This window comes from Musa acuminata, chromosome BXJ3-6, assembly GCF_036884655.1.
Source record: "Musa acuminata AAA Group cultivar baxijiao chromosome BXJ3-6, Cavendish_Baxijiao_AAA, whole genome shotgun sequence".
In the NCBI taxonomy this organism is placed as follows: Eukaryota; Viridiplantae; Streptophyta; class Magnoliopsida; order Zingiberales; family Musaceae; genus Musa; species Musa acuminata.
Genome location: NC_088354.1, coordinates 659871 through 800251, shown reverse-complemented (window position 1 = coordinate 800251; position 140381 = coordinate 659871). Strand labels below are relative to the sequence as shown.

Genomic DNA, 140381 nt, shown 5'->3' with positions numbered 1-140381 from the left:
TTGCTTCCCAAACTGCCCCTCCGTTAAGGGGGGTTGAGCGTGTCATTTTGAGCATAAATATTTGGTGTTATTTTTTCGTTTGCATCCCTCTTAATTACATTTATCACATATGTCCTCACCAAACCTAAAACTTGCATATAAATATATATACATCTTCGTAATGAAACACTATCATTTGAATATTATTTAAAATTATAATTAATATTAATAATCTTCTAAAAAAAGTATTTTTGTACATTTTAAATAGACAAGATGGCATGTCTCTAGTTTTAAATTGGTCTATATTCAAATTAAGAGATTGAAAAACATAAAAATATTTTAGTAGGGACCGTAGATAATAATTTAAATATTTTTATACCACCGATCCATCTAGCTTATTATTATTATGTAATTAAGCACCATCAATTAATTATCATTTGACTATTATTTGAAATCACAATGAACACTACTGTTCTTTTATAATATAATTTTTAGATATTTTATATTTATATATAATATTATTAACCACAGTTGGAGATTATTAGCACTGGAATATACGAGGATAAATATGTTATTTAGAATCTTTACATGAACAGATATGTAAATATGTTGTATCTAATCATAATTTTACCAGATGAAGGGGCTTTTCTAACAAAAACACAGCGAACCTTGACTTGCATTTACGCCCGAAAGACCGCTTCTGTACCGTCCGATTGAGATGGGACGGCGGATATCGAGAGAGAACAGACGAGATCGCGTGGGTGTTCGGGTACCAAACGGGGTTCGGTGGGCTCCACGAATCCAGCTCACGGTGGGGGCCCGTTGGGTACGAAAGGCGGTTTAAAGGGGGCCACAAAAGTGGGCTCGCTTTCTTCACTGCCGTGCTTTAAAAGTTGCGCCGCTAAGACAGTGTTGGGTGGGCTGATCCAATTATGGGCGCCATTTCTTTTGGGGTCTGCAACAATTAAGGCTTCAGTTATTACTGTGTCAGCCGGCTGGTAATTAATTATTATTTTTTGACCTAATTTTGGGGAGGGAGAATTTTCCAAAGCCTGTTTTGTGGTCCATCTAAAAATCTTACTTTTCAAATTAAAAAGTATTTTTTTTCTTTTTATTTATTATAATTATTTGACCTATAATTGAATTTAAACCTATCTTTCGATATATTTCAGTGGTTAATGATATACAATCGAAGGTGATGATGGTAAAGACTTTGATGATAGTTTCTCGAAAAATCCTCATCCCAAAACTTATCCTTTACAAAAATAAGATTTATTACACAATTAATATCTATCAGTTTTGAGTCTCAGTAAGAATATTCTACAGTTTCATGTAATATTTATAGGAGAAAATTTAATTTTAAAAATAAAAAATTAAATAGTCAAAACAATCACAAATATTTATTTTTTGGTTTCTAATACTCATTAGACAATAGACATGGTGATTAGTGTCATAAATAAAACATTTGTTTTATTAGCTTAATTAATCAACATGACAACCGTTGATAATAGACTAATCACAAAAAATATCAACAAAATGTGGCATATGATTAGAGAAGAGGATTCGTATATATTTGTCTTTGCATAGTTTGAAAATAGCATACTTATTCTTTAAAATATTAGTATAAAATATGTCTTTCCAAATATTATGATCCCCCACTTCTATCTCTCTTATGAACAACCATAGAAAAAATCTCAGATCAGCCTAATCTAATTATGATTAATATATATATATATATATAACTTAAAAAGAATGAATTTGCTAGAGATTTTGTTGAATCGAGAATTAATAATTCGCTATCTCCATAAAGAAGAGATTAAACAACGGAGCATCGCTTCAAAACTGTCCCCATATTTAAGAATCGAATTTGTCGTCTTGCTGTCGCCACATGGCGTCAAAATCCAGCCCTGAAGAGAGGTGGGGCCCAGAATCCTGGCTGGACTTCGCTGTACCGCAGACTGCCTTCCTTCGGTGCACATTCGTGCACGTGCCGCGCCCTCATCGGGTGGCAGTGGATCTACCGCAGTGCAAGGTAAATGATGGTCGGAGTGTCCTAAGGGTGGGAAGCCTCAAACTGGACTCATAAGGTCGAGTTCGGATCGAGAAATTTCGATTCACTTTGATTCGACTCGAGTTTGATCGGTCAGATATTGACCCGCAAACGAACCCATTTTGACTTCTATTCTATTTACTCTTTTCCATGTCAACATGTGTTCCTGAGAAAGTCTTTTACGGTCGATTCGTTTGTTGGAAGTGTTTGGTTCGACAAAAAGTGAAAAATAATTATGAATAGTCAGTCTTTCTTGATGCAAAATGACAGTTTGCCGAAAAGAAATGTTTGTTGCTGTCGTGACATGCTCTGATAAGTCAACTCTATTGAGAAGGCCCAATGGTGACGAGATCTGACTTGTACAGACTCTGATAAGTCAACTCTATTGAGAAAGCCCAATGGTGACAAGATCTGACTCGTCTTTCTAAATACTAAAGGCACTGCACCGGTAGAAAAATTATCAGCAATCTTGTTAATTTAGAGTAGGTTTATAGAAATATAGTATCCAAAAAAGAATATATTAATTTTTATTTTCGACTACTATGGTTAGCAATTCTTTAGAACAATAACAAGCCAATTTGAATGTATCCACAATAGATGTTGTCTATCCCAAGCCACTTCAAAGGTTGCTAACAATTTCCTACGCATCAGTGTTGAGTTTGATATTGTGTGGTTCCTCCCCTTTTACCCTGCAAGTCGGTTGACTGTGGACATCTTATTTCATTTTTCTGTGCAAATAACTTCTGCAACACAATGACAAAGCCAGTGTTGGGTGGGTGTATCACAACCCATGAAAGATTTTAGAGAGAGTCTGCATTAGTTACAAAGTCAATGACAGTTGATTTCATGTTCTCAAGCTGTAAAATGCTTTCAAGCTTTGTGAAGAAATCATAGCACAAACAAGACAAGAGGCAACAGAAAGAACATCCACAGGCAAGAGCAGGCACATTGATATGCAAACAAAGAAACATCAGGACCGCACCTGGCAACTCAGTTTATTTATGCAAATTAGACAATCGTTCTAGAAATGATTGTAAAAGAAAAACTAATGCATCCATTAGAACGCAAATTCGGATAAGTGGACTCTCGTCTGCTCATTACTAGATAAATCACAGACAAAATGTTGCTACGACAGACGAGTAGACTTTTGAGTCAAAACGTTTCACGCGCCTTTGAAAGCAGCAAAAATGTCACCGTGAATATAATCATTGTCAACAAGGCTAACCAAGAAGCAACTTTTTTGCACCTGTAAATGTGAAAAGAACCACAAACATGTTAGAAAGCCAATTAGTTCCCCAAAAGATGGATGATAAAAAGCATGTCTCAGGAAGCAAAAAAGATTGCATCCTAACGATGATCAACAGATTCTTCTATAAGTTCAGATAAAACTGCAAAATTGAAAAGAGCTCTTATTCTTTGGGAATATAATATAAATTAAGGATTTAAATTGTTTTATGATCTAAATACTGATTGGCTTAGTACCGATTTTAACTGGTTGGACCGATATGGTAAAAACATACTACGGGCATACCGACCTTACCACCTGATATTGTTTGAGAAAGTAACAAAAAATAAATGAGTACAGACTGGTACTAACATATATTGTTTAATGCTGGCCCATAATTGGACCAGCAAGAATCAATTAACACTGATCGGTTCAAACAAAATTAGATTTTATGATCTAAATAATAATCATAGAAGTATTTTTAAATGTGACAGAGAACCATTACTAAGAATAAATAGAGCTTTATATCAACCCAGAGTACAAGAATACCTGAGCTAGTAGCTCCCTTGATGGATCACCCTCAGGAAACAATCGAGCCCATCCCCTTGTCCAAATCTCAAAAGCTTCATCCTTCCAGATCATGAAGCTAGCAGGGTCCACAACAGTTGGTTGGATGATCTCTTTGCCAGGGAAAACACCCCATGTTACTGCATTGACTGCATTGAGAACAACATTGGAGACATACTCCCCTTCTTTGTTCACAGCAATGTATGTGAGAGATGGCAAGGCCTTGCAATTTTCAGTGATTGAAATTAGCTTGTCTTTTGAACAAAAGAATTCCAGATACGCCTTTTGGTAAACATAACCCCCTGGTCCACCCCATCCTGCAAAATAGAATAACATAAGGTTGAAGTTAAGAACTGACAAGATAAGACTGTGCAGAGTGGTCAGAAGGAGATCAATAGCAAATTGTTCTTGGGGGCTTAAAACTTTTATGGATAAAAATTGGGCTGGTAATGAGTCTGGATATTTATACATTGAGGCCAGTAAAACCATCTAAAAAACCAAAACATGCCCAGACCTTAAAATTTAAGCAGCAAAATCCAAATAAATTAGTAAATTGGCAACATGTATCACATTTACCAAACTGTTAATAATCTAGTTACAATTAACCAAAGAAAATTTGCAAGTGGGGGCCATGTCATTATTCTCTAATAAGAGCTGCTTTCTTTTACAGGAATAATATTCCCAGTGATTTGAAACAGAAAAGGGCTCACTTAACAAAACATGGAATTTCTCAAGTTCCTCATATAAATCAAAGCAGGTGTTCTCACAATAAGAATACAATTGCTAGTAACATGATTTATACATCACAGTTCTCCCATGGAAACAAAACATAGATTTATCAAGAAGCAACAACTACGACTTTTGTGCAACTAAAAGTTATGATAGCTTACCAACAGCAGGAGAGTCGGATTTCTCTCCATTAACAGGAGGTTGACTGTTAATAGTTAGAAAACCCTTCAAGTTGACCTGTGACAGTTGTTCATTGATTATCTTTGTCTCTGGTTGAAGACCATCTAATTCCGACCATGGGCTGCTTCTCAGTTTTCCCAGGCAGAATTTCATAAATCTCTGGCATATGCATTACAGGATATTAGTAAAAGTAGTACCCGGTTCATAGTCGTGCATTCTTTTTCAAGATCCATTCATAGACCAAACAATGCGATCCAAATCACATTAAAGAACTTAGAAAGCACCTCGTTGATATCATCCACAGATTTCAATGGGGTTGCCCATTCCTCTTGAAGTTTCTTGTCCCGTGATCGTGGGCGCATGAACTGTCAAATGAGTTAATTAGTTGCAGCAAATTTATAAAATTGCTAAGCTACCACATGAAGCAACTGAACTTTTCTTCGGGAGAATATATTTGGATAAAACCTTTAGACAAACATTTCTAACATATCATTTAAGGGGCATTAATATGACACAATTAAATATGACAAAAAAGAGATAAATATCAACCCTTTCTACAAATTTTTGTCACCAACTCAAAATGAGTAAAGAACTTATAACCTTGGTAACAAATATGAGTTCTGTGATTTGCTTCAATTTCAGTTTGTATTTCCAAATGCCAATTCTAAGATGTTAGAACTTTAAATGGAAGTGGCAGAAAAAACACTCCATACTTTGAACTGTAGCATATTAATGCAGCTCTTGTTTGAAAGGCTAACATACTATATGTCGATATCAAGTATTAATGACCTTCATGATAAGTAGTGGAAGCAGAGAAAGGTATCTTAAGGTTTAGTATTAAAGTAAGAATGAAAAAATTCTAAACTGTAATATGGTCTAAATTAAAAATTAAGATTATCGGGAAGAGGTTCTTGACGTGGATAAAATAACTGCACAAAAAAGCCGCTTGACAAAGAATGGAGATAATAAAGCTGGAACCATTGTTCATACATGATGGATGGAAGTGTAGATAGGGCTCCCATTAAGTTTAATAAGATTTCAGGAGCTCTTCAAAAAAAAAGCTCGACATTTGTAAAGCCATTGAGGATATTTTTGCTGTTTAAATCTGTAACAATAGACTGATGTACACAAGATCATAGGAAACGTGAGTCAAATAAGATGGACTGGTGACACTGTCCTTCTGAATAACATTTCTTGTCCATCTGAGAATCTAGAAGGAAACTAAAAACAAAAGACAGCAGCCAATAGTAAACAAAATACCATATTTCATAAATCTCTAAACAACAGAACAGAGTCAATTAATGTGTTATCATTAAAGAATTACCTAATACTCTAATAGAACTGCCTATTTACTCTCTGAGCATCATATATTCTTAGGACATGAAGACATCTAAGAAAATTGTTGTCTGCTTTGAGCAACAATACTGTAGTCTTATTCACGAACCAGATAAGGTCATGTATAAGCAAAGAATTGACAATTTTTAGGCTGCTGGATCCAATCTTTCTTAACATCACATGGACCCAAAAGAAAAAGTGTTAAATACATGAGCCTACATTTCCAAAATGTAAGACTGTCAGGAGGAAAGCTAGAGATGGAACATAATGTATCACGATTACCTGGTAATCAGTTAAAGCTCCGTATGATGGGTTATTAGAATCACCCCATCTCCCATGTGGATATTGATCCCAACCAACAGTCCTTGAGATGTAACTTTTTGGACGATTAGCCCTATTTGATTTAGTAAATAAAACCACATCAAAACTGCATACTTCCAAGGTCATCTATATAGGTACTAGTAAAAGTTATGGTTTGCGAATATTATGAAATGAAAAAGAAAGCATACCAGAAAATAGGCCGAACATCCTCTTTGACACGAAAAACATTTGCCGGACATCTCCAAGGCAAGGACCTTGAAACTTTAGACTCTTCTATCAAACCAAGATTCTGAAAATATGTATACTTAGTCAAATGTTAAATCAAACAACACAAAACCATGGTGCAGGAGGAAATAGCTACCAGTAATATGGCCAATGCAGACTTCTCCATGTTTAGTGTGTAAAGATGCAATGTTTTGATTCCATGAGATAAAATCTTCTTGCACATTTCAGTCCCTAAGTGAACTCCATATGCCCTGACAGCATCTTCATTGTCTTTAATAGGATCCAAAGCAGCTGTAATCTCAGGTGGTATCTGCAGAACAATACTTGTCAAACCATTATGAACTATGACTATCTAAGCAATGCAAATCTTATATCTAGATACATCAATGTAACATGAATGCATGACACTATGAATTAGCAAAGGGAACTTTTACAGCAAAGCCTTTATCTTTCTAACACAGTACTTTGAATAATGTACTGCAGACGGATATAAGAGTTTCTTTGCAAGATTTTTTTGTTGGTTCAGAATAATCAGTTTTGTTAAATTACTAAGTCTTCCTTTTTTATAGAAGGATACATGATTTTCCCAAAAGGAACTCTTATAGAAGGAACTGATACTGCAGTAGCTAGACTGGTAACAAATGACAGTATTATGGTCTTACATCACATTGTGCACATGGTTGACAGAAATATGCCGAAGTCATTAATTACCTTACTTTCTTTAATAATTCCAAAATGCTATTCCATAATAAGAATAGAGATAGAAGTTACAGAACAACAGTACTTACTTTAGTTTTGCAAAACCCAGTCATTCGCAAGAAGCCCTTATAGTTGTTGATTGGCATGATGCCAGGTACAATTGGACAAGTTATCCCAATTTGACGACAATCATTGACAAACTTCAGAAATATATCAGTATCATAGAATAGCTGAGTGATAATAAGGTCAGCACCAGCATCCACCTGTTCAAGGGATAGACAGAGATGGGAGAGCGATAGATCAACTGAAAGATGTTATAAAAAGCAGAAAAGTAATATTAGTGAAACAATTAGGTGACGTCGAAAGCTTGAGTTGTTGTAACCATTAATCTCTAGAGACTGAATAGTATTCTTAACATAAATTAGCCAGTTAAGATTGATAAATCACAACCGAGCAGAGATGTGATTTTAAGACGTCTAAGTCTCACACAATGTTTAACTTTTGACCAACTGAGTCCACAAAAAAAGAAAATCAAATTTCTGCAATGACAAAAGTAGCATAGAGTAGTTAGATCACAAGCACACTAGAAGTGGCACTAATATGAATTGTGGGAAAATGTGACGAGGCATGAACAATTTCTGCTATGGCATATTCCATAGACATAACCACAAGAATTTACACAGATCCAAGTCCATTTTAGGATGTCAAATAATATATCATGGTTACCTTATCTAAAAGGCATTTAATAAGAGGCATGTGCAACGCAATTGTTGACTTCAAGCATAAACCAAGTTGATACATTATAAAACGGACAATTGTGGCCTCACCAGAATATTTAAGACCAATAAGAAAACAATCAACGTATGCATGAAATATCTTCATTCTCTCCCATGAGCATGAATATTTTTAAATCAAGATCCATAAACTCAATATCCTTTATATTCTTCTGTGACATCAAAGGTTCCACATAAATATAAACATAAACTAAAACCTAGTGAACTTTGTTGAGCATAACTGTTAAAATAATTACCCATTCAATCGGAACCAGAGTGTAATATTAACCAAATCATAATTAACGAGAATAAAGAGCAACCTTTCTCTTCAAATAAGCAAGATCATTGTTATAGGCTTCCTGTGTAGCACCTCCATCTCCTTGTATCATATCAGGATGTGCCTCTAAAACAGAAGATATCTTTTATAAGTAACAATCACAATCGATATAAAGAACCAAGATGATACCATGTTGGACTAGAATTTTTTTCCTAACCTGGATAGCCAGCAACAGTGATACCAAAGTAGTCCCCATACTTAGCACGAATGTGCTGCACCTGCAAGTTAATTGCAGCACTCATGCATAAGCACAAAGTACAAAATGATAATTGCCAAAAAGCATGATAAGTAATTAACCAACTAAAAAGGGGTTCCCTGAAAGAAACAGAATGATATCTAATCAGTCGATAAGTAACATCTAAAATATGAAATATAAGAATCTGTTTAGTATCAGTTGAATAGAATTAAAATAACAGAAGACTCTTGACAAGGTCAATCTCAAGGGAGTTGTACTCTTACTTCAAAAAATGCACTAATAAGTAGAAAGGAGCCATACCAGATCGAGGGCGCATGCAAATCCGCCAGCAACTTGAACAAACTTATCCTGACCATGTGGGGGATCCCCCCTGAGTGCCAGAACATTTTGAATCCCATTGGCCTTGATGGTATCCAGAGCATGGTCAATCTTCTCCACCGGCATATTGGTGCAGGTCAAGTGCATCATAGTTTCTACACAGATCTGCATAAAGGAAGTGACGAGCTCAAGAATAGCACAATTATGACGTGCAGCGAAACATTCTATTCCAAGCATTCAAATGACAGATATCATACAATCCATATACAATCTGCATCTGCAACCAAAACGAAATAGGCATGTGAAGCACTAACCGATTAAAGAAAATAAGATCAAATAAACAACTCAAACGATATCTCAACCACCTCGTTGCTTCAGAGCAGATCTCAAGTTTGAAGCTTTTGTATAAAAACACAAACTTTCAGCAATAACAAAAAGCAGGGTAGCATATAGAGAACGACAAAATTCAACCATCAAGGAATGCAGATCCAATAACATTGGCACAGGAACAGCAGATCTGGAAAGTTTATCTATACTAATACCGAAAATAACACAGATTTGGGCTACTTTGAAGCGAGATCCACATGCAATTCAAGTAAACACGCATCAAAAACCCATCTTTCGGCTAAAGAATCAGTGACTAACCGATCAAGAAGAATCACTGGCGAAGCGAAAAAAGAGGAACGACGACATTTCCCTGAGCAGCGAGAGGAATTGCGTACCATGTTCTGCATCCGGTTGGCGATGTCGAGGGTGAGGTCGGCGGTGGACCCGCCGGCGCCCCAGGTGATGTCGCAGAAGTTGGGGTTGTGGGCGACCATGCGGTCCATGCGCTCGAAGAGGTTCTCCACGCCCTCCTCCGTCTTGGGGGGGAAGAATTCGAAGGAGAACACCGTCCTCCCATCGCCCTCCGCCGCCCCCCGTATCTTGTCGATCACCTTCATCCTCGCTCCTCCGCACCACTTCCCTGTTCCTATAGCTCCCACTCCTCCGGGCTTGGCTACACCCCCTTATATAGCCCAAAATGTATGCAAATATTATGGCTGCAGAGATCGATCTCTTTCTCGAGTCTAAATCACACGCCAACCCGAACCCAATCTCTGTTTTCGGTCCCAAATTGGACTTGGTTTGGTTCAGATTCGAGACGGAAGTAGACCTAACATTCTCTCTCTTTGGTATTTCTCGAACGAAGTCCGTCAATCGTCGTATCTCAGACTTCCACTGTTCCAATCTTCACATCTCCACCGTCCATTGATGGCATCCCCCCTGATCTCGAATCTTAGTCACACACCAACCCGAACCCAATCTTTCCTTTTGGGTGGCAAAGTGGGATGGATTAGATTCAAACTAGATATCGAATTAGATTTAGTAATCTCTTTCCGTCAATATTCTTATCTCAGCCTTCCATTGATCCAATCTTCACATCTCGACCGTCCATTGATGACATTCCCTCCTAACGACAGGGACCCAAAATGATCTCTCCATCGAGTCTTAATCACACACTAAACGGAACCCAATATCTCTTTTTTGGTGGCAAATTGGGATGGATTAGCTTCGGACTCGAGCTCGAGTCAGACTCAAACATTCTCTTCTTCCTATGATATCATGCAATACCATTTTGGGTTATTATTTAAGTTATTATTTGGGCTCAAAATTAATTAAGCTATAACTTTTTTGGACATTGGCAATCCAATATAAGTGATGATAATATATAATATATCTTGGACAACTCAGGCGTTATCTTTTCACTGGTTTCATGGTAGCATGGTATACAATACCAAATGATACCGTTCGATATGGGCGATACGTACCGTCCAGTACCAGACAGAACATGTTATAATGCTACATTATTACACTGTAGCAGTGCTATAGTACGACAGTAGGAAAAAATATATATAAAACTGTTCGGTATGTCTTAGTGTACTGATCGATACCTCGATACCGTACCGTATCGAGCCAACCTCGAAACATCGATACGGTACGGTATTACATATCTTTGCATCATAGTACTACTTGCGAGATCTCTCCCAAACTACTTCTCAAAATCTTGTATCCTTCCATCAAAATCTCTGTTCTAAACCTAATGTTTCAAGATATATTAGATCATTTATTAGCAATTCAAGAACTCTGATTCCATACCACTTTAATAGGTAGTAAGAAATTGACCACTTAGAGGAGCAGCAGTCACCTCTGTCCTAAGAAAGGTGATCTTGCCACCTACCTGTGAAGCTCCTTTCCACCATCTACAAAGTTCTATTCATATCCTTTTTGGATTTAGAAATCTGAGACACTCAAACCCCTTTTCCTTACAAGTCTTCTCCACTCCATCAAATCAAAGCTTTTCCTCTCACCACTATCAAGGGTACAATTGATTTAGTCCAAAGCTGAAGAGGGTGAAACATAGCAGCCATATTCTACTGATGCAATGGGATGTAGAGACCTACAATTGATCTAAGGTTCTATCAACTGGATGGGTCATGGAGTGCAACAAGTTGGATCACAAAACAGGCAATAGAAAAAGGAAAGGCAAACTGTTGTCATAAATTTGAGACAACCAAAGTGATTGTGCCTCCGAAACCTACAGGAAAAATAATATCCAAATAGAGAAAAAAAATAAAGACATGTAAGAAAGATTTATAGTAAATCTTACACTGACACATTCCCTCACAATTATAATTCCAGAATAATTCCCTAGAAATAATACCACACAAGTTTGTCTTAGTGTCAGATCTCTCACACTTAATCTAGTGCAGGGCATGTGGTAACATTTGAGTTTCAAGTTTAGCACTTAATTAGCTTATCAAGTTTGGAGGTAGATGGCTAAGCAACAAATTAGACAGATGGTCCCTTTTGCTTGCAATTACAACTAACAGATGCTAATCCCAATGAGCATGTTCTTTTTGGGGTTTGACACTTGGTTAGCTTGTCAAGCTCTTTTTGAAATATTAATAATTTATTGAATCATTGGTTGATCCAATATGTTACATCTAACTTTTTCCTTTGATGATGATAGGTGGTAGGAAAGGATCTTACTGTCTTATCAATTAATAATAATACATTGAATTGTAAGAAAGTGGACACAGTGCATGAGAAAGAGGAGATCCTTCCGATTCTTTTTCTCAAAGAGGGGACAATTGATTGGACTGTCAACCTTGGGATCGTGGACCCCATGCAATTTTGGTAAATATCTCAAAGTTTTCGAGTGTCTCCCAACAAAATCCAATGCCATGATAGTGTTGAAAGTATGTGTAAGTTGCAAAATGCATAAAATATATGCATGTTAGAAAGAGAGAGAGAGAGAGAGAGAGAGAGGTGCTTTTGGTTGTTTTCTGAGAGTATAAAGGGCAGGCCAGCCAGGTTGGTGAATGGGATCACATGTTGCTTCCTGCCATGCCCCAAGTGCGCGCGCGCACACACACACAGTCTCTCTCTCTCGTACCCCTCGCTCACAGGTGAATTCCTCCCCTCTTTAATTGAAAGGCGAATCTTGGGAAGGTGGTAGAGTTGGGTGGCCTCGTTGTAAGAACTCCCCGTTGCAAAGGAGAAAGGGGAAAAAAATGTTACCTTTCTCGTAATTCTTTTCTCTGTCTTTTGCGTCTTCCGGTTTCTTGCCTCCGTCTGGGGTTTGGGGAGCCGCATCAAGCTCGGCATCGCTTGGGAGTAGAGGGGATTAGGTGCTGGCGAAGAATGAAAGAAGGTTTCAAAGATGGGCAATTGCGGAACCAGAGAGGATAATGCCGTCGTCGCCGCTCATGCACAAGGTGACAGCTTCCGCTTTCCCTTTCCCCAAAATTCCCTCCTTTTGGTGCTTTCCCAAGGATTACTGATTGATGCGTTGAGCCATTCTGTTGTTTGCCCGGATTGTGGATCGGATTGTTCGGAGACGGCATTGTGTCTTTTGATTCTGCTTGAAGATTCCACTTTTTCTTGGTCGTTGCCAATTGCCTGCTGTTTTTTTTATGGGTTCTTGCTGGCATTGTTGTTTGGATCTTAGATGTGAATCGATCTGGTCTGGAGCTTTTGGAAAGGTCGGATCTTGTCGCTGGAATCGGCCTCATGAACTGGTTTTTGAAAAGGGTTTAGGTTTCTTTCTTTCTTCAGTTTCAGTTTATGGGGTTTGCTTTTCTTCCTATTTGTCTCCGTCTCTTCTTCGTCACTAGTGATGTGTTATTGTGTAATTTTTGTAATATCTCATTCCTTTTCGGTTTATATTATAATTGTCTTCTGTTAGTTCATGTTGTTTTCTGTGTTTAGAGCTATTCTGGTAAATAGTTGCTCAAGTTTAATTTTTTACGGAGGAAGGAACAAGCTTTGTTTTGTAAATTAGTTTGTCATGCAACTACTTCGAGGATCTTGCTTGTTGGTGTTCCAGCTTGATTCTGTCTGGCATGCAGAAATTTTAGTTGCTCAGCCTCACCAATGAAAAATGAATCAAGTAGCAAGTAGAAATGAGCAGGATATATATTTGATTATCTTCATTATACTTCACTTGCCCCAATCGTTGTTTTAGATCTTCTGTACTCTTCAAATCATCATTTTTATTCAGTTCATCATGAATTTCAGAATTATGTAGAATCAGTGGTTAATCTAAATATGTGTGTGTAAATTTATTTGTGCAGTTCAGCAGCTCCAAATGTTCCAACTACCTGTTAAGAATGCTCTTCCAGAGAAAAAACATACTCGTACTTTCTCAGATATGAGTGACCCCTCGACTCCTCGACACATTGAGGATTCAAGAAACATTGCAATATACAATGATGTGATAGCATTCACATTGTTCGAGCTAGAGACGATTACAAAGAGCTTCCGGCCAGATTATGTTCTTGGTGAAGGAGGGTTTGGCGCTGTCTACAAGGGTTATATAGATGAGAATGTGAGAGTTGGCCTCAAATCACTTCCGGTCGCCGTTAAGGTCCTCAACAAAGATGGTCATCAGGGGCATAGAGAATGGCTTGTAAGTTGGTTCTCACTTGGTCTATTATTTGATCTTTGTGCTAAAGTAAGTTATGTCAAAGCTATACAATTTATCTGGATTATTCTTTCATATGCGACAAATATCTGGCCATCTCATCCATAGTTGATGCTAATCTTTATTGGCTTGTTTTCATGCGGAAACAAAAAGATGCATTTGTCTCCTAAATCATTTAACAAATTCAGAACTTATGCATCTCCATCATTAATTAGTAAAAAAATTACCGAGATTAATGCCTGCTACTTGAAACAAAGGTACTAAGAATATATAAAGTTTTACTATCCATTTTTTACATGCAATTGTGAACGGTTCAACTGCAAATTGTGTTCTAGACTTTGAGGTACGAATAGAACATTGCTAGCAAAGTCTTTTATGTTCTCATAGTTTGGCAGGGCCCAACAATGCAGCCTTAAGCTGTGTGACTTTTCCATGTTGAGTTGACATATTTTTGAAAAATGTGAAACCATTACAGGAATCATAGACAGGATATTCCAATCAATAATTGCAAAAAGAACTTCTATGTTGTTTTCTATGATTGAATGTCAATTATTATGTTTTATTTTTCAACAAACATAAGGAACATCTCAATATAACAAGCAAAATTAAAACCTCTGTGATATGCATGTACATATTTTGCTTGTAAGATAAGATAGTGCATTGGCTTAATCTGATTCTCTTCAAAATAATTTTATCTATGCCTTTGGTTAGATGAGTTGTTTTTGACTTTGACTTACATCCTTGTGTCACCAGACAGAGGTTAATTTTCTAGGACAACTGAGGCACCCTAATCTAGTGAAGTTGATCGGATATTGCTGTGAAGATGATCATAGGCTTCTTGTCTATGAGTTCATGTTCCGTGGAAGTCTTGAGAACCACTTGTTTCGAAGTACATTACTCTGACATTATTTTCTACAGATTAGAATATGCCCTTATTGTTCTTTTACAATCTTATGCAATTATTTTAGAACTTATTCTTCTCCACAGGTTTCTTGTGCATAAGATAGAAATGTTGTATTTAGTTTCAAATTATATAATCTTCTGTTGACTGTACTTCCTATAGGTAGATAGAGTATTCATCAGTTCATGTGCAATCTAAGCAAAGGAGAAAATGTTAGGAAACTATCATAAACTACAATCCAATGTCTAAACATCAGTTAAAATAAAATAATCTGTATATCTAAATGATGAGGTGCTGTACAAATCAGAGACTGAAACAATATGATTAAAGAAATATGAGGAATATTGTCTTTTTCATCGTCTGATAACATATCGTAAAAAAGATTATTTAGTCTTTCTTACTTTTTCGTTCACCTCTATTGGTGCAATATTCTAAATTATCAAAATTATTTTGTTGTTTGATATTGTCCCTGATGGCACAATGAGACATTCAGCAATTTAAGACAGCAATTTTCCTCTTCAAATATTCAAAATGATGCTTGGTAAGTGGGTTGGAAAAAGTAGTAAGGCCATGGCAGCTGCTTTGACCTTATTGAACTATAATTCGAGCTTTCTATGCATAAATAAATTAAGAAACTACAAGGGTTCTTTATCTTTGTTTTTTGGCAACGCATGAAATGTGGAACTAAGAGATGGAAGATGGGAACAAGGATAAGTGTGAAAACGATTTCAGGGAGGGGAAAGAAGATGGAAATGGAGAAGGATGGAGGTGTATGATTCATTTGATGGCATTAATCTTCTGGATTGGTATAATATTTAATCAGCAAAGAAATAATTACAATTGAAAATCGGCTCAAGCCAAGCATGCTATTTCAGAAATCAGTCATGCAAATTATTAATGAATAAAGGTTAGAGCTGCTCTATGCTGAAACCTAAGTTTTTTGTGCCTGGAGCCAACCTAGGCCCATTTCTAGCATAATAAAGAAGTTCTGCAAGTGCTTGCAAGCAAGATACTAACATAGCTTAGTCATGGACAGAATTTATTCTGTAAGCCTAAGCTTAAAGATAAACTATTGTCAAGTTCTTGGTATAACAAGCTACTCTCAGAACTATAAAATATCTCAAGGTTAATTAGAGTCTTTAGAAAGGAACAAAATAAAAAATAAAATAAAATGGACTAATTATTGTTGCAATAACAAAATACTCAATGAAATTGGATCTTAAAATTGGAGTAAAGAACCTGTCAAAGTAGAGAGAGAGAGAGATAGTATCTGTGTGTGTCTGTCTGACATTCAAGATAATATCAGAAATGGGTTTTCAGCAAACGGAAGTGAAAATTCAAAATGATTTGGATTTTGCCTCTTTGTGAATGACTTGTTGGATATGTTTAATTTTATTAGCTTGGCAAGACATTATATGCTTTCTATTTTTTGCTGTTCTAGATGACAAGTAGAAAAAGAAAATGGACAAGAAGTTGGCACTTAATGAAAATCGACAAGAAATTTTTAAATATTTTTAAATATTTTTAAATCTTTTGTCATTTATGCCTTTTTCCTAGTTATGCTAGCTAGTGGGACTGCTGCTTTTCTCATAATTTTGCCAATGTACATACAAATTTGTGTAGTATGACCGTTTGTGTCTGTTGTCCACCAAAATTATTTGTCAATCTTATCATAAGTTAGTTGAAATATAAGATTTGGTGACTTGATGTTGAGATTGAAATATTTATGATGTACCAATGGTTTGCATATGAGAGGACATACTGGTGTAGTTAAGGAAAGTGGTGGCCTGCTGTGCTGATTTGTTATCTTTGCCTCTAATTAGCATATGCACGTGAGCGGCCTTGATGTATATCATGGAGGGATATAAGAAGGAATTTACTCTATTGAAATTTTCTCTATGTTACTTCTGTCAAAGATTTCAGTTTGATTTTTCTTTCAGCTGTTTTGGTTTTTGTTGATGCTTAAGGAATTAGCACTTTGATAATTGATGCTGATTTAGACTTTGAACTTGAAGTTTCTTGTTTGTTATGATTTCTCTACACCATTAAAAATTATGCTTCTTTGTTGGTGAGCTCTGATAAACTTCCATCTGAACCTGGCTTTCTTCTTTGAGGCATTCAGAGGCAGCTGCTCCACTATCCTGGGCAACAAGAATGTCAATCGCACTTGGTGCTGCTAAAGGGCTAGCTTTCCTTCACAATGCTGAAAGACCTGTTATCTATCGAGATTTTAAGACCTCGAATATTTTATTGGACTCTGTTAAGTACCGGTCCTTTTCTGGGGTTCTTTAGAATTTATGGTTTCTTGGTTTCTATATGCAAATTTTGTTCAAAATTGCATACGTAGATTTTGGTATCCACCTTCAATTTGTTCTTTCCCATCAACTTCTTTGCAGGATTACACAGCCAAGCTCTCTGATTTTGGTCTTGCAAAAGCTGGACCAGAGGGTGATGAGACCCATGTGTCAACAAGGGTGATGGGAACCTATGGTTATGCTGCCCCTGAATACGTCATGACAGGTACCATCTTGGAATTGTTTCCATGTCATATCTTGACATCTTGGAATTGTTTCCATGTCATAATTTTCATTTTGTTATACATAATTCTCAATAACTGATTAATTATTTATACTTATTTCCTCGTGATTCTCCATTGTATCTCAATAGAAGTACGTGATTTGCTATTTTGATTGTAATTGCTGTTTGTGCATGAGCAGGTCATTTGACAGCCAGGAGTGATGTCTACAGTTTTGGAGTTGTCCTTCTTGAGCTCTTGACAGGTCGGCGATCTGTGGATAAGGCACGCCCAAGTAAGGAGCAGAGCTTGGTTGACTGGGCTCGTCCCAAGCTCAATGACAAGAGAAAGCTACTGCAAATCATTGACCCCAGGTTGGAGGATCAATATTCCGTGAGAGCAGCTCAGAAGGCCTGTAGCCTGGCATACTACTGCTTGAGCCATAACCCGAAAGCAAGGCCTCTTATGAGTGATGTCGTGGAGACGCTTGAGCCCCTGCAGGTGAGCAGTGGAAGTGAGGGCTCATTTCAGGCAGTAGGTGGCAGTGGGATTTCCGAGTACAAGATGCACCGTAGACTTGCAGGAAGTGGGGTCAGCTGTAGAGCCACACCAAACGCAAAATGTCCGCCAAGTGCTCTTCCATCATGCAGGGTCAGGTGAGTCTATCATTCTGCTCTGTGGTTGGGGAGGTGGTTCATTGTATATTGTCTGCTTGCTATGTTTTTTTTTTTTTGCTTGTCTGGGTTTTGCTTCTGCCGCTATGTTTTGATGTAAATTTTATACTTCTACTATCGGTTGTTTGCAAGATATTTATTTCTAATCGGTGTTTGTGTATCATAACTGACACAAACCTTGTCAGACAGGCTAGGTCTCGCCCTAGTAATGAAAGCTAGTTGAACTAATAAGACATGAATCTCATTCTGGAGCATGAGTGTCTGGGGAAACATTAGTGTAAAGATAACCTTATTGCTTGGTTTGTTTGTTAGTTTATCCTTTCCGACATGAAAAGTGACAAATGGCAACTGGTCAACTTAAATGTTAGCTTGCTTCCTAAATTTCATTTGTAATCTTTGCCTCTTCAAATGATGATTGATGCTGCATCTTCTCCACCATTTTATTTCCATCTAATGTGATAGCTGCTTGTTTCCATTGCACTGCCACAGACACCCCAAATTTCTCACTAGGGCTATGAGTACATGCTAATTTATTGAGTTCCTAATTATCCCAGCTCAGACCCTACTAATTTTTCATATACTTTCCGTCAAACCTTCTGAAATCAAATAATGAGGGCTTTTAAGGCTCTTTTTGGGATTCTGTATGAATCTAGTGAAGACTACTATAACTTTTTTTTTTTAATCTATCAAGTATTATAGTTTAGATTTAGGACCAAATTCTCACACCAAATTATTTGTTAGGTATTTGTTAGCCTGCATGTATGACAACCAGAATAAGAATATTTTTCTTCACCAAGTTGTACCTGCAATATATTATTTTCTGAATGAATTGTGCATCAAGTTGAGCTTGAAGCTGATGCTTCAATTTGGTTCCAACTCATAAAGTTCTTCCCTTTATTCTCTCCCTTTTCATCATTCAGCTCTCAGTAGTCCTTGTTTTCTTCTTATTGATGACTTTTAGAAACCAAGAGCAGCAGATCAGATTCTATTCTTCCCCTGCTTCTGATAGGTATATGTTCCAATATTAATGCTTTCTTGTCCTTGTTAACAGCTTATACCCATGTTATTGACATCTCAAATGTTCAACTTCCCACTTCATCCATCTGATCTTGGATATCATTTGTAGATAGCCATCAAGTTTGATCCTAATCATTTCTTTGTCACTAATTATTGTTTGATCCTAATCATTCATATTGCGAAAATCTTGCTTCATCCTCTTTCTGAATTCCCTCATCAGGAGATCACTATTAATTTCCTACTCTGTGTCGATCGTTCCTTCCAGTTGATGAATACAACAACCCATATAAATCATTCCTTGTTCTTTAACTTCTTCAATTTGTCTTGTTAATATCAGGTCTAAGTTGCAAAAATGTTTGCTCATCATGTATCAGTTGGCTTTCTAGATCAATATATTACCTTGACAGCTCGAAGAACCAGTTTCAAACTTGTGTTTCTCAAACTTGAAATCCAGGCTTGCTTAATCCAGATGGATCAGCTGAGTGACAGGCATTAGGGCATGGTGTTGACACTTTCCCCAGGATACAAGCATTCCAGTATCAGTCTCACTCATGGAAACCTACTCAATCCCAACAATGACTTGAAGCTTTATCTTCCCCAAAAGAGATCCACATAGGGTTCTGTACCAGACATGGTCCTCTTATTCTCTCACATCAATCAACAATGGTTGTTGGCAGCTTGGAATCTTATCCACTGATCCCTGGTGGGCTAAGCATCTCTCCACCATTACCTTCTATCTTACATCTACTAAGTCAATGGGTATTCATCAATACCAAATTCATGATTATCTAAAGCAGCCATCAAGATCAAAGTTCTAATCATATCGTGACCGGATTAGTCGCTTGCGTTTTCTTTCCTTCTGATAGGGAATAATATTCATTAGACTATTGAGACATGATATGTGAATACCAACTTATTGTTAAAATAGAGTAGTCAAATCTACCACGATATTACGAATCAGAAATTTTCTTTAATATCCTCATAAGAGTTTCTATTCATGATGCAAGTGTTTTTTTCTCTCTTATCTCTTTAGGATTCATCTTGAAAGATCTATTCAGTTGAGTTGAGCAATTTGTTGTTAGGAACACACCGGACTGTGGTCCTTTTTTTACAGGAGGAGGCGTGGAGATCTGACTTAGCCATTGATCTTTTCTCTCTCCCCTCGAGATTGATACTGTTGGATAGTTCTTGCTTTGTGCTAAAATTCAGAAATGGGACCGGTGCGAGTGACAAAGTTGTATCTGTCGGACGAACACATCTTTCAAAGATAGAAAGAGAATTTGATCATCTAACTATCCAGCCTTGGATATTGTATGATGCTTCAAATCATCAGGTAAATCTTAATTAGTTTTCGCAGCCATCCAGATTGAAGTCTATCACATCATTCAGCGGCCAGATTACTTGCTCAACCTTCTTTGTTTCTGAGAGAAATGGTTTTCTAAGCAACGAAGGGCACCTCAATCTTAATTAATCACCTAATCTTTTGGCTTTCTTCCTCGCTATAGAACATGACTTGTGGTCATTGTCAACATGGAAAGAGAACATCTAACAGTGACTACTGAACTGGCATTGAGCTGCCTCTTTAGTGAGTGGGTTTTCACCAGTCTTTTGACTTTGAGACTGCTTCTTTGGATTACTCCAAACTTTTCCAAGGTGCTGTTACGCAGGCCATGAACAAGTTTAGCTTGTCATAGGACAGAATGGTAGGTGATACTGATGCAATTTGTTCTTCTTCTTCTTCTGACCATTCTGCCTTGAAGGATTTCTTCTTTTTCTGTATGTTGGTTCATTATTAAACCTTGAACAAGATATAGAAATTCAAACAAAAGTAGAAAAAACAAGAAACAAAGAAATTAGCGAGACTTTTGACAAAATCCAAAATGGCAATTATTGAGATGGAAGAAGAAAATAATTTTACAAAAATACAGAGTTTTCTGTATAGTGTTCTCTAAGATTTAGGTAGTTGCACTGACTATTATTCATTTCTTAGCATAATAGCTAATCAAAACTTTGCATCTCTCTCAAAAGTGCACATTTCAAGTTACAAATTACCACATCACTGCTTGACAAAAGCAATGCAAAGGCAGTAGTGCAAATAGACTCTGTATTTTTTTGATGTAGCAATGAGAGTAATATGTCCAAAGTTTTCTCTTGTTTCAGCAAGATGACTGGAAGCTGCTTCAAGTGTTAAATAGCAAGCAGTTAAACACTCTGTTCTCTGCAATTAAAACATGGTGAGAAAAAGAATTTGTGTGATACAAGCAACATTGATGTTAATTATATGGAAAGCTCATAGCAGGCATTCAGAATTGAACTCGTGACTGGAAAATTGCAGAGGATTGTTGGAAGAAGTCAAAGAAAGATATTTCGAACCAAAATCACATGTATACTGTTGTTTATCATCATTCTTCTTCTTCTTCTTCTTGGTGTTCTCTTGTGGCTTATCATCAGGGAGATGTGACATCAAGAAGGCTACATAAATATAAACATCATTAATCAGGTGAGTTAAAGAGGGGTTGACTGTTGACGCTGTGATCATGCTATCATCATAATTATCTCATTTGTGCTGAAGAAAAAGTTGAAAGATGATTTCAAATTATTTAGGTAACTATTAAAGCTTATAAATAGATAATCTAAGAGGCGAAACTTAATTACAAATATTTTGATTAAGTGATCGATAATCTCAAAAGTTTAAACTGTTAGGTTCCGAATAAGCCCAAATAAATAGTGCAAATTAAATAAGGGGAAAGGATTACAAAAGTATCGATTAAAGATACTTTAATTAAGTGTTCTGATAATAGCGAAAGCTTAAGTTGTCAATATATTTATAAATGTTAAGAGTAATAAATATGCAATGGCAGTTTTGTCATTTAACGCGTAGTTCCCCCGATGGCCATCTTCTCTTTCCCAAAACCAGTCATCCTTAATTTGCTGAAAGAGATCATCTCAGAGAGGCAGAGAGAGAAGGATCGAGCAGTTTCTTCCCCTTCAACATACTATAATCATTTACAACCTCTCTCTCTGTCTCTCTCTCTCTCTCTCTCTCTCTCTATCTGTCAAACATGAGCAATCCCACCACCAACCTCAACCTCATGTTAATTCTCAAACTCTTCCTGATCACTTTGCCCACCAAAGGCAATTGCTGCCCCTAAATTTCCCTACTTCGGTTGCCACCAATCATTCCTCATCACTTCGCTTGCATGCAGGAGGAGTGTCGGCCGACGTCGAACTGCACCCGGTCATGGAGTACTACACGACGGCCACCCCGATCCAGCATCGACAAGCGGCGGCGGCCCGCGAGCTGACGCCGTTCCAGCTCTGCCTGGATTGCCGGTGCTGCGCCGCCAACAACGCCAGCAACTGCTCCACCATGCCCTGCTGCTTCGGCATCGATTGCAATCTCCCCGACAAGCCCTTCGGCGTCTGCGCCTTCGTGCCCAAGACCTGCAACTGCACCTCCTGCCAGTGACTGCTCCCGCATGGCCGTGCAAGGTAGACACACAAAACTCAAACAGTGGTTGATACTGGATATGAAGTTAGATTTAGAATATAAATGGTTTGATTTGGAGTACTTGTTCTTCTTCTTCTTCTTCTTCTTGTTGTTGTATTACTTCTTTGAATCTATTTGCTGTTATTACCATTGGCTTGTTTTCACTTTGTTCTGGTTGGCAAGTGAATCACGAGGAAAGTGTCTATAGCTGCTTGCTTGAGATTCTTGTCCTATGGAGCAATTATTCAGTCTGAGACCCGTACTTCATGTGCTGTCCATTGTTACATGATTTAGAAAAAGAGAGAGAGAGAGAGAGAGAGAGAGAGAGATTCTTCTGTAAAACCTTAGTTCTACTCTTTTATATATATCTTGAGATTTCAGCTCAGATGATCCATTAGAACAAAGTTGTGGCTGCAGATCTCACCCTTCCATCTTCCATAGATCTCAAACACTGGGAGTTTTCATCTTAGATATTGCATCAGAACAAAATTATGCCTGTGGGACCTCTCACTCTTCCTTCTTCCTTAGATCTCAAACACTAGGAGAATGTGTCGTACTACTACTCTTTGGTGCTTGATAGGATACCTCTTAGAAGTATGTAATATATTGTGGAAGCACTTGCAACCACTTGGCAGTGGAAAACAAGGCACAGTGAGTACAGTCAAAGAAGATATTTTGCGCCACTGCTCTGAGATTGTGGTTGTTGTTCTGCACCTAAACGTTGTTCTATATTGTACCCTTGTCTTATTCTACTGTCATCAGCTAACTCTCATCTTCTGAAGAAGATGGCGAAAGACTCATCCTGTTTTCAATTTACTTACTGTGAAAAGAAGATGGAAAACATGATCCAGAAATTGTGCAGGAAGAGGCTGCTGGGTAATAAGAGTCTTTTGAGCCTGGATACAAAGTTGTGATCCAAATATTGGATTACATGGAGATTGTTAGGGCTTTCATTCCATTAACCATGTCAATTACTATACTCTCTCTGTCTCTCTGTGAAGAAACACATTCTGTGGGTAACAACAAAATGCCTTATGATGATTATAGTTCTGTCAGGACATGACAGAGGGTGTCCTTTTGGATATGGCCAAAATAGTTTTTGAATGTAAGCTTTGGAATCTTTTGTTAGAACAAAAGTGAAAATTACACATATTTAATCAAAATAAGAACAGGAATTAAATAAATTGGAAAAAGAATCCAAAAGTGTAATTATTGTCCAAAATCTAAGTTGCACAGAATATTTAATTGAAATATAAAATGATGTAATTTCTTTTGCCTTGATGACCCAAAACTAAGATTGTAAGCCTCAATTTATAGGCCTTCTATTTGTAATCATTTTGGGGAAAAAAAAAAGAACAACCACAAAGAAAATGAAAAATATCAAAGTGGTTATAATATTAAAAGAACAGTTGAAATGACTAAAACTATTTAATTGAATCAAAAGAAAACAATACAATAAATGTTATCTTTATTATTCCCATTGAGTCAAATAATACAATTTATTTTGAATTTACTTGATTATGAAGTTTTATTCTAGAAATCATTATTCCCATTAACTTTTTCACAATATCTAATCTTTTAATTCAACATCTAATCCCTTCGGTATGATGTGCAAATCTCTAGCATAAAGTCTGATCTTAGACATGTCGATCAATCCTTCGACTCGACGTTTAATTTTTGACATAATATTTGACTCTCCTGCTTCGACAATTGACCCTTCAATTGTTGAGTACATGAACAAAGTATTTTCTATGTCACTTATTTTAAAAGTGTATTAATCCTATAAACTTATCAATTGATTTTATCATCAAGATTTAAAACTCAACAATAACAATATCTAATAATTTAAAACAATTAAAAGAAGATATTATTAAAAAGATAAAAATTATTAAGAAATTTGGTTATAATTATTCCAGTTCCAACATCCACTCCTTTTACAATTAAGTTATAATTTTTTGAAATCCTTGCTAAGTATCTCTCTTTCCTTATTAAGTTTTGACCAATCAAAGAGATAAAGAATTTGACCTTAAAATCGAATGTTATCTTTATCCGTTATCCTTTCCAAATAATAATAACTCCTAAATTCCTATATATTTTTTTCTTAAAATTTTGACTTCGGTATTAGAGATCCCTATCAAGCACATCTATACTGTTTGTTTATCTTTAATCAAATCAAAATGTAATGATTAGACACATTGTTTCCTTCAATTTATAGATTCTTTCTGACATATACACTATTGTAATTATGGCACCCACTCTATTAGTTCCTTATCTTATTGTACCGGATGATAAGAAAACAAAATTATCATCTTAAAAGAGTTGGGAATAGAGAATATATTGACGTATACGATAGTGATATAATCCAATCATCTCGTATATGTTAAAGACTCGATCAACACTCGTCGAAGGTATGCGACCACTCGAATCCATTATCCGGAGGCTGAACAACGCGAAGAAGAAATATAGGTAAAGCCACAACATCGTTATCTTCTTGAAATAAGCAATCAATCACCTCGGAGAGCGCATATCAGAATTCCATGGACAAAAGAGACAACTCGGAGCCATGCTCCTTCAAGATCCTTGTGCTTGAGAATTGGATGGCCACGGATGTTTGGACAATTAGGATGGAATTGTTCGGAAAATAAAAGTTAATCTAATATTCATTAGCATCAGGAAGAGATAGTACGAGGAGGTGCATGAGAAATGAAAGATCAATAGATCATCTAAATATAAATATGTGTGAACTAAATACATGACAATGAAAATGATATTCGAAATGTGATTCATATCTCTTACTTACAGGATAAATGGTGTTGTGTACGCAAAGATATTATAATTTATCGGAAAAAATTATCAGATTAATTGCTAAGAAAAGTCCCTTATTTTAGACTTTTTTCGATTGTTACCTCTTTTTTTTTCTCAAAAATAATACCATAATTTTTTTATAATTTTAAAATACCTCTTAAAGGAAGAGCCAAAAAGACTTTCGCCCTTTGCATCGGACCGGCCCATAAGATTATTGGGCCGTCCATTAGATCAACTGATCTAATTATATTGTTTTAAAGTAGGGTTATAATAGTTTTGACACTGTAAGCCTATACAGAAACATTGTCTTTTTTTTTTTTTGCAAGAATTCACCCAAGAATATTTTCTTATATCCACCAAATTCTCTCTTTCTTTGTCTCTCTTTTCAGCGATCTTTCGGTCTCCAGTTGGAATATTTGATTGAAACATGTAACTCGATATTAATTCAATGTCATTATTTTTATTCTTGTATTTTTTTCACGCCATGATAGCAGTCGATGACGGATGGAGATTAAAACCTTGCTACTAAAATACAGAATCCTCTTCCTTTTAGATTTGAGCCCCAGGTAGAATGTGAAGGGTGGAGAGAGTAAACCAAAGCATGCATTGCATTTGTGTTTGCAGGCCTTGAGACTTGCAGACATGCAGTTGTCAGCTTACATTTTGGACGTTGTTGTTCGGAAGACAACAACAGCAGCTCACTGCATCCTCAGCACGCTAATCCAAATCCAAAAGCATCACAAGAGCATGTCCTTTTCCTGCTCATTCTTTTCACAGTGGTGGACTGCAAGTCTGGGAAGATTAAGAAGAAATCAAAGTGGTTGTTGGTATCAAGTTGCCTGCTGTCTCCATTGTTTAAGCTGCAAGGTTTCCTGGAATCCACAGGAAGAGACTCTGGTGTTGAACAGCCACAAGCATGAGCACGGCATTTCTCCTAATTGCTTGTTAAGCTTTTGTCTCGCTGTCGGTTTTTCTTCTATTATACTCTAATGCTGGCCTAATTACATGGACTTGGATGACTGGTTTGTTCAGTGAGTACAAAAGAGATGAGCTGATGAAAGATTTGATTGCTTAGTTTAATCTCACTAACTTTCCCTATACATTGAACTTGGAAGAAACTTGGCAAATTTTATCTAAAACTCCAATGATGCTAAGTCCAAATTACATAAAGAAAAAGGTCGATCTAACATTGCAGGCAGCAAAAATCCTAGTACACTTTTAAGTATTAGATCACCATTAATAACATAAACAATGTTTCTAACCGGCATTGAATCTTCCCACCACACCTGTGTTTCCTAATTGTAATTTGGCATGTTTAATGAGAAAAAAATAATCTGTATTTGTTCTCTATGAAAGTCTATGGAAGATATGTAAAGTTCCATCTTCATTTCTCTTGTATGTCATCGCCTGTTACCTCTTTCTCCATTCCACCTTACCTTTGCTTCCTCTTCTCTCGTATCTATTTGGTCTCCTTCCTCGGGAAATTTCTTTCTGCAAAGCTACGACAGAGATGGATAAAAATGGGTTAATGACAATAAAAGAAAGGAAAAGATAGGGCAAGACCAAAAACAAATGTAAAAGAGCACAGGAACAAGGTTATTTTAGGTATTTCAAGATTTAAATTAAAAAAAATCTAAACATATCATAATTAAGCAGATATAATGGGTTTAATATATGCAGGAATCTAACAACAAATACATAATACCCCATTTATATAGATACATACGAATATTTGCATAGTTACAGAAGTAGACATGAAATTTTCACTTTTAAAAGCATACAAATATAATTGCCCCTAAAATATATGCAGCTCAGGTGGATGAGGAAAAACTTCAAGAAATAATGTTCTCTAAGGGCCTTAATTAAAAAGATACCATGTGGATGATAAAAATGATATTAAATGAAGCTGTACTACAATTGGGTGCAATGACCACTTCTCCCACAATTATATCACATTAGAAGAGGTACTCTAAAAGCATGATTCTGAAATAGATATGTCACGAGGCTTGATTCTGAGCAAACTCTTCTTTTAGCTGTTCTCCATCAGCATAATCTTAGTTGTTCAGAAATATAACTTTACCAAGAGCTACTTATATTTTGCTTTTTATAGCTCTAGGGAAGGAGGCCATACATAATAAATACTTTCTAGAGGCAACCAAATAAGATGGCATCTCTGTCAGTCATGCAAGTGTTGTGAGAAAACAAAGCCTAATGATCTGTAAGCTTGTCTTATCTGTCATCTGTAAGTTGCCTCTGCTTTCATGGAAGCCAACGAAGTTTGTGACATTTGCAAATTCCCATAGTCCCACCTCGGCAGCTGTCAATTACCTTGTAGGCCCTGGAAGAGATCATCACAGAATTTGATAGATTTCCACAATTTACCTTTCTACCAACCTACATTTCTACTTGAACAATTTAAATGCTATTCCTCTCAAAATATGCCATGTTATGAAACCAATTATATTTGTTGATTTCTATTTTGTTTAAACAATTTGTAACCAAGAATGAAGAGCAAATGTCTACCATCAACTTTGTAAAGCATCATCTGTTAGAAAAGAAATAGAATTTAGACATAATCATGATTTTCATGGTTAATGAAGTCAGTTATGTTTATATGAAACAACTTTTAGAGTTTACATGTTTCAAATTCAGTCATGTTTCCAAAAGAACAAATGTGTCCATGCTGTCAGCAGTTAAGAACATAACAAGGAATATAAGTCACCTTTTTTGCAAATTTAACTGGTATTCCCTTTGGAACTACCAGATATTATATACAGTATTGATTTGTGAATTATGCCATCAAAGTACCATTTTGTGGAAAGGATAATTGAACATTTGCCTTTTCTGCTCACATGAACATAGCCTCCAGTTCACCACAACATGAAAACAGAGGGTGGTTGGATTCACAATATACCAAAGTACCATGCTTTCCCCTTGCGGCCTATTAGAAATACTACTAGAATCTCAATCCCTGCAGCATTGTCCTACTCTGCATGATAATGACATGTTAGCTCTGGCATTACAGAGTTCAAATCCTATGTAACGCTAAAAAATATATTCATATTAATTCTAAAAAGTGTTATAACCATAAAAGGGTACCTCATCTTTTGTCCATCAAGTAGTGATATCCCTTCACTACTTCCTCACTCCATACTTCCAAGCCTACATATATAATAAGCCCATAAGAGAAGTTCCTTTACAGCCTTTCTCTCCACCCCGCTATTGCTGAAAAATGTCTCGGGTTCATCCTTCACTGAGAAAGATTGATGATGAAGAGCTTGCAACAGTGACAAACTATCCATCAGTGTGGACAGTTTGGAAGAAGTCAAGCATGGCTTTCCATGGAACAGATGGATTCTCAATTTATGATAACAAGGGAAGATTAGCCTTTCGGGTCGACAATTATTCAAGGAAGCACAAGTGCTTTGAAGGAGAGCTCCTGCTCATGGATGGAAATGGGAAGGCAGTGATGGCTCTGAGGCCTCAGGTAGGGAACAAAGATCTGGTTTCTTCTATCTTCTGTATTGCTTTTCTCTGGTTATAGGATGGTAGTGGTTAAGAAAAAAGCTTACAATTGTGCAACATGGAAGTCAGGCATGTCTCTAGTGCTAAAGAGAACCATTCTTAACAAAGAGAGAAGGTTGGCTATGTGATAACCAATCAACGGCAGCAGCCTACATGAAATTATCCTATTAAACATAGTAAATTGACATATATAGAACCTTGCCAAATCATTATTGGATTACAATTCATATTTGGTTGACATAAATCTCTGCTTGATGCCTAATCAGCTAGACAAATTTGGACCCCAAGATGGATAGGATATCCATCCATTTTATTATTTGTTTTTTTTTCTGATTTTGTCTTTGTATCAACCAAAGCTCAGCCAAATCATCTAGTCCTCTAAAATGTCTTAAGTTCACATGTAAAGGTGATACATATCAGAGATCTCATGGGAAATCCAGTTTAAAAATAAATAATCAGCTTAAATAAATAAATAAACAAGCCAGTAGATGCAGATTTTCAATTTCCTTTGCTATCAGTGATCACCTATGAGCCATTTTATCTACATTTATCCATAAAAAAATTCATATAAAATCCTGTTGATATTCTTGTTTAAAAATATAAAGAAAAGGTGCATCCATGGTTGATCCAGAAGTTATTTTGTTTAGTTTATCTTTGGTACTTTAGAAGGATATTTGTAAATGTAATAAGTTTGCACATCACAACTTATGGATCTCTATTTTACGTACCTTGATTGCCCAAGGAGAAAAAAACCAAACCAAAATGAAAGAAAAGATGAAATTTGAGCTTGATTAAAGATTATATCCAAAGAGTAAAGGCATGATTGAAGATTATATCAACAAGAAAGTCAAAATCAATCATATAATTCTAAAAGTAAAAAATTATTTAACACACAAATTTAGAAAAGTATCTTTACCGAAGATAAAAGGAAGATTGATTACTCTTGATCCAGGGGATATAATTTTCTTAGTTGTATTTTATCTTATCCTGTTAGTTTTTCTTCTTTCTATTTTTCTTGTAATTGGGGTCTATAAAACAGGAAAGGTTTATAATAACAAACATGGTTAAATAAATAAAATTTCTTTTATCCACAATATGTGTGAGTAGCATTATGCTACATCCATAATAATACTTTTTAGAACGATGTATGAAACACATTTAGTGTGATGCAGAATACTACCTCACATGAGATACCTTGGGATCAAATTGATTTCGGATATTATCCTAGATATTAACCTTTGCTTCTCCTTTCTCTATCACTTTATCAAATCCTAGAAAAAAAAGATTTCATAATCAGCTAAAAGCAAAAACTAAAATGATAAGTGGCCAAAAGGTAAATAAGTTTACAATTAAAGGTATTTGTACCTAAATCAGATCTTTTTTTGCCTTGCTTTTATGTACTTAGAATTGATCTAAAGAAGCCTTACCTTTTAAGCAAAAACAATTCTACTCTTAAGTCGCTATCATACGATATGACTGGTTAACAAAAGAAATATCCATGGACACCAAACCTGGTGAACATTGTACATTGCAATCAAATACCATAATATATTGTTAAAATTAAGCTAATAGTGTTACTATCTAATAAAATATTTTTTTCTAGTTCACTGACTAGCTTAGAGGCAAATAAAACACTTCAATTTGTACCAGAATGAAAATCCATTCAGTAGCAAAATTCATATGTACATCCCAACTAAATTATATCTATATGCAACTTGTCATTGTTATTTTGTAGCGGTGTGACTTATCATAATTATAACTGCATCAAACATCTGAACATTTACACAATTTAATTTTACCTTATCAGCAGACTGGTTCCAGGAATCAATATGGGAAATAATTGGCAATTCAAAAGGCTCTAAGTAGAAACCATATTCTTTATGCAGGTAACTAAAAGCAAGGATGGCATCATGATACTGAAATATGCCTCAAAAAATGAATTAGTTAATGTAAATTTTTAAAGAGAATGCTACAGCTTTCTCAATCATTATTTCTTACTAAGCCTAGCACATATCGAGCAGATCTTGAGCATGCATGACAGATGGAGCGGATTCAAAGGCGAAGATGACTTGAGAACAAGTTACAAAACTCATGTGTTCTCCATGAGAAGGAGGTCAATCCTTCAAAGTTGTGAGGAGGCAGAGGTATTCATGGACACTCCAGATGACCAATCACCAGTGCCCAGTTTCAGAACTGAAGGCTGCTTCAAAAGAAGAAATTGCAAGATCCTGGACAGCAAGGGAGAGGAAGTGGCACAAATAAGCCCCAAGAAGGTGAACAAGTCAGTCACATTGAGTGATGATGTGTTCAACTTGATCATTCAGCCAGCCATGGATACTGAGCTCGTGATGGCTTTTCTGGTGATCATGGACCGCATCTGCTAGAAGCTTTTAATCATTTTACATGCTTTTTAAGTCAGAAGGATATCTAATTTCATACCTGAAATAGCTAATTGCTCTTTGTGGTAGATATGAGTGTGCAAGTGGGATCACAATGAAATCCTCAAAACACATTAAGTGCACTCACAAAGTGCAACTGCTTTAAAGGACAATCCATATTCAATAATATTAGAAGAATCTTACAACTAACAGTTACAGATGTTGTCCAAACCTCGGTTGTCAGAAGTGGAAACAGGCAGCATGATTTGAGTATATAAATGTAGGAACTGCCTGAAAAGAGTACACAGATAAACTAAATACATATAGCTTAAACTTTTAAATATAGGGATTTCACTTGATAATAATCTGTTTAGTCTCTTGTATTTTCTATTTTCTTCTTTCTACTCTTTATCTTTTTCTCTTCCCCTTTATTCTTTTTCTCTCCTCCCTTTTTCTCAATCTTGAGTAACTAGTTTTCCAGTCATGAAAACAATTACTCTATTTGCAGGGGTAAGACTATGTATATTAACCATCTGTCCTGTATTGGTAGGGGTCCAATGCAGTAGATTAATCCTTCTACTTAAGTGCTAATAAGCGTGGATTAGGAAACTCATGTTTGTTATATTTTTGGTGGAACTTTTTAATGTTATATACAAACTAAATATCACAAAAAAGTGTACAGGTTAAAGTATAGGACAAACATTCTAAACTAATTTTGACCTATGGATTAGTTAAAAAAACTTTTTTGTTAACCTTGTCTTTAAGTTAGTAACAAAAAAGGTGCATCAAAAGGGATTCTAACAGAAGTATACATCTCAAGCAAAAGCAATTAAAAAAACTGAGATTGCAATATATTTCAAAGAGAAATTTTACAGATCTCGACTTACTGTTGTAATGTCCCAACTAACCCAGATAAACATAAAATTTTAATTAGAATCCTACTTATAATCAAGCTCTGTCCTTCAAAGTTATTGATTTTCATATTTACCCCTCTAAATTTAAGTTTATTATTTAGATAGCTACAACACTCAAAAGCTTGAAGCCATGTTGTTCGAATTGATATCCATTAGTTGAACATTAGCATAAAGATTTTAGAACTCCCAAGTCACACTGATACCCATCAGATTGGGTGGCTCCTCTACGAGCCTCTTCTTTGTTGTAGTGTTTGCCAGCTCCAAATAACTCTCTTTCAATATTAGAGATAATCCTTCAAATATTAATTAGTCTTTCAAGATCAAAGTGTGTGACGAGATGGGAAGAGAAAAGGAAAGGCAAAGCCTAATGCATTGAAGGGGAAGAAAATGATAATTCAGGTCTTAGAAACAAGTTATCTACTAGTGACAACGGCTAGTGATAGTTAACCAATCTTTATTGGATCAATGTTAATGGGAGTGACATAAGTAAAGTAACTAAACATTCGAAGGATGCATATGCTATATGAAAATTTGTAGAGGCAAGTATAATATTTCCAAAGTTCAAAAGGCTAGATAGGTAACAGTACCTTTTTGAAAAAGGGTTAGCCCTATAGACATTTCGGAAACGGGAAATCCACCAAACACATGAGAAGCCTAAAAGAAATGTAAAAGATCTACGGGACATTCAAAGGAGTAGGTTTTTTATGCTGGAAGGAACAAATACAAACAATCGAGTGCAAGAATCATGCAACAAGCAGGTCTAGAAGTTTCTCTGGTTCAAATTAAGTCAGAACTCGGTCGCTCCAAAAATTATCGACATGTATAAGTTTCAATCACACGATCGTTTGATAACATCTGAAGCTACCGCACAGAGACCAAGAAAGGAAGAAGGCGAATACCGGGCGGGAAGAGAGGCTTCGGATTCGCCACGGAGGCGAGTCGATCGTGCTCGGGCCGAAGCTATGCCTTCATGTGGACCAACTGCGCGGATTGGAAGAGACGAAAGCGAGGTCGAAGCGCGACGCCGCCGAGTCCGCCCTGCGCAAGACCGTCGGATTCTCTGAGCCCTGGGAGAGCCCCTCTCTTGGCCCGGCGGAAGGAAGCCGTCGAGTAGATGACCCGACCCGATTCCTTTCGGGTTTCGACCCGACCCGCTAAGTGACGATGGCTCGGTGAGCATTCAGTTTTAGACAATCGAAGGTGGTTTTAATTTTGGTGATTTATGATCCGACCCGATTCAATTCAGATGTGGATCCGACTCTCTAAATTTTAATTGGGGTGTATGTTTTTATACTTGAAAGACTCGAACACTTGTTAATTTATGTCCATTAATACTTTTCTTATCATAACATGAAACTAAACTCCAATCTTACTATTCTCTTATTTATCACATATGTCTACCATTCAGGCATATATACATATAATTTATCATTTTTATGTATTTATGTGATAAATATTAATTAGGCATATATATATATATATATATATACATAGAAATAACTTTCGATAAGGATTAAACAGAAATAAGAATGATCGAATGAATAAGTCTCTTCCTATTAGTCGGAAGAAAAGGAGGAATATAAATTGTTTGATACTTCTTTTTTTATATAATTCATGTTGATTTTAAGCGTAAAATTTTCTTCAATTATTTGATATAGTCCTTAAAATATTTATTTCTCTTCTAAGGGAAGAAAAGAAAAGATATCATTCATGGAAATAAAAAAATGGACATTGTATATTAGTTATTAAAATCATAATTTAATTAATAATGGTTAAGGAGAGTTTGTGGAATAGAGATAAACCGAATTGACATGCATAAATATTTGGAGGGATATACAAAATAGACCATTTGGGGAAAAAAAAAATCAAATGGTTCTTGATCTGTCGTATAAGGATTTGAAGGGATAAATATAAAAATCATTAATATTCAAGGCATATATACATATAATTTATCACATAAATATGTGTGTAGATTAAATATCCTGAAGATCATTAGTGTTAGATTTCTCACTAATGATAACATAATATGATTTAACCTAATAATAACATAAATTAGCCCATAGATCATCTTTAAAAAATTAACTCATTTACTATATCTTCAAAACTTTTGGTATATTGTCCATTCTTCCGGTACTTTATCTAACTTTTGGCATATCGTTTGATCCTTCAACATATTAATTTCTCCATGACATCTGATCTTCTAACATGGTTTCTGATCTATCTAGCATGATATCCGAACCTAAGTTTATCCTTATCGATTAATCCTTTGGTTCAATGTCCAATTTCCGACATAATATTTCCAACACAATATGCAACTCTCGTACTTAAATTTAGTTGTTCTCTGATTTTATGATTAAAGTATTTTCTTATATCACTTATCTTAAAAAATATATTAGTCTAATAAATTTATTAGTTGATTTCATCATCAAAATTTGAGATTCAACACAAGGATCTAATGAACATAGACACAATCAAATGACTCAAAAACATGTTTGCCTATCTGACCAAAGTCGTCCTGCTTAAGAAGCGATTGCTCTAGTGGTGGTGTCATCCTCATATTGAAGGCACTTAGTTTTTTTTTAGGGTATTCGTAGTTCTTATGCCCAACACAATCGTAGAGAAGTAAATCGTGAAAAGTTTCCATTACAATAATACTTGCAAGATCTTTTTCTCTAGTTGATCGATTCACACCCCTTATTTTAAAGTTTGAGACAAATCGATCTCCAACAAGCTTTGATGAACTGTCTTCTCACAAAGGTCAATGAGTGTTTATCAATTTTGTGGGATCGATCATAAAACAACTAAAAAAATAATTTTACTATCTCAATTTCAAAAGGTAAACTCCGATAATTAAACTCACACAAGGGTTGACAGAAAATTCTCGAGAAAGGATCGAAAATGAGGTCTCCACAAAATCATATGCATAGTTTCACTACAAATCGACCACTACCTTTGCATTAGAATATTCAAGATATTAATATCGGAAACAAAATGGAAAAAGATAGAACCGTTGACCTTTGTACTACTCAAATGTCACATGGGTTTTTATAGTTCTCTTTCTCTCTAGTTGATCCATTCACACCCTCTATTTCAAAGGTTGAGACAAATCGATCTCCAAACAAACTCTGATGAACTGTTTCATCTCAAAGGTCAATGAATGTTCATGAATCTTGAGGGATCGACTAATAAATGAAATAATTTAAAAATAAATTTACGATCTCAATTTCAAAAGGTAAACTCGATAATTAAATCCACACAAGGGTTGGCAGAAAATTCTCAAGAAAGGATTGGACATGAGGTCTCCACAAAATCATATGCATAGTTTCACTACAAATCGACCACTACCCTTGCATTAGAACATTCAAGATATCAATATCGGAAACAAAATGGAAAAAGATAGAACCGTTGACCTTTGTACTACTCAAATGTCACGTGGGTTTTCATAATTCTCTTTTTCTCTAGTTGACCGATTCATATTCTCTATTTCAAAGGACGAGACAAATCGATCTCCAAACAAACTCTGATGAACTATTTCATCTCAAAGGTCAATGAGTGTTCATGAATCTTGAGGGATCGACTAATAAGTGAAATAATTTAAAAAATAAATTTACGATCTTAATTTCAAAAGGTAAACTCGATAATTAAACCCTCACAAGGGTTGATAAAAAATTCTCAACAAAAGGATTAGAAATGAGGTCTTCAAAATCATATGCATAATTTCGTTACAAATCGACCATAATTCTTGCATAAGAACCTTCGAGATATTAATATCGAAAATAAAATAAAATAAAAGATAGAATCGCCGACCTTTGTACTGCTGAAACGTGAAAGATAGAACCGCTGACCTTTGTACTGCTGAAATGTCACGTGGGCTTTCAAAGCCTAATCCCCTTTGTGTTGTTGCTTTCAGCACTATGAATCCAGTGTCTCCTTTTTTCCTCCCACTACTCTTCTGTGGTATCCACACACCTTTAGATGGCAACATCAATTGCTTTCCATATGAATCAGAGAAACTGAGAATGAACAGCTAATCTACAAAGAGCAAACCAAAACCAAAACCAAATTAGATATGTCAGACAAGTTGAGACCACACACAAAGAATTAGATATCTGTCTCCATCCATTGTTAATAAGAGTACTACTTGAATACAACAATCTCTTGAATGCTAATCAAATATATATTAATCTTTATCGGGGGAGAAGAACTCGATGCTAAAAGAAAATTTTAAAGAATCAATAATAATAATAAGAAAATTCGACATAAGACACATCTATCAAGAAAAATAAATTCATAAAAAATATGAGAATAATCAAATAAAAAAAATAAATTTCTCTCTAGTTATCCCAAACCAATTAGATGTTAAGATAAAACAACATCTAATTCACAAAGAATTCTTGTCACACTTAAATTCCTAATTCTCTAAGGCTATTTGAATCATATTAGAACGTCTAAAATAATACTTTTTAACCTTATTTCACTCTTTTTTTTACAAACTTTAACCTTGATATCATATTGAGAATTATCTAGTCGATCATATTTTTATTCAAACTAGTCATTTTAATGTACATGAGATTGGATATTAATTCAAATGGAAAACTTAAATTTGTATACCACCCGTCTCTTTCAATCCTCAGCATCCTATTTTGACTCTTCATCTCATATTTTTTTAGACTTGAAAATGGAGGAATGAACACGTAATCAGTAGCAAGCTTGCTGGTCTTTGTTCTACTGTTTTTGTTGACCATGCGACTGCCCCCTGAGAAGGTAGTGTGCCCATCTCCATGCCCGTTTCTTGCCATCTTATTAGAGAACCAAATTTGTGTTTGATTAGGAACACTCTTTAAGGCTTTGTCCAAAAGGATCACTCTCATTGCCAATGTGATGTATACCACATTGTTTAGCATGTAGTTTTGTCCCCTCAGTGGAAGATGTCCGATGTGATATGTTGCCAACCTTCTATGGCTTCAAGACAATTGGCATTCATTATACTTAACTTTCTGTAGCTATTTTTTAGGACAAGATGGGATAACATGTCCTCGAGATCTATTTGTTGGCTTTGGTTTAATTGTGTACAATGAAAACTATGTGCTTAATTACATATAATTTTTTCATTTCAAATTATAATACTATCATATGATCTCTTGTATGATAATTTAACTATGAACTTGTTAAATATGCTTAAAGCTCAACTGTTATAATAACATATCCAACTAATATTATAAACCAACTCAAGTTTTCTATTATCCTCCATACATAATCTAATTAGACTTTTCAACACCAATTTATTTTAGTTTACTTTTAATTATCTTATCCTCCATACATAAAAATATTGAACATAAGACTTTTGCCTGTTTTGGGTCGTCCAAATACATATATCCCATAACTTGAGGCGCAAAAACACATTGAAAACTAATTTTCTATTGCCGACATGCTTAGAAATCGAAGCACATCTCACCCGACTGCACTCGGTTTGACTATTATTATGGTGGAGATTATGCCACATATAATGAATGACATGCTTGCAAAATGGCCCAAAAATATCTGTGATCGTTGCATTGTTTGTCAACAACACAATCTTGACTCACTTTAGGAGGAAGATTGTCCAATTAATTTCCTCTCAAAGAAATCAGTGATATATAAGCCTTGAGATCAATCCTTTGAGCTCCATGATATTCAAATTATTAGATTTTAAATCTTATTCATAGTTAAATTAAGACATTATATTTAATCCGTATGCAAAAATAATTTGTTTCAATAAATATATCATAATTCCATGGCTAAAGAGGAATGCCTCAACCGTTGTTGTGACTCGCTAACGCCGCCAAGCCGTCCAAAGACCGGTGCGTATTCTAACTCATTCGGTCGATTTCAACCGTCCACGTGTCCTTTCACATCTCCGTAAATAACGTAATTATGTTGACTTAATCAGCTGTGTAATGGTAATTAACACAGCCAGCATTAATTATAGCCCCCCTTTGACGTAAACTCCCCCAACCCATTGCATGCGCACGCAAATATTATTCTGATATAGGGGTATTTTCGTCCATGTGTCGTCTATATATATGAGCTCCCCTCCCTGCCGTCGCCAAGTACACAGCGAGCCGGAGAACCCCCACCGACGTGGTGCATGATATGATGACGAAGGTCCACCCGAGCGCCGCAGCCTGTTGCGCCACCGGCGAGGACGTCGGCCGGAACGGTTTCGGTGCTTCGGTGCTGACGGTGTGGCGGAAGTCGCTGCTGTTCAGCTGCAGGGGGTTCACGGTGTTTGATGCCGAGGGAAGCTTGGTCTTCCGAGTCGACACCTACGGGTCTGGGAGTACGGGGGAGGTCGTGCTCATGGACGCTGCGGGAAAGCCACTGCTAACCCTCCGGCGAAAGGTACGCAGGAAGAGCTCGTTGGCGCAAATATATTACTGATTTAACTCGGTAAGGACGGATCGGTGACTCGCCCTGGTTTTTGAGTGCAGAAGCTGAGTCTTGGGGAGAAGTGGCTGGTTTACGACGGCGAGGATGCCGTCAACCCTCTCTGCTCCGTCAAGAAGCACGTGAGCCTTTTGCATTCCAGGGCGCTCGCTCACGTGACACCGTGCCGCCGCGGCGGGGGCGGCGCATACGGCTACGAGGTGGAGGGATCGTACGCGCGGCGGAGCTGCGCCGTGTACGATCGGCGGCGGCGGAGGGTGGCGGAGATCCGGGAGAAGGAACCTGTGGGAGGCGTGGCGTTCGGGGGCGACGTGTTCCGCCTCGTGGTCCAGTCCGATCTCGACACGCGTCTCGCCATGGCCATCGTCATCGTCCTTGATTACATGTTCAGATAAGAATCAACAGCTGAGATCTTAAGATGGAATGGAGGCCATTGCATGATTTGATGATGCATGCCAGCCAATTCAGAAGATATTTTCTCTTTCAATCTCTTTTTTTTTCTTTTCCCAAAGATGGAGCCTTTTTATCTAGCCATGGTTTTCTTTTATTATCAAACCATGAACTACTAAAAGGCAAGAAAAAAAAATTGGTGTAAACAATTCCATTTCCAATGAAAGATTATTTGGGATGGGCAAAGTTTGATGACAAATTAAAATTCAACAATGTGGCAAAGAAAAAAACTCATAAAAGCAACACTAATCTTTTCCAAACAAATTTTTTCTTTATTTTTTGTTTTGTTTTGTTGAGTACTTATTTTTCATTAGGAATGTATGATTTATAATCTTAACATGATTTAACTGAAATAATTAATTTGGTCGCGATATAAAATAAAACTCTGTTGTTTTCACCCATGATGGATTCACTCATTTGGTCATAATTGGAATGTTTGACTGAGTCAATGCAAAAGAAAGTTCTCGAAGCAAGATTTAATGGTGGGAACTTCAATTGTCATGGAGCCTTATATTATAAATTTTTGTAAAGGATATCATAATTCTATTGATTTGGTTCATTAATTATCGAGAGGATAATAAATGACAAATTAGATGCTAATAGAATATATAAAAAAGGAACTCCTACTTAGCACAGCCACACCTTTGGCTCCCTTCTTGACTCACCTAATCTCGTTAGTGGTCACTTATGAGGCCACCTTTGGTTGGACGGCTTCAAACACTCTGACTCAATGGTGGCTTGTGGAAGCATCCACCGACAAAATGATTCCAACTATGTGGCGTGTGCTGCAACTGATTTATCATCTTCGATTAAAGGATTTAAAGGTGCCAATTAGTTTAGTTAAAAAGGACTTGAATCTTTAATTCATCACTTATTTTTTATAAAATAAATATATAATTTAATTAGTTACGTATCTTTTATTTTCAAGAAGATAGAGGGGAGAGATAGTAAGACGAAAAGAGGTTAATGAAAAAGGAGAAAATGTTATTTTTTTCTCACCTTAATTTAATTTTAATCAATATAAATATTCTTAAAACAAATAACAATAAATGTTTAAACAATCAGTTTGGTCGGATTTTAATAACTATGCTTATTTTATTGGTTCCACATTCCTCACTCGTACCCAAAGTCGTTCCGTAAGTGGAATGCAACTTGAAGTCCTATAAGACTGTCATCTAACCGGTGCGTCACGACCGAAGCAACGACATCTGACTCACCCATTTTGAAATTTGAACGCATCGACCGTTGGGGACACGCGCCCGCTGGCCGTTGGGCCGTCCAACTTTTATAAGCCCATCAAACCGCCACCTGTTTCCAGCCCAGTTTTACAGTAATAAATTCACGTAAAATTACATTTATACCCCTCACACACACACGCACTATTTCTTCCCCCCCTCCTCTCTCTCTACAGCAATTCAAAACAGGGCTGGCGTCCGCTCCATCTCTCTCTTCCCGATCTAGGGTTCTTGGGGTCTGGGAGGAGGGTTATCGGTCGAGATCGGAGGAGTAGGTCTTGCGGGGCGCGCGATGGAAAAGTACGAGAAGCTGGAGAAGGTTGGGGAAGGGACGTATGGGAAGGTGTACAAAGCGCAGGACAAGGCCACGGGGCAACTCGTCGCCCTCAAGAAGACTCGCCTCGAGATGGACGAGGAGGGCATCCCCCCTACCGCCCTCCGCGAGATCTCCCTCCTCCAACTCCTTTCCCGCTCCATCTACATCGTCCGGTACTCCCTTGCTCTCGCATTGTTGCTTCTTTTTCCTTAAGGAGGGTTAATTCTTTGTTATTGGGATGTTTTATTGGTTGGTTAGGTTGCTGAATGTGGAGCAAGTAGAGAAAAACGGAAAGCCGCTTCTTTATCTGGTGTTCGAATACTTGGATACTGATCTCAAGAAGTTCATCGACTCTCATCGCAGGGGAACAAACCCCAGGTCGATCCCCTCCCCAGTCATTCAGGTGCTTCTCTTTTTGACCTTCGAATTGTGGGTTTTTGCGTACATTAAATTTTGCAAATGGGAACAAGAAAAGCCTTTTCTGATCTTGAATTCCTTCGGTTCCAGAAATATGGTCTTTGTGGATCCCAGCAGATCCTAATCTATTTTTACTACGATGAATTAATAGGGTGTTGTAATTTGATTTCTAAAGCCTGCAAGTTAGAGATTCGAATCATAAAAATCCTCACACATTGTTGCTTACTGTGTTCAACATTATGCCTCTTTTTTATCAGAATTTTCCAAAAAAATTAAAGTCTTGTTTTATTGTTTCACCATGTATCAGAATTTCATGGTTATATTTGATTTCAATTTCATGTTTATGGTATTGAAATTTAATTTTGAAAGTTCGAGATAGAACTACGGAAGGATTTTTTTTTTTTAATGTATGAATAGACTTGGCTAGTTCATTGTCTTTTTTTGGAAATTTCAGTCCTTTCAACTATTTAAAATGGCCTTGTAATTGTTAGAAAGAAATAACTCTCTCCTTTTTTGTACCATAGAGCTTTTTGTATCAGTTGTGTAAAGGAGTTGCACATTGTCATAGCCATGGCGTGCTCCACAGGTTCTTTTCTCTACTGGTTCTTTGCCCTATCTTGATTTTGAAGGGAACCATGCCATGAGTACCATATATCTTATGGCCGGTGTAATACGATGGAACCAGGGACCTGAAGCCTCAAAATCTCTTGGTCGATAAAGAGAAGGGCATCTTGAAGATTGCTGATCTTGGGCTGGGAAGAGCCTTCACAATCCCTTTGAAGAGTTACACACATGAGGTCTTTATTTATACCTATTTCCATGTTTAGAAATTCTCTTTAGCTTTACCTTCAATTTGTTCAAGTTAATGCTACTTTCCACTTCAAAGCTATGTAGCTAGCTTTTTTTATTGGTTATGTTGTGGACTAACAATTTCATTCCTATGTAGATTGTTACTCTCTGGTATAGAGCACCTGAGGTCTTGTTGGGAACAACCCACTACTCAACTGGAGTGGATATATGGTCTGTAGGATGTATCTTTGGTATGATATCTACCTTTTAGTTCACTAAAATATGAAGTCTCTTTCATAAAATGGGCCCTCATAAAAAATAACGTTTCTAGTTAATTAAAATTATGTGTCACAAAAATTGTGGTATGAGAGTGTTAATCTTTATGGGAAATAATATGCTTTATTTGGGCTTTGTTGTTACTATACCTGGACTTAAACTATATATGTCTTTATTTTTTTTAATATATATTAGATTTTTGTTAACTTTAAACTCATTCTAGCTACAAGAAATGATTAGGATGGATAGTCTGAAGTAGGAATTAAGATTGACATTTTAGTTATCATATTGGAATTCTTTTGTGATGTCAATTAGAACATTGTAATGTAGACACTCACTATTTTGGTTATCCACTAATGCAATGCGCGTGCATTGAGATGTCAGTTGGCCATCGGAAGAAAACATCTCGGACCACCTGGCCATTGGAACAAGAAAGAGAAAATAAAGAAGAGAAAACTACCAACCACTAAAATCTAGTGAGAAGGAGCCATGGTTTGCCAACAACTTTAGGATATACCTTTTCTTGATGTGCTCCAGCTCTCTGGTGGTAAGGATTTAAGGCAAGGTGATTGTGTCTGCAGCAAGGAATCTGCAGGGCCTATATCTTTCCCTCCCTCCCTCCTTCCCTCCATCCCTCCACCCATCTCTTACTCTCTTCTTCATGTTTGCTTCTATTTTGAACCATAGAGCTGGTGGCACTTGAATCTAAAGACCTTGAAATATCAAACAGATCTTTTGATCTTATAATGGGCAGGTCCATTCTCTTATATGCCATTTAAACCACGCAGACAAAGACACATAAACTTGCAAAAACAAGGTCCATATGCAATGTAAGAGGCCTATAATTGTAGAAAAGAAGCCTGGCACATATTAGAGGTTGAGATACCTGAGATATCACAACTGCCACCTTGTAGAATTCAACTTATCCGATTCATATGAAAATTTGTGAAAAATAAATTCTTGGTTGAGATTACTCTTGAATGGCTATCTTACTACTGCTCCTTGATTGGTTTGTTAAATGTTGCCAGAAATTTTAAATGACTTGATTTTTCATATTAAAAATAGCTTTCTTAAACTGAGGATATCAACAGATTATTGTAGTCTCAAAAAATGTTAGCCACTATAGCCAGTAACAAATTTATTATGAGATAACTGATATAGAATCTTATCTTCAAATTTTATACATCATCTGAAAATTTTTGTTGCATTCCTCCACCACTTTTTAGGGGTTGCATGCTTTATCTGATATTTTTACCATGCCATTGCTGGGAGATGAACAAGTCTCTCCAATTTTAGAGTGCAACACTCTTCAAGGGAAATGCAAAACCTAATACAATTGATTAAACTTCTTCTCTGAGTATATCTTGGAATCCTTGATGCAACATAATCTTAAGGTGTTTCCTTCTCAAGTACATGAACGCTATAGTCTGACCTTGAAATGCATATAGCCAACTGTTGTAGGGAAGGCTATCTACATGATTTAGTTAGGTTACAAGATATGAACATCTGTCTGCTGCTTATCTCTTTGTACTCATATTGACACAGCTGAAATGGTGCGAAGACAATCTCTTTTTCCTGGTGATTCCGAGTTGCAGCAGTTACTTCACATCTTCAGGTTTGTTCTCTCCTAAAAGAAGTCCTTCCTGATTTAGTGTGGGTCATCAAGGAGGATGTACACCAAAGTTCCACATCATACTTGTGTGCTAACCTGTAATTCAACCAGGTCCTGAAAATGTCAATATTGCTGGTGGGAAACATATATAAGTGGGTTTTACTTGTAGACTCGAAAATTTTACACTTGAGTATGCTTATATGGAATTTGAACGAAAAAAAAAGTTTGATGTTCGAAAAACATTGCACCGAAAGCATTTGATGACATTTAATGATTCCTTTCCTCGTAAAAGATATATCAAAATCCCCATGGCTTCTGGAAAATATATATTGAAATTAAGTTTCTTTTTTGATTAATGAATAGTTGATGCTGTTGCCTAGCCACAATTCATGTGAATAACTAAAACTACAAGCCCCGACTTCCTTCATTTCTTTTTCTTTTTACATAAATATAAGTTTGAATGTTTCCGTCAATCTTCCAGGTATAGCACTAGAAACACTTTTAGCATTTGAGCTCTGTTTAATTGATCAATAAATAGCATTTACCCAAGTATTTTTACAGAAGCACTGATGGTGTCAATATCTCTGGTCTGATATGTTCTACATTACATGTTGCTGCTTGATCATAAGTTGACATGACATTCTTTCATAAAGGCTGTTAGGGACTCCAACTGAAGAGCAATGGCCTGGAGTTGGCTCGCTGCGGGATTGGCATGCCTATCCACAATGGAAACCTCAGAACTTGGCACGTGCAGTTCCAGCACTGGAACCTGAAGGCGTTGATCTTTTATCGGTAAACAGTTTTATGTTTATAGTTAACTTGGAAAGCTTTCTTCAAGTGTTAAATCATTGATTTAGGCTAAGCTGAATTAGTTTATTATATACATGTTTCCTAGTAATATTGGTGGCTTGTAAACTGATGAAAATATCCTGTTCCTTCTGACTCATGCTAGCACAAGGAACATGTCATTTCCAATTTGGAGATAAATGAGTGATATTATGCAATCAAAATATCAAATTTCATCAACATAAGAAATCATATTTTCTATTCTTGAATATCCGATGTAATGTCCTCCAGTTGATGCCTTGCCATACTTGCTCAACTAGTAGAAGAATAATTTATGATTGCTGAAGTAAGGATATTTGTTCTTTGTTTTATTTTGATGCTCTGATCATTGTAACATGATGCATGTTAGGATTATCATTCATTATGTGAAGAATCCATTAATCAAATATTACAGTCTGTGTATACGAACACAATGATGTTACACCACTATTTATCTGAAACTGCTTACCGAAATCCGGTTGACTTGTTTTTCATTTACTTGTTTCAACCTGATTGTGTGTCGTATTTTAACTAACTTGTATGATTCATTTTCACGGACTGTATTCTTGACCAGACTCTTCTTTTCGTGGTAAATTTTTCAGAAGATGCTTCAATACGACCCAGCTAACAGAATCTCAGCTAAAGCAGCAATGGAGCACCCCTACTTTGATTCCCTGGACAAGTCACAATTCTAGTGCCTTTTTCTTTTCCACCAAGAGAGATACAATCCATAGGGAATCTGAGCTGCTGAAGTCGGATTGGATGGGAAGAATAATGTTTACTTGATCAGGGTTTGGCAATATTAGTAATTGCCACAGTGTGTGACCTTATTTCAGATATTGGTTTGTGCTTTGATCTTCCAAGCATGTCATCAAAGTGTTCTTTGGCACTTGCTTCTCAGTACACTGACTGTAAACTTTTTCATCACCCAATGTTTATTCAGGAAGCTTGCTTGGGAAGGTGTTGATGGACTTGTTTGTTCATCATTCTTTTAAGGCCTACAATGTAAACAAGGATTGATGTTGTCCGGACTTTCTAACTTCATTGTTGTCTGTATCATCAATTGCGTTTAATGGCACAACATATAATTAATTAGTTTTATTTTGTGATTGAATGCATGAAAGTATGTCTATCTCATCAATGTAGCATTAAAAAATTTCAAATGTAGTAATTGAAGATATCTTTTTTCTTGTGTGCAAAATAAATATTGATAAATTCTTTGAGCTCTAGAGCTGTTGCTAAACTTTTTTTTTTTTTGGGAAACGGTAAGGGATGAGATTAGATCTACATGGGATGGATGAGTAGCATGCCTTCACCGTGTGCAAAATAAATATTGATGATGAGTTATTGTTAGTGCAATTTGGTATCAAATTGGTTCAAAACTTGTCCCATCCTCTCCAAACTCTTTCGTAACCCGACAAACATCTTATAATCGGCAATCAACGATAGCTTCGGTGCTCTGGTATGTTAGCTTCGGTGCTCTGGTATGTGGTTTCGTTCACCCAACAATAGCTTCGGTGCTCTGGTATGTGACTTCGTTCACCCTCTAGTGCTTCTTTTAGCTTATAGCTCTGAGTTATGCGTCTTTACCATATCTAGCTCCTGGGAGAGCTCCGAGCTGTACACCTTCATCGTGTCTAGCTCTTAGGTGAGCCGCACAAGCTCATCCTCTATTGCATGATTGTGGCTTCCGACCTCCTTCAACTGCTCGGCAAGGCCAGTCAAACGATGCTCAATGTCCTCCAATTGACGTGTCAGTTTAGTTGCTTGAGCCTCCGCCTTGACAATAGTAGAGGAGGCTCTCCCTTTCTTCAGCTCCTCGACCTCAGCTCGAAGGTCATCAATTATAATAGATTACTAGTGAATGATGGCACCAGCATCTCGGACACGATCAATGAGAGTCGTTACACAGTGGTGATGCTACAAATCGAAAATAAATAAGTAAGCGAAGCGAAACTGAAGGAGTTGGTAGCAGCCTAACTTACTATCACTTCATTTTGACAGCAAGTATCGATTAGGACCTCCGAGGGGGAGTAGAAGAGCTACTTCACCATTCTCGGGCATAGGGATATGCGGTAGTACTACTTCGTAGTTGGGCCTTCACCGCATACCTTTTACATCTCCCTTTGACCCTCTCATTGAGGCTGCAATGGTGCCTTCAGGATCGGGTCTGGTAGGTCGATTATTCTCTTGACTCTTGAAAATATTTCTATGAATATTTTGCAAGGGAAACAATTCGAGAAGTGACCCGAACTAACTCTTAGACTTCCTATCCATGCGGACAAACGAGTGTTAAGTCGTTTGGACCTTATTTTTTCCTCTATGAGCATTACATGATATTTGCATGATAGGCGATGATTGATGATTATATATTTTCTATCAAAATTAATTAATCCAGCTTGATCTTACCGTGATAACTAATGTTAGATTTGATCACATAATGTCACCTTTCTATGTCGTGCGACACTGGTTTATTGTATAGATAATGATGAGATCTAATTTTAAGTTGGTTGAAGAGAAAGAGTCAAAAGTCACCTCATTTCCGAAGGTATTAGAGTTCATTCTGGAAGGACAAAAATTGATGCAAATGGACGACAACTCCCAGATGATGACCCCAATGAAAGTCACATGGCATCCCTTCCAATAAATATGGCCTCCGAGCATATGATAGTGGATGCAAAGCACCCTCTCCTATAAGCATGGCCTCATCAGAAACACACCTATGAACATATGAGAGTGGAGTGCAAAACCAAGAAGATAAGAAGTATTTCTCCACTTTCTTTCCGACCCGACGAATTGGAATATCGAGATTCAATTTTATTTATTTATTTATTTATTTTTGTATGGACTTCGATAAAGTTGGTGACGGGAGTTGATTTATAAACGATAAAGAACAATGCATTTTAAATTTAAAAAAAAAGGAATTTTAATCTTTTTTTTTTTTTCAGATAATCTTATCTCAGGATACAACTTAATAGTGCATGCATGTCAAGTGGATCATTTCCTAGTCCAGTTAATTGAGACTAATGGATCAGACCCATTAAATACATGGTTGTTATAACACTACTACGATCTAAAATACTGCATATGGTACTCACAGGATATCCTCTCCCTATACTCGTATATTATCAACATTTAGACAATCTACTTATTTATCACATCCAAGATTTGCTTTGGCCTGCAGCTAATATCAAGAATTTGTTGAAATCTATCAAATATTTAAAATATACAACACGACGACATAATTGTCACAAACCAACAATAACTTTCAAAGACAATTGATCCAAACTTTGAAACCTTTTTCTTTACCTCATTTAATAAGAAATGCAGGCAGTTTTATTGGATTAACAGAATTCCAGCAGGCACCGTAGGAATACATGGATTATTATTCATGCCATGTCCAGGCCACATGATAGGAAAAATGAGAAAGACATACAAATTCATAATACAACATGAATGCCTCAGATTTAGATCTACAAGTTTTCAAAGAGAACAAATACCTTATACACAGGCAAAAACGCTGGATTAGAAAAGCCAAACAAACTTACTTGGCCATTATCATGCAAAATGATAAGAAAACCAAAATAACCTTACTTGCCATTATCGTGAAAAATATAGATATATTGGTGCCTTAGGTCCAAGTACACCAGTGCATCAATGGCACACCTCTCTGGATAACCCTCAGGATTCTTGTGAAGTCTCAAACCTTGTAGGTGTGTCGATTCCAATCATACAACACAGACCTGATATCAAAATTATGAGCAGCACAATTGCCTGAAAAGGAAGATGCATAAAAAGCATGCAATTAGTAACTTTCTGGTGTAACTAAAACTGCATAATAAAAAACAACCTATTTGTGTCTCCTGTCAGATAAGTATGAGTAATGAACACAAGCTACCACATTCTACTGAACCTCTGAATGAGTGAGACCAACAGCAACTAATAATAATTGCAGATCCAACAATAAAAACATAATCGCAATTATAAGATGGTCAAGTTTGGCAATTCTTCATTAAGTAGCTCCTCAATGATGTTCATTTGTGTAAATCATAAACCTCCAAGATAAAAATCTGTTTTTCATCTGAACATATAATAATTTAAATTTAAATAAAAAACTCAATGCATATTACCCTCGACATTATTTGTTACTGAAAGATTTGATTATGAAACTCGATCAAAAGGATAGATAACGAATTAAGGGCTTACAACAAATATCCCTTCTAGGAGAGATGACTTTATTTGGCAAACTCCATCGCAAGTTGAGTTGTTAGAGGCATTGCTCTGGGTACCATCTGCAAGAAACCTCAATGCCAAATGTGCAGGGTACTGTAATGTTTTGTATGGCCTGGACGTATAGAGAACTGTATACTTGGCACCAGACTGCTTTAATAAATCAACTATGTCAGAGAAAACCTCCCCTGCAGATATCAACAAGTTGACAACAATTAATAACTAAGCACAACATTTTAATTTATGTAAAAATTCACACAGAAATGATCTTTCTCAAACTAATAACATGCCTTCTGATTGTGTGTGGCCCGACACTTCCGATCTTCCACTGCACAGAACAACTAAATCCATCTTCCCACTTGTCCGTGAGGCCAGAAAGTCCTGGGTCAATTAAAGTTCAGAAATAGACAATTAGTATTTAGATAAAATCATAAAGCAGCAGTTTCAATTTAAACAAAAATAATTTACATGAACTGAATGCAAGCTGTTAAGTTTCTCAAGGTTTCCGCCATTTATGGAACAGGAATCCAAGTAAGCAATGCGATTCAGTCCTAATCCTTGTGCACAATTTTCTTCAAAACCTTCAATTAGAGAATTTTCCAGTGTCTCCTGTTCATCTATGGCAACATATGGGAATGCCATAGAGAAGTTTGAAGTTGTGAATGACAGCTGAACAACAAAAGAGAAAAGTTAAATCAAAATATGATGAGCAAACAAAAATTTGACTGTAAAAGATAGAAAAATGAAAGCGACTATGGATACCTTCAGAATGTCTATCAAAGAAGGATCCGATTGTTTTGGACTAGAGATATCTGACGAATGCAACTACACAACAAAGGAGCACATAGTCAGTATTTATACTGGAGAAGCATAACCAAGTTTGTGACGTTTGTAACAATTACAAATTCCTCATGAAGTCAAAATTTCAGTCTATAGATTCACCATAATGAGGAGAAGGTCGCTAAATGGATAGAGCAACACTGGTGCAGTTTGCAATTTGATATAAAATGGTTCTATGTACAGGACTGATAACATAATCATTTATTTTAATTACAAATATGAGCCTCTTACTTCATGTTCTCAAGGATAAAAAATAAGCAAATAGTTGTCAAATAATGGTTTGATATCAATTTCAGAAGCAAGTAATTCTTATTTCTCCAAATTGAAAAACCCTTACTCACTAAGTAACAAGCAGGTAGTTATTGAATTTCATTACCTTCCTTCCAACAAAAACAACAGCAACATCCGTATTCTCATCAAGGCTTTCCTTGGTGCACTACAAAATATATATATCCAAGTTAAATAATATATGCTTCACAAAGAAAACATTGAAAGCTAAATCAAATTTTATGAAAGTGCACCAAGTTATTATAGCTAATCACCAATTAGACAACTTACCAGAATATTTGACCAGCCGCCTTCAGACAAAACCAATTTTGTTAAGTCCTTAGAGGAGATTGTGCGGTAGTCAACGAATTCTTTATTGTTATAATGTGGTGATCTGCAACATTAGTAGGCAACTAGTTTCAAAAGGAAAAAAATGCCTGCAAACATTAAAAATTAAAATATTCCTCAGTGGCAACTATAAGCCTAAAAATGATTGAATAGTGAATTCATTCAACCATATGCCTATGCAATTAGAAGTCATGCTTCTACAGTAGGAAAACAACAATTTTGCCACATTCATCATTGAATGAATTTGTGATTCATGTACTTTCATAGTATAAATCACAAAGAAAATCAACCATCCTTGATAATACTAAATGATTAAAAGTGTCAATTTATTTCTCACTGAGTAATTATAAGCCTATGGAAAACATGCATCAAGTAAACAAAGAGAAAAAAGAACTGACAAGAGAAAGAATGAAGAACTCCCACATAATTTATAAGCAGCTGGATATGTTTATGAAATAGTCAATAGTTTTAAACTCCAAAGAGCATTGGTGCAACAATGATTTAACAGTTGATATGGTTGCTGCTAAACCTTAGGATATAAAGATACACGATAAACAGATCAAAAGTCAATATATAGGTACTGGCAAACATGTTGTAATGAAGTATTAGTAAATATACATTTAACACATTTAAAAATACAAATATAATGCTTATATATGTTTTTGATATTTTTGAAAATCTTTGGTATATTCTAAAAATTATTTTCAATATTCTATAGTTGTTTAAAATTTAATTATTTGATCATAAAACCAACATAAAGTTTACATTTTTGCTAAATATTCACAATGCCCTTCTCCTAGCTTCTCTTCTCTTTTCCTCTCTTCCCCTCTGTCCTCTTATCCTCTTTTCTTTCTCTTCTCTTCTCCTTTTATATGAGTCAATGGAGAGAATAGAAATGCAAGATATCAAGATGTTGTTTATAACATGGTTTGATGTTTCAAGCACCAGACCCATGCCAGTCCTATGTTGGATTGGTATGGGTATGGTGCGTGCTAGCATACTGACAAACAGTGTGCAAATCTCTTTCATGATATTATATATAATGCATTGGGAAGCACATGCTACAGTCCATACCACTGATCTGACATGCCATTGTTCTGGTATGTATCGGCTAGTCCATAGATTCCATACCAGTCTAGGCAAAACATAGAGCGATCAAGTGACTCTAAAAGTCTAAAACTACCAAATCCAATGATATAGTCTACATCTTGATTTCATCTATGATCTTTTAATCATCCATACAAATTCATTTCTTAATTCATGTGATTTAAGAAAATTGAGGATCATTTAAAGTACATATTTTAAGAAAAACAATTGTATATTGGTTCTAGCAAGACCAAATATTGTAATGCTTAAATGCAAAAGATCTAAAATCCAGTTCCTATGCACTTGAGTATCACTTACTCAATGCTGCCAATTTCATATATAATTGCACCATCATTAAGTTTGAATAGAACATACTAAGGCCTACATCACTAAACATGTACAAGATTGCAACAGGCCATGAGATTAACTCAACCATGAAATAGAGGCCTTTTATCAATGAAAAAGATGGAGACACGGAAGAAAATCTTTAAGGTTGAAAAAAATTAATATATTCACACACCATTTTTTTTTGTTATCCTCCCCTGTTAAAGTAACCCATCCATTCACTCACAGATTGTTTTTATGAGTCTCCCATTGAATACTAGAAATACAATGAAGAAAATCTATAAGCAAAGATCATTTTTTGAACTTGAGACTTAACTCTTTTCATAGCGCATCATTGGATATCATTTTTCATTTTATAATACACTCAAATACAATGTTACTTAACGAAATACTAGAAATATTTCAAAACTGCCAGAACATTTCGGTCAAACACTCAAAGAAAACCATAATTAATGTTAAAACTTCAAGCGACACTTTTAGAGATCTACTTGTAAGGACAGTAAATAGATCATAGAAATTTCATCAAGAATCCCTTTTATATACCTTTCCATTTAGTCCTATCAAGAAAGGACATAATCATCAACCTTGTCACATTTGTTTCACTAGAAGGAACACGAGGAAAAAAAGATAGGTCGGGCCATGTTTCTTATACTTCCAATTAATTATTCTAGGTCAGGTTGACTTGATCATTACCCAGGCTCTCAGCACTTGTAAGAATACAAGTTTAACATGATGAGAGGAAAATAAAAGGTATAATTTGGTGCTATTAAGTACCAACTTCATCTAGTATGTTCAGTTCCACCTCCCCTCTCTTTGATGCGCCGGAAGAGAGATGAAGATGAGGTAAATCCAGTTTTTTTTATTACTTATGATTTATTGAAAAGATAGTAAAAGCTGAGGAAATATGAGAGCAGCAACCGAACCACTATATTAATGCGTACATTGTCATGGTCAGAACAAAAAGATGCAAAAAGACTACCCAAGTCCTGCATGTCCAGCTAGATGTGCTATCATTGCCAACAATGTGAATGGTCAGAAGTTGTAATTGTTAACATACTAATAATGGAAAAAAGGCTAACACTTCTTATTCAAAATGTTCCGTATAACACAAGTAGAAATAATGTCCTATTTACTTATCACAAGCATAGTTGCATTAAAAAGTAATATAGCAATAATTTGCTTTCCAAGACCAAACCTACTTAGTATCTGCATCTCAATACAATACCGGTAAGGTTGAGGCGACCACAGAAACGCAGGAGCTGTGAGAGGGAAGCCCAACACCCACGGCAAGTCTGCCACTACAAACACGATCGCTAACAGGAGTGCCCTAACGCCCTCCATCTCCCCTGCACAGGGGTTCATATTTCCGTCAAACGAAATGCAAATCTACCAACAGAATCAAGAAAATGAGACAAGATAAGCATCATGTAATAAACTAATTAATAGAACACACATCAACATCTAACATCAACCCCAACCGTGCACAAAATCTTATCGATCAGCGAAGAAATCCAATTCAGAAGCCACCACTGCATGAGACGAGTAATGGACTAGGATTGGGGAAGTTAGGTCTATGAATCCGGTTGAGGAGGTCGATCTAGAGTTAAATCGGAGACGGAGATCATCGCACCTGCAGAAGAGCCGATCGAGAACGCCTCCCAGATCGAGATTAAGAACACGAAACGAAACCAAGCGACGACGCCGCGCTCCTCAACTGGGGAGATCGACCGTAATATTAATTGGACGGCTATTGAGCCGATGCGATCATAAAGGAATTGATCATGGCCGTCGATCTGACGGGTCGGATCCGAGGCTTAGTTTGGACGGACAGGATGAGAATAAAACGTGGGAGGGATCAGCTTCGCTTGCTTTACACGTGCAAAGCGTGTGTGATATACAATTGTGATTGGCAATTGGAATGGAATTACATGTAAGGAATGGTTGTAGCAATTTAAATCGATGAAAGAACAAATCAATGGTAAATAATTTTGATAAAATTAAATGATTGGTCGTAAAAAAAAAAAAAGTTGATTGTTTCTAGAAGTAGGATAGAAAAGAAAAACTTTGCACATAAAATGATAATTATTTTATTGCATTATTCTAAAATAATATTTTTCTATTTTTTAAATTAAAAGTAGGACTAAAAGTTAAAAGAGGACATTAGAAATTTTTATGTTTGTTATATATTATTTAGATAAAAACGAAAATGTATAAGACAATTGTAAAGCTTGATATAATCCTAGAATTACATAATTAGGAAACAAATTGTTAGTATAAATGATACAATAATTTTGAGGTAAATATGTATGATTATTTGTTTTAAAAATTCACCCAATAAATATATATTTATTACAACTAATTATATTATTTTTTTAAAAGAATAATTTTAGTTCATTACATTAAATGACACACAAAGTGCAAACTAAATACAGAATACGTTTTTAAGTAGATTTGAACATAAAATTCATCAACTATACATTAAAATGCCTTGATAAGGACATAATTGTATCAATATTTTATTTAAGATAAAATTTCATATTTAAAGAAGAACTATAAATTTCATAATTAGATGAGATAACATTTGATGACATTACATGTACTCTTCCCTAACAAGGGATGTTGACTTGTAAAAACCTTGATGTGTGGAAAGCTCTCCTATTGTTAACATGAAAGAGTAAGATGGTATAATGGATTTGTTCACTAATGATCCTTGAAATTTTAGGAGCTCTTAAGTAAAAAATAATTCTAATATCCTTGCTATTAGAATTCATCCACCCTTGCATTTATAATTACTTTAATATAAATAAATAACATAAATGGAAATTAAGATAAATGCTTGATTAGTATATGAAATAAATAAAGATTTCAATGAAACAAAGAATAAGACTGATTTGTGTAGAGACATGAAGTTGGGAGTTATTGTGCTTAATTAATAGTATAAAATGATTAAAAATATAAAATAAACATTATGGTTGATTATATATTAGTCTTTTATTAATTGTATTATTTAAAATAATAATAATTCTTATATTAAATTTTGAGATGAAGGTTATAGAGATATTGATAATAAGGATAATTAAGTTGACCATTATCTATTATATTTTGACACCATATAATGCAAAATGTAGAAGTTGAATACTATTTATTTATCAAGAGACTGAAGTTATAAAGGCTAATGTTAAGAGGATAGTTAAGTGTAACTAAATCAAAATTCATTTTTTATTTATTCTCCTGATTATACCATCTCATATTTCTTTGTTATATAAGATATTCAAAATTGCATAAAAAGCCTTTTAAAGCTAGTGCTACCATATTTTCATACAAAATTGCATAAAACTCCATTATTGAATATGTTATGATAAGTAAAATAATCAATACTTTCATTAAAATAATATGGTTGGAACAATTATCCATTAGTTGGAAGAGAGTGATTAAAAATGTGCTCCTGTCAATGCTCAATCACATTAGATTCTAGAGGGTGTTATTTGTTGATTAAAATTATGTTCAAGATTTCATCGATAAAAATAATATTTTTAAGGTAGGAGTTTTAAGTTAGAATATTCCATTATCTTCTTTTTGCTTGCATGATAATATTTGGAAGCATGTAAAAAGATGTTTGTTTTAATTTTTAGTCGGGGATCATACTACTAAGCATTTTTTTTCCCTCATCTTTTTAATGATTTTGATCTATTCTTTCATATTATATGTGATAGTTGGTGATAGTTGGTGATGTCTCTATCAACCCGAATCTATCTTGAGCATCAGAAATGACTTGGGTGCTCATTTGAGGGTCGACCAGTAAGAAGATCTAAGTTAGGACCAAAGTGAAAAGCAAAGTGATGGATAAATAAGTACTGTTAGATTGATGATATTTTATAATAGGATGAGCTCAAGGAAATATTTCCTCTTGGATAAGGGGCTATTGTATTTCTCATTCCTTCAGTGACACAAGCTACGAACTCTATGGAAGAGCGACAATGTTATGCAGTAGCTTTAATGAGATTTAGGAACAAGTACAGTCATGCAGGTGTAGAACTGAGAATGGAGATAAACTGCAGATAAAAATAAGATCATACTTCGTTGGATCAGTGTCTGCAAAAGATGTGATGCAATGCACAAACAGAGCTGGGTGTCAAAATCAATCTCCTACTTTCCTATACTGAACCAATCTGTTGTATGTATTCTTGTTCTGTTTTGTTCTTTGTCTTCCACCTTTGGCTTCTCCCAGTTTTCTGTGCTCTGTAAGTGTCTGCAGAGACTCTCATTGGAGTTGGTTTTTTGAGCTTTCCAGTTGACCGCTTTATGCTGCTCCAATACCCAGGAAATCAATGAAGCGAACACTGATCTTGTTTGTGCCACCATCTCTTTCAGCTTGCAGGAAGGCATTGTTGGTGTGGTTGGCTGCTGGTTCAGTTGCTGAACCTTCAAAAGATGCATCAGAGTAAGCAAAGTGACCAGATCCCATGGCAAGTTCCACCATTGGTGCTTTACCATTGTTGAAGACAGTGCCAGGTTCACCAGGCCTTTCAGTACATCCATTCCTTCTGGTCTGCAGCTTCTCATCTAAGCCTGCACAAGAAACAGACTTGATTTGAAGCCCTTCATGTAGACACAACATATTTACACTTTGAATCAAAGTGTTAAAGAGAACAAATAATATCTGCAAATGTTTTAAGGGTAGAGTAGAATGAAGGAAACTGATCATAAATAAGATTGAGGAATAACATATATATATATATATATATATATATATATATATATATATGATTGGACAATAATACCAGAAATGCTCGTTAAAGAGAGCTTGTGTTTGTCGTGCTCTAATATACACAACCATTGTTCTAATTTAAGTATCGCAATGACCTTCTCGGGTACACCATAACTCACAGACAGTGTAGCATTGGAGCACAATTGATAGACTAAAATTAGATAGTTGAAAGGTAAGAAGAAAATAAAAGAGTCACTCATCATCCACCCCCTGCCTCTCCAAGGAAAGGAACTGAGGAAGGGCCCAAATCCAGATTAGCAAAAGGAGATGAAACCCAAAGGATGGAGAAGCATCAGAAAGGTCAGGAAAAGGAAAAGAAATGGAACATACCCAAGAAGAAGTGGAAGGCCTGTTGATGTGATGCCAGACCAGAATCTTTCAAGAAACAAGGCATGAACCTGCAAGCGGAGGGAGTGAGGGGGAGACCAGTGCAAGTTGAGGTAGACTCATCTCTGGTGCTGGTGATGGAGGAGTCACCACTCCAAGCATTGTGTCCACTGCTCATGTTCATCATCTGGGGCAAGGCCTGAGTCCAGTGGTCAGGGGAGGTGGTGAAGGCCTTCCTTCTCATGTAACGACTGCATTGCTCCCTCTTCTTCCTTGCCATGATCACATGCCATTGGTTCTTCACAGCATTGTCTGTCCTCCCGGGGAAGAACCTTGCGATGAGAGACCATTTGTTCCCGTACACCCTGTGAAAAGCTAAAAGCTTTTCATCTTCTTCCACACTGAAGGCTCTCCTGTTGATCCTTGGGTCCAGTTGGTTGAACCATCTCAGTCTGCAACTCTTCCCTGTCCACAACAAAATCCATCAACCATTTCAACCCAAGAAGCAAACTCCACTTATCATTCGTCAGGCTCAATACTTTTTTCCAATGGACAAATAAAATAGGCAGAATCTGAACCAGTTTTCTTGAACGATGCATAAAGTCAAGAAAGAATCAGCAAACTCAGAATTTTTCTGTCTTCTATTTGCAGTTGATGTGAATGAAGGATTAAATGGCGTACCTGATCTTCCTTCAAGCTTCTCGGCAATCAAGTTCCAGTTATGGGGGCCATATTGGGAGACAAGCTCCTTCAGCTTGGCATCCTCTGATGGTCTCCAATGGCCTCTGCCAGAGGACTTGGGCTGCTTATCCTCATGAACTCTCCTTCCATTAGACCTCTCACTCTCTTCTTCCTCACCCAATCTCCTGTTCAGGGCCTCAATGCCCTCATGCTCCTCTGATGGAACCCTCCTCTCATACCATTCTCCCTTTGCGATACTGAAAGGAGAGTCTCCATGAAACGGAGGTGGTGGTGGTGGCGGCGGCGGCGACAGCAGTGGCGGATAGAATAGCCCCATCCCCGCTATAGATTTTTGCGTCTGGTGGCCCATTAATTTTACTAAAAGAGAGGGGGAAATATCACAACAAAGAAATGATTTTGATCCTTGTCCCACGTTGATTTCTTCTTAAACCTCGATCCAGAAGCATAAAAAATGGATCTTTCCTGCTCACTTTGTTGTGTGTCATCAATTTCGTCGAAGAACAAAGAATGACGACAAAAAGAAGCGCTTTGGCAGATATAGAAAGCGGAGCAGAGAACAAAAGGCAGCAACTTTCGAAAGGAACAGAAGAAAAAGAGCCGCACGCTTCTCTCTCTCTCTCTCTCTCTCTCTCAGTCACTCACTCGCACATTGGTCTCTATCGAGACACTGATATAGAAGAGGGGCAGCGGGCACGACTTGGTGCATGTCCAACACCGAAGTAAATCAAAACCCGAAAACAGATTCCGAAAACCACGAGCAGAAACAGAAAACAGGCAACAAGAGGAGGACGAAGAGGAGGAGGCAGCCGGCGAGCGGGTCGTGTGGGCGGATCTCCTCGTCTTCTCACGAAGAGATGCCGCTGCTCCTCGCCCGCCTGCTGTCCCTCTCCGCATCGCCAAGCATAGCAAAAGAAGCAGCATGCAGCAACTCCCTGCCTCCATCTCTTTGCCAGTTGCCCACCTCCGTCCAAAACGGTGGCTCTCAGAAAACCAGCCGCCGCAGTTTACTGCTGCGGATTGTGAACGGCTACAGTGAATCTTCTTCACCTTCTTCACTTGGGAGAAACAGATGGAGTGTATGATGCACCATCACTGGTTTCCAAAACCTTGATGCCGATGTTTCCTTCCTCATATAACCAAATGAAATCGTCGAAACATTTCAGTGGCAGTGTAGCTTTGTATTCCCCATTCATCAATCGAATGATTGGTTAAGGCAGCATTAAATCCAGGCGATACATGGCATCTGGCAATATCTTCTTGTTTTTGTGGATGAATCTTAATTATCAGAATCGGATCAAACATCGGTCGAGTCATGCCTCGAGGCATTGGTTCACTCCAATAAGTTGGTTGTCATGGAGAAATAAGTCAACATGAAGTCGAGAAAGAAGAAGAAGAAGAAGAAGAAGAAGAAGAAGAAGAAGAAGAAGAAAACAAAAAAAAAAAGAATAGTTATAAGAAAGATGATTAAAAGATAGCAAAAAAATCATTTAAAAAAATAAAATATGATAAGAAATAGTCATTATATATGAGTATCCATATTTAAATATTTTTTCATAAGAATTAGGATATATTTTTCCATTAAAAGATGATTAGAAAAACAAGAAAAATATTTTTTTTCCTATGATTTTGGATGGAAAAAGTTATACTTCTTTGCAATTCTTCAAATTATCACAGCTAGACAAAACTATATGTAAAGTTTGGATGATGGTTGAATCAAGGATAGTAGAAAACCAATCACTTCTCTATGTACATCTAAATTACATGTCCCTCTCTCAGTCCCAAATCCATCTCTCTCTAGTTTAGTGAAGTTGAATATCCTTCACAAACTCCAATAGCAGTACATTTTTTTTATTCAACCTAGTCCTTTCTTACAATGAAATGCCCTCAATAACATATAAATAATAAGTCACATCAAACATATATTTTAATGTCTAATGAATAATCATCTCATTGACCTTATGAATGGATCCAAAAGTTCATGATTATCTAATTTTTTAAAATAAAATTAAATTAGATAACTTTTGTCTAAACACATATAATAAGGGTCTTCTCTCCAGGGCTCTTTATATGTCAATATATAAATTATTATTTTAATCTCATATCATAAGATTGATTTAAGCATCGAAGAAAACAGAAATGCCCTCGATATTAGTTTTATAAGTTGAATGTTTAAGTTAACATCATGTTTGTTTCACCAACATTATTACATCAATAAGTGATTCAGAAACGTGTGCACTCAAATCAAGTTTAGTTGACTTAAGCAATCGAATTATGCATGAATACTTAAACTTATGGTTTCATAATGTAAATGGTTTGTCGGAACAATTTCAAATTAACTTTTTTTTACTATAAATTGTTGTATTATATGTCAAATTAAATTGGTAAATTTTTCTCTAAATCTTTGCTTTTACTTGTGTACTGTTAAAGATTATATTTTATTTATGTTTACCATTAATTGGTTCAGGATAAATATTTATGATGTCACCAAACGAAATCTTAGATAGACATTATCTTAAACAAATCAGAACACTACAAATATGGGTGTCAATTCCTCTACCATTATTATTTTCACAACATTATTATTCATTTAAAAAAAAATTAAAGAGCTTCATTCATTCCCTATCATTTTCTCTATTTTCTTACTTCTTCATACTATTTTTTGTAAGGACCGACTTGGATGCATATCCAATGCACAATGACCGATTGATTTGAGTACAATAAGTCTATTTATTTCATTAATAGTCTCAAATATCCATTCCGTTGGATGTGGATAAAGACCACATGGATCTTATAGTTTACTCTCGATCACCATGAGTAGGTTGCAACTCAAACAAATGATTTTGAAGCTAAAAAAGTTATTACATAGATTTATTTTTCTCATGCTCTTTTATGACATAGATATTAATAATTTTGTTATTTTAAGATTATTATTATTGTTAAGATCTTTATCAATTACATTAGTTGAGACTTTCAATAATATTCTGAGTTAGAAGATAATAATAATGACATCGAGAAGTTAGAAAATTTTTATATGGAAAACATATATCTTCTCTATTCTAAATTAGAATATTTCTTCCTATCAAAACTTTGATAGTTGTAAGTGCCATCACAGAGTCCAACTCTCCACCAACAATGGAAAACACCAATTTCTCCTCCAAGTGTCAATTCACCTAACCCTAGTTTTGGCCATATTAGCTCATGTCAATTGCTTTCATTGTCAAAAATGGTGCACTATTTTGTCCTTCATCAAATAGTCCACTCACCTAATTCATTCATTTGTCTCTATTCAAAAATTCTCCCCCATTCGTGCTTTCTATTTTCCTTTTCAGAACTTGTAAACCATATAATCTACTACAAATTTCTTGATCACAAGTTTTTCTTTTTTTTAGGAGAAAATCTTAGTAACAAAATAATATTTTTTTTTATAAATAATAATAACGAATAAACTTATAGAATAGTGAAGATAAAATTTATATATTTCGACTCTCATTGTCTATTTCTATGCAGAAAAATCTAAATTCTTTAATATATGAGATTAGATTATATAAAAAATAATAATATCTTGAGTTACTCCAAACAACCAAATCCTTATGCTTGAAAAAAAAACCAGTTTCTCCAAGCAATTTGATTCTTGTTTAAACATTTAGAAACACACACCAACGTTAAATATTTTTTGCAATCTACAATTTATTTTCTCCATTGAGATCTTGCTTCAAGCTCTCGATAGAAACCAACTATGGGATTTCTTTAATTGCTTGCCACTAAAATAATGATGTTTATAATTTAAAACAAATATTATAAAGAATAATTATAATATTGTGGGAAGATATGTGATATTTTGATGAAACGTTTAGAATTGGTTTCTTCGAATGTTTTCCACATTATTAATAGCAATTAATCGAGGTAGGATTGTTAAAGATTTTAGTTCACAAACGATGCAAACTTACCCCCCACACCTCACTAGGTTGACTTTGACGGCGTGTGAAGATGAAACATTGCCTTTGTGGTGGAATCCACGCTATTGACTTGACTAGGAAAACGATCACTCTCATGATCCACATTTTATGTTTGCCCATCTCAATTCCTTGCATTAGTAATGATTTGTAGATCTTATTAATTAAATAATTATAAAATTTAAAAATTATAGATATTAAGTTATGGATCAAACCTAATATATATTAATAAAATTTTAATTTATATGATTATGGGACTAATATCTTCTCTCATTTATATGCATGGGTTAATTGTCTTCCTATTATTCATAATGATAAGTTGTAATGCATATCAACATATTACTCGAGTTACCTGACTTATTTGTGTCGCTCGTCCAAATTTCTATCCAATAATCTCTCTTTAAATTCATTTTAAGATTTTAAATTAGATGAGTGCTAATCTTATTGAATAATATAACATATCCGGTGTCATTTGCTTGACATTAAATGGTGGTATCTTTACGCCATCCATCACCAAAACGTGGGTTTTGTGAGATCATATAAACGAATGCGGCAGTACTAGAAATCTCGATGGGATTCTCTTCTTCATTTTAATTGGGTTGGCCGGCTGTCCTCCGTCGAAAGAAACGGAAGAAAGCAGCAGCCTTCGTCGACGACAAGGGGAAGAGTCTTCTTCATGTTCACTGCTGTGGTCCTTCCGATGTGTCCACCAGTACACCCTTCAAACCCTAAGTTACTGGATAATTCTTCCACTGTTTCACTTTACCAAGTTCAAAGTCTCACTCCATGCCATGGTGATGCATTCCCTCCTTCCTACTATACTTCTTTTGACATAGTTCAATGCATGAGGGTTTCATGAGAACAAATCACCTAACTCTATGTTTTGTTCGGACCAGTCAATATTAGAGATAGGGTTTTAGTCACATATAATTGGATAACGATGAGTCTGAATAAATCTAATTAGAGTTAATACACATCATATTGGATATAAATTTATTTTTAAAATAAAATATAAAAGTTATAGACACTAATATATGTCTTTTAATCATTAATGACTTCAAGATAATATTTTTAATGTAGCTTTATTTTATCTGTGATGGAGGCTACAATCTCCTTTTAGAATAATTATAGAGCATGAGTTAGACGGAGAGTAGACGTCAGAAACTCTCTGATCATACAGAGGAGAACACCATTGTGGACAATAAATTTTTGACTTGCAACACAAATGGGAATTTGCTCCTTCTTGTGTTCCATCAACTGTACTATCAAGTGAGAGGTTGCTGTCAGAGGTTTCTCATCCGCCGTGGGAATGACATGCATATCATCAACTACAAGTTCCTCGACAGCAAACCCACCACCCACAGGATGGACTCAAGGGCAAGGAATAATGGAGGTCTCCATCTCCATCATTCTATAGCGATCTTAAGTCACCTCGAGCTCGTTATTTCTTCTCACATGTCGACAGTCGCCAGAGACCGGCGACCTGCAACAATGGAGACCCCGTCGGCGGTCCACTACAAACCAAAACTCTCTCTCTCTCTCTCTCTCTATGTGTGTGTGATGCGTAATGGTTGACAGATGAGTTGTCCTAGTGGACACTCAACTTTACTTGCCATGCCTTCGAGTGCTGGACGAGGAAAAGGAGGATGTAAGTACAAGGCAGAAGCATAGAGAATAGTACCCTACTTTGGACTATTAGTTTACCATTTGATCCGGATTTTATTTGTAGCTGTTAGAATAATATTTTGAACTATTATAAGAGTGTTTTTATTTAATTTCTACGTTCACTAATTATAAATTAGCCATTAATTAGCTAATCAGGTTAGATTTTCTAAAAGTTTTACTATGATCATTCATACATAGGATTGCTATGGTCCATTCTATGCTACGAAGGACATGGAGTTTTCTGTAAGAGACTTTTAAGGTAATTTTGTTAAGATGTTCCAAATAAGTCAAATAAAAAGTACTATAATAATTTTAAATAATCTTTTTTCAAACAAAATCATCTAAAATCTAACAGGACAGTATTCTTTGCACCATTTATTATAATATGTTCTTGGAATTCCATCATCGACAATTACGTTTCCAAGACTCCAAACTCCCATACGTTCCACCATTATCGACAAAACGAGGAACCAAAATATACATAGTACGAAGCCCACTTGCCCGTAACATTGCACCAATCTATGCAGGTTGTCCTATGGTTCCACTTCAAGATTAAACAATGACTAGTTCCAATTTAGGGTGCTCCTAAGCTTAGTGTTTTACCTTGAGTTAGCATAAGAACTTGACAAAGGTTTCCATCATGAATGTCTGTGAGAATAATTACTTACACTTACTTTCATATTGGTTTGCAGGTTTGGAATTTAATTGCCTTTTATTTATTGGTCAAGTTCTTCTCTTATATTGTTGACATTTGAATTCTTTTCTCCTATCTTGTTTCTCGATTATATTTCTCAAAATGTGGTATTAGAGCTGTTAATTGTCAACGAATATTACGTGAAATACTTGGTCAATATTTTACTTGTTAGCTTTGTTATTGGCATTATTACAACCCCTTTAGTTCTAGATGATAAACATTCAACATCTTTAACAGAAGTCAGCTTCTTTACCTACAAATATCTTTTTTGGAAGGAGAACTAGGAATACAGTTGACTAATTAAAATTTTCTTTTCTGATAGAGAAAGAAAGGATTGACTTCATCAATTAAGATTTGGACACCCACTTCCAATTTCTCAATGCTGACTTAGTCTACTGAAATTTCCATGGCAGTATTGATTTGTTGTCACTTGTGATGACATAAATTTGACTCTATGCTAATCCATAGTATTTCAACATCTGTTCTACTCTTTTAGGTGTTGACTAGTACAAAAGTCAACAATTAGAAACTTTAGTCAGTCAAAGCAAGTTATAACAACTATGGGTTTTTGCCCTAATTCCAGTCTCATTGTAACTTGTCATGAAACCCACAGGCAATTTGGTGCTTAATACTCATGTCAGAAGACCATGTTTATATTCACAAATCACAAACTGAATTCCAACTTTGACTAATGATACATTAAGGCTTCTTCCATGAAAGCCAATTTCATTAAGGCTTCTTCCATGAAAGCCACATACACAATGAAAAGGAAGAAGTCAACAGGAGAAGCTTCCATGAACTTGCACGGGAGTCTTGCCTTGCAAGAACTCCAACATGGTCGAGCTCTCTCTATCCATACAAGGGACCATAAGGCCGGCCAATGAAGAAAACTATGAGATCCTCTCCTCTCCAAAGCTTATCACTTGTTCTACGTCAACAACAGAAGCTTCCATGACGGACGACGTGATGCTCTTCGACGTGTTCTCTGACCTCGACAATTGCATCCTTGTGTGCCACCTCAGTCTGGTTAGAGACTTTGTTCGTTGTTGCGCAAAAATCTTTACGCTGAGCACAGCAAGAGGCCAACTGTGCAACGATGATGTCAGAGTTATCATGGATAACGTCACAATGATGTTAAAAAGGTAGGAAATAAACTTATTATGTATAAATTTTATGTTAGGATTGAAATTAAATATCATAAATAAAAAATAAAATATCTGAATCTTTTGAACATAATAATTAACATGGTACCTCAGAAATAACACACCATTGATAGAATATAAAACTTTTGAAAGATAAGAAAAGGAATTACTATGGTCTCTAAAAAAATCCTACCTATATATAAGTGAGAGTAGACGGTTTTAAAAAAATAATTAAAAGAGTCTTTTCCATCAAAATCATCTCATTACATATCCTAACATAAGTGGATTTGGTCGATAACCTAAATCAAAATTTAATTAGAATCTTACTATATCTTAATAAATTAAATAAGATCATAAAATCTAATATTTTCTCACTTCACTTATTAATTGATGAGCTAAAAAAAAGGTTTAAGATCAAAATAAATAAAATAAAATTTATTTTAAAAATAATTTTATCCAATTGGTCGATAAAATTTAGAAAAGCATTTATACGCATAAGAATTTAAAAATAAGTTAACAAGTCTAATAAGTATAATTGTATTACATTAAGTTTGACTACTAACGTGGATCATAGTAGTTATATATCATTGGTATCATATTTTCTTCTATATATTACAACACTATTAATTTTTCCTAATGTAGTACAAATGACTCATGTAATTTATTTTGTGAAGATAATCCTATTATTACATCCAACCATAATATGTATATACATAAATATAGACGGAATAATAAAAATAAATAAATTTAATTATGTAAATAAAAATATCAATTATAATATCTATTCAAACATATATCATCATATCTTTTATGGGTTGTTCGCAAACCCAATAATAAAAATATATCCTTTCAAATACTTTAGATTCTAAGAACTAAGTGAATGAATTAATAATCATTATAATAAAATTTAAGTTTCTTAATTAACACTAATTATTTCTAGACTCATTCTCTGACTAACAAGTACTTTATGCTAATATGCTTAGAATCACCATAGTACTTGTCATTCTTAGAAAAAAAAAATTATTGTGGTGTGTCATAAAATGTCTTTAGCAACTTGACAATTGAATTAGACCACAAGTCTTGAGATGAAATTTCATAATAATAAAACTTGAGTAGTCTCAAAGAATGCCACGAAATTAGTTTCTATTGTTGATAATATAATTTGCATTATACTATTCTTGTAAGTTATACATTCAACTAATGTAAACATAAATTAGAAAGTGAACTTCCTGTTGTAATTTATAAAATCAGCATATAAAAATATTATTATTTCAAATTGATTTAATTTCTTATATATGAGCATATAGTCTTTCGTCCCTCGTAAATATCTTATTTTATTCCTTTATGGTTTTTTTTATATTTTATTTATGGTAACTCTAATATCTATCAAAACTAATATTTAATCTAATATAGACTTAACACATAACATACTATAAGAAATATTTTTTTATTTATTTTTTATTTGATTTTTTTCCAAGTCAATTTTAGAACTTGAATCTTACGCCCTTATCATTTGTCAAACAAAGCTACATACTAAGAGTTAATTAATAAATTCTTTTTAAGATATTCTTAATAATTATATATGTTATTATTAATATTATTTTTGTTAATACATTTAAGACTAATCCTTAACGTAATTTTATAAGTTTATTAGTCCATGTCACTTTGGTGGCAACAAGGCTAATACAATTATACCTTATAAGTCTATTATCTTAAGCTACCTTTGACAATTACTAATAAAATAAAACTTATTGATATAAGTTACAATAATATTTATCTAATATTTTTTAATACAATTATACAATATTGATTAATAAAAAGTAGTTGTAATAATTATTAAATAAAAATTTTAATCAGCACAAAAACTTGTGATAAAAATAATCATGATAAAAATTCATGCCTTATTGTAAAAATTAATATAATATCATAATTTAAAATATATGCATGTAAATAATTACATAAATATCGAATAATAATAATTAAAATTTAAATACCACAAATAATATGTCATAGGAGAAACTATAAGAAAAATTCATAACTTATAGTTTTCGTTTATATAATTCTATAAAGGACCTAAAGTTCATAACCCTACTTAGTTTGGTGATTCAAAAATTAAGCCACAATGAATTGGGCAGCCCAGAATTGGACCACCTAAATTGAGCCCAACAATCACTATAATCAATTTGTATTTAAGATCCAAGCCCAAGATAATTATTAGATTAAAATTCAAATTAGGATAAATTAGTCAAATTTCATTAAGTTAAAATTAGATTTGACTGATAAAAAATAAAAATTTATCAGATCCAAATTCGATAAAAAATTTATCGATGCAAATTTGGATCATAATGGTCAAAATCAGGGCTAAAAATGATCTACAATGATAATCTAATTAGGGGTAAATTTTGGTCAAAATAGATTTTAATAAGTCAAAATCACTGTCACCCAAATACCCTTCTCTGAGATTTCTTCTCATCGTGACTTCTCCATCGCACGATATCGACACAATCTCTTGGGCGACGATGCTTCACCGGTGCCTCTCTGCTGCGGATGGCTTGCCACCGGTCCGGCGACCAACTTCATGGCGCAGCATCGCCGGGCATCGAGTTCCATCGCAACAACGCCCAACAGCCCGCCGAGCCCTCTTTCCACCATAATACAACCGACCGCAATGCCGCATGGTTGCTTGCAGTTGGACGGCGCTGCCACCCGGCGCCGCCAACACCATATTGCGACCCCAGGACCCTTCTACAATGCTCGAAAGTGCTGCCATCCATAGAATCCAAACACGGTCGCGCTGACATTGACCCCCACGGCCGTCCAGCAACACTATTGTCGAATCGACCGCGCGCCGGACCACCTCATGGTTCTCGGCATTGTCGACCGAGGCCAACGCCCAAGGGCACAGCAATCGGCATTGTCACTCAACATGCCTGTGGTGAGCTCCACTACTGTGGACACGGCAGCGTCCACAGCCCTTCATCGCCGATGACGCGACACCTCCGCCATGACTGCACCGTGCTTCATGCGCAGTAGCCGGCGAAGCCCTCCGCCATCGCTGCTTGTGCAACTGCGGCACATTCTCGGGTCGATGATCAGGGAAGGCTGTTGTCCTCCACAGCTTATCAACTCAGGGCCAGTGACCACAGTAGGCCGGGCCGTCACCCTCCATTGCATCGTCGCCGATAACAAACCGTCGACAATAGATCGCCAATCAAAATTGGATAATATCTTTCGAATGCTCGAACACAACAACTTCACCTCTGGTTTCTACCCGTAAGGGCGAGGAAACCTCCAAAGCCCGCAAGAATAGGAACAAGACAATAGGGAAGACGAGCATGAACACATACAACATCCTAAACAGGGAAGCAATGTAATGCAAGCATCATACGATCCGAACAAAAATAATAATAATATGATATAATTAAGATATAAATTATTTAATAATTTATATTTCAATGATAATCAATAAAATATCTTGGATATCACGAAGCAACACACTATAATAATCAATAGGATACTATTAATATCGAAATTATTGCTACATAAAATGATATTTGTAGATGTGAAATTTCATGCAAACTTAGCCACATGGTCATTATATAAATCGGTCATCTATTTTGTACCATAGAGATGAGATGATACATTCAAGTATCAAGTAATGGTGATGGTCTGCTAATTCTCAACCTCTCATTAACATTCTAAAGAGTTGAATTCACTCTTTTATAATAAACCTTCAAGATTTCTCCATGTCCTACAAAAACAAATTAGGAAAGTAAGCTATGTTTTGGTCCTTCAGGAACAAGTATTTTCTGACATTATTCAACTTCTTTTGTAGATCAAACATGCTAAAGACTTTATTAGGTGATCATAAGATATCTAGATCTTCATGTAGATTATCTAAAAAATGACCAGATTAATTTTAGATAAATTAATTTAATAAGATCAGTTCTCCATTTTTCTGGTTCCACCATCAAGTCTAATCTAGTTATCTATCATACACTAATTAGTTAATACTAATTATTTTTTTTGTAATCCATATATAACAGTATAATTTTGCCTTAATATTTTATATGTTATGTTAGAGGCTCTTAACATAACTGATAAAAGAAATCATCAATCCTGCTTTACAATGGCTCAATTGTTTATGTAATAAACAACACATCAGAATGAATCAGCTGCTCTCAGACATCCCAAATCTGCTGTGTTTTCTTCCTCATCAGAGGCATTATATGTCCTGTGTCTAAGTTCATCTCAGTCTATCCCACCCATTCAGTTTGGCACAACTCATTCTGGGATGCTTTGTTCCACAAGAGAAACCATGGACAAACCTTCCCTGTAGCAATTTGGAGGTCTGATATCAGACACTTTGCTTGAAGGTTGTGTAAAGCTGAACACAACACAGTCACCTAATCCAGTAATTTGCATTTGCAAATAACTCTGCTGCTGATAGTTCATCTCATCTTTGTATGCATTTCTGCAAATGTGGCAACTACAAGGTAGCCGTCTTCGTTAGAAAGTTCGTTTGCACCATTACATGCTTGAAAACAAAAGCTTAATCCTTGCAAGAAAAAAAAAGTTAGAATTCTAAAATCTTGATACACCAAATGAAAACTATATGTAAAAGAAGAGAAACTTCACTCAACCTTTGGCTCAAGAACAAGTATAAACTATTGTTTGTCCCAATTCGCTGAAAAGTATATTGATCAAGTATTTGTACCTAACAAATTTCTTCCTCAGAAACTATTCAGACTTTTATTCCTCCAAGACATCATAATCAAGATGCAGCATGTGTTGCAACCAAAAGATGAACTTTCAACAAAGGTTCGAGATTTCAGCCACAAAACAAATTTCATAGCAACGCAATTCGGAAGAACCACTGCAGGAAGATGAAAAAAGTACCTGAACCTTGTGATATAAATTTCTCCATTCCCGAGTATTTTTCAGCTACAATATATTCTTCATCATTCTTCTTCATAACAGGTGCACACAAGAGAATTATATTCCAGTCATTACAGCTGCCATATTTGAAACCAAAAAAAGCAAGAGAAACAAGGAGTACAATCGACAACATACAACACTACGAACGAAGATGCTATCTAGATATCATCCCTTATCTATCTGCAAAAGATGAACATCCACGGGTGTGATATTGACAATGATAAGAGATCAGATCAGGCTAGAGCCGCCACAAGCTGAAATCTACCTGAACTCCCTCTGATTCATCCATGGAAAAGATGAATAAAACAAAATCAGTTCTCCTCACCATGTGTGTTAGTTCCAGAGTTTGATGATGATGCATTCGAAGATGAGGTCCCACCATTCTGAGAACCTGATAGTGAGAAGAGACCACTGAAAGGCCATGGAACAGGGACCCAGAATCTATTAGGATCTCCTCGACCAACCCTATCACCACCATCACCATCATCACCATCAGTTTCATCGATCCTACTGCCATTACTAGATCCATTTGAAACTTTTGAATCATCAGCAGGCAACTGAGACCTACAAACTGGGCACGAACTATGGAGTTCCAGCCATGGAAGTATGCAGTCACGGTGGAACTTATGTTTGCATGGCATCTCTTTAGCTTCCATTCCTATAGCAAAGTCCTCAAGACAGACAGAACAGCCCAAGGTTTCCTCAATTTTCACTGTGGGCAATGCATCTATGGCCTCTTTCTTAGCCGGTGGAGTCCCATACCTATTCAGATCGTTCTCCGCCAAATGCTGCAACAGCATGTCCAAAGCAGAACCCATAAAGGAATCTCCTGATGAGGCACCGGCACTATTCGATTCTTGGCCATCATTCTGGTCTGTGTCCAAGGATCCTTGGAGAATTATGGCCTGGTTGAAAGGATTGATGAGAATTAGGCTCTCTCTTTCCCTTTCCCTTTCCCTTTCCCTCTCTACTTCGGTCTCAAAGTTGTCTGTCTCAGACCTAAGATCATCCTGTAAACTCTGGAGCAACTGAATAATGGCAGATCTCCTCCTTCGCCTCCTTATGAAGTCTTCGAACTCACGGTCCAGATCTGAGTCGTCGTCATCCTCTTCCCTTCGGGACCTTGAACGGCGAGAAGAACCATTGATCAATTGATACCAGATCGGAGCCCATAGGGAGAGGGACCGATCTGAATCGATAGTGGAGTCGGAGTCATCAAATCCTCTACTCTCCATCTCTTCCACAAAACCATCATCACAGAAAGGACACTTGAGCTCCGGTTCCATGACCGGATTAACAACTCGATGGCACGCATGGCACCAATATCTACCAACCGGAGCTTCACTCATCTTACTGATCCTCTTGTCAACTTCCACTACTGATAAGGTATGCAAAGGTTTCAGGGATTCAACTAGAAGTATCTACAGGTTTTCGATTTACAGAACAGCAGATCTGAGCGAATCTTAGCACCAGCAGGCAGTAAATCTTGCAATCCAAGAAAAATCTACCCCCTCATCCTCCTTCCATAGCTTGTCATCTAAAACAAAGTCATCAGAGAAGGAATCTCAAGCTTTTACCTGCCAAAACAAAAATGAATCGCGAATACGTCATGTCACAACCTAGCAGGTACGTCTAAAGAATAGTCTAAAATACTTTTCATAAAAAAAAATAAAGCAAAAAATCAAGAATTACAGACATAGATCAGGTTCAGGGGGGAAGAGAGATTGTCATGGACTTGAAGGGAAAATAAAATTGGTTCTGAAGGTAAAAGTTGCAAACAAAGGAGATGCCTTTCTTTCACACAAGAAGAACACAACAAAAGTTAAGATGCCTATGAGGAAAAGTCAAATATTTCCAATTACCAGAAAAAAATGTTTTTGAGTGTTCCCAGAAGAGGGTCCTTGCTCTCGTGCCACAGAAGCCAAAGACGAATCCCTCAGCATCCCGCGAAACATATCCCAAACCTTGATCAAAATCCCATCTTTTACAACGCAAATCTTGAGCATGAAGATGAAATAGAAACTCAATAAAGATAGGATCAAAGGTCTATCAAGACTGAAGACCTCAAAGTTCTGAATAAACAAATAAACGTACAGAAAAAGAAATTAATGGAAACGCACAGAACAAAACCAGATCTTTTCTTCAAATCCTTGGGAAGAAATTAATTAAAAGGAGGAAGGAAAAAGAAAAAGTATATACATAGAAAAGGAAGGATTACCTTGGGTGTTCTTGGATGGTTTTGGACCTCTCTATCCTTTGGGTTGGTGAGCTGGAGGAGGAGAAAGGAAGATGCAAGGAAGGCAGAACCAGACAAACTCTGACCTCTTTCTTTACTGCAGGAGTTGATTATTTTTGACTTTATCACCATGGCCTCCAGCAACCAAAAAATTATACATGCAAAATTTACAGTATATTAGTCTGGGATTTGTCCTGTTTTGTTTTTCTAAATTTAATCCAAGTCTTTGGTGGCAGCATTTTAACTTTCTATTTTAACCTGCACTGGACCAAACTGGCCAACCTAATATTAACTTTCTATCTATGGTTCCAAGTCACATTGTTCTTGCTGCAAATTTACACCATTTTTTTGGCTGCAGGTCAAGTTTTGATCATGTTGTCTGTCACATTAGAGTATAAACTAATATAATTTCAAATAAAGGAAAAAAAAAAGTAATTTATTATAGAATTATTTACTAATTAAGCCATATGGTTGGCATAATTTTCTATTTTTTGTATCTAAAAAAAGCAATTTATCTTCTTGAATATTATATAATGACATTTAGCTTTTAATGTATTTCTGTTTGAACCAAGAAAAGAATGGATTCCTAAAATTTCTATCTCTCACTCTCACCTACTGGGGTCCATAGTCGTCCCCGATCAAGAGGTGGGTAGAACGAGAGTAACCGTCAGCAGAGTAACCAAGATTTTATTGAGATACAGAAGGGATAAGGTTGGGCAATGCACGTCAGATTTTGACGGTTGAGCCATTGGTTTGACTTCATGCATGGGTTGACCCACACTTGGCAGAGTTGGCTCCTACCGAGGATAAGTGTTGTCCCGAACCATTACTATCTTCCTCTTTAAAGTTTTGGGCAAGCAAAATTACATGCTTTGCAAGTATTTTTGAATTATACATACATATATCTATATTTTAATCGAGGATGAATTAAAAATAACACTTTAAGTGCTAGTAATGCTTCCCAAATCACGTTAAATTATGAGGACATTGTTGACAAGATAGAGTAATGTTTTGGTCGTATTAGAACAGCTTTACATAGGGGAAATGAACGGGGAAATCAATGAAATTGGATTTAGTCATGACCAATGAACGCGCGTCTCGCGGTGGGGACCACGACAGGTCAAGCACGCACGTGAGACCGACGCGTGTAAGCGCGTTTTGTGGTCGAGCAGACGTGACGTGTGTCCACGTGCACTGGGCCCGGGTTGTATATCTAATAAAAATATTGGTCGACTTGCCAAGAAAATACCTCTCATTATTAGAATTATAATAACATATTTTTTTTTGCTTAATACCCATAATAGTCCAGTCATCTAAATCTTTCTCTTCATTTTTCTATGGATCTATTCATAAGGTAAACTCATCATATTACAATAAGTTGTTATATATTTAATTTTGATAACTCGAATAATATCAGATATGGTAGAAGGTCAATTGTATAAGCATTAGAGTTGATTTTTCGTATGATTTTATAAGGATCAAAGTTTTTTTTGGCATGAAACATTTTCAATGTTAAAACCTGGAAATCTCTTGGATTAGACTCTCGAACGTCTACTATAGTTCTGTGTAATTTATTACTTAAATTAATTTTTATGTAAATTTTGATACAAGATTAATAGGTTTTTGATATTACTTAAATTATACATGTTTGCTTTATATGTTCATATAGGTCAAATAATTCAAAGAGGAAAATATGATAACCATGAGAGTTCGACTTTGAAGGATTTCTGCAAGGAACATTAAAAAACATTTGTTTTTAATTCTGTATGTAAATTACAACATTTCATCCTTCCCTCCTTCCCCTTCATGCGAATTAACAATGTCAATCTGGGAAATTGATTGCTGCATTCTCCAATCCTGAACAATTCCGGGTTGTAGGAATGATGTGAAGATTACTGATCTACTTGATCATACTCCTAAGATGAAAAACTTCTTTTCTTATGTGGATACATCAAATCGGGAGAATCTAGATGATCTGTGTACTTTGAGCTGAATTGCTGGTACTTTTCTGGCCACTGCCTGCCATACCATCTGAACCGCATCGTCTTTCTTTGATGGGTATTGAAACTCAAAGTAACCTTCGACCTCCTTCAATCTTTGCCACATCTGGGTCCAGTCCTCTCGGCTTACGCTTCTAATCAATGTCATCAGAAAACCTTTCTTGATAGCATCAAATTTCCGCACAAAGATGCAAAACTTGGAATAGTCGAGGACATCTTCATACGGGAGCTCGATGTCATCACTGATGATGACTGGGACACAGTGACTAGCGATGGCATCAAAAAGCCGGTTGGAAGATGGGGTGTCCCCGGCGATATTTAGACAGAATTTTGATGAATGCATTCCTCGACTGGCTTCATCGGTCCCATTCTCGCGAAGGCTTCCAAATGCAAAATGCACACTTTTTTCACCTTTCAGAAGATTAAAGAGCTGTTTTCGGATTGATCCTCCCTAAACACCAAGCCATAAAAGGAAATTATCAGCTTATCTTGTTTGCTATGTAAGAAAGAAGCAATGGAGCGTAAACAAAGTACAATTTCTGCACTCATATAAGGTTCTACTTCTCAAGGGTACATCCAAGATGTTTGTGGACTTTCAGGTTCAAAATGTGTCAATGGTAATTAGAATGGAAAAATAGAGTTGATAACGAGAAACACATTCACAATTCTGTGTCATTGATAAACAACCATTAGACACTACAATGCGAACAAGTCTTACAGAGAAAGGCAAATGAATGCACTAAATCATGATTTTCTAGTCATTACTCAATACAACATAGCAGCCATGCACAAGATTTTCTTGATTGAACATGACATGGATATAACAAATTGTCCTGACCGAAGGTATTTGTCTTCACCATTACGGAACAATGCAACAAGGGGAGACAAGGTCACTAAACTGGTTTGTTCTTTGTCATTAAAGCCAGTGCTGTATGTAGATCCAATGCACTCTGAGTTAACATTAACATAAAACCTACAAAAAATAAAAGATACTACCAGAAACCAAGGAACCAGTTGAGAATCAAGTATGTTTTTCATAGCATGATCTGCATAAGATCTCTCAATTCATCGAACTTGCACAATTTTTTTAAGCTCTGTTATAAGTAGTAAACCTGCTCTCTAAGCTATCCAACACAAGATACATAACGTCCAACTGAAACAAATTTGTTCTCTGTTTTGCTCACCAAAGTAACTTCCTTCCTCTTTAAGGTTGTATTTCTTCCACATTATCTATATATATTCCTCAACATAGCAATTTGAGGTCTGGGGAGGGTTATCTATATATAACCCTCCCCAGACCTCAAATTGAAGAAGACAAAAGTAAGGCCAATTAATTGTACCAGAAAATTTAGCTGTTACCTGTAATTTTGGAGCTTTGATCTTGCATTTTGCAACAAAGAATAATATGATGACATTTCTCTATTAGCCTTCTACTAGAACTTATATACTACATACACCAAGCTATATTTGATTCCCAATATAAAGGTCGAAGATAAACAACTTCCTAACCACATCGTTGAATCTTCATTTCATTATTCACTTGTTTTGGCTTACTCCAACTATTAAAAAGCCTGAGGTTACACATCACAGAAGCCTGTGGCAAAATTTGCTTCATGCTTAAAGAAAAGCCTAGATTTATATCATATTGGAAACAAGAACTTGTACTGGGACCCTTTCAGGGGTATATCTTCTCTTTTTTTTCATGACAGTTGCATCATCAACATGCCACTGTTTGTAATTCTTGTTTATATACTATATCAATACTAAGCCACATCCATGCCAATGCCTCACATTCTGGCATGAAGACCAACTATAGAATGGAAGATAATATATTACAAAGTGTGACAGAAAATTTTCCCCATAGAATACAATCAATCAGTAGGTTGACCTAAGAGAAAAAAAGCTAAGGTTTCTGACAAGACTTTAAAGAAGCTAAGGATGACAAAAGAAATTGACGCATGCTTGATGAATCTGGAATTTGGTTGTTGACTAGGTTTTCAAGGAAACGAGAAATAATTAAGTCAAAACTTCTAATTCATGGTATAATACCTCAAACGATACATTAAGATAAAAATATGTTCATTGATTTAATACAGAAAGTCATGAAAGAAGACAAGTACATCAATTATAACACAAAGCAGGGATAGAAGAGCAAAATCAAGTCACCTTGTGATCTGGTTGATTGTTCCTTTTCTTCTAGCTAACAAACACTTCCATAACACCATAACAGGAACAAGAAATTAGAAACCCAAAATTCGTGAGAATTTGTTCCTCAATAAGAAAGCTGAATAACTTTTTCCTCATTTTAATTTTCTTACAAGGAACAAAAAAGTACTACTTCCTTAACATTTATATATATGATAGACATTTGGAGCAAAAAATTTTATTATCTTGTTCATCAAAATTTTCATATGATGATGTTCTTTACATTTTAGTTCTGCATACTTCTCCACAGGACAATTCTGTTTTTCCTGCATCTCTTATCTTTATGTTATCCTTTTAAATGGAAAAGGGCCAAAAAGAATTGTCCTGATTAAGAAGTACCATGGCAACTGTGGTATAGTAACATGGTGGAACTAAGAATAGATAGGCTAAAGCATGTATATAATTAACTGTTCAAGGTGTGGACCTATAACATTCTAACCATATGGAAGTGTAAACATAGGAGTATTGCTGTTACATTAGTAGAACAGTCATTTGCTAATCAATGTACAGCATGTAATGCATTGATAAAAACTATTATACTTGAATTACAGTTCATAAAGTTGATTTCTGCATATAGATCATGTAATTTTACTCTAGGGAATGATGTGACACTTCAACTTAACCCTCAAGAATATAGGTGATTTATTGAATAAAGAAGTGAGATTATGGGAACAACTATGGCCTAGTTGAGATGAAAATCAGCTGGATTCAAAAATCATGAATTAGAACTGTAAGAATGAATTTAATGGTCATGAGTTAAGCAGCTAAAACATGACACCAACAAAGGATAAATATTAATAGATATGAAGTTCCAAATACTTGACATGGAAATCTGATCTAAAATGTCATGGGACTATGGTAAATTAAATGCCCAGGTGTTCAATCACACCCAAAAAATATTTATTATCTGATGGTGATTAACATTCACAATAAAAGATTGCAAAACCAATAAGAAAAAAACATGTCCTAAGTACTCTTTATATTATGAGAGACTTTTGGTGGTCCAGGCAATTTTATGAGCCAGTGGGAAGCCACCATTCTCTAAAGGGCTATTGCCTCTCTCAACAATAAACAAAGTGCATTCAAAATTGTAGGTTCAGACATAGATATTCTATAGTTATTTCCTTTCTCCTTTAGGTTCACAGTCACTCACAAATAAAAAAGGATCACTAATAACATTTTAGAAGATTCTTCACTTGCCCATTATGGTACAGTGAAAATAACAAATGCATTATCTTCTCTTCCCCTTTATTCTTCCATAAATGTAGATGAACAACATTTCTCTTTTTCTCGATCCTGTTCATCTGGACTTGGGCAAGTGAATTGACTCTACAACTTAAAATAAAGAAATTGATTTTCAGGTTGACCACACCTATAATGTGCTGAATAGTATACCATTACTTGCACATACAGAAGCCAAAGAAGCCATTTGACCAAACAAAGTTTTCATAAGCTTCTGTTCATGGATTAATCAAGTAGCAAAATGAAAGAATCGGCTGCAGTGATGCATCAACAATTACTATCAAGCATACTTCTGACAAACTTCACGAGTGTCAATTGAAAAGCACTTACATTTTTCCTGTGGATACCTCCTTGAAAGTACAATAAAATTGAGCGATCATCAAAGCCAAACGAATCATTGACAAATGTCTTGATCAAATGCTTGTAAGGTGCAATGATGTCTTTCTCCACATTAGCTACATGGGGAAAGTACCGCCCAAAATCTGAAAGAATGAACATGCAAGGCGACAGCTTCATACGAGCATCTAACATGCTGTTTGGATGGTGTGCCATTATAATGTGGTCTCGTCCCCCTGACCTTTTCCACTCCCTCTGAGGCGTTAAAAATTCCACCAACTTTTTCTGCAACAACTCGTTTGTACTAACTGTTTCAGGTGGATTGACCTTTGAATGCCGATTGCAGCTTAAAGATGAAAAGAAAGGAACAAACACAACATCAGCTTCACGAGAATCCTCAACCCTCACAGCACTACATGGGGCACTCCGGTCAGGAAATCTTGAAGACAGGAGATCCAATGTCAGCCAATAATCAATGCTGTGCTGAAGATTCAACCCACCAGGATAGTGTGGAACTTCAGCCCGTATATTTGGCCACACACTCTTGCCATCACCATTCCAACCCAAAATTCCAAAGTGAAACTCAGGTGGTAAATCATACATGAAAACCTTCAAGAGAGCATTGCTCGGATTACATTGCGTGGACTCTTCATCTGCTGGTGCATGTAGATGCAAGAAAGTTGACTCGTTGAACAATGTAGACTCACCTTCGTGGTTTCTCGAAGGAGTATTGAGGTTCGCAATCACTGAAACGATCTTTTTTTTGGGCAATACATGGCTGACGACGTGTATGCCAGAGTCAACCCAGAAGAAAAGATATGGGATAACCAGGAGTACCAAGAATGTGAGGCAGAAAAAGAAGGGTTTCGGGCATACAGGCCGATGCGGTTGTATGTTTGAATTGGCCATTCACAGCTTAGTGGTCATCACAAGAAAAATACCTAATTTATCAGCAAAGATTCCACATTTATGAACCCAACAAGAAGTAAGAACAGTGCCCAAAACCAATCAAGAAGAGACTCAAACAAATGGAATTCCTGGATGTAAGCTAAGGGCCAATAACTAGTGGCTTAAAGCATCGGTACCACTACCTGACTCCCAAATGTTACAGTTCTAGGTCATACTCAACAAATCCAGACAAAAGAAGAAGATTTTGGAAGAAAATCCACAGGAAAACACGATTAATCTGAAAGACTCTCCAGAGACCTCATTCCAAACCCAACGGCGGCACCCGAAACCAAATTGCCACGGTTCACCTCTCTACCATAGTTGAGCATAAAGGCAGCATTTTGATGATCACTCTCGATCCAACCCAACCTAGAGACAACAAATCAAATCCAGAACCTAGAAAGGTCGAAATTACACGTCAAAAAAGTGGAACAGAATCGAACTCCATAGAGACAAAGAAAGCCAAAACAACTACCGACCGTGAATGGAATGATGGAGAGAGAAAGAACCATCAAAATCGAGTTTTGAAGCTCGTCTTCGTGGGCGACGAGCTCGGATCGCTCTCACTCGCTCGCTTCGCGCAAGATTTGGGGAACCTCTCCCTGGATCCGAGCTCTTCGGTCTCCGCTGCTCAGAGGTGTGCTGTGTTCCAAGCGACTTTTCTAGAAAGTTTTTTATTTTAAAATTTTTAATTCATACTCTTATTTTATTTTTTTAATAGTATTTTTTATTTATAAAATACTTAAATTATCTCCAAAAAAAATTGTCTATTACAATATTTTTAACATGTTATAGTGTTTTTACCACCACAATAAAGATATTATATAATTTATTTAAATATACTACATGAGAAGGAAAATTTATTCATTGTTTATTATGATCCTGCAACTAATGCATTAATTTTGTGAGTATCTAAGTCATAATTAATGATGATAGATCCATCTAAGTTTCATTCAATTCCTAACCCACTTCAAATGTAGGATTATACTGAAATATTAGACTAATAATTTTCATACATGTAAGTCCCTTGTATGAGTGTGATGAACAACTACATACCTCATCCCAAGTAAAATTCAAGTTCCAGAGTTGTTGAAAATTCAGATGTTTTCTTACTCTATGTTTTCATTCACAATAAAGCATATGGTTACTAATTCATTTGGTCATGGAGACTTGTATCTTCAAAATGATTGAAATTAAGCAACACTTAGTGTTTAATTAAGATCTAAGACCCAAATGATATTTGTTTACAATGTGATGTGCTTATGGTAAAAAGTGAACTTTGTTATGTTATGATATTATGTAGGAGAAATATATGTAAGCAAACCAATTTAGCCCCCCAATAAGCATCTAAATGTTTTACCAAGACAGCTTGGCTCCAACCTTACACACACTTTGGAGACTTTTCTTCTGTTTGATCTTTGACTGCTATAGTAAGTGTTGGGTGAAATAAGGTGATCATGGCTATCGATTGCTACCTCGTTCATCTACTCACATGACGATTGCAGATTGGCAAATTTATTTGATCAGATAATTAAAAATCATGCAAAAATTATATGCTTCGTCCTTGTTATTATATATGGCCAAATCAATGCATTATTCTCTTTATTACGTTATAAATGTAACTAAAATAATTATTATTATGATATCATTTGTGAAACCGAAAACATCAATAAGTCTGAGTAGATGATATTGTCCTTGTTAACTTGATAGAACTTGTACTCGATTTGTTCACGTCGAACAATATTTCCACCTGCTCATAAAGGAGTCAATCTATCATTAATCTATAAGATGAGAAAATAATTTTTTTTAATTAAAATAAGATTGGATCAAAGATTAGCTCATTTACTTGCGGAATCTTAGCCTCGTTCGAATGACCCGTTAAATGACTCGGTTCATGTCTAGGATTGTCCTGATGATCAAGCCTTCGTCGAAGACTAGTTGAGCTCGTAGTTGGTTTTGGATGAGCCTTTTCGGTGGGCACGCTCCGCTTTGTCATCATCGGGTTTTCGTACACTAACCTAGGTCGGGAGGGGAGGGGTTTCCAACTTTGGCCCTTCCAAATGTAAAATCTCTAAGACCGTAGGCGTATCTACCAACAGTGTGATCGGATGTTTGAAGCTTGTCCCGTCAGAGATCTCTCGTGCCTTGGTGGAGCCATCGTCAGGAAAGCTCACCGTAGCGCTCAAGGCAGGGTTGCAGTCTTTGGATGCTTGTCTCCTAACTTAATGAGACAGCAGCCATGGGCATGTGAGCAGGGCCCGCTTGTTTGCAGACCTAACGAAGCTTTTACCCTTTTTTTCCTTTTTCTTTATATATATATATATATATTGTGATCATTTAACTATATATAATATAATAATCATTAAAATAACTCTTAAAACTAGTAATATAAGATTATCATATAGTCCATGTATTATATTTTACCTTGATCTAAATTCAAGACTCTTTATCATAAGTAAGTTGAGAGCTTGATAAAATAATAATAATAATAATAATATAAATTTTCGATTTGAAGCATCCAAATGGTGTTTACAAAGAAAATGTATATCCCTAATCATTTTTTTCGATACAAAATTTGGATAATAAAATTCTCTTGAATTTTTATCAAACAACATTTGTTTTCTTTGATTAGTGTAGGTAATTGATTATTTATATATACAATAAATTCCATGTATCGGTGGTCACTAAAAAGAGTAGAAGACCACAATTATGTGGTCTTGTCAATGCGAGTAACTAATAATATCTTTCCTCGAATACCATCAGAGTATACTGTGCATGAATGATAGCTCAAATTATTAGAAGTAGGCCACAATCCACCATGTGGATGCATCAACGAATGGATTTGGATTTCCTGTTCACAATTTTTGGAGCATTTCTGCTGCCAATTGCTTTAGATTCCTGTACACAGACTTGCTTTAACAGCAACTATGCGTAGAGAGGATGGCAACGGCCCCCCGTAGCTTTGAATTCAACCAGGCAAGAGTAGTACAAGCACGAGCTGGCCAATCCATCCCAGCCGAAGAGACAAACACAGGCAAAAAAGGTGTGAGGGAATTGATGATGGAGGTGTGTCGGTGAAGGGTGGTGGCAATAGCGGTGGAGAAGCTGCTCTCCGCCTTATAAATGCACAGCTCGGGTTGCAACGGCTTTCTTGTGGGTTCGTCTGTAATGGAGAGATCTACTCAGGCTCTTCTCTTCCTGATCCTCCTCGTTTGCTGTGCTACAATGGCAGCATCAGCCAAGGTTAAATCTCCCCCCCCCTTCCTCTCTCTCTTTCTCTCCTTTTGTAGATTACACAGCAACGGCATCTGATGAAGGCTGCAATTTTGCCTATGCGTTTGACATGTATGTAGGATCTCCCAGCTGAGGAGTTCGGTGTGAGCTTGGCAGAAAAAAGGGTCGGTAAAATAGCAACTTAGTTGTCATTCCATATAATGTTTGCATTGTCGAAGGGAGTGAGAGATTCTGTGTATAAGGCCTAACTGGTGTCTTTTCACTTGGTTGGCAGCATAAACATAAGCATTCTGGGTTTTCTGAAGCAGGTATGGTTTTAGAAATGGCAGCTATGTTTCTGATTGTTCTCTGTTCTTACAAACTGCTGCATCAGATGCAACATGTTTGATCCATTTATGAAGTGCTTGTACTTGCATTTGTTAGAACTGGCCTTAAATGTCCTGAGCTACTTTGATCTTATGCCAACCCTGTCAGGTTAACATGAAACCTTCAATGGCAACTGGAGAACAGTTCCATTGTTTCATGGAGTATCTTCTCCTGTATTTTCATCAACCATCATGCATGATTCTATCACATCAACCAAAAGACAAATCTGTGATGACAGAGATAGATCCAGTCTTGGTAAGCAAATTGACTAGAGAGAAAGTTAATAGGAATGGAAAGCTACAAGTACATCAACAATGGATTTCTCCTTGCCATCACATCTTTTTGGTCAACGCTAAATAAGAGTGTTCTGCTCATCAACAACATATATCTCCTTGCTTGGCTGACTTAATCTAATCCGATGACAATACTTTTGTGAAGTTCTTATAGAAATATAGAGAGGAAAAATCTTTGTTATGTTGCAACTTATATTAGTCATAAGCTCTACCAGGAAAAGAAAATTAAATCTATTAATGCTTGTAATTAGCGATGTTTGCCAGATTGGCAATCTCTCATTTTCTCATCCTTGGATATGATTTTGCAGAGTGCCCAGGTGCCTGTCAATATAGATGCTCCAAGACTGCCTACAAGAAGCCCTGCTTGTTCTTCTGCCAGAAGTGCTGCTTCAAGTGCAGGTGTGTTCCTCCAGGAACCTATGCACACAAGGAGGTTTGCCCATGCTACAATAACTGGAAGACCAAGAGAGGAGGTCCCAAGTGCCCATGAGCTCCTCTGCTTGAAGATTTCAGACTTCTTCTCTAAATATATTATGATTATTGAAGTAGACAAGCTTATTTCTACCAATGTATGTCCTTAATTGTGTGACAGCATCAGTAACATAATTGTTCTAAGCCCTGATACTAGGCTGCTGGTGCAACTCTAATGAGATTAGATCTTCAAATCTGTGGCTACCATTTGTATTGGTTTAATATTGTCACCATCTGAAGATATCTGATCCATTTAAATTCTATGTTCAGTTCATTCAAGTCTTCTTCCGTTTCGGTATAAGATCAAATCAGGAGCACATTGCACACGCAATCCCCAAGTATGAACTTGTTACAGGCTACTGTAATTTGTCATCTTTTGGTATGAAAGAGAGAAAGGAACTGCAAAAACACAGAGAACCACAAAGCATAGATACACATAACCCCCAGCAAGAAAGCAAAGAAGTCAATTGATGGCACCAGATTGTTGCACTCAAAGTTTCTATAGAATTTTTTCTAGCATAATTATCTCTTTTTTCAGCTGATGTATTGTTGAGTTCCACACTTGGAATATCTATAAGAGAAGTACACAAGTGATTTTGCCAGACATACTAAACATACCTGCATTGTTATTATCTACAACTTGATTCAGAAGGAAAACCTTCCCTTGAGATCTTGGCGCTCTCTTCAATCAAGTTACCACCACAGTTGAAACTCTTCTTCCTCCTGTGCAGGGCTTTGGTCCATGAAATCTGTAGCTTGACGACCTCCAATCGATGCAAGTGTCCATTGAAAATGACTGAGATTCATTGAACCGCTCTGCTCAAAAGGATTCATAGGATTTTGCTGAATCATGGTTGAAGTAGAAGCTGAATTGTTCATATTGGCCTCCATCTGCGTCGGAGACTGCAATCGATACAGATCTTGGTTGTTGATGCCAACATTGGCGTCATAAAAGTTGCAGAGATAATCCATGGATGTCGCACCACCAACTGCAATTCCACCTCCATTTACGTCACACGAAACAACAGCAGCAGCTCCACCTTCGTTCGTTCTCAGCTCGTTGTCGTCGACAATCTGACCCGTTCCTTTGCGATGCAGACAGCTGAACTGGTGGCGAATCCTCGAATTCTGATCGGGGAACCCATAGCGGTAATCGTGGTGCAGACACTGAGGGAAATCGCATGTAAAGATTCGCTGCGCCATGCTTGGCTCATCTTCTGCCACCCTCTTGCGGGTGACATCCACCGCCATCTGCTCATCATGTGGAGAACCAACCACAACCTCTTCGTTGACAGGGCTCGAGTGTGCATCGATCACAATCTTGTGAACTGCTGGGGCATCAATGGGTGCGGTGGCATGCAGTCGTTTCTCTTGATCGAGCACTGCGTTCCAAAGCAAGCTCTCCTTTGCAGTCATCTTTTCTTGAAGGCACTTGGAGTATCTTATGATCCTCCTCATCTTATCGAAATTAGGCGCCATGTGCTTGATGACCGCAATGAGCGCACACGACTTCCATGCTTTCCTCAGGTCATGCGGCTTCCGGTACGGCGGCGGCTCGAGGTCCTCCGGGAATCCCATCTCCGGCCACCAGTCCTCTCTTCCGGAAGGCCACCACGTTGGTGGAATGCCAAGCTCAAGCGGGTACTTTCTCTGAGGAGGATCGCAGTACCTTATCAGTGAAGAAAGCAGAGAGCCGAGCGTTGTATCCTGCAGCTCCAGCAGCGTTTTGTGAACCGAAGTCAGGGAGCTGCTTTCTGCGCTCGACGAAGCAATCGAGTTTTCGATCTGATGCTTCTGCAAGGCCAACGGGCCGTTCTTGTCGAACTGCACCTTGTCCTGCCACCAGTCTTTCAAGCCACTGGAGGCGCCGGTTAACAGCTTCCCCTTCTCCAGGACGAGGCCGTAAACGAATCCTTGGACGTTGCAGGCATCCGTGAGCCTGCTCATGTGCCGCAGAATCTCCTCCTGCACTTGCGAAATCTTCACCTGCTGCTCCTGGCCGTCAAGTCGCTTGGCTGCGTCCATGGACCGACTCCTGCCATATCTCCTCTTCTTCACGCGTTTCAGACGTGCCTTTAGGCTCCCCATCAGCGCCTTGACCTGCTCCTCGTTGAGCTTGTCGATGCTCCCAATTAATTCTTCTGAAACCAGTCCTCCTTGTTGACTCGAGGAACATCCAGCTTCATCTTCAGTAGGTGAAGGGACGGCAATCGAGACTGCATTCACATCTTGCCACTCCGGCGGCATGCATGGCATTTTGCCACTCGGGCGGCGTTCCATGGTTCACAACTTGGAACCCAACAGCTTGATGAGGGTTTGATGATGGAGGCTGACAGAATTTAGACGAAAGCGGTGTCGCCCTGTAATGCATCAACACTGAACGTGTGAGAAGAGAAGAGTAATGCATTCCCTCCTTCTCCTCCGCATGCAAATGACTAAGAGATTGTTGAGACTAAAGGAAAGACCATACTGCTACATTTGTAGACTGACTTGTGTTCATGATTAGCAAGTCAATGGAAAAGCTTTAGAAATATTCAAACTATAAATAAGGATTTTAATATTTTTATATTAATCAAGAATGTTATTATCAATAGATCTCAACGACGATAAAAAATATATATATATAACTGATCTGAAATAGTAATTACAAAAAAAATGAAAAGCGACACGAACAAAGAATTACTTTGGCTAACAAAAAAACATGTTAGGCATAAACAATCCAAATTTTTTTCTAATGAACAAAAACCATTTCTTATTCAGTACAAAATTGAATCGAGGAAAAGAAATAATCTTATAAATAGAAAAGTAGAGAAATTTAAGAGTGTCCTTCGATGGGGCAAATATTTTTGGAGAATAAATATTTTAGATCAGCGATGAAAATTCATGAGTGGCTGGAGATATTCATGCATGCTGAACCATTTTACAATCAGGAGTTGCAAACATTAAATGATCGGTGGATCAAAGGAATGGATTGAAATGCCAACAAAATGAATGCTGGAGAGCCATGCACTGTGATCATCATCAAACAGCAGTGTGTTCAAGCAAAACACACATGGGATTCTTACACAGTAGCAAAAGCAACCTATGAGAACAGACAGATCAAAGAGAACGAAGTGTGGGGAAGGCAGACACCTCACTGCTTCACATTGGCATGCTGCTTCCCATTCGTGGATTTATTTAGACGATATATCTTTGTAAATATTAAGATATTTATTGAAGTATTACATGTTTTCATGATGCCTAAGTAGAATAATCATATTAAACTATCCTGAATTATCTACTTAATCTTAACCCTCCTTCCATTAGAATCAATAAGGAAATTGGCAGAGTTATTTTAACCCATTAGTCATTAATATTAATCATAATATCTTTAATCCTCCTTGACCTTGAATCAAATGCAACTAGATTTTCCATACTGGATTTCCATTACTGCACATAAGATGATGCAAATGTGGCAAATAGAAGCAAGTAATTAATGATACATAGTTGTCCAGTTTGCATTTGGAAAATAGTACATATTTGTTAAGATTGATTTCTTTTGCAATTATTTATTATCTTCAATGGTGATCTTTTTATAATTTTCCATAAAAGAAATCAATATGAAATTTATATATTAGTGTAATGGGCATAAGATGGTTAATTTAAATTCCTGAATAATCTTTTTGGTTTAAATAATATAATTAGAAAGAATAAATTAATAATTTTCCTAATTATCCAAAATGGCTTTAAAAGGCAAGAAGCTTCATGCAAAATTAACTAAACTAATTTTTTAAAGATATGGCACAAAAGCTGCGAGCAATAAAATCCATATCGTATATAAAAGGAAAAACTCTGAATTCTTTTTCCATTTTTTTAATATAAGGCTTTAAAAATGACCGAATGTACTCATTTAAAAATGATAAAATAAAATAAAATATTAGGATGTAAATTTTTGAAGATAATTATTTACAAGCTAATTATCATCGGTCATCATTATCATTATTATTATCACTATCATCTCGATCTAAACTATCATAAATAGCTATTTGTTTCAAATCCCTGACAAGTTATTTGCTTTAAAATGATAGACAGATGCCAAATTTTATTTAGCTTTTGGAAATAAATAATGGACACTTTATTTTTTTTTACTTTTTTTTATTAAAATATTTGTGATATTTCACTGTTAGTTTTAATATAATATTTAGATGTCGGTCATTTTTATGTGAGTTGAAAAATAATTAATTTTGTATTTCCCTAAACATGGATAGGACTCTCATTAAAAAAAAAAGGAAAGATTTGAAGGGATTGGGTGTAGCGGCTAGTGAAGGAGAAGAGGCTCCTCGATGGGGCTAATTACATATTACCCTGTAGTTAGTTGTCTTTAGCATATTGATCCCTATACTTTAAAAAGTATTCACATATCTATAGTTACGAAATTAAAATAGTTAGATCCATTTACCATAACAACATAAATTTTATTGACGAAAATATGAAAACAAAAGGTAAAAAGGTAATTTTAATATTCGATAGCGGATGGTGTCACTAGCATCAGTGGTGGCAGATGGTGACGCTACTGATGTCAATGCTGACATAATTGCTTAGCCACCTTCTATGAAAATAAGGTTCGCTCTCATTACGACGCTACCCACCTCCACGAGGAGCACACTATCAACCTCATTGTCACTCGCGTCATGTCGCTCTGCATCTGCGTCGATGTTGACGCAGTTGTTGAGCGGTAACTGCATTGATATCAATGTAAATGGTGGTAACCGCCATGATGTCCATGCGAAGATGGTGGTCGCCTCGTCGCTGTTCCATCGGGTGAATCCTAATCTTGACCCCTCCTCCTTTGCATCTGTGTCAACGCAAATACCGAGCGATCGTTACATTGGACATCGTACTTGAAGATAATGGAGGACGTGGCCACTAGCCTCCTCTACCTCCACTAAAGCAACCTGCTAACTGTGCACGACAACCTCAAGCCCTCCAACATCCTGCCTAGCCCAGACTTCAAGTCATGCCTCGCCGACAATGCTCTCATCCTATCCCTCCTCCTCCTCCTCCTCCCCCAGCCTCACTCCATGACCTCACTACCTCCTCCTCCTCTATGCATCCTCCTCTCTATTCTACTGCATGCCCGAGTCCCACCTTCCTAAGCCCTCTTTCACCCCCCTTCTCCGACATTTATAACTTCGACATCCTCATCCTAGAGCTCCTCATCAGGAAGACCCTCTTCTAGGATCTGGTGGAGCACAGCACCAAACATCCCCTGACGGGTCAACTTCATGTGGGAGGAGGAGCATAACAACTTTGACGCAGACCTTAGGTCATCTAGGAACAAGGTATCTGAGGAGAAGTTGATAGTGCTGCTGAGCATCACGGTGGCATGTGTAGCGATCGAGGTAAAGAAGCGATCGCCGATGCGGAAGGTGTTGTGGATGATTAGGGAGGCATGGGCAAAGGTGATGGTCTTGTCCAACAGTAGTGACCATTCATCAGGGAGGTGGTCGGACACAGTGCATAACTTACTAAGGAAGCATGGATCAGAGGGTGGTGACTACTCGGCATCTACGTCGACACCGACACAGATACAAAGGGAAAGGGGTCAAGATTGGGATCCACTCGATGGGTCAGTGGAGAGACAGCTACCTTTTTCGTCATAGACATCATGGTTGCCACCATCATTTGTGCCAATGTCTATGCAGTTGCTGCTTGACAATTGTATCAACATCGATGTAGATGCAAAGTGACACAGGACAGGCGACGATGAGGTCGATGGTGTACTTCTTGTGGAGGCAAGTGGCATCACAATAGGAGTAGACCTTATCGTTATTAGAGGTAGCTAGGCAACTGCATTGGTGTCGACGCTAGCAGCATCGTCGCTTGCCACTGATACCATTCACCATTGAATATTAAAATTATCTTTTTACCTTTTATTTTTATATTTTCGTTGATGAAACTAATGTCGTTAGGATAAATAGACCTAGATGTTTTACTTTCGTAACTATAGGGATACTAATGTAACTTTTTAAAATATAGAAACCGGGATGCTAAAGACAAACTAACTATATGGGATAATATGCAATTAGCCCTCCTCAATGTGATAAATTAAACATTAATTACTCTTTGATTTTATTGAAGCATAGGACAAAGAGTAATGGAGGATGTGATTTGTGTCAAATGCTCGAAGGTTCTCGACGGAAATTGTGTTGTCATTTAAACATTAGAGTTGTTATCATCCAACTTGATAAGTAAGTAATAAATTAACTTACTGAGATAATCACTACGAAATTAAGAATTAGTATAACAGTAATAATGCTCCTTTATGACCTAAAAGATTAGAGCCTAAGTGCCTAAGTAATAAAAACAATCTCTTTAAGTTTTGGCATTGTATATATCCTTCCTTCGCTTCTAATGAAAAATTAAAATAGAGCATTATAGTAGTCATACACAAACAACTTTCGTAGCATAATCATATATGACTAGCCTAGACCTAATCCATGAAAATTTACACTAAAATAGAATAATCTACTCGAGAATTTAACATATACAACTTCCTTATCCAACGTAACCATTTACGGTATAGAACAATTGAGAAAGGCATATTGAATATTAAAAAAAAACCAAAGTGGAGGGAGGAGGTGAGAAAAATGATTTGCATGTATCTTAATATTTATAATGAAAGAAAAAGGTGTTATAAAATCAATATTTACCTATTACGTGAAGAGAGGGATGCCTTGAACTGTTCTTCGAACTACGTTGAGATGTGAAGTTTAGCTATTAGTCCTTTTAGCAAATTAGCTTCAACATTCGTGACCTCACACCGCCCACAAGTTATTTGGAATAAAAAAGTATTTATTCCTAGGCTAATGGCACATTACAATCTTCTGGCTCTTTATAGACTTGAAGGACAAGAAGAAAAGGAAAAAAAAAGAAGGAAGAAATTATAATTATAACAAGTCTAATCAAATAAAGTATATTCCGTGTTCATTGAAGAAGATAAAATTCCATATTCACCTAGTCAAATATCTTCCATTTTGTGTTTGATAGTATTCCTTTTTTTTTTGTAGGTGGATAATTCTTTTCCTCTGTTTCTTTATTTACTTTCTTTTTTCTTGGTGATAGTCAATCTAGGAAATTAAAGTGGAAATAGAGGATGTTGCTATGTGTCAACCCAAATATGTTAGTCTAATGGGAATTAGAATTCATCACTAATAGAGAGGTATTCAAATTACCTTTCTTCTTTACATACCTAGTATGGATTTGACAAGTACCTTGATTTCCATTAGGGATTAGAGAAATAATTAGTATCTTCTCTCTCGATAGGATAACCCTACAGTTAGTACTAAAGATAATAAGTTTTTTTATTTTTATTTTACAAAGGAAAAGTAACGAAGATGAGATTTGAGTTGACGACTTTGCAATAAACAATTAAGGGTTTTACCAACTTAAGATAACCAGCATCTTCATACTATCTCTTTTTAGGAACCAATTGAAGAGAGAAAAGATGTATCAACTTAGTCACCTAAAGATCCTACAGAGAGTCCATGTAAAGGGCAAAGGATCGTCGGAGCTGAAGGAAGAAGTGAATCTGACCTAAAGAAGTGAATATGCCCTAAAGACAACAAGTTGATACTATGTGCTACCACCTTAGGCTTGCTAGATAAAAACAAGCAATAACAGTTGTCATGAGGCATGTAATTGCTAATTGCATTATTCAGAGAGGATAGATCATAAGTATCAATGTCTAAGAGCAATTTAAAAGATAATTTGGGCACAAGGAGTTAACAAAGAAATAATCAGTCAAACATGAAAGATGGCATGACTAACATAAAGTGACTATATATGAGGTGGCCAAGTTGATGGTATGGTAGACTTGAATGGTTGTCTCGAAAGTGCGATCAATTTGATAGCATGGTTAATATAAACGATCAACTTGGAGGTGTCACCATCTTGAAGATGTGGCTTACTTGGATGCACAATACTCTTGATGGCACAATCGACTTAGAGGCACTACTGACTTGATGGTGTGGTCAACTTGAAGGGATGCCGGATTGGAGGTGTAGCCTACTTGAAAGCATGAAAATCTAAGATGCACTACCGACTTGGAGGCACGGCTAGCTTGGCAGCTCAGTTGACTAGATGTTGGAGCTATCTTGGAGGCATAGTAGGCTTAGAGGCATGGTTGGCTTGGAGGTATTACCTTCTTGGAAGCATGACCGAGTTAATGATGTGATCAGCTTAGAGGCACTATTGACTTGGATGATGTCATCGAATTATAAGCATGATCGACTTGGAGGTGTGATCATCATCATAAGTGCACAGTGTGGCCCTCTTAGAGGCACGATCTTCCTGGAGGTGCAATATAACTATGTTGTGTGCTCGGCTGAGTGGCACAACCATTTGATAGTGTGATACCCTGGTGGTACGATGGACTTGGAGGTGGTCATTCTGATCATGCAGCAATCTGGTGCAACCATCTTGTCGATGTGGCAAACTTGGAGGCACGTCTATAAGCAGCTAACATGGAGGGTGGTTTATCTTGATGAAGCTACCAACTTGGATAGCAGTCATCTTGAGAGGAATGATCAACTAGGCAAAACAACCAATTTAGGGTTGCTCTTGACTTAATGAAGCAATCGACATGGATGGTGGTGAAGTTGATCATGCCACTAACTACGAAGCAAAGGATGAGAAAATAACCCAAGTTCAACTCATGTGACTGGCCTTCCTAAAAGAGAACCTAGGATGAGGTGCAGCTTTCCATTGAGGAGGACGAAACCCACAAAGTAATCGATCGTTAGCCAAGAAGGTGCACGAAGAACCTAATGGCTGATGTTTGAGAAGCATGCAAAGCAATCAACTTCATCTAGAGGTCAAGATGATTGCCTCAACTTTGAAGTAGTGTAGGATGTTGTGGCCAAGCTCCTTATGGATCACATGGTCACTGTGCCAATCGAGGAGTTCGATGACGAGGTTCCTTGCACTCCCTGTGGCATATATTTTTGGAAAGCAAGTGAAATAGAGTGCCATCATGACTACCATTAGAGAGTTGCCCCCATTTTCCATTTGAGATCGAGAGTGGATTTTAACTATATTGACCTCGATCTTCTTAACGTAATATAGGTCTCTTTTCAAATTGGACTTCACAACTTGTTCGCATATAGAGATAAGGGTATGACTTGAGATAGAGTTGCTCGTATGTTTATGTCGACTTCTTCCATAGTGAGATTGACATTAGGCAGCATTGGTAGTATCTCTCGTATCACTCTTTAGTTCATCTCAATCGCTTGGCTTGTGGGGAACTTTAAGGACATGTGATATATTGAGACCACTACAGAAAGCTAGTTCGAGATGATATTTGACCGTAAAACACTTTAACCTTATAGTCTTCGAGCATGACGGCTCGTCACACTAAAAGGGGAGACAATATTACCAGTGAATATGATTAGATTAGTGGGGAGTTGATAGCAAGCATATCCTTGGTACTAATGCTCATTTTTACGGAAGGTGCCAAAATAAATAATATTGATAGAGCTACTTGTGTTGACCATCACTTATTTTACTTAATCATTGAGGGTGCAAATAAATATGACTACTGAATCAAGAAAATCATCTATCAATTTTTTTATTGAAAGGGTATGAAAAAAACTATCAAGAAATTTATTGTAGAATGTGATGTTTGCTAGCGTCACAAAGGTGAGACAGTTATTGCCTCTGGTTTATTTTAACCTCTTTCTATTCCTAATGATGCTTGGACTAATATATCTATAGATTTTATCGATGAACTTCCACTATCTCAAGAAAAAATCACCATATTTGTGATTATGAATTGCTTTACAAAACATGTTCTTTTTTATGCTATACGATATCCTTATGCTATTATAAGCGTTACTAGTTGCATGGAATTTCATGTTTCATTATTAGTGATAAAGATAAAGTTTTTAGTAGCATCTTTCACTTCTAGGGTACATAATTGAATATGCGTACTATTTATCATCCGCAAACAGATGGGTAGATTGAAATAGTGAACAGATATCTAAAAATCGAACAGATATCTAAAAAACTATCTTAGATACTTTAATAGTAATAAACGAAAGGAGTAGATGAAATGACTTTCTTGGAATAATAGTGGTATAATACCATTTATCACTCTTCTACTAAATAAGCTTATTCCTTATCGAGATATTTTGGTAACTTTTTATATTCTCATTATAATTATCAATATAAATAAAATCTGATGAATTTTCTAAAAATACCTTTTTTTTTATGTTTCTTTCATGAATTGGTAACCGAGAGTGGGGTTTTAGTTGTATCTTACTAATCTTATGGCATAATTCCGAATGCATATTTTTTACTATTTTAATTTAGAAAATTAAAAAAGATATCTCATTCATTAGAACTCATGATCTGATCTTTTGACTATGTACGATGCATCATAATTATTGAGAATCTCCTCCAAAACTAATGAACAACTAAAGCATATTCTTTTATAAAACTCATGCAGTTTTATTTTATAATTTTAATATTTTTTAATTCTCCAATTTAATCCTACATAAGAGGTGAACAAAATTTAAATTAGCTTGTAGATCATCAAGTCGAATCATACCAATCAATATTAGAGCTAATATAGCTGAATAAGAAATAGCTACTCGCATGTCAAAATTTGAAATCACCATAAAGCAATGTCACATATGCATTATGCTAAAGTCTAATTCTAAATTATACATATTAAAAAGAAGTGTAAAACCTCAATTTAGTCACAAATGAAAGTGACTAAAATCAATTTAGTCACACATCAAAAGTGTGAAATATTTAAATAAACTTATAATAGTGTGGTGATTATAATATTATTAATTTAGATTTAAATATTTTAGACCAACGATTAAGACTCATTTAACTTGTTCTTTAAGAATGTAAGATTTCAAATGTTTCAGGAATGTGGCTACTAATGTACCCATATTTTAGGGAAACTTGATGGGCCTCTTATTGCCTATTTATAAATCTCTTTGTTTGCATGCAAGGATACAATTAATAAAATATAATTCTGTTCTTTCTTTTTTTTACTATTCTATTTATTTTGTTTTCTACAGTTGGTGTAAGATTGTGATTTTATTTTCAACCCTTTGTGCACACAAATAAATTATTTCTGATTGTATCTTGGCTCAGTATTATCAATAAAAAAATTAGATGAAAAACTAAAATATTCTTTCAATTCCTACCTTAAATTATATATATATATATATATATATATATATATATATATATATATATATATATATATCGGACTTAATTGATTTTGTTTAAGTCATGTGATACATTTTGTCCCCTCCCTGAAATCTTTATAATCAAATAAGAATATACAAATAAGAATAAAATATTTAATTCAAAATTTCATAAGTAGATATTTTAACAAAGATAATACAAAATTACAAACATTCAAAATAGTCTATCATTACCAAAAATTTTCACAAGTGCTCACATGATATTGTTATAGAACATAACAATGAATCAATCCTAAACAATACTCCAAAAGTCCATTCAATTATATATCAACCGAAAATTCAATAAGTTAATCACAAGATGCAATATCATGTAACACAAAGCCCTACCAATTCTCTTAACAGACTGTACGTAGTTTAATCAAACTAATTATGCAACATGAATAAAACTTGCATTCTCGACAAGAAAGGCATGTCCAAATTTTTATGAGACAATTTAACACTCGACACAGAGGACCACATATCCATATCAACAAACAAAGTTCCATATACCATCTATAACGACCAGCATACATTGATATTTACCTGTCCAACAGCCAACTGGAATAAGAACTGAATGATTTCACTCTCCAAATTTTTATTATTTTTGACTGTAGCAATGTATAATCTTTTTTTCATTTCGCATTGGCACCGTTGTCACCAGCTTCACTTCCATATCATCGCCGTTGCCATCACTTCGTCAATGGTCTCCTGTTATTCACAAATAATAATACCTTCTTTATCTTCCTCATCCGTCACCTTCCCCTCCGCCTCCTCTTCCTCTAGCTCCACCAATAATCTTTTTCCCTCTCCTCTTATTCTTCTCCTTTCCTCTCCTCTCCTAATATGTCAATTCATATTTGTATTATACTGATCTGTAAACCTTGTCAACACTAGAACATAACCAAAACCTATTACCTTCCTGATAATCTTGTAATACAATCATAACTGTTCATTAATCTCATTCATCTCCTCTCACAGCTACGAGCATTCTGTGGGTAATCATATGCATTAGTTTGACTAAACATCACAATGTTAGTTATCATGACCAATAGTTTGCCTAAACATCTCAATTTCCCCAAACCATGGGCTTAAACCTAATGCATTTAGGTGAAATCTCACAACACAGCATTATGTACTAAAGTACATAAACTCCTAAATTCCATCCATCTGGATATAACTAATATCCAAGTATTCTCACAAGGCATTCAAAAAGCTACCTTCCATTTCATCACAGAGATCATAGTATAGATTCTATAAAAGCTACGAGCATGGGAAGTTGGACTGTAAACAAATCGAATACATTGGTTCCTTGGCCTGAATGAACAGAGGAATGTTACAGCACAGCTTGAGCTCAGTATAGTTAGCGAGTGCAGTGTTTGTACATAGCTTGAGAATGAACAAGCTAACTCAGCTTGTATGTGTTTGGCAGGATCACAAGGCATTGAAAGGAAAAAAGATTCATTGAAACAAAAAAAATCCAAACATTAGAAGGAATCTAATCCATACAACAAGATTTAGCAAAACAGTAAAAGATCCATAATTTCGAGCATATATTCATATAGAGCGGAGTGACACATGGAACAAAGAATTGAACTGCCAAGAGGGGTGCAAGAAATGGGAGCTCTATGAAGATGGTGTGTGGTGTGTGATAATGATGATGGGGTGCGGTGCTCAATCTTGGTGAAGGCAGTGTAGGGATGGAGTCATGCAATTCCCTGACTGTTAGCAAACTACTGCTCAAATGAGCAAAGATCATAGAAAGAATAAGAAAGAGAACAAAATATAAATGGTTGGTTAGGGTTTTACTCTAACTTAAGCATTTTATGAGGGCCTTGGGTGATCAATGATCATTAGATTAAATCAATCAGATAAAAAGAATGCCTTTTATGTGGCCTCAAATAGCTATTTCCCTTCAAATCTAATGGTTCATATTGTTTAGAATATATTATATTACTTGTACTATAAAACTTATAAGCCATGCCTTTATCAAGTCATTCACGATCAAACATGATCAAACAATATCATGCCTGTATTCGGCTTATATAGAGAATTGACATGTTTTACCTGATTCAGAACCTCAACATTCTCATGCTCGAGCAAAGCTCAGCTAATCAATTACATCAAACCAACCAGAATCAAAAGCCATGACTACATCTCTCCTTGAACATCAGTGAGATATCAAGCAAAGACACCAAAATTCTTCCCCAAGCTGACTTAATGAAAAATTCAATCCCCTTAAAAGATATGTTAAACTTGTGAGATCTCATGAAAGAATAGGCTATTTCATTTCAGTTTGTGGTTTGACGTCAGAAAGAGCATCAATATAACATCAGCTATGGAACAAATTAAGGGGGGAAAAACTCCGTAAGCTAATTTTAATAAGTAGATCAGACAAAAATAACAAATACATTTTTCAGACACTATACTTGTCAAATGTAAAAATCAAAACGAAAATTATAGAATAAACTCATAAAAGCGACAAAAAAAGACAGACTCTTAAGGAGACACGGATTATGTAACGAATCCAGAATAGGACGGTGAGGAGCAGCTTGATGAAATAGAAATCCAAGTTCTTGGTAGTCTAAAATGCCTTGGGGAAAAAATAGAAATCAAAGTCTCCCAAAACCTAAAGGAGAATACAAGAGCTATTACTAATAATGTCAAACTATTTGCTGTCCGATCTATAGGAGAAATCAAGTCCGATGGCCAACTCGAACATGAAAAAAGCAACATTTACGTATGATGGCAACTTAATTTCTATACATGCTAACATATGTTAATAATCCATTATATATTCAACAATATCATGATAGTTATCGATCCTGCAATTAATGGAGCAGTTCAGCAAAACCTTTTACATTATTGAACCATTTGCACATAATTTATAATTGATAGCATCATGAGATGTTTTTGTTCTGAATTATTCTACCAAATTCACCTCATTATTCATTATTCATTGAAATAAATCACACCAATCTTAAGCATTCCTACAGTACAAACAACTTGGCTTAGTGAAAACACTTTCCCTGATCTCTCTTTCTAGATTTTCTCTGAGCAATTCGATGTTTCCCCCTCCTTTGCAAACAAAAGGAAAAGAAGACCGTCAGCAATAAGCCAAGAATCACTTACTTGATGCACTCTGCGAATTTGTGCTACCAACCTCTGCAACCGCTAGAACACCACTATCAATCGATCTCTTCTTCTCTTCTCCCTTATCCGCCTCTACCTTCTGTGCGCCGGTCAGCCTTGCGAGCATCACAAATGACATCCCACCCAACACATTGTTCAAGCACCTCAAAACCAACACGGACGACTTAAAACCAGCCGGAGGCAACACGTTCTCCATCACGAACTCCATGCCATTCAACGTTTGGTAACGCAAGTTGCTGCTCAAACCCATGTGCAAGGCCCAGGTACAGGCATTGAGCATCGTGGGAGGGGGCTTGTTGGGAACTTCAAACTCCGGATCCATCCTCTTCCTCAAAGCAATCAATCCATTTGAGATGGCCGTCCCCACAAGCCCTGCAGCAAACCCTACAGTGGCGAAGGTGACGCCTTTGTAGACCAGGGTGCCGAGCCGGGAGAAGAGCGAGTAGGAGCCGGGCTCAAACATGTGGCCGGTGGGACAGGACGCGAATATTCCAGGGAGGGCAGAGGAAGCGGAGGCCGAGGCAGAAGTGGGGGCGAGGAGGTACATGAGGACGAAGTTGAGGATGGATCCAACGACGAGGGTAGAGAAGACGAAGTCGAGCTCGTTGAGGCCAAAGTTGGGGCGGGAGGCCATGTCGCCGAGGACGCAGGCGCTCACGCCAACGAGCTCCTCCATGAGGACCTTGAAGGGGAACTGCGGGTCGGCTGAGACCCTAGCTCGCCAACCCTCGAGGAAGACGCCAAGGGGCCCGGAACCACCAGAGGGCTCCTCGCCGTGGTGATGGTCGCCGGGAGTCCCATCGGAGCCCCATCCACCGCCACCGCCGCCGCCGCCGAAGTGAATGCCGTCGCCAGCGCCGCCACCAGGGGAGGGAAGATCGGAGGAGGAGAGGGAGCGAGGGAGGTTAGGGTTTGTGCGTTTGAGACGGAGGAGGGAGCATAAAGTAGTGGATTTCGCCGCGGCGGTGGCGCGGTAGGAGGAGGGGATGACGCGGAGGATGTAGCCATGGTGTTTCCCGGATAGGTCTGTTGCGGGGTTATGGAGCAGGGCGTAGCGGAGTGGGGCGGCCATGGCGATTTGGGCGTGTGCGCGCGCGCGAGAGCGAGAGAGAGAGAGAGAGAGAGAGAGACAGGGAGAGAGGCGAAAGGGATATCTACAAACACAACAGGAGCACAAGTGAGGGGGGTTGCGGCGGTTGCTGGGGTTATGAATACGTAACCAATGAAGAATGGTGGTGGAGATCCGAAATAGATTTGGTTGCGCAGCAGGATATTGAAGAATATATTTTGTTATGGGTGTGCTACAAAATGGTCAAAATTGACGCAGTCATAGACAAATATTAGATGTTGGAAGGCAGATGGCAAGTGTTGGATTCCTTCTTGTCCACATGCCTCTCTTGTTTTATCATCTCTACCTTAAGCTTGACAGCCATTAGATTACCGTTGGCATCCTAGTGGTGATTATTTGGTTATTAAGAGATCTAATTACCTTTTTTTAATAAATGTCTTTAATGGTATATATAATGTGATATAAAATCTAATAAATGTGCTCCAACTCAAATAGTTCTCTCCCCCTTTTTCCCTTGGCTTACCCATATGACCCAACTAATTACAACCCCTACCAAGTTTGAATGATAACATATAGTCCAACTCAAATACTTGGCTGATCTGAACCAAGAATTGTAGCTTAATTACAGCCCCTACCAAGTTTGAATGATAACAACTGAAATAAACACATTCATTTCCTCTATAATCCAAAATATATACCAACAAGCACAAATATATAATGACTGTCCGAACTAGATACCAAAGCTGTCGTAATTTATGGTGACAATCAGAGAATGACATATGAACATGACAACAACTTAAGTCAGTATAAAACAATCACCAACATGGCACCAATATGCATAAACACAGTAATGTCAGCACAGCAGCTTCGGTTCCTATGTATCCTATAGATACAGAAATTACTTTATTCTACTGGTCCTTGTTCAAGGATGCTGGACCTTTGCACTTGTAGACTGGCAGCTTTTCCGATCATGAAGATAACAGTGAAGAAAACTAAGGAAGAAAATGTAAGGGGAAAAAAAAAGAGAAATAAAAGGTTAACAGGACCCACAGAGGTGGGTTCATCATCCATTGGAAAAGGAAACAAAAAATTCTTGTAGGGGATTACAACAGATTCAAACATTTTCACTAACCGGACTTTGATGTGTCCATCACCGATGACTTTGTTCATTGAATCTTCCAAGATCAGTGCTCCAAATCTAGCTTTTCCTAGATCACTCTGACCTATTCCATCAATCTGCATTAATTGAAGCTGCTAATAATGTACATAAAAACTCTGGGTCATGTAGAACCCTCAGAACATGTTTTTTACTGTCGCTGGACAGTGGGAGCAGTCTGTGCTTGCCCATAGAACCCAATTCCTGGAGACTGGTAAAACCCCACTGTGATTGGCTGCTGTTGCTGATGTGGTGGTGGTGGTGGTGGTGGAAGTGGTGGTGGAATACCAGGTCGTGTCAACCCCAGAGATGGGTTGGAAGGTAGAGGTGGCGGAGGGGCCAGTGAACCACCAATGAACCCATAAGGTGTTACACTTATTGTTGCTCCACTTCCATGCGCATACTGCTGCATCGGTGGTGGAGGCAGTGGTGGGAGAGGCGGAGGTGGTGGTGTAATATTAGGTGGTGCCAGATTACTCTGGGAGAATTGTTGCATACTTGCAGCTGAGGTTTGTGGAAGCACAAGAGGAACTGTCTGCTGTTGTTGTTGTGGCTGCTGCACCTGACTGAAGTAAGAAGTTTTGTCCATATCAGCCATGGACATTAGGTTCTCAAGCCTGGGCCTTTTCTCCAAAGGGAAATTTGGGCTATTGGAGACGACTCGGGAACTGAGACCATTGCTCATGGAAGCAGCTTCTTCTGCAGCTAAAGAGGATAGAATAGAGGTAAGAACCTGTGCTGAGGATGATGATGCAGCAAGCTTTGCTGCAACGGCAGCTGCTGCCTTCTTGTGATCGTCTTCGACACTGCTTAAGCTTCTGGCAATTGATGTTACAGGTTGGGCCGGTGCCAGTTGAGTGATGGATATTGGAGAAATTTTGGGTTCTGTAGCAGATGTCACTTTTGATGCAAAGTTTCCGACAGGTAGTGTCGTGCCAGCAACAATTTCATTTGTGGTGGTGGCCAAACCAAGTCGTTGCCTCATGCTGCTAGTATTTTCGGTCTGATATTGAGCAATCTGCAAATTTTCAAACAAAAAGTCGAAAACCAATTTAAGTGAAAGAAAAATGAATTAGATCAAATCATCAAACACAACATTCATAAAACGGTCCTAGCTTAAAATGCAGGCACAATTGGCAATACATGATACTAGACTAAATTACAGCAGTGACTTCACTATCAACATGGTCATATCGTCAAAATCAGGGAATCATCAAACTCAGGAAACCGTCACATTCAAACCAACAAACCTGGAGAGCCTAGGTCCTAAAATGTGTAAGAATAAAGTCTTCACTTCAGAATATGCAGATAATAAAGCAAGGTGTTCTATAGTTCCATCATCAAGAAAGAAATATTTACACCATGAATCAGTAGCAAAATCAGTTAATTGCCTCATGTTGTCCAAGAATTTTCCTTTCAGAAGTATATTAATAAAACATAAGAAACTAATGCCTCCATTAAAGTAATTCTAACTTGATTCAGGAGCCACAATCAATTTTAATAAGTTAGAACCCAAACCAAGCCAAGTATTACAAAAAATTTCATGCACACAAACAGCTCAAGTCGTAAATCTTTTACCCATGCAGCTTTATTATTGAAGGGTTGAGTTCATGAAATTAACCTCAATTGACATGTATAAGTAAATTGGTTTTAACATGAACATGCAGACAATAGGTGTACCCTGGTTAAGCTTATACACTGTATGCCTGATATGACAAGAACAAAGCTGCAACTGTTCAAACGCAACAAAGTATTGCACATCATTCTTGCTCAGCATTGGATGGCACATGCAAATTGTAGCATGCTATTGACATTTATAATACAAAGCAATAATGACATGCTATAAGTCTTTCGAGATGGGTCAATTATAACACCACAAACTAAATCATTGATTACTCATGATATAGGTGTACACAACAGTGTAGCATAGCCGTCCACTTGTGAAGTATGCATATCTTTGCTGACAGGAAATTGACATCTTAATTCTTGTTTAACAAGTACACCTAGTGATGCAATGAGACACAGCAGGTTCCAAGTTTTACCCTGTTAAATTGATGCTTCCTTGTGCCCAAATAGGGGTCTCAAATTGAGGTGCATTTGGGGCCATTTGGATGATATTACTTCAATTGTTAACTATTCATTTTTCCTTTGGCACACTGTATTTTAATATTTTAACTATCTTTTCCACAGGAAATTCTTCTCTTTGATAGCTGACCTTTGTGCCTGTCTTGCACTTATTCTTGAATCTCACCTATTTCACTCATCAATTTTTTTCCGCAAACCAGAGTATCATTCCCAAACAGTGGTTTTACTGACTGAGCAAATCGCTTAACAAATCTGTGTGTGCACCTATAGTCCTTCACCAACATTTAATAGTAAACTGTGACTGTTTAATAAATCTCTAGACAGTTTCTTGCTCAGATGCATGTCTTCATAAAAGCAACAAACGCTTTTGATCCAAGTTATTATGCTGACTTCCATCATATTCCTGTCTTCCATTTATTCATTATTTCACTATAGAGGTTAAGCTTGAACCTTCTACAATGACTAGCAAAGGCATGCAGTACTTCATTTCATGTTGCAACTTTCGAAACATATCAATAATGTAAATCTTTCAAGCTGATCTTCCATGTAAAATTTTTGATATCAGCTGTTGCTGACACTTGGGCAAGAATCAGGGTCTTGCTACCCTTTGCATTTTCACTTTGCAGCCACCTAATACTTGCTAAAAGATTACCTTATGGACGACTTAAAAAGAAATAAATATCCAGAAAAGAAGGAAGTCAAGCAGTATAATTTTAGCTATATAAGCTAAGGTAGGGAGTTGCAACACTTTCTCCACTGATGATGTGTCTTAACATGTTTTCTTTTCCATTTCTCATTTGTCTTACAACAACTGTTGTTGATTATCATGTTTAAGACAAATGTTGTCAGCAATGACTACATTGTTCTTCCTCTTCCCAGGCATTAGTGATTTCCACCTACATGCCGGTGTCTGTCTCACCAGGTTATGTGCTCAGAGGTGACCCAAATTCAAGCCTCATTGTGGGGAGGAGCCAGAGGGCCAAATGGATGTTAGAAGCATAAGATCTGAGCCACCATGGCAAGGCCGCCCTCTTGAACCCCGAGATCAAGCACTAGGAATGCTCAAGCAACTTGTGTAGGACACCCTCACCAACGAGTTTAACCTTTTTGCCACTCGATCCAACAATGACAACCCTGGTTATCAAGGATGACTGAGACACCTTCACAAGAACCATTTTACTATGCCTCCTAGTTGCTGCTCCACTGTGCCACTGTCTCCCTTGGCACCTGCCTCAAAAAGTTCACCAAACATTTCGACATGGCCACTGCTCATGCTTTCCCTTCTTTGTGCTTTCTCCTTTTCTCCTCCATTGGCAGGATTGTCAACCATATCTCACCTCATCTCTTCACATGGCTGCAGATAAAGCTGATAATCTCAATTATTCCTCCCATGGCTGCTGCTAACTCCAGGCCCAGGGTCCCCAAAGCAAGCGCAAGGTAAGAGCCTACGCAGACATAGTAGACGAATGCAATCGACAAAAATAAAAATGTGAGGATTGTATGTAATGGCCATGTGACGATCATGCCTATTACGTGCCATTTTAATGGGAGTCGGTCTTCAATCTAGCAACTCATGCCAATACAAAGACTTGGCGACTTCTACTATGCTGGCCAGCACAACCTCAATACCATACTGTGCCAGTCAAGATATTACCATGGGCACATCCCTAGTTTTAAACAATAATCCTTTGTTGGTATGCACCGGAAAGGGACAACTTGCATGCCATTGTGCTGGCTCCCAATCAATCAAAACATTTATATAGATGAACTGAAGTATCCAAGGCACACTTCATTCTTTGGTATCAATGGTAGCTATAAATTCATCCTAAAGCATATGATGAAGCATATTCTACGAATCAATCTTACCAGGTCTACTACCCAGTTTTAATTATTGAAATCACATATATCAGCCGGTAAGATATGAATTCCTCTTTTAGGTTTTTTGTCAATTGTAACAATTTTCTTCTCTCTGTACCACTGCTTCCTCCACCACCAAGCCATGTAAGCACTCCTTGTAAGGGTCAACAGCACCTCCTCCATCTTCTCCACCTCCTGCTCCACCAATCCTCCATCTTCTCCATCTCCTCCTCTTCCCTCCCTCTCTCTGGACCAGATAATTCTAATTGAGTGTTGATCATTGATCCATAATGAGCCATCATCCAATATCAACCATGGATCAAGATTTTAAACCTTGGTAACCACTAGAGAGATTACATATTGAGACCAAGAATGATGGATGTAGTGATATTAAATTTCAGTGGACTATTTTATGGCATAAAAGATCATTACAACAAACTATCCCAAGTAGAAAACAAAATCACAATCAAATGCAATTTAAGTATTAAAACTAGATAACGTGAAATACAAAAAGTATATATTTGACCACAACTAGTGTTTAATAGACCACACTTTTCAAATCTATAAAAATTCCCAAAGACAGAGATTACCCATATTTTTGAATGTAGCAACAGCATAAGGAAATAGGAAGTAATTCACAGAATTTTTCTTTTTATGGAATTTTAAACAAAAGATGAAAATACTGTCAAGTTCAATTTCTCTAATAATGATATGATACAACTTATTCCATCAACATATCACAGATTCAAACTCGATTGTAAAGGACAAGAGTTATTACTTGTAAGTGGTTGTGGATGAGCTCCAGCTTCAATTCCTGGTTTATTTAATTCCAGTAAAAGTCAATTATAACACTCGGAGAGTCTAATATTAAGACCTATCTACTGAAATTCATGAGAAAAACACAACCTGCTCATTGAGAGCCTCCTTTAGCTGAGCAACCAGTGTAGCTCTAGCTGCGAAAGCAATTTCTAGTTGTTCAATGCATTGTTTAAGGATAGTTTCCTGCACCTGAAGGTTATCGATCATCGGTGATCCTTGTTGGTTACCTGATCATGAAACAAATAACAACATAAACACTTCATTGGGAGCATAACAAGAATATGACTGAATACAGCATTAGAACACAAAGCAACCAATCAGGCTTCATACACAGACCCTCCCTGGACCCTGCATTAACAGCACTGGCCACCCTTTTTTTAGTTCCAGATACGCCTGATGGTTACAATGACAGAAGCTGAAAATGTTCATACCCACCAAATAAAAAGATATCAATACCTCTTATTTAGGTTGGAGACCAGCACAACATGACAAATGCCGTGCCAACACAAGACAGCCAACAGGTAACATGAAAGGATTAAAGATAATATGGAAAAATTGAAACAAAACAATGTCTAGCTTTCCTTCATCCTTGGCCTCCATATCTCTCCAAAACTGGGAAGGAAGCACAGGCAGGCAGGACAAGCATTCCATGGCTTGAGGGATTGAAAAGTCGGAAGATCTAAACCACACATCAATCGGTTTATCAAAACAAATGCAGCAGAAGTGGTCAGAGTCATATTTAATAGCCACTAGCGTTTAAATGAATATGAAAACTGTAAATTGAAGCCACCAAGTGCATTAGAATTCCCATTGAAGACTAAAACCATGCTGATTTAGTGTTAGGTACCCAACACTTCAATCCAAACTGACACAACGGCTGATAACCCACTCACCCTTTAGCAAAAATCTGTCCAACCCATCCAAGGATGATTGTCCTATTGCTTTAAAATTTTGAAATATTTATCCCTTATAAATCTCTCTACTTCATACCTGCTTCTGTGTTCATAAAGCTATAGAAGGTTCACTAGGCTAATAAAGGTTAAACAGAAACAAATTCGAGTAACTGGTATGAAATGGTTGGTAGTTGCTTAAGTTATTTATAAAATATACCCACTATGTTAACCTTCGAGGGTGGACATTAGCCAACCATACATATGTTGCATAAGGGTTATAACAAATTACAATCCAGATATAAGAACAAAAATGGTTTTGAAGGTTTAGCAGAACAACCACAGCACGTGACTAGAGAAAAGCATGTCAGTGGTTGCTTTCAACTCGTCATCATAATGGTTTTGCATGTTGACAATATGATAATCACTTTTGGCAATAAGGAACTGAAGACTGAAAAAAAATTAATACATGAATTATGAAAGAATACATGATTTGAGGGCCGAAATTATCAAATCTAAAGAAAATATTAGTTTGTTTTCAAAAGAATACATGATGGATGTTAGAAAGAGTTCGTTGTGAAGACCAGTGAATACCTTAAGGAACCAAACATAGCACTTACTGCAAGTTGAGGCAACTTGCCACAATCCTGGTTCATATAAGACCGGACTGGAGATTTACATGACAACAGGGCCAGGCATGATGACCATAGTTTGTACATTTAGTAAGACTACTAATGCATTATTTCAGACCTGTTGTTGCAATGTAGTTGTCCATAGTCAAAGTCAGAATATTCTCTCCAGGAAAATTAACATACAAAACATCATCGTCTCAAATTTGAATATATGTGTAGCAAGAATCATAAAATCATAGCTGCATGCTAGTCTTTTCATGCACCACAAAACAATTGATCAATGTTTGAAGTACAAGTATTCATGTTTTCTTTCAACTGTACAACATTAAATAATCAATTAAGCTGTACCCAAAAATAAGATTTTGTCATCATATGCAATAACAACTCAACAGAATACTAGAAGGTAACAGATATGAATTCATAGAAAGCAAAACTTGTTACCACCAATGTTTCTATGGCTTTATAGTCGCTAAGAATATATATGTCAATCATGCAACTCACACAACTAAACATACAAGTAATGTTACAATGAGCATACAAAACACAACATTTGTAACTAAACATCCCATCAAAATTGTAACTATAGCCCCTCCAAGCATTTTAAAATACATAAAAATTTGCTATTAAGAACAAATATTACCTTGTGTACAGGAAACATCAACGTCCTTTTCCATCTTCTCCAGTACTTGAACAGAAATTTTGCAATTGCTTAAGGCAGTATCTTCATTGGAACGATCATCAAGCACGGACTGATATGCAGTCACTATCTTTTCAGGCATTTCTCCAAGAGCCAGTTTCTGGGTATTCACCAAACATCATGAAGGATATGCATAGAGAACTATTTAAATGGTTGACTCTGTAAGAAAGAAACAGTAAATAAACCAACACAGGAAAAAAAACATATCTACTTACTATTCTTACGAAATTAGCATCTTTCCGTACAAATTTTATGGGATTTGTACTCTTCCCATTATCTGAAACAAGAATAGGTGCATTACCAAGAATCTCATCCTTAAGGCCTCGACCACGAGAACCAAAGACTTTCCTTTCATCCCAAATTTCTACCTGAAATAAACAGAAAAAAAGAATTAAGAACGAACGAGCCACTGTCATTAGTGTGCCAGAAGAAGATGGTATTTGTTCTCAGCTTCTGACAAGAATGTACTACACATCAATCATTGTCATTCTCTGGAAATGCCAGTGTCACCTTACCAGTATTCCGCATATGCTAAATAATGTCACTACAAGGAATACTTCAGAATACTTGATTAGGTATGAGCAACTCAAATTGGCATCACTCTTACATTAAGCTAAACTAAGCTCATATTTCAAGAACCAAACAACACAAATGTTTGGGGCATTACCAACTACATGTACTCCTAGAACATTTTTGATGTTGCATATCCCCAATTTTTTGCTATAAAAAGATAATCTGACAGAATGGAACATTCTTTTCATATATAATCCAGAATTCAGTAATTATACAATGAATTTACATATAGCCAAGTACGAAATGCATTAATAGCATGAATCCATCCCCTAAAATCGTTGCACCTATGTCCATCATTGCACGGGTTCGACTATTTAGCTTGATGTCCACGTATATCAACTAGCTACTCCCTACTTTTTATTGCTTTGTCTCCATATTCTCCCTTACTTGACCCCGTAACAAATTCAACAAGCGCATTGCTCCCATCCGGAGTCCTTACGACTCCTCATCGTCGTTGCTAGATTCCAAACTATTCGAACTAAGGGCGACGATCTTGCCCTTGTCTGATTTTAGGGGATGGATTCATGCTATTAATGCATTTCGTACTTGCTTTTGTAAGCACTCCCTCACCATGTGTGATCCTCCGCACAAGAAGCATTCGCTAGGTTTTGGGGCCTTGCCTTTTGAACTCACCCCCTTGTGTGAACTCTTTTTCTTTAGCTCGCTCACGGGCTCCTTCCCTCAGGAATACTTAGATGGGGCGATTTTTCGAAGATTATTTCTTCTTCCCCAAGCCCTCCGAGGAAACAAAATCAGTGAACCTTTCCACAGCTACGATTGCCCCAACCATATCGATGACATTTCTTCGATGCAATTCCTATTATGCCCACGACTTCAAGCTATCGAGGAAGTTAAGCAGCTAGCCCTTCTCGGACATGTCTTGTATGTCCAACATCACTGTTGAAAACTACTTCACGAATGGAAGTACTTTGGCGGAGTTGTCTCAGCTTCCTTCTTACGACGAACTCCATGTTCTCGGGTAGGAATTGAGTTCTCAACTCCCACTTCAAGTCCTCCCATGTGTCCACTCGATACCAACTTTGTTGGATCTCTTCCCAACGTGTTCGCTACCAAAGTTTTGCATTCCCATTCAAATACATGGTTGCTATCGAAACTTTGGTTTCTTGAGAATCGGGCCTTGTAACTCGGAAGTATAGTTCCATACCGAACAGAAAATTCTCGAGATCCTTTGCATCCCTAACACCTCCATAGTATTGCGGCTCGGGTACCCTCAAGTTTTATGGCACAGCAACACGAGTGTTATTCCCTCTCGCATTAAGAGCCCTTGTGAGCAATGTAATCTTGGAGGTGAGTTCTACCACGACCTCGTGTAGGTGTTGCACTAAGTCTTTGGTGTCTTCCATCAATCGATCTACTCGGGACTCGACCTTGTCAATCCAAGATTCCGCTTCCTCTTGCGAGTTCTCTATCCTAAGAAGCCTTCATTAGCCTTGGCAGAGTTCCTCTAGGCTCGTTTCCAGAATGTCAAGGTGGGTTTCTGCAGTTATAAGCCTCTCCTTATGGCTTCTTTTCGCGAATGGCACTCCGGATTGTGCTTCCTCCCCTCGCGGAGAATAGCCAACTTCTCACAGGTCATTTTCAATGTCGTGCTCCTCTTGAGCACTCCAACAACTTGATAGTGAGTTTACACTTGCAGCCCACCTGCGACTGCTTGGGGTAATGGTCCCACTTGCCCCATCTTGTTCGATTGGCCATGGTGCTTCACCATGGCGAGATTGCAAACTTTCGCCGTTTGCTCGAACTGCTTGCCCGCTCTGATACCGTAATTTCACGGACTTAGCTACAATTGCCTAAGTCGTAAGGCACCCTTGTGTTATCCATCCGCAAAGGGTCAACTTAGTTACAACCTCGTTCAGGTCTCGAAGGACCTATAAAGAGAAAATTAATTAGTTCGAAAATGAGCGACAGACAAGTCCTGACATCCCGCGAAGAGGGTAGCTTCATAAGCAATTCAGTAAACACTTGGTGTGCAAAAGAGAAAAGAGATTAAGGAGAAAACAAAGGACTTTAGAAGGCAAACGAACAGTCGCAAGCCCGCAAACGACTACTCACCAAGTGTTGGGCGCATTGGAAAATTCTCGTAGGTTTAACGTGCAAACTTGTGAATCCAATCAACGACTAACATTATCCCAAACCCCCATCCAGCCCTATGCCACTTGGGGTTTATGGGGTGCTGAGATGATTGATGTTTTGCTTTGCACTGCAATCTGCTAGAAAACAAGCCATGACACACAAAAATTGAGCCATTCTGGGGTAATTTTGCCCGTTCTAGTGAGCGATCGCTCTGCAGCCCTACAAACTGTTCTTGCTCACAGTTTTGAAGTAAAAATATATAAAAATATAGCAAAACATGCTGCTAAACATATGTACAAGCAAACAAAAGCGACAAACGGTCTATTGACGAAGGTGCTATTGGTGCGTGACAACTGTTCGTGATACTGTGCCCTTAGATTAAAAGACAATTTTCAACGCCCAACACTACCCTAAACCCCCATCCAACCTTGTTCCACTTGGGAGCTTCTGGGGTGCTAAGATGGATGACGTTTTACCCATTCTGGTGAGCGATCGCTCCACAGCCCTGTAAACTATTCCTGCTCATAATTTTCAAGCAAAAACACAAAAACAAAGCAAAACACGCTGTCAAACATATGTACAAGCAAACAAAAACAACGAACAATCCATTAACGAAGGTGTTGCGGGTGCACGACAAATGTCCGTGACAATGTGCCCTTAAATTAAAAGACAATTTTCATCGTACAATTGTAAGGCTAACCATGTTTTATGAATTTTTGTATCGAATAACTTTGAACATGTACCAGAAGCCATTATTTTAAGAAAGTGAAGATGGATGCACACTAAAAAAGAGAACAATTAGGTGTAGCCCCAACAAAGAACAAGGTAAGCGAATACCATTTAATACAAACATGTTGCAAGGAGAACTATACCCGGTAGTTAGACTGTGTGTTGATTGGGATTAGAAGTGTGAGGCTTTATTAAATATAAATGGTCTTGCTTCAACTAGGGATTTCGTTTGCTGCCCTATGCATGGCTCGGTAGAGGAATGAGATCCATGTAGTTGATCCCAAATGGTAGGGACATAATGGCTTGTTGTTGTCGTTGTCGTCCTAAGCCCCTTGGGGCAATCCTTGTGGGTTGTCTACAACATTATGGCCATTTTCCTTTCAAACTAAAATTTGACATCTAAGTACTTAAACACAGGTACCATGAAATTCGACAAGCAATGCTGGGACATGACAACATCCATTAGGAAATAGAACCATAGCATTATGAGACCAAGAAATAGACAAGAAATCATGCCAGGAGATGTGATGTAAAAATTATTCCACAAATTCTGAAGAATAAAATGATACTACTTAATACAACCAGCAAATGTTTGATGCACCAGCGGTCAAAATACAAACTCAATTCAGAGGAGAGGATGGTGTAGACAAGGGTAGGGGCAAAGAAAGAGACGAAAGGGACAAAATTCTTAAACTGAGCATGAGCAGACAGAATCGTCCCTCTAGAACTATCCATTTAGTGCTTCTTCTCCTAATTAACCATGAGATGAAGGACAAGAACTGAGCATGCTATTTGATGCTTCCTCTCCTAATTAATCTTGAGATGAAGGGTCATCCTCGTGTAGTGGGCTTCATAGAGAGCTTCAACTTCCTATGGCCATTAAGGGTATCATTAACAAAGGAGACTACCTTAGTTCCTAATAGCAGAGACAAAGCCATATTTTCTTAACTAGCACACAACGGACTCAAAATATTAGAAAGTAAACAACACAAAAAGCATTTGATATGCACTACCAATAAAAAAAGAATTGCCATGTCAAAGAAGCATAGCACAACTGCTTGTGTGATACAGGAACATTATTGTTGGAATTGGGATCAACAGTCAAATACGAATTTACAAAAGCAAAAAAATGATAGAATGGAAAACACTTACTAGTCTATTAACCACTTTCTTTCCGTGATCTTCACCATTCTCATAGACATTCTTTAAGCAGCCAGGAAGCACTTTCCAAAACTCATTTACAAACTCGCTTCCCTTGCGTCTACTGTTCTGTAAGATGTCATTTGCCAGATACAGAAAAGGCACTCTTTTTTCTCTTGGAGAGTTACTGAATGCTTGATCCCATGTCTCAACTATCTCTTTGGCTTTCTTCCGGTGAAAAATACACCAATTTGATAGTGCTAATCCCCAGTTAAGAAACAACAAAGAAATATCAAACTGACCAAACACATGATAGATATGACAAGAACAACACTCAAATTGAATGAAATAAATGCAACATATTGCAACCAAAAGCACGGTTTAGTTGCTGTATCTTGATAAAACAGAACAAACGAAAACTTCCAAAGGAGAAAATTTGCATGCTTACAGAAGTCATACAACAAGAAAAACACACCCCTTTGTAAGTTAAGGCAAAAGACTACCAGGCTATTTCATTAAGAAAGTGACCTATGCACAAAGAGAGGAAACGAAGTCACAAAAAGAATAGGATAAGAGAAAGAAAAGGAAAATTTTCCACAATTGAGTAAGAGCAGAGGAGAATTCCAACAAACTCAAAAGAAGCAACTGAAACATGGAAAGCACAAAAAACTGCTGAATTTTACCAAGAAAGACCACCAAGAGATGTACATTACTCCAGAAAAATTGCAACCACAAAGTGTAAGATGTAAGTGAAGAATCATAAATTATATGGACATGTATCCAAACCCCAGATCACAAGATTGCTGCTTCTTTCCTAATGTACAATCTTGTGTGTAAACGTAAATACATTCTCAGGATTGAAACTTTGTGGTTCCAACTGACACCAAGCAAAAAGGCCATTCATGATACCTAATAATCCAAATATTTGTGTTTCTTAAATGCAGTATCATTTGATCTAACTTAACTTCAGAAAATGGACTGGGTTTGCTTGTCATTTTAAAAGGAACAATATTTTAAAAAGATGATAAACATGGATGATGATATGAAAGCAAAATAATGCAGAATAATTTCATAAAACATGATCAACGATTGCCAGCAGGTGTTAATGCCCTGCAGCATGATGTGTTGCTGATGATGCATTCGCATATAGATGGGCAAGTATCTGCGACATGCCAAAGAAGATAAACCCTGGTGTTGCACCACACACCATGACAGTACTAGGAAAGAACTCAGAGTACAGGGTTGCAGGTGACAAATATCACAGAAGCAGCAAGTCAGCAACAACAATATCAGCGACAACACAACAATGTGTTGTTCCCAACAAGCTAGAACAACCCATATAAACAACAGCCATTTTCTTTTCACCTAATTATAGTAAGCTTTAGAAATAGTTACATTGGGCAAATAGCTATCACTAGTAATGAGAAATAAAACAAAACTGATATAAAAATAAACTAATGTCATAGATGATCAGATAAAGATCTGCCTTGGAAGACTAATAAGCCGACATGAATGTTATCTCAGTCAAAACAACAAGAAAATGAAACTTTAAGTCCATGCTATCCCCCACTAATCACCAAAATACATAAAGGAAAGGCCATCCAAAATATAGACACTAAGTCTACTAATACGGAATCCACTATGTTTCAATGTGGTTCCACACTTCCACTACAAACACAAGTATCTCCAACCGCCACTGCAACATCTGGCCATCTCTATAATGCAATGTTCACTTGCCTCTTTGTTTACATATTATCAAAGTTTGGTCTACTGAAATTGTATATTGTACATCCGTAAACTCATCACTCTTCATTTGCTGACCCTCAAATTTATCTTTGTCCGATGATCATACTTGCACCTAGAGCCAGCAACATATTAACATTGACCTTATAGTCAATTTCCCATCTACATCTAGAAGCAAGCCTCTTTCTTGTCAATTTTTTCTTAGCACAAAACAACCCCCCACTTGTAGAGTGTTGATATTGGATGGAAAGCTGGTCCTAAATGCTTAAACAACAGAACGTACCCTTCAAAATATAGAGCTATGCTAAACAGTGTGCCCCATCTTTCAAGCAGAAAGGCTTGGTTGACAAATATGGTTGATAACTAAATACAGCATTATAAACTAAGGCTACAAAAGCTTGCTCTCAGTTGACAAAAAAGTCTTGCCTTAGTTAACAAACACAGGAAAAATGTCAAGAACTTCATAGATGCCTTCATACAATTCACAATAGGCATGTGGTTGCATTAGTCAAACCAAGCAATATAAAATGTCAGTCAATTTCCTAAGTCAAACAATCTTGATATCATGCATTGCATTGTTTTGAAACCAGTATCATTTTATATTTAATTGATTGATCAATTTATATCTGGATGAAGAGATGAAGAGAAAAAGAGATGAAAGAAGAGGCCTACTTTAAAATTAAGGATACTTTCAATACTTTGCTGTGAATTGTTGAGCTTGGTGAGCTTCTCAACTAATATTTGGTTGTTGAAAACTTCACTCATGGTGCTGCCCAAAATGTTAAATGATCACTCAAATTCCAGATTCCTGCCAAAAGAGTCAAAAAGATAGGTGAATATATAGCATGTAAAATATAGTACTCAAAAATTAATATGGAAGAAAAAAATTCTAACTCATTTATCGAAAGATCCTAGCTTTTGTTCTTTGGTGAGTCATCCTGTCATCTTGTTGAAGGAGAAAGCTAATCACAATCTGATATGAAAGATCAAATAAAGGAAATATAAAATTCTAGGTAACTCCATCTATCATCCAGATACTCCTAAAAAAAAAGATACTAAAGATGGAAAATTTTCAAACTATGTTCATTATACCAAGGATTGTTGTAGCTCTGTACCACCCAAAATGGTACGATTTGGACAATATGTACCGGTCCAAGCGTGGAGCAATACGTGGACCACCCTATTTTAGACGGTCCGAATTAAATTTTAAAAAAATCAAAAAGCGATGGGCCCCAATCCATTTCAGTGTTAAAAAAAATTTTAAAAAGCATATTAGAGCTCTTCTCGCGTACAAAGCCGTGGCGTTGCCTCTTCGCCACTGCAATGGTGCAGTAGCGCTGCATCTTCACCACTTCGCTGCTGCGATGCTGCAGCAGCACTGCCTCTTCGCTGCTATGATGCTGCTGCTTCCCAGGTATCACTACACTTCTCCTTTTTTTTCTTCTTCTTCCTTCTTCCTTTCTCATTCCTCCCCTGCTCCTCTACTGGACCTTCCTCTTCAACCTCTTTTGCTTCCTCGTCAAAACATCAGTACGCACCGGCATACCGTGTGTCGGTACACCAATACGGGGCAGCATGTGCTGTGCCGCCGGCCAGCCGACACACCGACTCAGACCGATAAGTCAAACCTTGCATTATATACTTTAGATGAAAATATAAAAAATGACAATGTTGTGATGAATCATCACAAGTATTTAGTCCTAGAAAACTACCAAAAAAATTAAAAGAACCTGTTGATAGACATTCCTCGTGTCCTAGAAGGGTTTTTGTGCCGGTTATTGAAGCAATAGTGTCATCTAATTTAATTCCAATATTTTAAATAGAGTTATTTAGACTGGTTTTGAACTCTTGTTAGATTAGAAGATATCTATAGCAGCCCTATAAATAGAAGATAAATATGAGACTCCAAGGCTCATGTTTCGATTATTGCTTGTTTTCTATTTTTATATAAATAAGGTAGATTAGTTAGCAGTAATCCTAAGTGATAGTTCTCTTGAGAAGCTTTTAGCTCTCCACAAATTGAGATGAAGCTTATTAGAAGCATATCCATAAATTGGTACTAGGGCAAGGACAACCTGCATCCAAAATAACCAAGTCTTTTACCGGTCTTATATGCAGCATGCTTATGAAGACAGCTTAACCTTTGGAGATGAGATGAGGATCATAAAGTACAATTCAGAACTTAGTGGTCAGACTGAAAATGTTTAGGACAAGGTGGAACTAATGGTTTGTTCTTCACCCAAATATGTCAACAAGAACTTTGTGAGAATTGTAGCTGTTAGAGAAGCTTAAAGAAGCACTCCACAATCTTGTCACCACACTGCAATCTTCATTAGATCCAATTAGTGTAAACATTACTCCGACTTTAATCAAACAAAATTTAATGCCAATCAAGTAAAGCACCAACAAAAAGAACGCCAGAACAAGTAAAGGAGAGAAAGTCTTGAATATTGGCATGCCTCTGAACAACATTGCACATCAAGAGATGGTGTCTGTGACCTTTCCCACTAAAGACAGCCACTTTGCTCATGCTCTTACAGGAATTGGAAACACAATCCACCTCCCATAGTGAGATGTCAAAATCTAGATCAACAATGATGCTATTAGCATTGAAGTGACACCAAGGTGGCAATCTCAAAATCCTGTACAACAACAACATGTGCTACTATGCAAAAAACTAAAATAGCCAAATGCTACATGCTGGGAAACCATTAACGGTGGGTGGATTCATTGGATTCATTCTACGACAACTATGTGACTTTCAGGATTCTACAATGCTATCAGTAGATGATCATGAAAAAAACAAAATTAGGCAAAAGCTACGGTTATTACCAACCCTATATGCTGGGAAACCATTAACGGTGGGTTGATTCATTGGATTCATTCTACGACAACTATGTGACTTTCAGGATTCTACAATGCTATCAGTAGATGCTCATGCTATTCTACCACCAACAATAAATCTATTGATGCAACATGAATGGCTTGGTACAACCTATACAGCCACAAATGGCAGCTGGCCACAATGCCTAATGTCGACCAAGAAGCTCATATGTCACTTTTTCAACCAGTACCATGTAACAACATTCAACTATTGCGAAAAAAATTCGAGAGTACTACAATTCATCAGCAAGCCAAAATCAATAGCAACAACAGAATCTCAACCTTATGACCACTAAAATTGACATCCCAAAGTCCACGGTAGCTATTCAACCAAGAATAATTTGTGCTAAGCAATACTTCGACCATATGGAAACATTAAAAGAAGCTAATATGTCTCTTGCTGTTATATATATAGATAGAGAATGTGGTTATTCATTGGAAGAAGCTACTTATCTCGAGCGAGCAAGCGCATGTCTAATTAATTCATGAATATGACACACATGGGTCCTTCTCACATGATAAATTATAAATTAGCAACAGAAATACTGACTCAGAGGCCATTGACAAATTATAAAGAGCTTAAGAAGCTTAGCAATGTGATACCTAGTATGTTCAGAAATAAATGATTCAAAATATGTATAGGTGGTTTGGAGCCAGAACTACACATCAATTTCCAAATTGCAAAGCCTACGACTTCGTAGGATGCTTTTGACAAGGTCCAAATTGCTGAGAAGTGGGAATCTTACCTAATGCAACTATTTGAATTTACGATCACTATAAGAAACTTCAAATAACAACAAAACCTAATCAACAGACAACCACTGATTTATATCTCTCTCGCAAACATTATCAACCTTTTTCTAATAGAGGATTTGCTAGCAGCAGGAATACACATATGCAACAAAGACAATCTTATGGATAGAATAATTAAGATAAACAACCTCCAGCTAGAAAATTGCAATATCAAACAATTTGCCACAATGAATACAGCATTTCTTGCTTCACTTGTAGAAGATTCAAAACTTACAAAACTGAACTGTTTAGAAACTAATACATAAGGCAATAAGTACACAGGTTAAGGATCCAAGTACTCACTACTTATTCCCAAGGACATTAGTATAACCATAGTTCGCCATGCCAACCTGTACCGGGCAGTATGTACCGGTCCGATAGGGGACCGGCACACGAACTGCCCAATACTGAGTGGTCCATAATAGAGGAACCTGTATCGCCCGATACGAGATCTTTAACAATCGAAATGGTCTGTACCTATCAATAACGGTCAGATTTCGACTAATACCGATCAATGGCTAGGATTTGTTGAATTCAAACGGTCCATTCACTCTCTCAGCTTTCACTCTCTTTAACTCATATATTCTCTCAATCACTTTCTCACTCACATACTTCTCTCATTCTCACATTTACACTCTCTTGAACTCCACAAAGCTGCAATTTATGGATTAAATGAAGTTTAGGATGCTAATTAGGAAGGATTAACACCTAGGTTAAAGGAAGAACTCTCTAATCAAAGGCATGTAGACAACTTCTCAATCGTATTCAGCAACCCACTCAGTCTGGAGACATGGCAACGACATGGACAACAATGCCTCGACCGATGATGGCGGCGATGTCGAGGAGTTGATCATCTCATTAACACAGTTTGAGGGTGATGCTTGGACCGAGGAACAATATTTTACGTAGGCCACCCAAGATTCAGATCATGGACCAATGACATGATCCCATCACCCAAGTGACGAGACTTCTTCAAGATGCAATACAGTGATCGATCTTATGAAACGAAGCAAATAATTAGTGGCAAATGTAGAAGTTTCGACATGCTCCAACTTTCGCACAAATACATGTCACGGTCATACTTGCCTTAGGATCCGCCTCGGACACGTATGGTTCATGACGATCAGACTACAGCCATCACCATATTGATGCACCAATGGCATACGGTGTATTAGTATACTATATCATGGGATCAATTTCATAATTAGGTCAGACAAACATATCAAATTAATATACAAATTCATAAGATCGAGGACCTCGATCCACCGCCCGTGAAGTCCTGTCACTGTTTTTGGTGGTAGAACTAAGTAAATTCATCGATCGATTACTTGATTCATTTGAATTTTAAAATTTAAATTGTTTAACAAATAATCTAACAATTCAAATCATTTCGTTGTAGATGATTCAATATCAATAGAAGGATGGTCCGAAACGTACCACAAAACTACTCATCAAAGCCCAAAAAAGATATCTATCATTATTCTTTCCTAATTTAGATTATTTTTACTAAAATTATACTAAATTTATATTTATTTTCAACTTAAAAACCTTAATCTAACTTTTTTTTCTATTTTTCAAAAAAAATTAAAGCTATTTTCAATCATTTTTTGTACCATTGTTATGCCCCTCCATACCGACACATGGTATGTCGGTACGGTACAGTACGTATCATACCGTCAACCGATTGGTACACCGGTACAGACCGATAAGGCGAACCCTGATTATAATGAGTGTCAGTATGGACTTTTATCTGCACTAACTTTGTTTCTAAATCCATCTCCTTATTTGGTTGTTGCATGTTTGGTAATAAGGTAAGAAGCACATCTTGCAAGTGTAAAAATTTTTCTTATCTCTCATTTCCAGCCATATAAACAAAAAATATTCAAAGGTCACTTTTGTTTAACCAACAATAACTTCTCATCTCTATTCATCAATGCCTCCACCAAGTTTTTATCCAGGAACCTGTTTCAAGCTTTCTCGAATTAATAAATAAAATTTAAAGGCTAACATAAAGTAGTGATGTTCTACCAAGCGATATATACAACCATAGGTGCCTATGCAGTTCTTCCAACCAAATAGGCAGTAATGGCCTACTTTTATATGTGGTTGAAACAAGCCCCAAATGGCTGGCAATCGACAGCTCACCGACACAGTGCCCTCTGAAGAGCAAGTCTACCCCAAAACTACAACTATTCTACCAATTTACAGCATCAAAAATACAGAAAGAAGACCCACTCTCACAATCCAAGTTCAATGCACACTCATTCTAGTTCCCGCAATTCCTCGAGAAACTAGATTGACCGCAAAATTTATCGTTCTTGAAACAATAAACAAACCTACCAAAATTCCTGAAAGCTGCGTCTCAATAAAAGAATATTTTCCAAAAAAAAGGAACCAAAAAATCCCTTCTTCGGCAACAAAAAAGTGGGGAGAAGACAGGAAAGCACGCGTACCGAAGAGCACGAGAAATCTTTGGCTTGAAAGGACTCGAATCAACCCTCGGTCGACCTCGGTATCCGCCGTCCACGGCGCCGTAGTGAGTAATAGAGTTTCTTCCCCTTGTTTCGCCGGCTCCGTTCCCTACAAAGAACAAAAGGGGCGACGGGAGGCTGGCTTCGGAGGAAGGGGCGAAGGGGAGTTGGGGTTTCTTGGCACCTCCCCACCGGGGGGGTGTTTAAAGCGTTATGTTAATAATACCCCTCGCTCGTCTTCTCCGTATCGGATTGATCCGGTTCGAATGATCCGTGTTCTCGGTGTCAGATTGATACGAACCAAACCCGGTAATTGGGTCGGAACGGTCCGATGGCCTATTAAACCGGCTTGGGTTACAATCTCGATCTGTGCATCAAATTCATGCGGTTCGACTGAAACCTTTAGTCTATGTTGACCTATTAGAACGGTTTGGGTTGGACCGATAGGATGGCTTATTAAACCGCGTTGGATTGTAATACATAACCGTTACAAGTTCTGACCCGTTACGTTGTGGAAGCGTACTTAGAAAGAAAAGAGCCGTTATATATAATTTGGGGATCATGATTTCTGCTGTAAAGTAACTCCCAGCATTATTGAGAAAGGCAAAAAATATATATATATATATATATATATATATATGTGAGAAAAAGAATTATGTCAAAATGAAATCATGATTTCTCTTGATTTTGGTCTTCCATCCCTATCACCATAAATAATTCATATGTCATGTCAGTGAATAATACAAAGTTGAGACCTATGTTGGTAAAACACATCCAAATCAATCACCTATATTATTTTTATTTTTTTTCATTTTTATATTTTAGTTCTGATTCTACAAAGTTTTTATCGCTGTGGCTATGCTAGCTGATAGTAAGCATAAGTAATTTAGTAAAGATAGGATTTGATATTAATTACATGTGATAGGCTTAAGTTTTTTTTTTTACATATCTATCCTTATAAATTTCTCTTATAAATTAGACAACATTTCCATTCAAATAGTTGGATTCTTCATATTTGTTGTTCATGTTAGCATTCAATTAATAAACTCGGGTTGGCCACCACTAAGTATTAACATCTAACTTAATTAACAATAAATTCACAAAAATTAAAAATAATTAATTACTATTATTTTATCTTTATTTTCATATAAATTGATTTTTTTAATAAAATAGAGTTGAATTAAAAACAAAAATAATTACAATATATAAATGGTCATCCTCCACCACACCAAAATTGTGAGTATCACAAACACCCCCTTAAAGAGGCCACCCATATTACATACAAAGCCTAACACCCATATTAGATACAAAATGGGAATGGTAAAACACACAAGGATCATGTCATTCTAATGTATTCTCTCTTTTCCGTATCAACTTCAATCAATCTCCTCGATTTGATTGCAAACTATGAAGGAGCAAATAAGATCAAGTGGATATACATCGACTAATTGTCTCATGGTCCAAACCATTTTCCTTCTCCTAAGCATCTTTGTCTCCGCTATCTCCCATTTTGTCCTCTATTGTGCTCCTACCTGTCGTGCCTATGATATGGTGGTTCAGCTCTCCCTCACTTCCACTTTCGACCTTTCCTACATCTACCTCTCTGTCTTCGTCCGTCACTTCCTCTTCCTCGATAAGCTAGTCGAGGATAGTGAGCGGGTGCGAGAGGGCTACATGGACCAGCTCAACCGCTTCTTCCACCTACTCTTCATCTTCATGATGCCATGCTTCATGGGAAAGGTGGCTTACAAGGTATGGTGGTACTCGTTGAGATTGTAGCAAGTGTCGTTCGTGTTGGCGGGCAATGCCATGGTGCACGACTTGATGGCATGTGCTTTGGAGCTAGCGACCTGGATCTACCGAATGTCATTTGCTAGCTCTAGGGAGCATGCCACCATGTCGCCCACCATAACTATGCCCACCATCGCAAATATCACCCGCTCCGATCCCAACAAGTATCACCATACCTTGTAAGCCACCTCCCCTACGAAAAGGAAGAAGTAGGAGAGACCAGAGGTAGAGGTGAGGGAGAGCTGGACCACCACATCATAAGCACGGTGGGTGATAACACAAGAAAAGACAAAGTGAGAAGCGATGAGAATGAAAATGCCTAAGAGGAGAAAGACGGACTAGGAGACCACTACATGCCTAGTGTCGGACTAGTCGACGCACATCCATCTAAGGTAGAACCAAAAGCTCCTAAGCTTGTAGTTAGCGTGAGAGAGGCAGCATGCGTACGACACCCTACTAAGTAGCAATGACTCGGTGCTGTTGCTGTTGCTGGTGGTCACTTTCATGACAACGCCTCGTTCTACTATTGATGGTTGTCTCAATTTTTTTTAACTTAAATTATATGTGTCATTATATTAATGATTTATTATGAGTCAGTATGCCACGTAAGTAAACTATAATGTTTGTTAACTCAGATTTGATGAGAGGGGTTTATATGTTACGTTTTTAAAAATGTAATAATTATTTTAGACACGAATAAACCATAAAGGCTTAAGAGGTCCATTACCAAAACTGCATGGGTTAAAATGAATCTTAATTATTTTTTAAACTTAAATTATATATGCTATTATATTAATAATTTATTGTAAGTAAGAATGACGTATAAGCAACCTCTAACGTCTATTAACTTAGATTTGACGGAAAATGATTTATATATTACGTTAAAATTTTAACGTATGAATTATTTTAGATACGAGCAAAATCATAAGAACTTAAAAGTGCATGATGAAAACCACATAAATTAAAATGAACCTTGACCCAATAAAAAATCTTACGTTAAGGGACCAACTAGTTTCCAAATAGTGATAACACGGTGGTTGTTAACAATATGAAAGGGCAATCAATGAACTCTGATATTCCTATGATATTCAACCAATAGTGATAACATAATTTTTAATAGTGATAACACGGTTCTTAACAAAGTATCCAACCAAACAACTATGATATTCCTCCCCTTCAATCATCTCATCCTAAAAAGCCTTGATGTGAAGAACACCTTTATCAAATTAAGATGGGATCCTCATAATAGAGTGCACAATTTTCAGAATGGTTAGATGGTCCAAAAAGGGTGGTCTTGTTACTATTCTGATTTGCATTTTGAATAGGAGGAACGGGTAGATGCTGAAGAAGGGGCCCCAATTTTGTCCAAGATCCTTTGGTCCAATTGGCTTCTTACCTTATCGTTGGATCAAAGTCTAAAGGTGTCGAGAGGATCGAAACCCAGTTTTGCGTGGCTCTGTTTACTAACCAAGGCAGGGACTGGGCCTCTCTCACTTGGTGAAACGACAACACGTGGGCTTTGGATAGGGAAAGCTGCATGTGGGTCCGGTCGAGGAAATCTGATGCGCGTGATTAGAGCTCGCCGATTGATTCTATCCGATGGCACTTCTAAATCAGCGTAGATGACGAGAGCGCTGGAAACCGCCACTGGTGATGGATTGGTACTATTGCCCAAAGGATTGCGAATAAATGAAACGTTTATCGAAGTCGATCCAGGAACAGAAGTCGTCGAAAAGGAAGAGGAATCACCATAGAAGTGCAATCCTCCTCTCGTACCAAATGCAAATCTACGATTACTCTCCTCCGCTCGGGAAAAATCCTTATTCGAAACTTTAAAAATATTATCCGCCTGGGAAACTTTGGTAGAAGCAAAAATATCCTTATCCAAAAGAAAACCCACAATAAGAGAATTGGACTCTTTCACCCGGAGGTCATCTATTACGGTTTCAGCTTGAAACTCCATGATTGGAATGGAGATCCCACCCACGCCCATCCTCATTTGAAACACCAGTAGAATCCCCAACTTGAGATGAAGCAACCTTATCTACAATAATAATCCTCAGAGCCTTAAGAAGTAAGGAGCCACTAACAGCCATGAGAGATGAGGAGAGGATGAAACCCAAGCAGAGTTTCAAAACCTTAGCAGACTTTTTCTATCCCAAGGAAACCCAGTAAAATAATTAAAATGTGTCAGTTGAGATTTCATTGCTCACAATATTATTGAGTACTTGGTCATGATTATTTGAACAAGTTAAAAAGCTTGACCAACAAGTTTGAGTAAAAATAATCTTATGCTCGAGTTATTAACCATCCAAAAACTCATTGCCACTAAAAGGTTCAGTTTGATCCACTTGTAGAGGTAAGTAGATAGGGACCCTTAATCTTGTGCAACTTATATCTTCAAGCACACAGTCCGACTTCCTATTCCTTGAGATAGGGTGGAATGCGAGGCAGAAGCACAGAAGCTTCGGGTAACATATTGCTAAACTAACTCCAGAGATCTCACGGAAACAACATTTTAAAGTCATATATATATGACAACAAGGCATGATTAAACAAACATGTCATATATATATTCTCGACAGCGATATCATTTAGCAACATTTTAAAGACAAACCAGATTCGGAATAATGATAAGCCCGGGTCAAACATATGAGCCAGCATATGTTTTGTGCTTCTCTTATTGCTCTCCAGGAATGCTCTTGATAATGTCGGAGTCACCTGAGATAGAAACCGCCCAAGAAAAGATTAGACATACCAAGAAGTCAAAGGTGCATTACTTCATGAAGCAACATTCAACAGAGTACCAGGATCAATAATGCTGAGGCAGCATACACGGAAGTATTTGCCGCAGGCTGTTCCAAGATCAACGTTACCTGAATTGTAATAGCATCAATTAAATAAACAAGATAAAACGTCACAATACCTTTCATTCAGAGTTTACATAAGAATATATCTAAGCACTAGATACCATCCACTTATAGCCCCAATCATTTGAAAGCCTATAGCTCATTCGGTTCAGAAAATAAAAGGACATCTGGATTAAGTTATCAGTTCTCAGAAAAATTTAGATCTGGTTTTTCGTCATTGAGTTTTCGATCACATTTCTTATTAAACTGTAATCATTACTGTTCTTACATTAAGTTTTAAGATTCAGAAAAAAAAATTAGTTCGCATTAATTCAATGGTTGGCCAGTGCCTTACATCCTGACCCAACTGGCTATTCTTTTAGCTAAAAGAGACCTAAAAGTTGAAAATCCATTTAAAGAAAATAGCTTCTCATGAGTCCGATGACTTCCAAAGCAGACCCAGATTAAGCAAAATAGAGTCAGGATTTTCTTCATGTATCTAGGAAAATTCAGCTAGCTTCGACGATGTAAGAGTTCTTAGTTTGACATCAAATAAAGACACCTTTTTGACACAAGCCAAAGATCTCCCCTCTTTCTCTTATTTTTCCTTTTCTATTCTCCCACTTTTTTATTCTTTAACTGTTGGTGTAGAGATGAAGACAACAGTAGGGTAATCCCATGGTTTCAGTCCTAAAACAATTTGCGTATAGTGAGGCACCAGATATTTTGACGCAATAGTTTCGTAACACATCTTATAGCATATGCCTACACCAGCTTCTTCTGGTATTACGTTTGAGGATCACAAAAGATGAATGAATGGCTAAAAAACAAGTCTGACAACAAGAAGTTTCTTTATTAAAGCTACAAGTACAAAGGCAAACATAGAAGTACTTACTGCCACTGAAATGATGTACTCCAACCTTTGCCAACATTGCATAATACTCGATTTCAGACTTGCGAAGTGGAGGGCAGTTATTAGCAATTATAATTAACTTCCCTGTTTATAAGGAAATCAGTTAGATTTCAGCAAGTTCAGAAATAGATATACTTTCCAGTGTTTTGCAGGAGGAAGATCGCAGTAACACCATGATAGAAGCAATGTTTACTTGTAAATAAATCTAGATACCAAGAACATAGTGTGACACATATATTAACAAAAATAACAACAATACAAATGATTGAACATAGTAGACATTAAACTTCTAATGGACAGAAAATCTTCATTAACTAGTCATATCAAACTTTCCTAGGGTCACAGACCACAGGACAAAAGCAAGATCGATAGAAGTTATAGAATGTTCAACAACTGAAACATGACATCATCAACAAAATCATTATTGCCTGAACCATTAGATACCTTTGAGAATAAAAAGATTGCTTCTTCTCAATAATATAATGTGCAAGTGTGAAGAAGCCTAAATTATTAAGTCCGAAGTTGCAAACTACACCTATATACAATATAAAAGTGGAACACCATATTCGAACATGAGAACTAAATTTCAAGGGCAGTCGACAAAGGAAAGAAACGAATATAAACAAGATAAAAAGTAGATATATGTGGTTATGTCACTGTTACTCCTAAACTCGACCCAAAGAATTATAACTAAGTCTCACATAAAATACTAGTACCGTACTGATACAATGATAGCCATTGAAATACAATCATAGCCTATTGTGCCAAGTACAATCATATTCCCGAACAAAAGATTCAGCAATTATAACCTGTTGGAAAATGTGCAGAATAGTGTTCCTGAGAAGAGACTAACTTTAAACATCATAAAACTCGTAAGGACTATGATAGCCAAAATCACCAACTGCTAAGCAAGAAAGCAGTAAAATGTGCTTCCTGATGGCAATATGACTTTAGATTAGACCCAAAACATCAATATTCCAAAGTGATGCAGGCTACTGACGGCATCTAAACACTAGTAGTTCTTTTTGCAGCAAGTGCGGGACCACTTTCCAGAGTGACATGGTTGACCATGTTAGTGAAAGCAAAGTCAGTTAAAGATCCACACCACTATGAACCAAAACCCAAAAAATAAATATCATATTTAGCACCAAAAATATCAGAATATTTCATGTAAAGAAAAATGAAGAAAGTTATCTAGTAAGTGGTTGACATAAGAGACTGTGGTCTCCTGAAAGTAAAACCAACACAAATATAACAGAAATTGCAATTTCAAGACAACAGAGCAGTAATATATAAATTTGAACAACCTAAAAAGTTTCTGGCAGTCATGCTAACAGGAATTCAAACAGATGCAGATAAACTAACCTAGAGTAAGCTAATCTTAGTAGTTGTTTACAATCACTTCTCATACATGTTACTACTACTTGAAAAATAAGAACCTAGAACATTATAATCTTAAAATTTGATTTTAGTCCTGATTTCAAGCACTATCATGGAAGAACAACTAGCACTATCACAAATATCAAAAGGCAAAACTCTAAGCACAATCAGCCAGAATGTGCTTACTACAAAAAACTGATTAAATAAATACGGTAGAGACTTCTTCAAATTAGGATCACACGAAAATTTCACAGCGCATTTAGATAGATAGGTATGATTAGACACATTCAAAGATGAAATCATCCTACAAAATATAATTACTAGGCAGATGATGTTTCACCTTCGGTACGTTCCCCTAGATCTAAGAAGTAAATCTAGACGAATCAGAAGGGAAGAAGACTGACTTGATATCGGTAACCGCATTCATCTCTAGGGCACATTTAAAAAGCCAAAGAGCCAAACTTCAGCCCCAAAGCACAGCCATCACAAACAAAGCGATAAAAGTTTCAAGCTCAAATTTCTTCCTCCCATCAACAGGTCGACAATCACACCACAGCCAACACATTTCGGTTTGGTCAAATTTTACGAGATCTACAACTCAATATTAAGAATACAACGGAACTCTCGATTAAAGGGGAAATGGGGAAAAGTGCACACGCCTTTGGAGTTGCGGAGGGATCTAAGGACTGTCTTGTACCCGAGGGTGTACTTCCCGCTCTTCATCACGAGAGCGAGCCTGTTGTTTATGCTCTCAGTGCTCTTCTTCTACATCACGAGATTAACGAAGCACAACATCAAGAGACAAGACGAAAGACATCGAAGGCAACGAGATAGTATCGACGGAAACCTACCGCCTTCTTGACGGGCGCCATGGCCGAGGATTGAAGGTGTCAAAGGGGGAGGAGACGGTCTCCGTGGCCGCGGCGGAAAACCCTAGGGTTTTCTTTTTCTTTTGTTTGTTAATCTTGAGATGACGAGTCATATAAAACAGTATCCTGCACGTGCGCTGCGCGTGATGGTAAATAGCTAAAATGTCATAATTGATCATTCACAAGGCAGCTATTTTCGCTTCTAACCCTCTAAGACTAAGCTTATAGTTTATCTTTTTATTGTTTGACCATTAGAGAGAGTAGGGGCACTAAAATTAAATATTAACCTTATTTAACAATATATTATTATGATCATGATAATGTTTTGATTTTTTATTAATTTTATTTTTTTAATTATATATATGTATATATAATTTGAAGTCCCAAGCCATATGTTGGGAGGCGTCGCTTAGGATTTTATACGGAAGAAATCAAGTTGTTGGTATAAAATAATCTCATATGAATAGACTTATGAGTCTTTGGTTTTCATACTCCTCAACCAATATTGAACTAAATGATCTTATCGATCGAGGTGTAAGCCTTGGACCCTCCTTCGAGCACTAATCTGATAAATGACCATATGATCGATCGATCATTGGTATGACACATAGACTCGTGAGAAATTATCTGCTTTAGACGATGGACGTAACTATACAATTTTGTACTTTCAAAATATGTGAACTCCAAAAAACGTCTATGAGGGTAAATGAGACCTGACGGACTTACGAGTCTTTTGTTCATATACTCCTCAATCAATATGAGACTATATAATCTCAGAGTACGCCCATCGAACTGGAAAAATAATTCTTACGCTACCTATCTTTCTCGAGGCTTAGTGTACTCAATGCAACCCTATAAAATGTAATATCTAATTAAAACAATCTAAAAGTACAATGGCCAAACATCATTGTAGTTAACTTGCTTTCTCTCACTAGTGGTTCAACTCCTATTGACGCTACTGATTCTATTACCCCTATTCTACCCTGCAAAAGGTCCTCCTCCTCGATTTGCCAAGACTTGATCCCAACTCTCATCTTATTATCACCCGTAGTTTTACCACCTAGGAGATTCTTGATGACCTCAAAGAGTATGGGGCTACATAATAGAATTCTATCTTTTAAGTGTTGAGACTTACTTGTCTTATAGCATGCCTTTATCAAATTCTATCACTCCTTATCCTCAGGATGGTGTATGATACACCTTACCAATCTCATCTCCTAAGAGTAATCAGTTTTCATTGCTACGAGCAGTACTCATGACAATATACTTATTGCAAATGAGCTCATCCATTCTATGACTACTTCTAAAGAAAAAAATCTCTTAATCTTAATCAAACTAAACCATGCGAAAGATTTTGACAACCTGTCTTGAAATAGTATATTAGCGACCCGTGAATATATTAATTTTTCTCGTAAATTTATTGACTAAATCAAAGCTTGCTTGCATCACTTCATTGATTTTTTCTTATCTAAATGATTCAATAGTAGTTGAGAATTTAGTCAAAGGTGACCTCTTATCGTTGTACCTCTTTTGATAAATCTTGTGATCCAAGTGACATTTTAGGCTTCAAAAAAAGTAAATAACCCATTGAAGATTGTTGACAAAGCTTGTAACAACATTATATTAAATGCAAAATTTAAGAATTGTGGGGGAAGAAGATTAATAGCTAAAGTACACCATATGAAATCAACAAATCACAAATTCAAAACAATGAATACAGATTTAAGTAGTTAAGAACTTCTTGTCTCTGTGGATGAAGAAATATCACATTTTTCATCATATGAAAGTAATAAATACAAGAAAAAATTATCTTAAATTATTCTAAACCCAACCTACCTCATATAAACTCTAACCCCCAAAAATTTTCTTTTGGCCTTTCTGGATCAACAACAACAACAAAAAAACACTCTAGAATACCTAAAGTGTATTTACTACAGCTTCTCTCATCAAAACTTTCATGTACATAAGGTATTTATTAAGAAGTCTTTTCATACTTTAGTTTCTCCAAAACTAACTTGTCCAACTTAGAACATCCAAAATACCTAAGAAAAAGAAAAATAAAGACTGTTTTGAGGAGGATAAATCCTGAATCGCCTTAAAGTTTATATTATATTAAAATCTGATGTCGATATTACAAGTTATTAAACCTTGATTTAATTATATTATGACATAATATAACTCAACAGTTTCAACTGACATGATGACACGGCAAATTTATTGACTTATTGTAGTTACGTGAAGTCGACTTTAACTACTTTGGTGACATGCAGTTACTTGTTTCAATTTAGTATTGTGTGTCCATATCTACCATATTCCCTCACCAAACCCATGCATCAATTTAGTATGTATGCATGCATCCATAACATCTTTTCGTAATATGTATGTATGTATGTATGCACGCAGTTTATTCCTCGATCCTCAAAAAAGATTACATACGATAAGTATCTCTGTGTCGTCACGTAAGTTCATGTACATATAATAGGAAGAAGAAGAAGAAGAAGAAGTCTCTCATCTCTCATAGTCCAAGGAACTTAAAGACCTTCACCTTCACATGGCAATTCTTGGACACGATCTTGGCGTTCTCCGTCAACTTGTCCACTGCGATGTCGCACTTCACCTTCACGGTGATCGTCCAACTCGTGACCGCCCCGAACTTGACCCTAACCGGCACCTTGGCGTCGATCCTTAGCGGTATCTGCCGCCCCTGCGCCTCCGCCGCCAGTAATGACTGCTGGTTGGCCGATGACAGCCGGATGTCCGACCCCCTCAGCACCGCCACGAACACCGTCTCATTCCGCGGCGCGTGGTAGAACGCTGGCCACTCGCCGGCGCAGAGCGTGACGCCGTCGTAGGTCACTTTGATGTCGCTGCCGTGGCGGTAGTAGATGCCGACCTTCTTGTTGGGGTTGTCAGCGCGGACGGTGGCGTTGAACTGGGGCGAGACGGCGGCGGCAGAGAGGTTGAGGGGGGCGATGGAGAGGGAGTCGATGGAGTAGTCGGGGGCGCGGGGGCGGAAGACGAGGTAGAGGACACCGGCGGCGGCGGCAAGGAGGACGAGGAGGGCGGCGAGCCAGGCGAGGAGGACGCAGCAGCAGTTGCGGCGGCGCCGGGCGGCGCGGCGGGCGTAGGCCTTGGCGCGCCTCGCGTTGCCCTCTGGAGGCGTGCGAAGGACCAGGTCTTTGGGCACCTGGATCACGTAGCTCCCCGGCTGCGGCCCGGGCTTGGGATCGACGTTTCCGGAACGGGGTACAGACGAGCGGGGGGTTTCCGGCGTCGCTCCGGTGACAGGCTCCGGCTGGACCGGGTGGACGCGGTCGGACATCATCGTCTGATCCTGGCGGGCGGTGGATCAAGCTGCACACGGAAGGAAGACGAGTTGAGACTCGATGGCGCTGATTCCAAAGGCGAAGAAGAAGAAGAACAACAAATAACTAAAAATCTCGCCTTTACTTGTTTCAAAAATTGTGTTGAAGGTGACAGAAACAAATAAAGAAATCGAAGGAAATTAGAGCTCCGATTATTAAACGGAGCAGGAAACGCTAAAAGTTCAAACTTTGATTCATCGCAAAGAAGAACGCCTTCCATATATGAACCACAAAACCGACGAAACAGAGAGAAGCAGAGGATTTGAGAAACGCCATAAAGCTTTCGGCTTTGAAACACCAGTCGATGCAGAAAGGACAGAAGAAAGCAGTACCAAATCTTCCTCCTCCTTTCTCTGCTTGTATTAGACAGGAAAGAAGAATTGGACCAGCTCAAGGAGAGAAACCAAGTAAAAGATGGCGGAGACGGGTGCGAGGGGAATGGGTGTTCTCTTAAAGCGAACGGGGGAGTGAAGAAGAGAGGGGAGAGAAAGAGAGAGAGAGGCGGAGAAGGGGAAACGGTCGTATCTGACAACAGTGTGCACTTCGACCAGAGGATGCAGGGAGGCCTCGTGGTCGTGCGGCGGTCCGGTGTGGTGGCCCGCGGCTTTCATCCTATAAAGGAAAGTCCACATAGGACAAGAACATGTGCATGTATCCTCGACCGTCCGATCTCAATAGAAGGACGTTCAACACCGTTTGATCTGAGCGGGGCCCATGCGGCGTGTTGCCGTCTTCCTGTCCCGTGAATCCCTCGACCGCACGCCTTTCGTCCGCGTGGGACGCGCTTCCGCCGCTACCTTCTTCACGTAATGCCTGAATCAATCAATACCTTCTTTGGGATTGTCCGTAATGGGTCCCACAGTAAGGTATTCGAGAGGGGGAAAAGAAAGGCGTGGACCACGTAGCCTGATGGGATCCAGCTGTGCGGTCTTAGCTGGACAGTATCAGCCTGGCAATGACCAATCCATCCCTAATAAGTTCGGATCCGGATCGAGAAGTCCTAACCCGTTATAACTCCGCTGAATCTCGTATCTCAACATGAAGCTAGCCTCGTCGTCATCCGATTCGATCCGATCCGATTCGAGGAGCTCAATGTCAAATGGCGCGATGCGATGTCATCCGGTCCGGCCAAATCAATAGTTTAGTTGGCAGGTTTTCGAACGGAGACGCCGCGGAAAGGAGGAGAAGGAGGCAATTGAAAGAGACATTGGGTAGCGTGAAGTCACAAAACAAAGAATGCGCGTTTAGCTTTCTTCACCGAAGCAAAATATATGGGGATTGTTTATAATATACATTCACTAAGTAGCTGGCTATGCTATGGCATGGTCTTCTACATTTTAAAGAAAAGGTCTAATACTAGAAGCACTTTATGTTTTGAGCCAACTGATGTTAGACGGCTATTATTTGATAGCAAAATCCAAAATGTTGACGATCGAGTGTTGGATTATCGCCAGCCTTCTTGACATCGATTCAAATGTCTCATCATCATTTCAATACGACAACCAAACCATTTATCTGTGTTAACACAATAAATAAACTACAATGTTAAATTAGTTTGACGAACACTCGAATAACACATGATGATTCCGTGTAATTGTTGCACGGATAAAATACTCATTTACTATAGTTAATTATTGAAAATAACTATAAAACAATCTCGGCGGCTATGCCACTTTAGGTTTTCTGTCCCTCTAATGCTAATTTTCTATCTTTCGAACCCATTATTTCTACTTATTAACTTAAGCATCGTATAAGTATTTCTTAGATTCACTTTCAATGTAGTTTGGTAGAAGATTAGATGATATTGAATCTGTAGCATCAAACAACTAAAATTTATTATGAAATATTTATCAAGTTAAATCTTGATAATTAATATCAAAATAAACCTAATAATAATACATTATTATGAGATGATAACCCTGAAGTATAATCTATCTAGGAATATTTCAGAGTTGCAATGCTAAACTTTGATGTAACATTTTGCGTATAAAAATATCTCCGCGAGTCTCCACAAATTATATATGGAATATCATAAATAGAAATTATTGTTATGTTAGTCTTGGGTAACGTTATGAATATGCATTATTTATCAATGGCTAATAGTATTATTATTTTTAACATTGATTTTGGGTGTTGATGTTGAATTAATAATCGTGTGATAATATATTAGCTTATAATGTGATTTTTTTTAAAAAAATTAGTTATCTTGAATCAATTGTTCACTATGATGAGAAGATTGATGAATATATTATTCATAAAATAAAAAAATAATACTTAATTTTATGATATTATTAGGTTAATTATAGGTTATGAATCCGAATGTTGGGCGAGAAAATAATTGACATGTACAAAGAGCTTGTATTACTAAGTGAGAATACTAACTTGTAGAGTTATTAAACATACATGTTTTAATTTATAAATAATTAGGTATATCTTCTAAGGTAGAATACATAGACATATTGTAAGAAGACTTATAAGTCCTGTAATCAAATGAGATGATATGATTAATACTATTAATGCGAGAAGAGATAAAAGAGAGACCTAAGAAGATTATACTAAACATTGTAAGTAGTAATTAAAATACTATTGATCAAAGTGGAGATATTATTTTTTTATAAAGCTCAATAAAAGAAAAAAATCCATATAACCTTCACAAATAATTAAAACATTATGGCTTCTTAATAATATTGTTGTTGCATAGTTTAGGTTAATATGTTGTTTTCTATCTTTAATCATTGCTCATCTAGTATTATTTAGTAAAATCACCATAAACAAATATTTATAGGATTTTTAAACAATAGTATGCTAGATATTTTACAAAACGTTCAATAAAGCCTAATAAACTTAGGCCTTTGTATAATAACGCTAAAATAAGGATATCCATTCATTCATGTGATGCAATAAATGCAAGTATACACCACCTTAGCACCTTCATTAGTCTAACACATACTTCTCACTCACCCTTCACTTTCTCCTATAAATAAATGGGAAAAAACAATTCTCAACCATCCACATGGATTCCATATTTCAATGAATACCCAATTAATTTCTTGGCCTGCCTTCGATTATATCCACACATTCAAGTGAGAACATAAAAGTGTCGCCATTGATCGAGTCTATATTGAAGCTTTCGCTTGTGTTTATATGGAAAGACTTTTGTTTATACTGTCCAAATCTATTCATAGCCTGCATTTGCAACCACTATTTGCTTGTCCAATTGGCATCTCGTTGTCAACCACCTTTAATTGCTTGACTTCTTTTTGATTCGGAGAATTAATATTTTAGCATAGGCAAGAAATTAAAGGTTGAAAAATTGTAACTTTATGATCGATCTAAATCGTAATTAACCTTATCTTTTTACTACTATCAACTTATGTTCTTGCTTTGATCATCCCAAATCCGTTCAACATCATTCACTCCAATGAAATCATACCTAATTAGAACTTTATCTCAACCAAAAAGGAAGAACAAGTTATTATTATTATGTTGAATTGATCCACAGCCCAACCTAACCTATTACTGTAAAGGCATATGCAATGCAGGAAGAAGAAGAAGAAGAAGTCCTACACCTTATTTTGAGACACCATTTGAAAAGGTCACCATGATCTTGATTGGAACAAATTTCTAACTTGTGATGATGCCAAACAAAACTAGTCGACATCTTGTTAGGTAGTGTAGAGGCAAACAAGTCAATTGTTGTGTTGCATGTAGAACCTTTCAAACCAAAAACCACACATCAACTCATTAGCTTAATTTTTGTGTTGTATACAAGCAACAAGCACCACTTATGAACAATAAATAATATATATATATATATATATTTACATGAAACAAATCCTTTATTTTGAAGATGATATAGAATAAGATAGATAAATCTTGAGAAAAATAACTTTCTATGATAACGAAGTCCATTGGGAACATGGAATAAGTCACCTTTCTCTCTCTCTATCTCTCATTTAGGTAGTCGCCATCGATAGCACACTCAAGGAATTGGTCCCCTTCCTCTCTCGCTCTCATATGTAGATAATCGCCATCGCCATTGATAGCACAACCACTAGAGGACATAGAATTCATCACCCTTCTTCCCTTTCATTCGTCATCCTCTTTAGAATTGTAGCCATTGCCTGTTTTGCCTGCGTTTGATCAATTCCTATGAAAGACTTTGAGAGGCATCCTCGTCGCTGTTGCCAACATCACTTCACATCCTCCTCTTCTTCTTGTCAAGAGACAATTTAGTACACCAACTGCTCTCATTCACAGGGACCAAGAGCCATTAGAGACGATTTAATTGTTTGGAATTTAACTCTATCATGAAATTGTTCATGTCAATGACAATCAATGTCGTGTTGCCTGCACCACCAAATAATTATCCGGCATTGACATTGTATAAATTGTATCTCATTCATTTCCTAAATTTGAAGAAACAAATATGAAATCTTAATTTTAAATTTGAAGAAACAAATGGGGGATACTCTTATATCCCCCACAAAAGATTTTAAATTGGATGGCTAATAACTATAACAATCAAATTGAACATATCTTACTGATACTAAAAGAGAGAGTGGATTAATGTCATACTAAGGAATATAAACCAATTTATAGCAATTTGTCTTCTCAATTTATGTCAATTTCTGATTTCTCTTCTCGAGTTTATCGACTTTCAATACCGATTTTTCTTTCCAATAGACAAAATCAACTATTATCACTTTTTATTTTTTTATAAATTTAGGAAAGAATCTTCACACTAATTGTTTTACGAGAGATTTTTCACTTCTTACAACTTAGTATCACAATTAAACTTAAGAGGGAGGAAGACACTCAAATAATACTCAAAGAGAGAGCTATCAATCAAGCCTAAGTGGGATATTTATAAGTCTCAAAAGGATATAAGAATATAGTAAAATAAAATTTAAATCTATTAAATTTCAAGATACTGGTGATACTACCGTCGACACTGGACTTCGTAGTACTATCACCACAAAATTTAGGTTTTTGAAAAATACATTCCATTTTCAAAATCCTCTAACAGCATTATCCCTTTTTTTTTTTTTTTGTCTAATACCGACCACCACTTACCCTCTTTTCTCCCCTTTTTTTATGTGGATCGATGGATAGGATAAATCGATCTAGTTTTTTTTTACTGTATTATAGTGTTTTCAATAATTCTAATAAAACTGTAATATAGTAAAAAAAACTAAAATCTAGTATTTCTTGTATTGTATTACAATCATAGTATTTTTTATATTATGTTACAGTGTAACAATATAAAAACACTATAACATAACTTAAAAAACATTACACAAAAAGATTGACCATGCAACAACTTTCAACATAAAAAGTAGAACAGCTTAAAGCATCACTAGTAGAAATACTAAGAAAGTAGGCTTCTAATAGATATGAAATCACTAGCATGAGTGAAAAAATAACAAGAATCCAAACTAATATCAGCTCTTGCTATGATAACCATTTATAGCATTTATACTTTCCCAAATGAAAAGGCAATATTAGAATTAAGCTTGTCATGAGAAAAAGAGATGAAACTTACTCGAAGATTAAATGAAGATATAGTTACATAAGATATTACCAATAAGACTAACCTTATCATTATTCAAGTTGAAATCTCATTATGAAACCAAATACGAAACCAAACAATACACAGCAATCAGTGAAACATATTTAGACACAAAAGAAGAACAATAATTCTAGAGTAGAACAAGATATCATTACTTGTTTACCAAAATAAAATTAATTAAAATACATCAGTGAACACAAGTAGTGACCGCTCGGAGAAATTCAGTCACTAGGAATACTCACTAGCTTCTGCAGATATTTGCACTGCGAGACTCAAAAAGAACAGTTACACAAAAGACTCTCACTCCAATAACAAACCGATGAAAAGAAAAAAATCTATAAGGGAATAAAGAAAATACATTACAAGACAAAAAATTATCAACCAAACATAAATTTCTACTCCAGCAACAAACTACAAAAAAATGAAAAATAAGACATATAGGGATCACAGTGAAACTATACACCAAGAATCAACTGCACTAAAACCTCAACATTAGAGAGCCCAAAAGATTTTCAACAACATGTCTACCTGCAAATTCAAATAGCCAGCTTGGTAAAGGAAACAACTCCGGATGGACCCTGAACATAACAACTGTGGAAAAAGATATAAGAACAGAAGCCAGAACCATTATCTTCTTATTTTTCACTTTCATGAAAGTCTGAATCACTTGAGCTAGAGCTTGAGCTTGAAACAGTCTGCCTACGCTTGTGTTTCTTTTGTGTCCTACTTGTGGTTAATGCTTTGGAGGCAGATACATCACCCACTATTTCGACTTTTGATTTTTCACCTAATTGTTCCATGCTTGAGTTACTTTCTGTTGTTACAGCTTCCTTAATCTCAACAGCAGATTGCACCTCAACTACCTGAGTTTCCAGTTGTCTTCTGCTTGCATTGACTTCTACAGATCCATCTACTGTTTCCATCACTGTTGGGGCTTTGTTGCTGGTGTTATGTGAAAGCTCACTAAAAGCCGAGCTTATGTCTGCAATAGATTTTGCTTCAATAACATGCAGATCTGATTGTATTTGCTTTGCATCTATATGCTCACTACTCCTGAAATTTGGAGATCCAACTTCTTGATATACAGGTTTGTGAAGACTTTCTTCGTTAATTTCTTGGGCTTTCTTGCTGGTGTTATGTGAGAGCCCACTAAAAGCCAAGCCTATGTCTTCAATAGATTTTGCTTCAATAACATGCAGATCTGATTGTATATGCTTTGCATCCAGATGCTCAGCACCCTTGAAATTTTGAGATCCAACTTCTTGATATATAGGTTTGTGAAGATTGACTTCACTGATTTCTTGGGCTTTCTTTCTGGTGCTGTGCGAAAGCTCAGTAAAAGCCAAACCTATGTCATCAATAGATTTTGCTTCAACAACATGCAGATCTGATTGTATTTTCTTCGCATCCAGATGCTCTGTACCCTCGAAATTTGGAGATCCAACTTCTTGATGTATAGGTTTGTGATGACTTTCTTCACTAATTTCTTGGGTTTTCTTGCTGGTGTTATGTGAAAGCTCGCTAAAAGCCAAGCCTATGTCTTCAATAGATTTTGCTTCAATAACATGCATATCTGAATGTCTTTGCTTTGCATCTAGATGCTCAGTAACCTGTAAATTTTGAGATCCAGCTTCATGAAATACAGGTTTTTGAGGACATACTTCACTAATTTGTTTGAAAGCTAAATGAATATCTTCAACAGATCGTGCTTCAACTACTAGAAGCTCTGACTCCATCACAGTTTGCTTCATATTTCGTTGAGCAGTATCTATTTCAAGTAGCTGATTAGATGTTGAACCAACCTCATGAACTGGGCTTGCCTCTAGAACATGAATCTTAGGATTGTAAACAGTCTGCTCAGGGTCAATACTGGAAGCAAATGAAGAATGAATTTCTAATTCCATTACTCCAGGTTGATTGACCAATGAACTCAGCCCCTGACACTTATCAAAATTGGCTTCAGAGGATTGGTTGACTGACCTATCAGCATGCAGAATGGATCTGCCTTCAGAAACTTGCAGCTGAGTGTAGTCATCAACAAAAGAACTTGCGGTACCAGAACTAGTATCTTCAGAATGGCCTTCAGTTTGAAACATCATTTCTGATCCTTGATGATTAGTCAGTTCTTCTGTATGAAAATCCCCAAGTTCATCCAACTCTGTGGGCAAATTCTCATCTATTTCATCAGCCTCTAGAACCACAGGATGAACCTCATCAGATTCCTCATCAGAACTGTTTATCATCTTCAGAGAACCAGCTTCATGTTTGGTTAGGGTTGGACTCTTGATGCCATCTCTTGATCTAGACAGATCAGTGCTGGACTGGACCTTGACTTCAGACGTCATCTCTGAAACAATCGAGTCTGTGCTTTCTGTCAGTTCAATCAACTGTAAGCCAGCCAAACTACCATCATGAATAGTAACAGCAGCAGAGAACTCAGAAGTGATATCTTTGGACTTGTGAAAAGGAGTGAAATTATCATCGGTTTGACCAGTTTCCTGTTCAGGTTTCTGTGAGAAATAGGCCTCCTGTTCAGTATCAGATTCAAGAACCTTGAGATCTTCATTTATCTGTAACTCAGTTAAACCAACAACTTGATAATGATTTGTGAAGCCTGAATTCTCTTCTTTATGTTCAATATCATCTTGATTCTCCTCAAAAAATGAAGGAAAATCCAAAGTTTTGACTCGTGACTTTTCAACACCAATATCATCAGAAGGCAAGCTGTACTTCTCTATGGATGGCAATACTATCTGAAATTCACATGAAAGTGGGTCATCAGATAAGATTAAGATATCAGAAGAACAAGGTGTAGATTTGATCACCTCCTCTCTTTCTATGCTGTGACTCACATCCACATTAATTGGAACTTCTCTTGATTGAGCCAGGTGATCATCACTGGCAGCTTCTGTGGGCTCTTGTATCATGTATGAAATTGGAAGGCTGGAATCTTCTTGAGCAGTTGACAGTTCAACTTCGACATCATTATATTTGGTAATTTCGGTGATCACACTTGATCTTGTTTCATTTTCTTCTATGGAAGTTAAACTCTGGGATAATATAAATGGCCCAACATCATTTATTGCATTAACCGATACCAGATCTCCAATTCCTGAGGCAGAATTTCCATCAAATGCCCTTGGAAAAGAAGCAACTTCCGAATCTTCCTTCTGCATGTCAAACGTCACTGAAGAATCATCATTAACACCTTGATCTGCATCCAGAAAAAACTTCATTACAGGAAATGACCTAAAGGAATTTTCTTATATGCTCACTGGTCACAGAAGGAGCTCACTTACTTGCATCAGGTCGAGCATCAAATGTTGATAGTTTATAGAAAGATTCTCCAGCTGCTAGTGCGCTAGAATCATACATGGTGTCTGCAAAAGCAGAAACTGTATCGGCACCTTTTGAATGATCAAATTCTGCAAAAGCAAATGTACTGAAATTCTTCGTTTGTTCCAATTTATGTGGCTGTCCAGATAAGGTTGTTTTAAAACATTTCTCATCTTCCCATGATGAATTTGAGGAATTTGGCCCAGCATACTTCTGTTCAGTCAGTTCCAATTGCTTAGAATTCAAATTGAGTACATCTAAGTGTATTTCTTCTTTAACATCTTCTTCCAAAGCTGCAAAAGCTTCACCAGCCGCACTGACCTTTTCATTTTCTTGTGCAGTGAGGTTAGTATCCACACCAATCTCACGATCATCAGTTACATGCTCAGTCTTCTCTTGTTCAATATCAACTGATTCTGTTTCTTCAGATGTGTGACTTTCATGTTCCACAGCATCAGCATCATGTTTACCAGGACACAAAAGTTCTGTTTCCTGATCGAATACCTGTTCTTCTAGCTCTCTGTTATATTCCTGATCAGTAACTGAAAAATCTGTGTCAGATTCTGGAATAGAACTCACTTTCGACTCATTTCTGTCACTATATTGTCTCTGGAATGTAGAACTTCCCTCTTCTGAATCCAATTTCTCTGCAACGAAGTAGGGCTTCAATCTCGAATGACCTCTCTCTTGTTTAAATTCCTTTCTTCTTAAGCTAAAGGTCTCATTTCTTCTAACTAACATCTCATGCTGTGGAGCTGACACAAAATCCTGGTGACTCCAAGTCTCATCTGTAAGGCTGCTGTTTTGTTCCTGCTGATCATAGAAAAGATCAAAAGGATTTCTTCTGGGTAGCAGAGAAGAGGGAGCAGAGCCTGGCATTGGTGGTAAATCAAATGTTTCCTCTGAATCATATGGAACATCGAAAGGATTCCTCCTTGGTGCCGAAATGGGTGGAACTTGGACACGAAAGCGTGATAATTTCTCCATACCAGGAAAAGAGGCATTAACATCCAAGTCAATAAGATTTCTGTCCATCACAAACGACAGATTCTTCTTTTCTTTTTGCTTTGCAATTAAGCTTTCTAATCTCTGATTCCTTTCTAATTCAGAAGATCCGAGATCCATGAAGTTTTTCTGATCATCTTCTGTCCATTTAACTGCAGCTTCAGTCCCATCATC

The 140381-nt window shown here is 36.9% G+C and overlaps 17 protein-coding genes and 1 long non-coding RNA gene across 41 annotated transcripts in view; 6 read left to right on the top strand and 12 right to left on the bottom strand.

The window, feature by feature from the left end:
- Positions 1-2983: 2983 nt before the first annotated feature.
- Positions 2984-9935, bottom strand: LOC103971063 (probable methylenetetrahydrofolate reductase (NADH)). The gene is made up of 12 exons (XM_009385006.3): positions 9657-9935; positions 8917-9099; positions 8578-8638; positions 8404-8486; positions 7400-7573; positions 6748-6921; positions 6575-6675; positions 6348-6459; positions 5015-5095; positions 4712-4889; positions 3804-4138; positions 2984-3275 (listed from the first exon to the last, which is right to left on the bottom strand). Exons 1-12 carry the CDS (start codon positions 9876-9878, stop codon positions 3192-3194), a joined length of 1788 nt encoding a protein of 595 aa, XP_009383281.2. The 5' UTR covers positions 9879-9935; the 3' UTR covers positions 2984-3191.
- A 2356-nt stretch (positions 9936-12291) lies between these two features.
- On the top strand, positions 12292-21310 carry LOC103971062 (probable serine/threonine-protein kinase PBL8). Of its 4 annotated transcripts, none has more exons than XM_018820735.2 (7): positions 12292-12695; positions 13554-13888; positions 14657-14792; positions 16927-17063; positions 17201-17324; positions 17522-17975; positions 21171-21310. In XM_018820735.2, the coding sequence occupies exons 1-7, from the start codon at positions 12641-12643 to the stop codon at positions 21199-21201; spliced, it is 1272 nt and encodes a 423-aa protein (XP_018676280.2). In that variant the 5' UTR covers positions 12292-12640; the 3' UTR covers positions 21202-21310. The 4 variants fall into 4 exon arrangements, with proteins under 4 accessions (XP_018676280.2, XP_018676281.2, XP_009383280.3 ...); XM_018820736.2 differs by lacking the exon at positions 21171-21310 and adding an exon at positions 20125-20302; XM_009385005.3 differs by lacking the exon at positions 21171-21310 and adding an exon at positions 20093-20302.
- A 613-nt stretch (positions 21311-21923) lies between these two features.
- LOC103971061 (uncharacterized) lies at positions 21924-22664 on the top strand. Its single transcript, XM_009385004.3, has 2 exons — positions 21924-22145; positions 22217-22664. The coding sequence occupies exons 1-2, from the start codon at positions 22073-22075 to the stop codon at positions 22477-22479; spliced, it is 336 nt and encodes a 111-aa protein (XP_009383279.2). The 5' UTR covers positions 21924-22072; the 3' UTR covers positions 22480-22664.
- A 3807-nt stretch (positions 22665-26471) lies between these two features.
- Positions 26472-33288, bottom strand: LOC103971060 (uncharacterized). Of its 7 annotated transcripts, none has more exons than XR_010496927.1 (4): positions 33022-33288; positions 30258-30341; positions 28028-30101; positions 26472-27643 (listed from the first exon to the last, which is right to left on the bottom strand). It is a non-coding gene; the product is annotated as an uncharacterized LOC103971060 (long non-coding RNA). The 7 variants fall into 7 exon arrangements; XR_010496925.1 differs by lacking the exon at positions 30258-30341 and having other exon boundaries at positions 28028-28294; positions 28405-30101; positions 33022-33287; XR_010496929.1 differs by lacking the exon at positions 30258-30341 and having other exon boundaries at positions 26472-26804; positions 27437-27643; positions 33022-33286.
- Positions 28538-31381, top strand: LOC135639408 (protein LURP-one-related 12-like). The gene is made up of 2 exons (XM_065153151.1): positions 28538-28792; positions 30852-31381. Exons 1-2 carry the CDS (start codon positions 28538-28540, stop codon positions 31212-31214), a joined length of 618 nt encoding a protein of 205 aa, XP_065009223.1. The 3' UTR covers positions 31215-31381.
- Positions 33289-38215: 4927 nt separating the features above from the next.
- On the top strand, positions 38216-39176 carry LOC135640274 (protein LURP-one-related 8-like). The gene is made up of 2 exons (XM_065154567.1): positions 38216-38503; positions 38593-39176. The coding sequence occupies exons 1-2, from the start codon at positions 38255-38257 to the stop codon at positions 38941-38943; spliced, it is 600 nt and encodes a 199-aa protein (XP_065010639.1). The 5' UTR covers positions 38216-38254; the 3' UTR covers positions 38944-39176.
- A 1225-nt stretch (positions 39177-40401) lies between these two features.
- Positions 40402-45569, top strand: LOC135640272 (cyclin-dependent kinase B1-1). The gene is made up of 8 exons (XM_065154566.1): positions 40402-40722; positions 40808-40952; positions 41491-41552; positions 41652-41763; positions 41913-42006; positions 43577-43646; positions 44297-44435; positions 45071-45569. Exons 1-8 carry the CDS (start codon positions 40526-40528, stop codon positions 45161-45163), a joined length of 912 nt encoding a protein of 303 aa, XP_065010638.1. The 5' UTR covers positions 40402-40525; the 3' UTR covers positions 45164-45569.
- A 2267-nt stretch (positions 45570-47836) lies between these two features.
- Positions 47837-53323, bottom strand: LOC135582804 (uncharacterized). Of its 4 annotated transcripts, none has more exons than XM_065154395.1 (9): positions 53215-53323; positions 52810-52930; positions 50097-50199; positions 49915-49974; positions 49461-49523; positions 49167-49367; positions 48989-49079; positions 48675-48886; positions 47837-48242 (listed from the first exon to the last, which is right to left on the bottom strand). In XM_065154395.1, exons 2-9 carry the CDS (start codon positions 52923-52925, stop codon positions 48150-48152), a joined length of 939 nt encoding a protein of 312 aa, XP_065010467.1. In that variant the 5' UTR covers positions 52926-52930; positions 53215-53323; the 3' UTR covers positions 47837-48149. The 4 variants fall into 4 exon arrangements, with proteins under 4 accessions (XP_065010467.1, XP_065010466.1, XP_065010468.1 ...); XM_065154394.1 differs by lacking the exon at positions 53215-53323 and adding an exon at positions 53063-53206 and having other exon boundaries at positions 52810-52970; XM_065154396.1 differs by lacking the exon at positions 53215-53323 and adding an exon at positions 53063-53205.
- Positions 53324-55643: 2320 nt separating this feature from the next.
- On the bottom strand, positions 55644-57972 carry LOC135640632 (transcription factor CSA-like). 2 transcript variants are annotated; one of them, XM_065155295.1, is made up of 4 exons: positions 57361-57972; positions 56683-57144; positions 56076-56153; positions 55644-56006 (listed from the first exon to the last, which is right to left on the bottom strand). In XM_065155295.1, exons 1-4 carry the CDS (start codon positions 57728-57730, stop codon positions 55885-55887), a joined length of 1032 nt encoding a protein of 343 aa, XP_065011367.1. In that variant the 5' UTR covers positions 57731-57972; the 3' UTR covers positions 55644-55884. The 2 variants fall into 2 exon arrangements, with proteins under 2 accessions (XP_065011367.1, XP_065011366.1); XM_065155294.1 differs by having other exon boundaries at positions 55644-56153.
- An 11750-nt stretch (positions 57973-69722) lies between these two features.
- LOC135582793 (E3 ubiquitin-protein ligase SIRP1-like) lies at positions 69723-72141 on the bottom strand. 6 transcript variants are annotated; one of them, XM_065156321.1, is made up of 3 exons: positions 71992-72141; positions 71636-71770; positions 69723-71350 (listed from the first exon to the last, which is right to left on the bottom strand). In XM_065156321.1, exon 3 carries the CDS (start codon positions 71120-71122, stop codon positions 70085-70087), a length of 1038 nt encoding a protein of 345 aa, XP_065012393.1. In that variant the 5' UTR covers positions 71123-71350; positions 71636-71770; positions 71992-72141; the 3' UTR covers positions 69723-70084. The 6 variants fall into 6 exon arrangements, with proteins under 6 accessions (XP_065012393.1, XP_065012392.1, XP_065012394.1 ...); XM_065156320.1 differs by having other exon boundaries at positions 71636-71845; positions 71992-72136; XM_065156322.1 differs by having other exon boundaries at positions 71894-72027.
- A 1562-nt stretch (positions 72142-73703) lies between these two features.
- LOC135641780 (probable arabinosyltransferase ARAD1) lies at positions 73704-79387 on the bottom strand. 3 transcript variants are annotated; one of them, XM_065157486.1, is made up of 3 exons: positions 79220-79387; positions 77787-79136; positions 73704-74460 (listed from the first exon to the last, which is right to left on the bottom strand). In XM_065157486.1, exons 2-3 carry the CDS (start codon positions 78699-78701, stop codon positions 73948-73950), a joined length of 1428 nt encoding a protein of 475 aa, XP_065013558.1. In that variant the 5' UTR covers positions 78702-79136; positions 79220-79387; the 3' UTR covers positions 73704-73947. The 3 variants fall into 3 exon arrangements, with proteins under 3 accessions (XP_065013558.1, XP_065013560.1, XP_065013559.1); XM_065157488.1 differs by having other exon boundaries at positions 77787-79109; XM_065157487.1 differs by having other exon boundaries at positions 77787-79387.
- Positions 79388-81728: 2341 nt separating this feature from the next.
- On the top strand, positions 81729-83300 carry LOC135639726 (gibberellin-regulated protein 12-like). Its single transcript, XM_065153599.1, has 4 exons — positions 81729-81983; positions 82094-82138; positions 82249-82282; positions 82942-83300. Exons 1-4 carry the CDS (start codon positions 81864-81866, stop codon positions 83121-83123), a joined length of 381 nt encoding a protein of 126 aa, XP_065009671.1. The 5' UTR covers positions 81729-81863; the 3' UTR covers positions 83124-83300.
- Positions 83301-83797: 497 nt separating this feature from the next.
- On the bottom strand, positions 83798-85384 carry LOC135640668 (protein ETHYLENE-INSENSITIVE 3-like 1a). The gene has a single exon (XM_065155352.1). The coding sequence runs from the start codon at positions 85382-85384 to the stop codon at positions 83798-83800; it is 1587 nt and encodes a 528-aa protein (XP_065011424.1).
- An 11803-nt stretch (positions 85385-97187) lies between these two features.
- Positions 97188-98808, bottom strand: LOC135639450 (protein RETICULATA-RELATED 3, chloroplastic-like). The gene is made up of 2 exons (XM_065153205.1): positions 97508-98808; positions 97188-97422 (listed from the first exon to the last, which is right to left on the bottom strand). Exons 1-2 carry the CDS (start codon positions 98567-98569, stop codon positions 97387-97389), a joined length of 1098 nt encoding a protein of 365 aa, XP_065009277.1. The 5' UTR covers positions 98570-98808; the 3' UTR covers positions 97188-97386.
- A 565-nt stretch (positions 98809-99373) lies between these two features.
- On the bottom strand, positions 99374-119316 carry LOC135641546 (actin cytoskeleton-regulatory complex protein pan-1-like). 2 transcript variants are annotated; one of them, XM_065156964.1, is made up of 9 exons: positions 119110-119316; positions 113876-113954; positions 113671-113789; positions 111251-111498; positions 106918-107070; positions 106646-106802; positions 104571-104710; positions 104443-104478; positions 99374-100740 (listed from the first exon to the last, which is right to left on the bottom strand). In XM_065156964.1, exons 3-9 carry the CDS (start codon positions 113744-113746, stop codon positions 99874-99876), a joined length of 1677 nt encoding a protein of 558 aa, XP_065013036.1. In that variant the 5' UTR covers positions 113747-113789; positions 113876-113954; positions 119110-119316; the 3' UTR covers positions 99374-99873. The 2 variants fall into 2 exon arrangements, with proteins under 2 accessions (XP_065013036.1, XP_065013035.1); XM_065156963.1 differs by lacking the exon at positions 113876-113954.
- Positions 119317-123420: 4104 nt separating this feature from the next.
- On the bottom strand, positions 123421-127021 carry LOC135586959 (large ribosomal subunit protein eL30). Its single transcript, XM_065154769.1, has 5 exons — positions 126912-127021; positions 126720-126825; positions 124663-124764; positions 123726-123794; positions 123421-123639 (listed from the first exon to the last, which is right to left on the bottom strand). Exons 1-5 carry the CDS (start codon positions 126930-126932, stop codon positions 123599-123601), a joined length of 339 nt encoding a protein of 112 aa, XP_065010841.1. The 5' UTR covers positions 126933-127021; the 3' UTR covers positions 123421-123598.
- A 2286-nt stretch (positions 127022-129307) lies between these two features.
- On the bottom strand, positions 129308-130828 carry LOC103971047 (NDR1/HIN1-like protein 13). 2 transcript variants are annotated; one of them, XM_009384987.3, is made up of 2 exons: positions 130627-130828; positions 129308-130283 (listed from the first exon to the last, which is right to left on the bottom strand). In XM_009384987.3, exon 2 carries the CDS (start codon positions 130252-130254, stop codon positions 129445-129447), a length of 810 nt encoding a protein of 269 aa, XP_009383262.1. In that variant the 5' UTR covers positions 130255-130283; positions 130627-130828; the 3' UTR covers positions 129308-129444. The 2 variants fall into 2 exon arrangements, with proteins under 2 accessions (XP_009383262.1, XP_065010030.1); XM_065153958.1 differs by lacking the exon at positions 130627-130828 and adding an exon at positions 130374-130615.
- Positions 130829-136186: 5358 nt separating this feature from the next.
- The window catches only part of LOC103971045 (uncharacterized), a 6315-nt gene continuing 2120 nt past the window's right edge, over positions 136187-140381 (bottom strand). The window contains exons 2-4 of one of the 2 annotated variants that reach the window (XM_009384986.3): positions 139166-140381; positions 138692-139080; positions 136187-138619 (exon numbers count right to left, since the gene is read on the bottom strand). The exon at positions 139166-140381 is cut by the window's right edge and continues 1039 nt beyond it. In XM_009384986.3, coding sequence (XP_009383261.2) covers positions 136502-138619; positions 138692-139080; positions 139166-140381 — 3723 coding nt within the window. In that variant the 3' untranslated portion in view covers positions 136187-136501. Of the gene's footprint in view, positions 139081-139165 lie in introns of both variants that reach the window. The other variant, XM_009384985.3, reaches the window with a different exon arrangement.

Excerpts from the sequence above, each read along its gene's own strand:
- LOC103971063 (XM_009385006.3), bottom strand. The coding sequence starts at position 9,878 with ATGAAGGTGATCGACAAGATACGGGGGGCGGCGGAGGGCGATGGGAGG. Across the intron at positions 6,460-6,574 it reads GATGTTCGGCCTATTTTCTG|GGCTAATCGTCCAAAAAGTT; the intron begins GTATGCTTTCTT and ends TAAATCAAATAG. Across the intron at positions 3,276-3,803 it reads CAAGGGAGCTACTAGCTCAG|GTGCAAAAAAGTTGCTTCTT; the intron begins GTATTCTTGTAC and ends TCACATTTACAG.
- LOC103971062 (XM_009385005.3), top strand. The coding sequence starts at position 12,641 with ATGGGCAATTGCGGAACCAGAGAGGATAATGCCGTCGTCGCCGCTCAT. Across the intron at positions 12,696-13,553 it reads CGTCGCCGCTCATGCACAAG|TTCAGCAGCTCCAAATGTTC; the intron begins GTGACAGCTTCC and ends TTATTTGTGCAG. Across the intron at positions 17,325-17,521 it reads CCCTGAATACGTCATGACAG|GTCATTTGACAGCCAGGAGT; the intron begins GTACCATCTTGG and ends GTGCATGAGCAG.
- LOC103971061 (XM_009385004.3), top strand. The coding sequence starts at position 22,073 with ATGAGCAATCCCACCACCAACCTCAACCTCATGTTAATTCTCAAACTC. Across the intron at positions 22,146-22,216 it reads GATCACTTTGCCCACCAAAG|GAGGAGTGTCGGCCGACGTC; the intron begins GCAATTGCTGCC and ends GCTTGCATGCAG.
- LOC135639408 (XM_065153151.1), top strand. The coding sequence starts at position 28,538 with ATGTCTCGGGTTCATCCTTCACTGAGAAAGATTGATGATGAAGAGCTT. Across the intron at positions 28,793-30,851 it reads TGATGGCTCTGAGGCCTCAG|ATCTTGAGCATGCATGACAG; the intron begins GTAGGGAACAAA and ends CATATCGAGCAG.
- LOC135640274 (XM_065154567.1), top strand. The coding sequence starts at position 38,255 with ATGATGACGAAGGTCCACCCGAGCGCCGCAGCCTGTTGCGCCACCGGC. Across the intron at positions 38,504-38,592 it reads TGCTAACCCTCCGGCGAAAG|AAGCTGAGTCTTGGGGAGAA; the intron begins GTACGCAGGAAG and ends TTTTGAGTGCAG.
- LOC135640272 (XM_065154566.1), top strand. The coding sequence starts at position 40,526 with ATGGAAAAGTACGAGAAGCTGGAGAAGGTTGGGGAAGGGACGTATGGG. Across the intron at positions 40,953-41,490 it reads TCCCCTCCCCAGTCATTCAG|AGCTTTTTGTATCAGTTGTG; the intron begins GTGCTTCTCTTT and ends TTTGTACCATAG. Across the intron at positions 42,007-43,576 it reads GTCTGTAGGATGTATCTTTG|CTGAAATGGTGCGAAGACAA; the intron begins GTATGATATCTA and ends ATATTGACACAG.
- LOC135582804 (XM_065154394.1), bottom strand. The coding sequence starts at position 53,119 with ATGCAGTGGTGGCTTCTGAATTGGATTTCTTCGCTGATCGATAAGATT. Across the intron at positions 49,975-50,096 it reads GCGGCTGGTCAAATATTCTG|TGCACCAAGGAAAGCCTTGA; the intron begins GTAAGTTGTCTA and ends TATATTTTGTAG. Across the intron at positions 49,524-49,914 it reads TTGTTTTTGTTGGAAGGAAG|TTGCATTCGTCAGATATCTC; the intron begins GTAATGAAATTC and ends TTTGTTGTGTAG.
- LOC135640632 (XM_065155294.1), bottom strand. The coding sequence starts at position 57,730 with ATGGGCCACCAGACGCAAAAATCTATAGCGGGGATGGGGCTATTCTAT. Across the intron at positions 57,145-57,360 it reads GAAGCTTGAAGGAAGATCAG|GGAAGAGTTGCAGACTGAGA; the intron begins GTACGCCATTTA and ends TGTTGTGGACAG. Across the intron at positions 56,154-56,682 it reads GGCCTTCCACTTCTTCTTGG|GCTTAGATGAGAAGCTGCAG; the intron begins GTATGTTCCATT and ends TTTCTTGTGCAG.
- LOC135582793 (XM_065156321.1), bottom strand. The coding sequence starts at position 71,122 with ATGAGTGAAGCTCCGGTTGGTAGATATTGGTGCCATGCGTGCCATCGA.
- LOC135641780 (XM_065157487.1), bottom strand. The coding sequence starts at position 78,701 with ATGGCCAATTCAAACATACAACCGCATCGGCCTGTATGCCCGAAACCC. Across the intron at positions 74,461-77,786 it reads GAGGTATCCACAGGAAAAAT|GGAGGATCAATCCGAAAACA; the intron begins GTAAGTGCTTTT and ends CTTGGTGTTTAG.
- LOC135639726 (XM_065153599.1), top strand. The coding sequence starts at position 81,864 with ATGCACAGCTCGGGTTGCAACGGCTTTCTTGTGGGTTCGTCTGTAATG. Across the intron at positions 81,984-82,093 it reads CAATGGCAGCATCAGCCAAG|GATCTCCCAGCTGAGGAGTT; the intron begins GTTAAATCTCCC and ends ACATGTATGTAG. Across the intron at positions 82,139-82,248 it reads TGAGCTTGGCAGAAAAAAGG|CATAAACATAAGCATTCTGG; the intron begins GTCGGTAAAATA and ends CTTGGTTGGCAG.
- LOC135640668 (XM_065155352.1), bottom strand. The coding sequence starts at position 85,384 with ATGGAACGCCGCCCGAGTGGCAAAATGCCATGCATGCCGCCGGAGTGG.
- LOC135639450 (XM_065153205.1), bottom strand. The coding sequence starts at position 98,569 with ATGGCCGCCCCACTCCGCTACGCCCTGCTCCATAACCCCGCAACAGAC. Across the intron at positions 97,423-97,507 it reads GTGTTCTAGCGGTTGCAGAG|GAGGGGGAAACATCGAATTG; the intron begins GTTGGTAGCACA and ends TTGTTTGCAAAG.
- LOC135641546 (XM_065156964.1), bottom strand. The coding sequence starts at position 113,746 with ATGAGTGAAGTTTTCAACAACCAAATATTAGTTGAGAAGCTCACCAAG. Across the intron at positions 111,499-113,670 it reads TTCACAGCAAAGTATTGAAA|CACTATCAAATTGGTGTATT; the intron begins GTATCCTTAATT and ends ACTGGGGATTAG. Across the intron at positions 100,741-104,442 it reads TCATCCACAACCACTTACAA|ATTGCTCAATATCAGACCGA; the intron begins GTAATAACTCTT and ends GAAAATTTGCAG.
- LOC135586959 (XM_065154769.1), bottom strand. The coding sequence starts at position 126,932 with ATGGCGCCCGTCAAGAAGGCG. Across the intron at positions 126,826-126,911 it reads TGGCGCCCGTCAAGAAGGCG|AAGAAGAGCACTGAGAGCAT; the intron begins GTAGGTTTCCGT and ends CTCGTGATGTAG. Across the intron at positions 123,795-124,662 it reads AGTACATCATTTCAGTGGCA|GTAACGTTGATCTTGGAACA; the intron begins GTAAGTACTTCT and ends ATTACAATTCAG.
- LOC103971047 (XM_009384987.3), bottom strand. The coding sequence starts at position 130,254 with ATGATGTCCGACCGCGTCCACCCGGTCCAGCCGGAGCCTGTCACCGGA.